Below are 126,494 nucleotides of genomic sequence, written 5' to 3'. Positions count from 1 at the left end.
TTCATCAACTGGACCAGACGGCCAGCATGTCAACAGGCTCCTCGTGTCTCTACCTCCAAAGGGCCGTCGTTACAATAGGCACACCTAGATTTTCATGTTCGTGTCGGAGCTGGGAACCCATGCTCTTCTGTTTGTGCAGCGAGCCCTGTGTCCGCTGAGCCGTCTCTCCTCAGGCCGACATGGCCTTCAAAGAGGCAATGAGGCCATTTAGGCCAGGAGGCTGAGCCCTATTCAGTAGGGCGTGGGGCCTTGTATGAAGAGATCAGGACACAAAAATCCATCCTGGGAGGGAACTGGGAGAGGTGGCCATCTAAGCTCAGGACAGAGGTGTATCAGGAGAGGGCCAGCTGACCCCTGGGCCTTGGGCTTCCGGCTTCAAGAGCATCTGGGACTAGAGATGCAGCTGAATTGGCTGTGGCCTGCCAGGCTTCCCACTCTCTTCTTCCAGGCCCTTCATATTCCTCTTTGAATAAGCACGGGCAGAGTCCCGGGTCCTTGTTCTATGGTGACTGGGAGGTTTATGTAACCTAGCCTGCTAGTGTGGCCCACCAGAGGCTATTCTCGACCTGTTGCACTGCCGAGGGTGAGTATGAGGTATGGTAGCAGCATATATAGAGGAGTAGAAAAGACCGTGCCATTGGCCCTTCCTAGCTCAAAGTCTCAGAGATTGGGGAACTGTCAACCGGTCCTTGGATGGCCCACACCTGGGGCTACATAGAGCAAGGCGGCAGAGACTGCTGCCAGAGGAGAGAGGGCAACTTTAATGCTGGGAAGGGGACGATACTGTTGGACTCCCGCCGCACTACCCCGAGTGGGTCTGCCTGTATTTCCAACCAGCTCTTAGGCGAGGCCCCTGGGAGATGCATCCCTTTGGAACAGCAAAGCCTTGGGCTCTTCAGAGTCCTTCTCAAGCTTCCGCTCTCCAGTTCCCGCCCCACTCCCGCCCGGCCCCGCCCCCGCCAGCCTAGGCCCACACACCTCCTCCACTACTGCAATCAACTGGTCTACGGGGGTGGGACTGATGTCCCCGTAGATGAGACGGTTCTTGTAGTTGTCCTTGGTGATGTTCTCCGGCTTCGTCCTAATGAAGTAAACTCCTTTGGTCTTGAGGGACTCTGGGAAACCCAGGCAGGGAATGATTATACCAGCAGGGTTGAGTGTCATCACCAGGACAGGGTGTTCCGTTTTGTCGAAGAATTCCGTGAACATGGCCATGTTCTCCTCGGCTCCGACCAGTTTGCTCCACTTGTCTGGCTTGAACTTGAGGAGAGCAGAAGACACTGTCTCCAGGTAATCAATTCTGGGGTCTGGCATTCTTGTCACCTTTCCTTACACCTCGGTCCTCTGTGGAGTGAACAGGCAAGTTCCAGCTGGTTTCTGGGCTCTCAGAACCACACGGACTCTCCAACCTAACCACACCGGTGTAAGGGGTTCATGGGCCTTTCTGTCTTTATCAGTGGTTGGGCTGTTGACAAGGGAGGAGTGCCTTTTCCTATCCTGGTGCAGGGTCATCAGGTTAACAGGGTACCCCGGTGTAATTATGACCATAAAATTGAGTACGCTGGGAAAGATAAGAAATGGACACAGGGGGCTGGAGAGATGGCTCAGTGGTTAAGAGCACTGTCTGCTCTTCCAGAGGTCCTGAGTTCAATTCCCAGCAACCACATGGTGCCCACAACCATCTGTAATCAGGTCTGGTGCCCTCTTCTGGCCTGCAGGCATACATGCAGGCAGAAAGCTGTATGATGTATACATAATAAATAAATAAATAAAGTTAAAAAAAAAAAGAAATGGACACAGGGAAAAGAGAAGAGGAAATGACTGTATCTGGGTGGGGGTGGGGCAGGGAAAGGGGGATGGGGATGGGGGATGGGGCGATGGGAGCCGCTGAGAAGAAACCAAGGATAACCTGGGATCGAGCCCTGGCATCTGCACAGACACAAAACCTGGGCTCCTCTGGGCCCTGTGGGTGGTTTTCAGCCTGTTCCAGAACTGGCCACTGCCGATGTCAGTTTTTATAGGCCACCTTGGAAGCACTCAGATCCTAATCTTTGGCTCGGATTAAAGCCAAGGCTCAAAGCTTTTAAGATGTTACCACACCCGGGTCCTCAAAGTCACCATCCCACACCAGAACTGGGGCTCAGCCCCATCCCCATCTGAATGGGAAGGTGCTCTGTGTGGTGTTCAGGGACCCAAGGCTTCCCTAGAGCCTAGGGCTTCTCTGTGGCAGGTTACAAGATCCGTATACAAAGAGAGGAAAGGGGGGGAGGGGGGGAGGGGAGTGGGAGAGAGAAACTCAGAGCGGTTCCTGAACCAAACCTGTCTAGTCTGGGCCCATCTCTGGATTAGGGGAGTTAATGTGACACCTCCATCATGAGGGGAGGAGCCATGCAGTGATGTCTGTTGGGTGCTACTGCTGAGCTAACCCTTCCCAGATCCATGTCATTACTAAGTGTAGGCACTGGAATGAGAGTGTTTAAAAGGGGGCCTCCTCCAAGTCTTGCTAAGTCTATGGTACTACTGAGGTCGAAGGAAACACCCTCTGGTTTACAGTGGCACCATTTCCTGGTGTGCGGCCAGGAGATGGCAGTTTACAAAACTGTCCCATGAAGTGCTTCTCGGGCCCACCAGCCCCTCAGACTGTAAGGCTTGGGGCTGGGCTGGCTCAAGGGCAGCTATGGGGAGGATACCTGGAAGCGCCAGTGAGGAAGGGGTGGGGCTGTGGAAGCCAGCTCCAAGCACAGATCAGGGACAGTGCTTGGGAAGTCAGGAGTCCATTGTGGGCCAGAACCTGGGCTCCTTCCTACCCTGTGTGCTAAGACCCCTCAGCTCTTCCCCAATACCCTAAGCTGGTTCACAGTGGCTCACCGGACCAGTGTGTGCTTCTGTCAAGAGTGAGTGAGCCCTTTCCCAGTGACCAAAGGAAATGGCTCTGCTCCTCCAGAGGCTCCAACTGCCATAGAACCTTCGGAGTGTCCACAAGATACCTGGAACTTCTAGAACGTTCTCCCAGCTACTTAGGTAGAGGGTCAGGTGACTGGTGCTGCCCACTGTTCAGCGACGGGGAAGTCTGGGCTCTGAGGCTGCAGACAGCAGAAGGTACTCACCTTCTCAGGACACAGAGTCCTCCACGGAGTTTTACTCTTGAATGACGACTACCTGGGGCTTACATCTACTTTCTTAAAACCTTCTACTCTTCCAGACCGAACCATTTTACATACATATTTTATATTTAATATCAATTTTCAAGAATTCCATGCAATGCATTTTGAACACAATCACTGCCTACTTCTCTTAATTTTTCCTAGATCCACTCTTCCTCCATTCTGATTTCATGTTCTTTGTACAAAGTCCAGGCTGTGGTGCCCATATCCCAGGAGGCAGGGCTGTCCGCTGGAACATGATGTGGTTGACCTACCATAGCCATATTCTTAAACGACGTGGACTCTCCTTCCTCTAGAGGGATAATCTGTTTTAGGAGCTCATAGCCCTCACTTGGAATTGGTGTGGTTTTCATACATGTTTGCTTCTCTGAACCAATCAGAAGATTCTGAACATACTGGGCACTTTGCCTCAGGATTCTCACCTGTCCGTGACTTCCTCTCCCCAACCCCACCCCTGTTCTTTCTGTTTTCTGCTACTGTAACGAAATGCCACAGGCTGGCCAAATGGTAACCAACAGAGGTTTGGGCCAGTAAAATGTCTCAGCAGGCAAAAACACCTGCCCCACAAGCTGCACCTCCTGAGTTTGAGAGCCCTTGACCCACATAAAGATGGGAGAAGGGATTCCATGAGGCAGTCTGCTGAGCCCACTTGCTGTGATACATAAGCCACCCCCCTATATCATGTATACACATAGTAACAGTGACATTCTTAATTCTTATAATGTAGAGAGGTGTATTTCATCTCACCAATGTGGAGGCTGGACTCTCAGCCTGACATCTGAATCCGCCCGGGACCTTCTTACTGCTCCGTAACACTGTGATACTGGGGACCCATTCCAACACATGAAATTGAGACCGATCCCAACACATTAAATTCTATTTAATTAAAATTTTAATTTTCATCAAATTAAAATTTCAGCTGCCCGTGCCACATTCAATTTCTGCTTACTTCCTGCACCCCTGAGCCTCCTCTTTTTTTTTTTTTTTCTTTTTTTTTTTTTTTGGAGCTGGGGACCGAACCCAGGGCCTTGTGCTTGCTAGGCAAGCGCTCTACCACTGAGCTAAATCCCCAACCCCGAGCCCCCTCTTCTATCAGTCAATTTCTCCCTCTTGTGGCATCTTCTGGAAGATGCTTCACTGTCAGAGTGAAGGCAGGACCAGGTTCATTTCCTGAAGGCCATTCCCTACGCTCAGAGTCCCCCCAAATCAGGAGCAAGACCAGGGTGCTGGCTGTCACCACAGGTCTGCCACACAAGATCTGCCAGCCATGAGCCAAGCAAGGAAAGGAAACCAGAGGATTCAAATCAGAAAGGATTCCTCAGCCCACTCTCCCCAGAGGAACATCTGTAGAAAATCCCAAGAAACCCTGAGCAAACTAAGCTGGGCAGAGGTCGGCAAGCCACTGGGAGAGGGGATTACTTCAGACTTTAGGTGCTTGCTGGTTTGTGCAGGCTGACCACCAGTTCCTGTGCCCAACTGATCCTCCTAAGGTGTTGGAGCTGAGGGCATGTGCCGACACAGCCAGCTAGATTCAGGATTGGTGTCTAAAAGTCCATTGTTTCTATATGCTAGCAATGGACACCATGATGGGGAATTCAGAAAACAATTCTTATCTGGCGGGGTGGTTTGAATATTCTTGGTCCAGGGAGTGGCACTATTAGGAGCTATAGCCTTGTTGGAGTAGGTGTGGCTTTGTTGGAGGAAGGGTGTCACTGTGGGGGTGGACTTTAAGACCATTCCTCCTAGCTGCCTGGGAGACAGTCTCTCCTGGCTAAGTCAGATCAAGATGCAGAACTCCCAGCTCCTCCTACAGCACTGTGCCTGGACGCTGCCATTGCTTCCTGCCATGATGTTAATGGACCGAACCTCTGAACCTGTGAGCCAGCCTCAATTAAACGTTGCCACTTATAAGAGTTGCCTTGGTCTTCACAGCAATGGAAACCGTTTAACTAAGACATCAGGCTTCCTCACTGTCCCTGAGAAGAGGGACAAGTGACCTTGGCGGAGTGTGACAGTTTGATGACTTAGCCAGAAGATACCCATCATGCCACTCTGGTCCTACTGCCTTCTGTTTACAAGGTCACCACTAGCTGCATGGGAGGCTGGGAGATGTAGTTTCCTTGAGCCATGACTACTTATATGGCTACCACTGCTGCATGGGAAATGTAGTTTCCTTGAGCCAAGGTAGTTACCCGGCCACAACTGCTGCATAGGAAACTGGGAGATGTAGTTTCGAGCTGGCCTCCATGTGACCACTTGGACTTGTTGAGTTCCTAAGGAGATAGACAAAGGGGATCCCCTGAATGAGATACCAGTTTCTCTCATACTGGTCCAGATCTCTCCTTAGAGCTCAAGGCTACTGTGAAAGCTTCTAAACTCATTTTGTCCGGGATCTACTTCGGTCTGCTCAACATCCCACACATCCCTGGCTCAATGCTGAGCCTCCAGCATTATCCAGTTCTGCCTGTGGCTCTCTTCAAGCCCCTCTCCTGGGCCCAGGGAAGGCCTCGCTCAGTTCCTTCCATCTAGTTTCATCTTGTAGGAGCCCACTCCACCAGCATCTTTAAAATATCTGTCACGGCAATAGCCCTTAAGAACCATCACCAGCTTCCTGCTTTTAGGAGGAAGCTGCCTGGCCCCATCCTCAGGACCACAGCTGAATCTCACCAGGCCTCTGCAGCTCCCACCCCTAGCCCCACCCACAACCTCCCAACCAAGATTATCAGCTTCCTGGTTTCTCACACGACAGCTCTGTAATTAGTTAGCTTTGCGATCAGCCCCAGTTGCCAGCCTCCTGAATTCCTGGTGATGGATAGGCACAGTCACTCCAGGGTCTGGCACCAAGCCTGGACCAGAGCAGTCCCTGAAAGGACAAGGCTCTGAGACATCCTGCTGTAATGACAGCTGCCAAACCTCACCCAACCCAGCATCCCCCAAACTCACTAGGCCTCCAGGCAGTCCTTCCTTGCAGCCCTGTCTCTGACTCACGGAGCAGCTGGGGAGCCATAGACCAGACTTCCAGTCAGACCAACTTAAGCACAAATCCTTCTTCCCTGGGGACTCCAGGTTCCAAAGCCAGATGGGGCTGCAGAAATGGCTCGGTGGGCTAAATGCTTATGTTTAGGCACAAGGACCTGAGTTTGATCCCTGATTCTCAGGGAAAGAGTTAGACATGGTGACAAATACTTATCATTCCAGTGTAGCGGAGGCAGAGACAAGAGGGGCACTGGGGCTCCCTGGCCAGTCCATCTTGCTGAATCAACAAGCCCCAGGTTCAATGAGACCTCCTACCTCAAAAGACAGGTAGAGAGCTGTGCATTGCTGTCTACATGCAGGTGAGGGCGGGCACAAGATAAGGCCAGAGCCTGCGATTGGGCAGTGGAAAAAGAAGGCGGGCTCAGAGTTTTAGAGACTGGACAGATAGGGGACACCAAGGGAGAAAGGAGAAAAGATGGAGGAAGAGAAGGACGAGCCCCATCCACGTGGCTTTAAGTAGCCACCGGTAGCTATGTTGATCGTAGAAGGGATGGACTAATACAGGACAATCTGTCCAATCTCAGCGGGCAATCTCGTACCAATATCAGTTGGCTCTGGGTTTATTGTGTGGGCGTTTTGTGTGTCGAGAATTTACTGATATAAATTTGACTGATAAATTCCGAGCCTCTAGTGTTCTGATTTTACTGAGTTACGGGGATTTGTGACAGCTAACTACAGGGGGCGGATGGCTGGGAATGTAAGGTTCCGAAGCAAACTGCGAATTGGGCTGCTGCTGCTGCTTGGAGTTAGCCATGGAGGCAGCGAGACCACCAGGGCCGGGGAGTGGCCAGCATTAGTGTGGATCGTTTTTAATATTGCACGCAACAGAGAGCCACCAAAGACGATACCTCAAGATAACTTCTGACCTCCCTGGGCACACGCACACGAGACAGCTTCGTATCCTCTACCCCACTGGAAAACTGTTCTCCTTCCCAGAGCTGGCAATGTCCCCTCCTCCTCAGTCCCACCACAGTCTGAGCAACCGATGAGCTTACTGAACTTACCGTGGGGCACAGGCAAGACAGGAGCTTGGGCAACCCCAAAGCAACCATACTGGAAAATCTTCACTCAGAGCGGACAATGGCTTCTGCACAGCAGCACAGACAGCTGCCTGGTCGTCCCCCAACTGTTCCTTCCCTAATCCTGAGCCCAGGGGCAATTGGACAGAATTCCCTACGGCCGTCTGGCAAGAGCGGGTGGATACGCAGGTGAGGGTCCTCTGACCCACCCACACACTCCTGGCTGTGACGATCCTTTGCAAGACGACTCTTTTACACTGGCAACAGTGTGGAGCCTTGTTACGCTGTGTCTCTGCTCAGCCCAGAGAGTGGCACTATTAGGTGTGACCCTGTTGGAGTAGGTGTGTCACTGTGGGTGTGGGCTTTAAGACCCTCATCCTAGCTACCTGGAAGCCAGTCTTCCACTAGCAGCCTTCAGATGAAGACGTAGAACTCTCAGCTCCTCCTGCACCATGCCTGCCTGGAAGCTGCCATGATCTTGATGATAATGGACTGAACCTCTGAACCTGTAAGCCAGCCCCAATTAAATGTTGTCCTTAGAAGAGTTGCTTGGGTCATGGTGTCTGTTCACAGCAGTGAAACCCTAAGACATGTCATATCCACACACAAAGGAAGAATGAAAGAGGATCAAAGGATGATCTGCTCCGGGGACACAACGGGGCCTTTGATCCATAGCACCAGGGCTCTGACTCACGGTGGCACAGAGTTGGCCTTCCCACTCCTGTGCCGTGCCTGAGAGCGAGTGGGGGCCACTGGCCTTCATACATCCATGCTGTCTGCATCACGGCCGGGCTGCGGAAGAGGCCAGAGCGGCATGTACGAAGCTACACCCTTTCTCGCCCAACTGGAAATGGACAGGCGAAGCCATGGTATTTTTGTGCCAGGGCCACTGGCTGAGGGATCTGTCCTCCCCCTTTTGTGTGGGGTGGAGGCCTGCGGGAGCTGAAAAGCTCTGCTTGTGGTCTGACGCCCTCTCCCCTCCCAAAGGGAATTAGGGAGGCGGCGTCACAAAAGACTTACCCACCATTAACTCAGATTGCAGAGTCTTGCTCTGTGGTGCAGTGGAGGCTCCCCTGCATCTGTGCTGGCCTGGTGACAATGTCCCCACGCTGAGGACAGGAAGCGCAGAGTTGTCATCCTGCCTGCACTTTCTGCCCCCATATTAAGCAGAAAGGCAGAGTCACGTTCAAAGCAGCCAGGCAGCCAGGGTATCACCTGTTCATGGGCAGGACAGAGTGACCTGAGGGACACCTCCAGCCTGGCAGGTGCTCGGGGACTGTGGTCTGCTGTATGGTTGAGAGCTGTAGGAACCTAGGCACAGGCCACCCCCTGGAGGGGAAACTTCTGGTTTGCTTGGGAAGTCGGTTATGACAAATGACGTTTTGCTGGGGCACACAGGTGAAAGGATGCTTGGATAGAGCAGACACACGAAAGGACAGGTGATGAAGGAGTATAAATGTGACCCCCACAGACAGTGGGAGACGAGCACTGAGGGTCGGTTTGGTTTGCTTCCACTCGCTGTTCTTCGCAGGATTGAGTTACAGCTGCTGGTTCATGTGCGGCGTCCACCTGCCCAGAGGACTGGTCTGCAGCTGCTGGGTCATATTTGGTATTTGCTACGGGACTGAACTGCTAAGAAAGATGGAGCTCACCCCACTAAAGAATTCTCTTCCACTACCGCTGGTGAGTGGTGGGCTAGAGGAGAGAGGTTGAGTGTTTTAGTAAAAAGTAAGGTTGCAAAAAAAAATGTATGCCCACACCCGCCTCCTGCCTGCCTCTGCCTCTGGTCTTGCTAGGTTGGGGAGGGCTCAAGTCAGCTCTGAGCTTCAGGGATCAGACAGCGAGGCCCTGTGGCTTGTGAGCAGGGCCTCAGGCTGTCAGGCCCTCTCTCCACTCTGTTTGCTAAATTGACCGTGACTCGAATGAACAAAATGGGTCAGGAAAAACAGATTTGAATGAGGTCTGAAGAAGAGAATTCCCTCCTGTGGTTTGACTCACGCCTGTCTGTCTCCAGAGGGACTCCCCGGACGTTCAGGCCGTGTGATGGGGTTGATGTTAGCTGGGACCCTGGTTCTCCTGGGGGAGGGGGAAATTCTCCATGTTTAGGCAGAAAACAAGTGAGGAAACTCAGGCCGTGGTGTGTGCACATGACGCGTACACATGAGGACACAGGCACACACACACACACACACACACACACACACACACACAGAGGCAAAACACCCATACATGTAAAATAAAATTAAGAGTGTCTGGGAAGAAATGAGAGACCATTGAGAGAACCAGGGACAGGACAGACAGAACACAGAAGAAAGAAGACAAAGAGGGGGTGGGAGACAAGGGACAGATGGGGCAAGATGGACGTTAGTGACAGGAAGGAGGGTGGCATGTAACCAGGCCAGTGGTTTCATCATCCAAGGCATCCATGCTGGGATCTAGACCAGGGGCATACCAAAGTGGACCTAGCCTCCAGGTTCTCCCAGCATCCCTCAGTCCATACCTTAATCCAGACATTTTGGTGTGTTCTTGTTCTCTCTCTCTCTCTCTCTCTCTCTCTCTCTCTCTCTCTCTCTCTCTCTCTCTCCTCCCTCCCTTACCCTCCCCTCCCTCCTCCCTCCCTCCCTCCCCTCATCCCTCTGCCCCTTTCTGTCTCCCCAGCTGCACAGCAACTCTCCTAACCTCCTATGAGATCAGTGAATCGGTCCCAGAACTGCACAGAACAAACCTGCCTCTATATAATTTATATTGGCTCATTTTTGTCCATGGGGGAAAACCTATCACATGCCAGAGCCAGGCCTGAGTGAGGGGAGGAGAGTAGGGAGACGCTTATGAAAGATGAGGTTATGATTTAGACCTGGGGACCTTCCTCGGCTGACTGAGAGACACTGGTAAGAAAGCCCCAGAACCAGCCCCAGAGGATGCGGCTCATAGGTCAGACAGGCAGAGGAAGGCTGCAGGTACAGGTGGGGAAGCTTCAGATCAGGGCCAGCCTCGGGGCCGTGATGGAGCTGTCTCTTTCTCCATCTATTTCCAAGCAAGGCAAAGTGTGGACAGTCACGAACTTAGTCCTGCATGCAGATAGCAGGCGGGCCTCCCTGGCAGGGCAGCAGAAATGACTGTCAGCAAGGATTTGCTGGATTTGCAAGGTAGATGATTAGTTCCGCAGCTGTCTTCATTCCTCAGTTTCTTCAGTATACTACGGAGGGGGGCGGTGTTGGGGGTCGGGGGGCACACATGTGAGGTCCTGGGCTGGGGGCTTTAGAAACTTGTTTCCAAAACTTCTATGATTATGAAAAGCAAGAATGTGCCAACCGTGAAGACTACCTACTCTTCACTCCATAAATGACCCTGCCGGCTGGTCCTGCCTATTGTTCCCCTGACACAGGAAGCACCTGAGACAGAGACACCCTTCCACCTTCAGGAAAGACAGCCTGCCTTACAGGGCCCAGAGGTGCCCGCCCTTCCCCCACCCTGCCTTGTGCCCCCCCAACAAAAGTCTGCAAATGCAAAACAGGATGTAGATCCAATTCCCTCTCCAGACCAAGAAGATGAAGCCAGAACAGGACTGCAGGTCTAAGATTGCAAAGGGAAACCATGCTCTTCACAAGGTCAGTACCCATGTGGGTTTGAGTCCCCAGTGGAACTCTCAGAACAAGGAATAATTGTGCAGAACCACAGTGGTATATGTTTGTCATCCCAGCACGGGAGAGTCTGAAGCAGGAAGGTCAGGAATTCAAGGGCAACCTGGTATAGTTAATAAGTCAGAGACCAGAGTGACCTACATAGCGAGACCTTTTCTCAGACATAAAAGAATTAAAGCTTTTAGTAAGAGTATAAAGATTTGGGAGCACAAATGAGGGAATTGACTTTATGGCCTTGCAAAGCTCTGTGTCAAAATCAGTCACATTTTAATGCATGTGATATTTGAAGAAAAATCAAAGTTGCTGTTGGCATTATACTATCCATGTTTGTTTTTTTTAAATTTCAAGGCAGGGTCTTCTTGTCTAGCCCCAGCAGGCTAGGAACCCTGTAGACTAGGCTAGACTTCAGCCAACCACAATCTTCCTGCTTCAGCCTCACGAGTACTGTGACAGGTGTGTGCTGTGCCTTCCAGGTACAGTATCCAAGTTTTACATGGAAAGGGGGTTAACTTCTCTGATGGACCATACCAGAACCTGGAAGGGAGAATCCGGAGTCCTTAATTCTGACCCTCCGCCACCCCCAATGTTAACATAAGCCTGTCAAGTCCTGCCCCTGCTGGAGAGAATAACATCTGAGCAGGGAAGCAAAGCCACTGTCCCCTCACACGGCAGGTACAGGCAAAGGGACCTCACTCAGAAAATGCAGGGCAAGAAAGGATGCGGTTGCGGCTACACAGAGCGTTGAGAGCTTGCAAAATTTTAGGACCTGAAAGGTTCTAATGCCATCGTTGAGATGACCAGCATTGGCTGAGCTCTGTCCTAATCTAGGGACAAGTCCTTGGTTCCTCCTGGAGACCCCGCTGAAGGTGGATGGTAGAGTCAGGCTAAGGAGACTGAATGGCCTCCTTCCCTCTACTGTTCCCAGCTGTCTGAGCTATGTGGTTACAGGTGGCAGTGAAGGGACTCCCGGGGACTGCTCTGTTCCATTGAGAAGTCAGAGCAGGTCTCATCTATGGCCTCTCAGGAAACGACCTCATATAGCCCTCTCTCTCTCCTCTCTCTCTCTCTCTCTCTCTCTCACACACACACACACACATTCATACACACATAACACACACCCGGGTGTGTGCGTGTGCATATATGCACATATATGCACACAGATACATATACATGCACACACATGCACACAGATACATGAACACACATGCATGCACACGCACACAATATATGAAGAGGTTTTATTAGAATGGCTTACAGGCTGCGGTCCACCTAATCCAACAATAACTGTCTACCAAAGGCAGGCCCAAGAATCCAGTAGTTGTTCAGTCCACGAGGCTGGATATCCCTGCTGGTCTTCAGTATACACTGGAATCCCCAAAGAGCAGGCCCTAATGCCAGCAAAGGAATAGACTTGCCAGAGAGAGCAAGAGCAAGCAGGCAGAGAGAGAGAGAGCAAGCTTCCTTCTTCCACGTCCTTGATATAGGCTGTCAGAAGGTGTGGCCCAGATTAAAAGGGGGATCTTCCTACCTCAAAAAATCTGGATTAAAAGTGGGTCTTCGCACTTCAAATGATTTTAATTAAGAAAAAAAAAATCCCTCAAGGATGAGCCAAGCCTCTTGGGTTTTAGTAACTTCCAGATGTTGTCCAGTTGACAACCGAGAATAGTGATCATGTGGTTAAGAGCACTGACTCCTCTTCCTGAGGTTCTGAGTTCAAATCCCAGCAACCACATGGTGGCTCACGACCATCTGTAATGGGATCCGATGCCCTCTTCTGGTGTGTCTGAGGACAGCGACGGTGCACTCATGTAAATAAGTGAATTAAAAACAATAGTGATCATGCCGGTGTGCAGTGATATGGACTGGCAGCTGCTGAGAGTGTGGAGAAGGTCTGGGGAAGGCTCTCCCCTAGTAGGAGAGTGTGTAACGAAACAGAGTATCCAGGCGGAAACAGAGTATCCAGGCGGAAACAGAGTATCCAGGCCGACCTCCCTCCATTCCACACACTGCTCAGTAACCTTGAAGGGCCTCGCACAGGGAAGGCAGCCCTGTGATCCTGCTTCTGCTCTGTTCTCCTTACAGGTCAGCCCCATTACCAGCTGAGGCTGCCGACCTGCTGCTGTTGCTGGAGAACTGCTAATTGCAGTAAGATTAATGACCCCCCAGCTTGGCCGCACCATTAGGTTTACGGGACTCTGGGGCCTCCTCCTCTGCCCTTGCCGGGTTAACATGGAACCTTCCTCCCCACTAGCTGAGCTTCATGGGTGGCAGAGAGCTGTTTTTTTACTAATAAATTCTTTTGTCTCTGACTCCTGTTCTTCCTCCCCCTCTGCCTTCTAAGATCCCTTCTGGGCAGGAGTCAAGTGCTCCCCTGTTCCTCCAGGCTCATTGTCCTGGGTATTTCTTTGTTTATTGATGAGAACATTCTGTTAAAATCAAAGTCATCGGTTGATAAGGCAGTTGTGCCTCTGCCTTTCACAAGGCTTTCCCTCTTTAGTCCTTAAAAGGTAGGCTGAAGGGGTTGGGGATTTAGCTCAGTGGTAGAGCGCTTGCCTAGCAAGCCCAAGGCCCTGGGTTCGGTCCTCAGCTGGCGGGGGTGGGGGGTGGGGGGGAAAGTAGGCTGAGCAGAGTGGCTTTTGGTCACGGTGTTTTTATCACAGCATTAGAAACCCTAACAAGGCAGAGGTAGTGTTTGTTTCGGCGTACCACTCTCAGGTCACCATAGCAGCACTGGAAATGAGGGAAGGGGTTCAAGGCAGGAGCCTGGGGGGACTGAAGTAGAGGCTGAGGAGGAACCTTGCTTCTCGTGGCTTGCCCAACCTGCTGCCTTCTTATAGAACCCAGGACCATCAGCCCAGGCGGGTACCATCTATGGCAGGCTGGGCCCTGCCACACCAATCGTTCATCAAGAAAATGCTCAACAGATTTCCCTGCAAGCCATTTTTATGGATACATTTCTCCATTGGGAGAACTTGTCCCAGAGATGTTGTGGGGGTATCCACCAGTGAAAACCACTCAGACGTGGGTGTAAGGTGATAGAACACTGGTTCTCGACCTGTGGGTCTCGACCCCCTTCCACAGAAGTCGCATATCCGATACCCTGCATCCCCGATATTCACATTAAGATTTATAACACCCCCATTTATGGTCAGGGGTCACCACAACATGAGGAACTGTGTTAAAGGGTCCAGCCTTGGGGCTGAGAGAGATGGCTCAGCGGTTAAGAGCACTGACTGCTCTTCCAGAGGTCCTGAGTTCAATTCCCAGCCACCACATGGTGGCTCACAACCATCTGTAATGGAATCCGATGCCCTCTTCTGGTGTGTCTGAAGTGTATTCATATACATAAAATAAACAAATCTTTTAAAAAAAAAAAAAAGGGTCCAGCCTTAGGAAGGCTGAGAATCACTGCAATAGGACGTTTTTATTTATTAGCTAGCCAGGGACTGCACTGGGTGTTCTGTGATCCCAGTGTAGCCCTCAGCCCTTTCTCAGGGCAAATTTTAAAGCACAAACCCACATCCTGCATGACGCACAATGAACAAGAACAGTTAGCTAGAAGTGGAAGCAGGGGAGCTAAAAAGCAAGGTCAGTACATTGAGACTTTCCCAGAGCCGCAGATGTTGATGGATCAGGTCTTCGGCAGGCAGTGCCGTCTGCTGCTGTTGCATGGCCTGAATGGGTTTCCATCATGGACTCAGTTGTGCTGAGGTCTGGGGGGCCCTGTTACAAGACGACTCTAGCTTGGGTCAAATTGACTTAAAACTAACAAGAACAATTGGTAATCTTCCAGTGACCTTCCAGGGAGGCATCTAAATACTCCCCACCCCTTTAAGGGAGCTCTCAGAGAGGGTCAATCTCCAATGTGGGTCACACAGCAAGGGGCCAAGCCTACTGTAGAAGCCGATTTCTCTGATTCTAACCCAGTTCTCCCAGGACCCTGCTGAGGTATTGTGGTAGCCAATCTTCCAGGTCAACTTCACTGGACTTTGACTCATTCTGGAACAGCTCTGGCTGTCTCCTAGCGTGTTTCCGGAAAGGTTCAACTATCGCTGCTCAGCCTTTTGGGTAAGATCAGACATGGAGGGGTTCATTGAAAAGGGAAGAGCCGCTGACTGGGCAGTACCATCCCCTGCGCTGGGGGCTTGCACTGCATAAATCGAGCTGATCACCAGCATTCATCTCTCTCTGTGTCCTGCCCACGGCTGCAGTGTGACCAGTTGCTTCATGCTCCTGCCTCATGTCCTCCCCAACAAGGTGGACCGTGCTCTCCAACTGTGAGGCAGATAAAACACCCTTCCTTCCTTAACCAACCCAGGGTGTTAGCTGTACACATGCCCTCAAGTGAGGCCGGAAGCTGGCAAGGTGGCCATCTCAAGGCAGGCTTGTCAGGGCGACTGCCCAGTGTGACAGTCACCGGTCATTTCTCAGAGTGTATTTCTTAGGGCTGAGGACAGCATGGCGCACAGTGCTTGCCTAGTATTCACCATGCTCTCACTCTGTTAGCCCCGGCACTCCACCCACTGGGCTAACTGTACTCGACTACTGTCATCCCAGCACTTGGGAAGTAGAGGGAAGGGGATCAGAAGGGAAGAGTCACCCTAACCATACGGTGAGTTTGAAGCCAGCCTCAGCTACGTGAGGCATGGTCTCAGAAGTATAACAGACCAGTAAGGTGGTTCAATGGGTATGGTCACTTGCTGCTAAGCCTGATGACCTGAATTTGATCTCTTGGGACCCACAGGATGGAAGGAGAAAATGGGCTATTGTAAGTTGTTCTTATATACATATACCCATGCACACACATGTATACCTGTGCACACACATGTATACCGTGCACACAAATGTTTACCAGTACACACACATGTATACCTATGCACACACATGTTTTCCTGTGCACACACACATTTTCCAGTGCACACACATGTGTACCTGTGCACACATAAAAACACAGTATAATGAAGCAACAGAGAGCCCAGTTTTCCTTCTGGCGTGCAGTAAAGACAACAGCACCTCACCCTCTGAGCTGTATGCTGCCATGATTTTCTGGACCGGCGACACATGACTGGGCGTGTGGCTGTGCCTGACTCACTGCAACGCCCTTCCTCTTCCGGCAGCACACGCCACAAGAAAGTGGTCCTGTGACACTGAGTTAGTTCCCTTTCCTGTTTTCACAGGAGCATAGCTCAGTACATCCTGAGGGACGCACACACCGATGTATCACACGCCACAGGCTCTGGTCCCCTTCACCATCACCTCGGCTTCGCTCTGGGCACATCTGCCCTGCCGTGGCCATGTGCGTTTGTCATGTCAGCTCACCAAATTGCGGCTCCCCGGCAAGTTCCAAAGGCTCTCACAGGAGGCAAGCATCAGATTGGAAGCTAGCATACACAGCAGAGCGCAGAGCGCCAGAGGAGGAGTGGAGGACGACAGCTGGAGGGCAGCCTTCAGAACACGGGTGGGCTGAGCACAGCAGGAAGGAGGAGAAAGGCAGGAGGACTGGGAGGGCAGCGACGTGGGAAGCCTCTGGACTGACAGCAGGCATGGTGGTTTGGGTGTTACTGAGATAGCCCGGCTCCCACAGAGCTTGTGGGTGTCCATGGTGATCAGGGAATAAACGGAACCTGAGGAGGAACACAGCAGGGAGGGGTGGCACCGTGAAGCCTTGGCACCTCAAGGACTTGGAATTGCCTCATGTCTGAGAAGCAGAATAGACTCAGACTTCCCAGTGGGAAACAAGGAACAGGAAGTCCGCAATAGAAGTTAAGAAGCAGGCACCTTGACCAAAGCCTTGCAGTGCCTTCCAACAGGAGGTGGGCACCTGGGTCCCTGACCTTATGATTTGCTGTGGACAACAGGTTGCAGAGGAAGTGATGCTGGACTCAGGGTCTAGCCTCAGACTCTCCTCCTCAGTGCTCTGTCCCATCCCCCTCCACCTTTATCCAGACAGCACTCTCTGTCTCATGCTGAGAGGCTGGAGATGGTGAGGTGGCAGGCATGCCTGGTATGTGTGACTGGCATGATCTATGCTACAGGTCTGGGAGCCCTCAGATTCTCCCAAGGACAGCATGTATACAAGGTTAGTGATTCCAGCCAGGCTTGGGGTCACCTGCAATCCCAGTACTTGAAAGGTGGAAACATGAGAATCAGGAGTGTCTAGCCTAAGCTGCATAGTGAGTTCAGGGATATCCTGGGCTACATGACACCCTATCTTAAAAAAAAAAAGCTAGGCGGTGGCGCACACCTTTAATCCCAGTACTAGGGAGGCAGAGGCAGGGGAATCTTTTGAGTCTGAGGCCAACCTGATCTACAGAGTGAGTTCTAGGACAGCCAGGGCTACATGGTGAGACCCTCTATGGGGAGAGGGGAGGGATACCGCAAGTAAAGTGGTTTCTTTGAAAAACACAGAAATGTTATAGGATTATGTTTTCATTTTAATCCTAGGTGTGAGACATGGGGCAGCTTCAGATTGTCCACAGGAGCTGACTGTGATTCACCTCGTGCTCTAGCAGGGGTGTGCATTTACCAGCTACAGACAGTTTCAGCAAGTGCGTGACATTTGGAATGCTGGGGACTTTGAGAGAGTGCATAAATGCCAGGGCCCTGACAGGAGAGGTGGGGCTGCTGTTGTTGTTGCTTGGCTACCATTGGTCGTTTGTCAAACACTCAGGTGCAAAGAAGAAAGAAGAACTTAGATAACTGTTGGAGAAGGTCAAACTTACCACAAGGAACTCAACGCCCCCAATCAACAGGAAGTAGTTTAAGGAAATCCTCTATCTTTTTTTTTTTCCTCCTACCTAGTGTTAGGGGGTTGAAAGGGTGGGAAAAGGGGTAAAGAATAAAGAAGCCACAAAGTAGTTAAAAGTCTGACTACAGGCAAGTCCACCTGCAGGCAAGACTCCCCACTGAGACTCCCCCTCACACCACACACACACACACACACACACACACACACACACACACACACACTTGCATCACAAAGGCAGAGATGACTTTGATTTAGCAACAGTATCGGACACACTTCACAGTTTCACAATGTATCTGGCCAAATGTTCTGAGGCCTATCTGGCTTTTTCCTGCTTGGCAAAGAAAGAGGCAAATTTAGGATTTACGTCATGGGTGACCTGGTAGCCGCTGAGAGAGTCTGTTTCTAAATCTAAACGATGCTTGGCAAGTCGAGTACCTTCCTCATAGACTTCCAGCCCAGTGTAAGACAGGAGACCCTGTACAAGTCTTGTCATGGCTATCACGAGGAACTTAAGGATGGATGGACAAAGAGTTCTGGAGTGTGAGAGTCTGATAACACGGGGCCAGTGCAGGGTGGTGGCAGGAGGATAACAAGCTCAAGGATATGGATAGTATCATGAGGGAGCACATTTGAAAATAAACATATATGACAACAGGGAGCCTATGAGTGCGGAGGGTCCTTGCTCACTCTGTTACCTCTGTGAGAACTGAGCATCCCCTGAGGGATACCGTTATCCCCTCTGAGGGTAGGACCCTGGTGACCCAATGACCTCTGATCTATGTATGGGTGGGGTCTCGGGGTATACCTACTACAGCGTGTGCACGTGCGGAGGTCAGAGGATAATCTTTGGGAGCTGTAACTTTCCTTCTACCACGTGGGTCCCAGAGCTCAAACTCAGGTCGTCGTGCATAGTGGCAAGCATCTTCACCTGCTGAGCCATTTCGAAGGTCTGAGGTCTTGTCTCTTAAAGGGCCCACCAACACAATACAACAGCCGCACACTGGGGACCTAGCACCTGACACACAAACCCCAGGGCTACATTCTGATCACACCCAAGTGCAGCAAACCCCTACGGTCAGAAATCTTCCCTAACTGGTCCTCACCGATCCCCTCTCTTTGGTGGCATGTTGGAAGGTACAGGGACTAGGCAAGAAATATGAGCTATATAGAGGCGGTCTGGAGAGTCTCAGCCAGGTGGACGCACATGGAGAGGCTTTTGTGGACCACGTAAGCTGCCCGGGTAACAGTTTCTGTATGACAGGGCGGTAGATCCAATGTTCTCTGCCTCGTTTCACGCATGTTCCTGATTTCTCACTGAGGACGAAGCTGGTGTCCTTCTCCCCTCCTAGGTGTGGGGAATGTAGAGGGCTGTGTGTGGACTTCTCTCTTCCTTGCCCTCTTGGGCATCTGACTCATTATAACAAGCCTTAGCTCTGAGTTCCCCTGGCAGGTCTCTTAGTGTGAGGCTGACCGCCAGGACTCTAAAACTACATGCTCTGAGAGGAATCCGCATAGACATCTGAAAGATGACAAGACCTGGCTAACATGGCAGCAAGGACCAGAAGAACACAGGGGACAAATATTCTGCTGAGGGGACCCTGAGATGCTCTCTCAGAGGGGACACCCAATCCTAGGCCTCAGACTATCCACACAGTCCTGAAGGTCAAGAAGTCCAAGACCGAGGTACTGGCAGACAGTGGCTGGTGAGGGTTCCTCCTGGAGCCTTGCATGGCAGAAGGAGAAAGGGGCAGAAAGGGCAGACATCTTGTCCTTAGTGTGGGAGAGATGGGAGCACCGGATATAACAAGATGTCCTGGGCTGGAGAGATGGCTCAGAGGTTAAGAGCACTGTCTGCTCTTTCAGAGGTCCTGAGTTCAAACCCCAGCAACCACATGGTGGCTCACAACCATCTGTAATCAGGTCTGGTGCCCTCTTCTGGCCTGCAGGTGCATTACATGCGGGCAGAAAGCTATATGATGTATACATAATAAATAAATAAATGTTAAAAAAAAGAAAAAAGAAAAAAACAAGATGTCCTCCTCATCTTCCTTCCTAATGGCTCTCTTGATGTCTCCCACCGTGGGGTCAGAGTCTGAAGCCTAATCACCCCTCCCAGAGAACAGCTCCTTACACCACCATCTTGGGACTGAGTTGCAACACATGGGCCTTGAAGTAACAACTCCAAATCAACACCTACTAGGCTTCTGAGGGGACTCGCGGGGTCTGAGTTCTCAGTGGTGCAGAGACCCAAAATGCTGTCCGTTCTTGCTACCTCCTTGTGGACTTTGGTGGACCAGCGTGAGGCAGGAATGGGTGTAAACTGAGTAAGGGATGGGCCGTCCCAGCCGGGCGCATCCCTCCTTCATGCCCCATGAGTCTCCGTGGCAACAGCGATTACTGCAAACCTGCCTCACTTCCTCTGCACAGGACTCCTGATGCCACGGAAGGTGCAACTGTGGGAGCCATTTGAGCAGGCATCGCAGGCAGCACGGCGCTCTCCCTACTTGACGAGCGATGAGGACGGGAACGCTCCCAGGGGATGTGCGCATCCAGCAGGAATTAAGGTACTGTGTAAGCTTGGCAGTGCACCAGAGAGGCAGCGAAACCTGGCGTTGCCATGCTGCAGTCAGCCCGTGACTCGGCGTCAGATGCTTATACCTCATTTGTTAGTTTAAAACACGCCTGGGGACACCCGGAGGAGAGCCAACTGCCATCCTTCAACTCCAAAGAGAAGCTTCAGACACCAAAAACAGCTACAGGCTGTGTAGTGGAATGTTCCAGGCACAGCTGAATAAATTACCAAAGTCCTGGCCTAGCCAGGTAGCTCCTGGTGAGATACTATTTCTGCCAGCTGTGGCTAGACCAGGCCTCTGATGGGGACTTGATGAAGACTCTGGCAAAGAGACGGCCACCTTGGACCTAACGCTGCTGAGACACCATCAGTCACCTGGTTCTCCTGGGCAGAAGGTGACATGCACTGAGCTGTGGTCTTAATGGAGCCCCTAGGCTCATGTCAAGACCCTTTCCTTGGCTTCACCTCATAGGCTATCGTTGGCATACAACCACCTTGGGGCAGGTCCTGCTGTTGTCTGCCCTCTGCTACCTGCTACTCTCCACTTGCTGCTTGTGCGGCATTCACCAATGGGGACATCTGGCCAGCTGGCCGCCACATACGCAACCCTTTCCCAGAGCGGAACATGAGTCACCTGCAGCTCCTTTAAGTAGTGGGGAATCTGGGGTCCTACTGCAGACAGCTTGACGTAATAGTTTTACAATGAGTGCTAAGAGGTGGGGGCTCCTCCTCAGGGGCTGGAGATGTCCGTAGAGTACTTGCCTAGCCTCGGATTCAGTCCTCAGCACTATATAATACTGGGAGTGGCGGCTGCCACTTGGGAGGTAGAGGCAGAATGATTTGAAACTTAAGATCACCCTCAGCTACAGAGTGAGCTCAAGGCCAGCCTGGATTACCTGAAAAATCTGTCTCAAAAACAAACCGGGAAAAATAAAACAAAACCAAGAAGCGATTCCAAGGAGTCGAAGGTCTAGCCAGGCATGGACAATGTGTTTTAAAGCACCTTTGTATCTGACTATCTGGAGCCCACCTCTGCCCCAGACACTAACCAGTACCTGCCCAGAGGAAGCAACCCTCCAAATGGCCCCGGGGCCAAACCCATGGAGTGAGAAGAAGAGCCCATCCGTCCGGTGCTCCATCTGCCTCCAGAGGGACAGAGGCCATACAAGAGCGCACAGCAGGATGTGAAGAGGATGCTGTACTCCCTGGAAGGGCAGGGGTTAATAATTAATTAATCAATCAATTTTTAACAAACAAGGTATCTCTCCCTTATAGCTTCTATTCCTCTCCCTGACAGCCACCCATGGACAACTAGATTATCACAGACTCTCTAGGAACCAAGGAGGGAACAGACAGACAGATGGACGGATGGAGAGGGACACACACACACACACACACACACACACACACACTTTGGAAGCCCAGGACCTCCAACGGAAGAAAACAACTGAACAAAAGAAACAGGGTTCTTGGACCCTGTCTATAATAGATTTGCAAATAAGAGCCAAGTAGATTTTCAGCTTTGATGCCATTTTGTGGTCACCCAGCAGGTCCTTGGGCTCCAAACAGCCACCAGATAGTCTCCCTGTGCCCACAGACCCTGAGATCAGACAGCAGCATCCCCCTCAACACAGCTATGTCAGGGTCTCAGTGAGTAGGGGGTGACACAGAGGATTCCCTCTACCTGCCCAAGGGAGTGAGCGACAATTCATTAAGTTCCTCTCAGAAAGAGACCCCAGAAGGCAGCCACAAGACTGTCTTCTAGGGCACAGTGGGCTGGGAGGGCTCCTTGACCTAGGAATAAGAGGCAATGAGCCCCCAGGTCTCTGTTGGTGCCCAACACTGAGAGACCAGTAAAGGAGGATGCGCCATACTTTCCAGTGTGCCACAACCTGATACCACCAGAGTGACCACGACACCCCCCTCCCCCAAACTACATCCCTTCACCATAGCCCTAACAGCCAGTACGAGGGTGCGGCCGCTTAGGAGGGGACAGACAACCACCAGAGCAGCTAAGCTCGGGGCCAGTTGGAGGTTATGGGCCTAGTACTTGAGCAGGGGCTGATGTTTATCTGAGAGCAACAAAGTTAAACATTTGGTTATCAGCGGGGGAAGAGCTGCCTGACAGACTTGTTTACAGGTGAAGTTAAATTTGGTTTTCTTGTTGCTAAGCGGGAGAGAGGCACTGTCAAAGGAGCGGAGGGGGCCTTAAAATAGAACTTCACGTTTGCACACAGCTGACTGGGGAAGGTGGATTCACACCCACCTCAGTTAAAGAGATGTAGCCAAACCTGTGCTAGAGCAGAGCCTTAACTGACTCTGCCCCAGGGAAGCCAGGGCGGCAGTCAAGGAGGTAGCAACCATGGACCTGCCCTCCTGACCCCAAGGACAGCATGGGGCACATTTGAAACAAACAGAATTCAGCCCTTTGAAAGATCAAGGGGGCTGAAGAGATGGCTCAGAAGTTAAGAACACACACTGTCTCTTACAGAGGACTGAAGTTTGGTTTCTAGAACCCCCGTTGGGCAGCACTCTCTCTCTCTCTCTCTCTCTCTCTCTCTCTCTCTCACACACACACACACACACACACACACACACACACACACAAAATTAAAAATAATAAAGCTTAAAAGATTAGCAAGCTGGACAGAGTGGTGCATGTCTGTAAACTGGAGGCAGGGAGATCCTGATTTTTAGGCTAGCCTGGGGTAAAGACCTAGTCTCAAAACAAACGAACAAACAAACAAACATCACCAAATGGTTAAAATATAAGTCAAGATAAAATAAAAAATACTAGTTAGGATTGAGAATGTAGATGCAGATTATAGAGTTCAGATCTGTGTAGCCTTTTCTCTGTCATAGCCATTTATTCCACAGGATCTCCAAATGGGTTTTCCAGCCCTATGCTCCAGAGCCCTCCAGGTGATCCAGAGATGCAGAACTTCAAGATCTTGGACTCTTGTCCGCCCTGACATTGAGAACTGTCAGACCACAGGACACAGATAGCCATAAGGACACAGACAAAGACAATGGGTCTCAGGAAGGCAGGGAATATGAAGCAAGCCACCATCCTAGAAGAAATCACAAGGGGTACCCCCACCTGCTGCTTAGTTTAACTGTCTCCCCTCCTCTCTACACCCGCAGGCTGAAGTGCTAACAGGCAGCCATATCTACGACCACCATCAAGGCCGTGGTGGTTAAGGTAAGGTCATGTTGGAATTGGTGGGCCCAGATCCAACCTGACTGGCATCTTTACACAAAGGGAAAATGTGGTCATACCCAGAACACCACAGGAATACGCAGAACTTAGGCAACAGAAGCGACACCCACATCAGAAGTCAGGAGAGGCCTGGGGTAGCCCCAAAGGAGCCACCCAGCAGAGGCCACACTCTGACTTGGGGCCCCCAGAATTCCAGGTCACCGTTCTGACAAACCTCCTGGGCACAGGCAATGCCCATGTCTTTAGGATGGCATACAGGACCTGAGCGGGGCACTCTTCTAGGCCAAGCGGTGAGTCTGGTACATGGCAAAGCCTGCCCAAGAGCAGGAAGGAAAGTAAGGGCCTGGAGCTCTGAGGAGACTCAAGACCCCAAACTCCTCACAGCTCAGGGCAGAACTCATCTGCTTCAAAACCGATGCTTCTTTTGGAGCGCAGGGTTAGGTCAATAACAGACCTTTCAACAGCCTGGCTCCAGAGGGCAATGAATTCTATTCTTCTATAATTTTAACTCTTGGTATTTGTTTTTGCTTGACTACATTTTAGGGTGAGTTCCACACAGTACTTGACATCACCAGATTTGATTCATAGACCACTAGGAACTGGCTGGCACTACCGTTAGCTCATGCTTTGCCCCCACAAAGCTCCCAGTCGCCGAAAATTAAACAGTGATTATGTACAGGCCTGATGCGCATCTGAGGGTGACATGGGCCAAGGTATGCCAAACGTGCCTTGGACTGCAGTCTGCTGAGGACACCATGAACGGTCCTCTGGTCCAGGTCACACCAGGTCCATTTAATCTATCTAAAGGGGAGAGACACACGTAGAGCCTCAAGGACAATCACCTCGAGGTTCTACCACAGCTGCTACAGACTGGTGCTGGCTGAGAGCAAGCGGGTTAGGACCCCTCCAACCCCAGACATGCAGGAGAGGGAAGGGCTGCCAGGGGAACAGAAAGCTGTCCATTTCCGGCCACCTGAAGTTCTCCTCAGTTCTCTCGCTTCCATGAACTTTAACAGATGCTCTCTGTGTGGGGTGGGTGGTATGCATGCTGTGTGCAAGTGTGGGTGCACATGTACTATGGCGCTTGTGTCAAGGTCAGAGGGCAGCAGCAGCCTTCCATCTCCTTTGTGACAGCATGCTTTCTTACTTGTGCTGTGCTCTAGGCTAGCTGACTCGTGAGCTTCTGTGTGTTCTGTCTGCACCTCTTGCAGATGTGCTCTACGGTGTCTGGCCTTATGGGTTCTGGGAAACTGAACTCAGGTCCTCCTGCCTTTGATGCAAGCACTTTACCCACGGAGCCGTCTCCTCAGTCCCACCTCTGTGTACTCCAGCCAGCTTGATTTTGGAGCCATGCTGCCCATCACAGCCAAGCGCGCCTGTCCATTCTCAATGCAAGAAGTGCAACCCAGCAAACATAAAGAAGATTCCAACAAAAAATTGGGGAAAGCTAGCTATTTTCAATTCCTTGTATCTGGACAATGTGCCCCCTCAAACATCTCTCTTTTCTCTCCTTCAAGATGCATCTGCATGGTGCTGGAGAGATGGTTCAGCTGTTAAGAGCACTGACTGCTCTTCCAGAGGTCCTGAATTCAAATCCCAGCAACCACATGGTGGCTCACAACCATCTGTAATGGGATCCGATGCCCTCTTTTGGTGTCTGAAGACATCAACAGTGTACTCGTATACATAAAATTTTTAAAAATCTTAAGAGAAAAAAAAGATGCAGGGGAATGATACTTCATACTGACCTGGAATTCAGTCTGTCTCTGTGATGTATTTCCAGTGGGAACTGATCTGTGATGTTTCTGTTTCAGGACCCAGCAGACCTGGCTTCCTTTCTTGGGCATCCCAGGGCCTGTGGCTGCCACCTGAGAACTGTGGTAGTCCCCCTTCTGAGCTGTTCAGTCTTTCTTGATTTGGATCCTGGTATGTCTCAATCTACTGACTTTCTACACAGGCTAGGTGTGCACATGGAGTGCGTTTGTCTCAGCCTACCTCTCAGGTTGCTATGGTCTAAAATGGTGTCTCTACAAAATTTGTTAGAACTTAATCCCTAGAGAGACAGTGTGAAGAGAGGTGAGTAGGTCGGGAGGGGGACTCTTTCACACAAGGTGAAGACGGTGCAGAGGAGCTGCTGATCTTCCACCACAGCAGCAAAACGGCATCTGCGACCGACGTGGGGATTCAGCTCTCAGCAACTCCAGTGCTGGCCGGCCTTGATCTTGGAGCCCCAGACTCCAGAATTGTGAGCAATACATTCCTGTCATTTATAGATCATCCCGACTCTGGTTTTTATGTTACAGTAACAGGAATGGACTAAGAGATACATTTTAGCAAGTAGTTCCACGAGTACAGTGAGAAGAGGCACACTTTAGTTTAGGAGTCCCCAATTACTGCTGATGTAGCTGGTGTTTTGCTACTTTGTTGGTTCTTTTTCCCCACCCTTTATCACCCCCCAGACTCCCCACCTCCATTTTACCGCCTATCAGTAGATAAGACAGAAAGAAGGATAGAGGAGAGAGAGGTACAGAAATCCCTGAATCTAATTTCTTTCCTTTTGTTATTTCTTTGAGCACAGCTACTAATAAACCACAGCAAACCTTCCTGAATGACCAACAACCCGGCCCCACCTATTGGGGCTCTAGCATTTATTTTTTAAAGATAGATATATATATATGCTGTCTTCAGATACATCAGAAGGGGGCATCAGATCCCATTGCAGATGGTTGTGAGCCACCATGAGGTTGCTGGGAATTGAACTCAGGATCTCTGGAAGAGTGGTCAGAGCTCTTAACCCCTGAGCCGTCTCTCCAGCCCGGCTCTAGCATTTATATACCCTCTGAAAACTTCCCAGAATTCCAAACAGCACACAATCTCAGAAACTATCTGCCCGTGGCAAAACCACGCCTCTACTAGAGCACAAGGCAAATCACAGTCAGATGCTGCAGACAGTCTGAAACAGCCCCACATCCCCCTACCTGGGATTAAAGTGAAAACACATTCTTATAGTATTGCCAGTATTGTAAGCTCTCTGTAGATGGTGGGGGATGAGCCCACAGTGAAAACTACAAGCTGTAGTGTGCTACAGTAAAGATGGGTTTTAGAGTAAAAAACAAAGTCAGGATTACAGTGCTAAGGCCAGGAACAGGGTATGAGACTGACAGACTGACAGAGAGGAGGACATACAGGGCTCCAAACCAGTGTCGGCAGGTTGGCAGGGCCCTGAAGCCCTGGAACAACACGTGTAAGGCACTGTTGCTCAGCCATACATCCTTGCTACTAATGTAGCCAATTGTAGCAGACAAAGGGAAGAAGGTTTCTGAGAAGCCGAACAAGAGGGGTTAAACAAGGGCCACAGCATCCCAGAGGCACCCCTGTGCTCTCAGAGGAAAGTTTGAGAAACGCTGCTGTAGCAGGAAGCCACATGCGTCATTAGTTTAGAATAATTTGTTGCTAAAGTAAGGCGTGTAACCACAAACTATCCCACTTAGGTCTGCATAATTTAGCCAGCAAAACAAAAACACTGATCTCAGCAGGCGTCTCTCAGCTCAGCACAGAACTCCAGGGGATGCTTTCTCAGTAGTCTCCTCTTCCTAAGGCTGAAACACGCTGCCAGGGTGACCTGGTACAGGGACCTTCACCTCGGTCTGATGTCTCAGTCTCCTCATCTCTCGGGTGAGCAGGGAGCACTGAGCTGCCCTGACCATTTTGTCCAGTTCTAAATCCCCTTGGGTTTCTCAGACAATTCTTGTAACACAAGGCATATTTTTTCAACAGGCCTATTTACGTACTGCACTAGTTGGAGAGACTTAGGGTCCCCTTCCTTGTCCTCAGCTTCCGGGCTTGTAAAAAACAGTTCTCAAGTTCCATCGCTCAGTATTTCTCATGGAATGAGTTTCGTTTCGAATGGGTCTCAGCACCCATTATGCAGTCTCGTGTAAGGAGTTTTAACTTCCCCCAGGAAGTGGCAGACAGCAACTTTTCCTACTCATGGCTGTGTCATCCTGGCTTCCAGGCAGCTGCTGGGGACTTGTCATGTCACTTGAAGTTAATGCCCACAGTAGGTAGCAGAAGCAGGATTAAATATGTGTGTCTCCCTGTGAAGGTGTGGTGTCTGTCCTCTTTGCTGGAAGCACCAGGCACCAGGCTAGCCGAGACCCTGCCCCAGCGCTCACTAATGTCCAAAAGTGGTCCAGATCTTCTGAAACCCACCTTGAAGAAGCCGCTGCTGACTCCGTCGTCATAAGTATATGCTTTTATATTTTCATTCAGAAGCTTCTCAGCTTTATGTTTGGAGACTGTCACAATCCATCTTGAAATATTCTGGATTGGCGACATTGTTTCCCATACTGTTTGTTGAAAAGGCTTTGCTGTCCCCCCGAACTGCCTCAGTGACTTTATTGGGCACCAAGAGATAAGATTTCATCATTAGCTTTCCGTGGGGCCTGCTTTTGTTTGCTAGTCCCTCAGTTGTGTGGTTCTTCCCAGCTCTGTACGTGCCTCACTATTTTTTAATGTGGTGGGCAGTGTGGACATCATGAGAGGCACCAGTCGGGGCTGTCTTCCTGCAGAGAGCCGAGGTATGATCTCACTGGATTCCCTCAAGTCTTTATTTGGGAGCTCTCCTTTGCCCTTGAAAATGGTCTTGGGGAAAAGTTCTCCGCAGGCATATTTCTGGGGCCTCGCCTGGTGTAAGACCTCTCCACTGGACCTGGTCAGACAGACAGTGGACAGCCGAGCAGCCTGCGTCCTCTGGAATAGCTAGACCTCTACCAGCACACTTTTCCTCGGCCCAGATACCTCTGCAGGTCCCTGCATAGCGCATAGCTCCAACCTCAAACAAAGACCTACAGCAAGGATGCTTACAGACTTCCAGACGTTTTCTCTACAACCCAGATTGAAATTGTCAGCCAACGTGATAGGACGAGACACTGGGTGTTCCCACCCCAGCCTGTCTTGAACACCCCTGTCTTAGGCCTCACCTTTCAAAACAGTGGCACAAAAATGCCTCTGTGCCGATCACCTCAGGGGCTTCCTCCTCTCAGAACCACAGCTGTTGCCTTGTCTAGCACCTGGGACCATTTATCTCAGGCCTCTACCCCACCTCCCGGAAGCCAAGCCAGTACCCATATTCTTTTGTGGTTGGAAGAGACAGGATGCCTGTGGCTTGTCTGGGCTCCGCCTGCAAGCTCTCTGACTGGCTCTCAAATAACCTCCTCTCACCCTAAGTCAAGAAAGGATCTGTGTGAGGCTGGAGAAAAGCTCAGTGTTAGGAGCACTGGTCCTCTTCCCGAGAATTCCAGGTTCAATCCCCAGCACCCACATGAAAGCTCACAATCATCTGTAACTCCAGTTCTGAGGGATCTGATACGATCCCCTGGTCTCCATGGGCACGAGGCATATGCGTGGTACATAGACACAGAAGATAATAAAAAATATTTTTTAAATAAAAGATAGAAAGGGCTTGAGGAGGTCTTAAAACACTCCGGGTCTCTGATAGTTGGTCAATTTTATTTGCCTGGTAATATCCAATTTGCACGCGCATCACCACACAGAGCAAAGCCCTGGGGCTGGAGAGACGGCCCAGCAGTTCAGAGCACTGGCTGCTCCTGTGGAGGAGTTCATGCACCCATGTAGCAGCTCACAACTATCTGATCTGCAACTACAGCTCCCGAGGCTCTAACACCCTCTCCCGGTCTCCATGGATACCGGGCACATGTGGTACTCATCCACACAAGCAAAGCACTCATACATATACAACAAATATAAATTAGAACAAACTTCCTTCTTCTTTGGAAAGATGCTTCCTCACCTAACCTTGGTCAGTCAGGCCAACAAACGTCACTTCCCACAATTTGCCTTGTTTAGACCATTATGTACTGTGCCCCATCCAACAGAGGAAAAGGATTCAATGCCCTCTTCCTCGTGGACCCGTACCAACTTGTAAGCATGCAGAATTTATTGAGTCAGTGGTTCCACTGAGGAGCCAATGGCGGGAACCTAAAACACCAACTCCTTTACAGGCAAATGCTTGGTGTCCGAGATGTAGTTCCTAACTGCCCTGGCCAGCAGCTTCCTGGGATTGGGGTAACCTTGGGTCCTTTGCCTACCATCTCTCTGCAGAGCTCTTCAGCAGTTACTCCGTTAGGATCTGACATCAGGTTATGTCCTGGCTGCTTGGGAAATGCCTGGCTTCTAATTCCCACAGTCCGTTCATTAAAACCAGGTCCTCACGGGCACAGGCAGGTGCCTCAGTGGGCCTTCCCCTAAGCGTCCATTCAGCATTCCCCCTGCTACACGTAATACGAACAACTCAAGTCAGCCACTGGGAGCTCAAGCTGTATTTTTGGCACTTTAAAGGGCCAGAGTGGGAAGATGGCTGTGTGTTTGAGGCTAACCTGGGCTACATAGTGAGGAAGATGGCTGTATGTTTAAGGCTAACCTGGGCTACATAGTGAGTCCCAGGCAATAGTTCCTGGGCTAAAGACTGAGAGCCTGCCACAAACCAAACCAAATGAATCACTTGGGCATCCCTGCAGCGACCTGGCTGAAGGTGCTCACCTGAAGGGAGCCCAGGACCGGCCTGAGGTGCTCACCCATTGCAGAATGCTATGTGCTACACTCCTGTCCTCTGACAGAGTCTGTGGAACACGTGTCTGAGACTCAGCTGCAGTCTGTAGGAGGGCGGATGCATAGATTTATACCGCGGCTTGGTATGCCCACAGTCATGCCCAACTGTGTTATTAGAAGTCCCTGGGACTTGGCTACTCATGCTAGACCTGTCCATGCTGGGCTGCTCTGGCCCTTGGTGAAATGAACCTGCTCCTGGAGAGGCTGGCCTTGTCATTGCTCAGGTCCCTCTTGGACATGCATGTGTGGCACATGCCCTGGAGCTGCCACACGAAGGAGTGATAATGACCTGGAAAGAGCCGTGCTCTGCAGGTCTCTGTGGGTCACCAGCTAAGTAGTTCCTGCTGTCTCTTCCCTCTGATACCCCATGGGGCATCCACCTAGCAGCCCACACCATCCTTCTCCTTCTGGCCCTCTCCCCCAAGGCTGTCTGCTTACAGCTTTGGGCTAGCATTCTGTCAACACCCTTGCCTCCACCTCAGCCACCCGTGTCCTTACTCACCTGGATGGGAGCCTGGCGGCACCGTGTCCTTACTTTCCCGGGGTATGAATGTGTGGAGTTACCAAGGCTGTTGCCTCCACCCCTTAACCTGCTAACCCGGACCAGGTAGGCCACAGGTATACTCCAGCCTCAGGCACTCTAGCAATGGGCTCTCTTCTGGTTTGATAACTCAGAGTTGATTCTCTTCTGACTCCTTGAAGTGAGATTCTTTTTTTTTTTTTCTTTTTTCTTTTTTTCAGAGCTGGGGACCGAACCCAGGGCCTTGCGCTTCCTAGGCAAGCGCTCTACCACTGAGCTAAATCCCCAACCCCCTAAAGTGAGATTCTTAATTAGCAAAAAGCCTATAGACCAGGCCAGAGGCTGGGTATAGTGGCACAGGCTTGTTGTCCCAGCATTTGGGAGTTAAGGAGGCAGAGCGACTGGTTCTGCTCAAGTCCAAAGTCAGGCTGGTTTATATATGGGGAGGGCGACACAGTGAGACTGTCTTAAAAGGACAAAACCAAAACTAAAATCAGAACCAAACACACATAAAAACAACAAAACAATCAAAACAAAACAAGCCAAGCTTCGGTATGAGAGGACAGCCAGCCCCCCCCCCACACACACCAAGGATGCATGGAACTATAGAATGATGACATATCTGTGACTGGTTCTGTTAGTCCTGCCAAATTCCCACACACTTACTTGAGAGGTTTGTGTCACATTCTGATATGATGGAACAACCTGGGATGGAGACAGGGGGTCAGTGCGCCTCTGCTCCTGTACTTCCAATACCCCCACCCCTGCTCCAGCCTGAGACAGGTCTCAGCCTTAAACTGAGGCTAAGAGGGCCAGCACTTTCCCCAGGGATGCTAAGCATCGGACACTGGGAAGATCAACCTCATTTCTCAAGGACTGGGATTCCTTCTACAGCGAGACAGCTTCTAACAGAAGGACCAGAACCACGGATAGGAACTGAGCTGGGCCGAAGCCTGGTCCTCCCTGGGCATCCTCTCATGCTGGCTAGTATCAGAAAAAGCTGGTCCCAGTGAGTAGGCTTTTTGCATTTACCTTCCACTGGGCCCAGAGAGCTCAGGGTCACATTCACAGTGCTGTGGAAAAAGGCTCAAAGCTGGCAAACAAGCCAGGCGGGGGCACACAGTTCAAGGTCAGCCTGGCTGAAAGGCTGGGGCTTAGGAGGGGCTCCAGACACAGGGCACAACCCTGGCCAACAGTGATGAGGTCACTTCCTGTGGCCAGCACAGCACAAGGGTTAGTGGGGATAGCCTGTGCCACCTACCTTCCCAAAGCTTCGTCTCAGCCTGTGAATAACACTGAAAAGAAACTTGGCTGTTTGCTCTGTCCACAGTCTACTCCTCCGGGATGTTCTGTGGCAGGCACCAGTGATCAATTTATTGCTCAGGAGGGGGTGTGTTAGGAGCCCCGAGCACATTTGCCTGACACCGCTGCCCTACATTGTACGGTCTTGTGGTCCCTGCCCTGCACCCAGCACAGTTGCTGTCCTATCCTGAAGTTACTCTATTTCTGCCACAGGGGAGCCTCAGGCGGAGCGGCAGTAAACAACCTTCCGGAAGTAGTACTCAGCTTCCTAGTTTAGAAGACCTCAGGCGGTGTTTGTTGAATGAATTGGTGAGTGAATGAAAGGGTAGGTAAGGGGTAGCGGGAGCAACTCCAATGCGACCACTTTAAGAAGAGCCCCGGGACAGAGCATGTGCGACCCACTGCAGCAGGAGATCCAGCACTGTGACTCAGCTCAGACCAAGGAGCCCGTCTAAGGGAGCAACAGACGGCAGGAGCCCAGAGCTGAGGTGATCATCGGAGAGATGGGGGTCCTGCACACAATCCCGACTTCATGCTTAGGAACGAGATGCAGCCGCGTAAACGGCGAGAGCCAAGTGGAACACACCAGCCGGTTCGCTTTGATCAAATATGTACAGACATTTAAACCACGAGGAGGTAAGTAAATGTCGCCAAATGTCAAGGAACGAGATGCCGAGACCTGGATTAGAGGAGACACGAACAGTGTCCCTGCTGGGGCTGATCCTGTCAGGACACGTGTTCTGACACTAAGTGCACGCCACCTTTGATCTTCCCACTGTCGGCCCTGATGGAAGTCGGAGCTCAGTGGTCTGTCTACTGAGCATGGAGCTGAGCAGGCTGTTAGCTCTCCCCGGGTGTGAGCTGGAACCTGGAAAATGGCCTCAGAGGTTTCATCCACGGTTCTCGGATCTAATGATCCTGAGACAGTAAGGTGGAGCATCAGGACTGCAGGACCGTGTGGTGGAGGCCGCTCGCCTCACAGCACACAGGAGGCAGAGAAGACAGGACACTCTCAAACACCATGCCCTCCGTGGCCTACTTCCTCAAGGTCTCGCCTCTCAGAGACTCTGGAACCTTTCAAAATCGCCTTATGCGTTCCAGGAATGCTTTAAAGCAAACCTTAGAACCAGGTTAAGAAACACCAGAGAACAGGCAGGCAAGAGAAGAGCAAAGCCTACTTCTCACCCAACAGACATTAAACTCCGTCACTGAGCCTACCTTTAAAGACCAATGGCAGGCCATCCAGTTTCAACCGGAGGTTTAGAGGGATAATCGCTGAGCCACAGTAGTAGCTCATAATTGTAAACATTAATTACCACGGGGTAGGGAATGCACTCTTTAAGTTGTGGGCAACCTTCTTTCCTCAACAAGTAACCTAGCCCTGGCTGTCCTGGAACTCGACATGTAGACCAGGCTAGCCTGGAACTCAAGAGATCAGACTGCTTCTGCCTCCCTAGCACTGGGATTTAAGGTGTGCGCCACCACCCCTGGCTGTATCATCTCACTATTAAATCTTGCTCTCCGAACATGAGGTTTTTGGTTAGGTCTTCTTTGGTGCCTTTCAATGATATAATTTTATAATTATATGTATGCCTCACGCTTTGAAAACACTTAAGCACTCTATTCTTTCTGGCAATAAATGGAATTGTTTTCTTTTTTAAGAATTTTATTTTGTGTGTATGATACTTTGTCTACATGTGTGTCTGTGCACCACATGTCTGTGCAGTGCCCATGAAGGCCAGAGGAGGCTGCTGAGTCATCTGGGACTGGGGTGACGTGGTTGTGAGCCACAGTGTGGGTGTTGGGAATCTAACCCAGGTCCTCTGAAAGAGCACCCAGTGAGGGAAGCACTGGGCCGCCCCTCCTGCCCCTAAGCTGTCTCCTTGGTCTCCTGTCTTGTGTCGCTCATCGCCGATGTACTGAGATGATGACCTCACAAGCAGGAAGCCTAGGGGGCAATCCCATAAACAGGGCATGGTCCATACATGCAATCCCGGCACTAGAGAGAGGTGGAAGCACATCAGAAGTTCAGGGCCATGCCCTGCTGCACCAGGAACTTTAAGACCAGCCGGAGAGACCCGAGACCCTGTCTCCAAGAGTCAACAAGGAAAAGAGAAAGAAAAGAAGAGCACAGAGGCCAACCTCCGACCCATTAACCACGCACTCAGCAACTCTTGTTTCCTGTCCTGCTCAGCTGCCTCACGAGGAGGAGCAGTGCCGTGCTGCCCTCTCTGCTCCTCGAGCTGAGTTTCTTCCTCAGGAAGAGAGGCAAAGGTTAAGCCCCTTCCTGCCTTGTTATGCCATCCACAGCAGAAAACGGCCCCTCCCCAGCTCCTGGTTTGAATCCCACCCCACTGAGGATGGCCACACCCATGCCGCAGGGATATACCGGTCCCCAACCCCAGGCCTGACCCACAGCAGAGCGGACCGTGAAGTGGTTTGGGCAGATTTGGAGTTTATTTGCTGCAGTTCCTTGGAGCTAGTTTACAAGGCAAAAACGAAACAACAACAATAATAATAATAATAATATTTTTTAAAAACCCTGTCAACAAGTTTCAGTCATTTCTTTGTATTTTGACAAATCTTTTTTTTAACAAATACAAAATAATCTAAAAGGAGAAAAACTATGTGTGGATTATGTACACCTCTGATAAATAGACTGACACTGAGCCGAGTGGGCCTGCCTGGGACACACCTGTGAGAACTCGTGTGCAGGAGGGGCTCTGGCACTGGCCTGACTCCCCACACAGCCTGGGCAGGCATTGACTGGTTCTGTGGCAGGAGGCTCAGGTTTCCAGCCTGGACCTCAGCAGTCACTGTCACCTTCACACACTGAGCATCGAGCACCTAAAGCCACTCGAGGCCGGATCCTGCTGGATCCACAGGAGGGACCAAGTGCCACCCCACCCCCACCCTTCTCTGCAAAGCTATTTCCAGAGATGCTGACCTCCTTCTGAGATCAGAGGCTGAGCTCACACAGCCCAGTGGGGACCCATGGCTCCTCCACCTGCCTGGAGGCAGCGTTCTGCCACCAAGGCCTTGGCCACGTGGAGGAGTGTGCCAAGACATCACCTGCCACCTGCTCTGCCTAGACTGGCATGCTAGCCCTGGCCAAGGAACAGGAGCTGCCCTTGAGAGTCCCTGAGAGAACGGCAGGAGATGCTGCGTTTCATGGCTCCCTTCACACTGAGTTAGGAGGCCAGGGCTCACTCATGTGTGTGCTGTGGTATGCCATGCCATAGAGGGCAGGGGACAAAAAGGCCACCTTACCCTTGCCTGACTGCACTGCAACCTACTGAGCAAGGCCCCTGCTCCTGGAGGCTACCACAGAGTGCACCAGAATAGTCCAGTTGGGGCAGCTTTTGAGGCAGAAAAGGCTGAAGCCCCAAGGGGATCAGGTAAGACCTGCTCCTTCCTCTAGAACGAGGAGTGGAGCTCTTGGGGAGGAGAAAGAAAAACCAGCTATGAAACAGTCGCCACCCAGCACCATGGGTGAGCTCCTCACAGTTTTGGTTATTAGGAAAATGAAGACTTTCCATTCTAAAGAGCAGTGGGCCTGGGTACTGAGGGCCGGGCAAGGCGCTAACCACCTTCACCCTGTCCCACAGGCACTGAGTGGGAGCTGCCCAGACTGCCTGCCTGCTGCCCTGCTGGGGCCCTGAGGCCTCCCGTGTCTGCTGGGCCCTGCCAGCAATCCTGCTTCTGCCCCTCTTGCCCACACAGTCATGAGGCAGCAGCCCCTGGGGTGCCCGCAGCCCCAGAGCCCCCTTTTTAGGGGAAGCTCCCTAAGCAGGGCACAGGAGGGCAGAGAACAGTGCTACGTTCACTTTTGCTTTAAAAAACAAAAATAAATCTTTATAGTGTGTGGCTTCTCTTCCTTTCCTCCTCTCTCCTCAGTACATGAGAGTACATCCTCACAGGCATTCATGGAGCAGAGGTGAAGGCCCTGGGCCAGGAACACTTAGAGGTAAAGAGCGAGCTCCCTGCGGTGCCCTCAGCCCTGCTGAGCTGAGGCGGTGAAGCAGCGCTGGTTCTGAGCAGCTCCAGAGCCCATGAGTGGGGCAGCGTCTCCAGCTGAGCCCTCTCCGCCCACCCACCCGTCTCCCACTTAGAAAACTGCAAAAGCTGAAGCAAGTCTCTAGGAGCGGAGTGGGCAGGAGCTGGCAGAGAAGCCCTCTGCTCTCCTCTGCTGGGCTCCATAGCGCCCTCAGGGGAGGCAGGAGAAGGGGCCACAGCTTCACGGGCTGGCCGTGCCCTGGCGCACCCTCAGTGCCTCTTTGTGGAGGAGACCTTCTTTTTCCGTGCTGCAAGCATTTCGTAGAACGGGTCTCTGCTGATGGCGGCTCTGGAGTACAGAGAAGGAAGAACAGGCGTGAGGCAGGTCAGCTGCCGCTCTCACCAGGATCACCCACCCTCACTCTGTCCACAGGACAGCTTAAGGTGACATGTGGGGACACGCAACAAAGTAACTGTGGAGTTTGTGCCTTCTTCCCACTAACAGGACTTAACATTTGAGAGTTGAACCATCTTACGTTCCTCAGCTGAGTCCCAAGTGTGGGAATTTGATTTCCCCAACCAGTGCTCTGCAGCCCTGGTGCTGTGCTTAACGCATGCTACAGGTCACTCCACACATGGTGTTCAAGAGGCTGCCATGGACTGCAGAGGGACTTCTGGGAGCTGATGTGCACCAGCTCCATGTGCATGACGGCTGTTGCTGGGGCCCAGTGCAAAAGGGCTCTAGCCATGCTGCCTCTCCAGCGCAGTGAGGGAGGTGCACGTGACCTGCACACCTGACCTGCACTAGACAGTGGCAGTGGGTAAGGCCACAGAGCTGCCACTTGGTCTTCTAGGAAGCAGAATCTGTGTGATGGTTATGGGCCACCAGTGACCTGGAGCCTGGCGTTCTGTCTCTCTCCCTCCCTCCCTCACCCTCTGTCTCCACACCTCCCCTCTCTCTGTCTCTGTCTGTCTGTGTGTCTGTATGTATTGGGGGTGGGGTGGTATCTGAACTGTAGTTGCAGTCCCTGCCCCTGCCTCAGCTCTTCTGAGCTAACTGAGTCTCACCACCACAAGGACTCGGTCTCCAGAGGAACAAGGCTAGGCAGTCATTCATTCTCAGGGTAGGCAGTCATACATTCTCAGGGTAGGTAATTCTACCTTGGCTCTGGGGTGAGCCCTTTCTGGCTGCTTGTCCTTGTGCAGCAGCACCCATGGTGCCCACATGAAAATATGCCACGCCCTGTTAACTGCGGCTAAGCCTTTTGGAGCTGGGAAACCTCTCTACACCCATTGGGCACAGTCTCCCCATGGCTGACAGTGGGCATCCCTGGCCTACCAAGTGACTGCTTGCAGCCTGGACTCTGTTGGATCCAGTGTCGAGATGGACACATGCAATGTCAGCCTAATGTCATTAGGCTGTTGGGAACCTCTAGAAAGAGCAGCTGCTAAGAGAAAGGTATGTCTTGGCCTTCTACAAAACCCTGAAATATATTTCCCCCAATGCTCTCTTGTTCTACCCCTCCTCATCTCAACCAGAAGTACTGTAAAGGTATCATATCCATGGTGAGCACAGTATCCTCCTGAGTCACCATATAGGTCGAAACCTCACCTACTACTCCATGTTCTTAGCCTGGCTGTGTCTCAGTTCCTCATCTTTGGAGTGTGGCTTACCATCTTCTGGGCTACTCTGCTGGGATGGGCATACAGAGACTATGCTACAGGGTTTCTAGCATTTGCACATCCTCCACAGACGCTGAGCCAGAGCTCCCAGGGAAGCATCAAGAATATGTTGGCAGTGGGATAGTCATGGGGTGCTGTCAGAAAAGCTTGGCAGCCCCAGAAGGCATCCTAGCATCCACCATAGAGGCCCAGCATCCACCATAGAGGCCCAGCATTCACCAAAGAGACCTAGCATCACCATAGAGGTCTTCCATCATCATAGAGACCTATCATCCAAAGGTTCCACAGGACTTTAAAGAACTCTCCACTTTTCTGACTGTAGCAGCAAACACTTATGAGACTTAAAATGTATAAAACCAGTCAAAATTTTTTTGAAAGAGCATTGAGGGGAAAGAGCCTCTGCCAAAGCCTATTCCACTAACAGAAACCGTGTGTGTTCTCATGGGAAAACAGCAGTCCACACAGGGCAGCCTGCGGCCATGAAGAATGTGATATAAACCAGGGCAGCCCTGGGAGTCAGTGTCAGACGGCTACTGGACTGAGACAACAGTTCCAACTCTCACACTAGACCACCGGCAAAAATGAACTCCCAACGACTGACATGCAGGGCACAGGAATGCAGGGTGCCCTGTGCTCCCAAGCCTCAGGTCTTTCCCAGACACACAGCCAATGCTCAGAGGACTGGCTGTGCTGAGCCTCCTTGTGTGTGACTTGTAGCAAGGAGGCAGCCTGGTCCCGATCTGTGGACTAGGATTGAACAATGGCTGTCACTTGGGGACGAGATCTACCTGAAGGCAGTGTGCTTGAGCCATCAGCCTCAGCTCTCCGCCTCAGTCCTCAGAGCAGCTCTTGCAGTTTGGAATTACAGAGGAGGGCAACACGCCTCAAAGACAGCAAGACTCCACTGGTGACCCCAGTCCTTGCCCCACCCCACCCCCACCCGCCTGCTTCCTTCTCTAGGAACTCTGATCACCATCTTTACAGAGCCGGGCACCGACCCACTCACTGTTGCCTAATCTTAGCCAAAGTACTAACTGGTTAGAGTGAGGTAGGTCCGCGACACTCAGTCAGACGATGTCTGAGAACACAGACAGCCTGTGACCTGATGGTCTGCACGTCTTCCTCACTTCCCAGGTCACTGAAGCCCGGACAACAAGGAAAACTTAACTGTGAGACTGAGGTGAAGCTTCAAGAGAATATAGGAAGCCCGAATTCTTTTTTCTTTCTTTTTTTTTCCGGAGCTGGGGACCAAACCCAGGGCCTTGCGCTTGCTAGGCAAGCGCTCTACCACTGAGCTAAATCCCCAACCCCAAGGAAACTTTTTTTTTAGAATATTTATTTTATTATATGTGAGTACACTGTAGCTATCTTCAGACACAGCAGAAGAGGGCATTGGTTCCCATACAGATGGTTGTGAGCCACCATGTGGTTGCTGGGAATTGAACTCAGGACCTCAGGAAGAGCAGTCAGTGCTCTTAACCTCTGAGCCATCTCTCCAGCCCACCAAGGAAAACTTTCTAAGGAAAGTACCTGCATGTTTCCCGACAGCCACAGTACCCAGGACTGTGGTTAAGTATATATTACTGGGGGAAATACTTGCCAAGAAGGTAGAAAGCCAGAGTGCTCAATGGCTATCCTCCTGGGACAGGAGGAAGACTGCCTGTCAGCCCAGGCTTCATGTGACTCCTAGGGGACAAAGCTGATGAATCTGCCAGTGGGCTTTGCAAAACCTATTTCCAGTCAGGCCACACTGTCCCTGAAGTAAGCCTCACTCCGTGGACTGCGATTAAAGGTGGACTTCAAGCCGCTCCCTTCATTCAGACCATCTGTGTTCTCACATCACAGGGTGACGGGCTGGGGCTCTGCTTCACGACCTTACATCAATGCAAGGACCTTCTACAACTCTCAGAACCTATGGGCCTCAGTTTCTGTATCTGCAGCTGTCCCGAGGACGGGCCCACTGGATGGAAAGGTCTAATAAAGCCAAGGACTCTTCACACACTTATCCCCACCTGGGTCTCTGAACTGTCTGAGTACCTAGGCTGGAGACAGGCCTTACTAATTCTCCAACAGGCAGGAATCCAAAGGCCTGCTGGGAAGCAAGCTGGGAACCTCCCTGAAGACTTTCAGAGTTGGTGGGACAGGAAGTACAGGGGAGGACTCATGAACAGCTCGCCTATGAGGGAGCCACCTACTTGATGCACTTGATCCAGTCTTCCTTCTCCTCAGGAGTGGGGGCCGAGATGCGGTACACAGTGTGGTTCCCTTCCACCACTCGTCCGTCAGCCTCTGTCTTGCAGGCCTTAATCACCTGGTCTTTATTGTCAGGGATATAAAGCTCAAAGCAGTTCTGAGAAGAAAACGACAAAGTGGCAGTCAGAGTTTAGAAGGCTGCTGACCCAGGAAAGTGTTATTTATTTCCAAAGACTCTTTACTTTTACTCTCAAGAAACAGGTGTCAGAGAACACCTTCAGAATATGTACTTCTGAGGGCGAGAATATAAGGCAGCTAGTAAAGTGCCTGCTTCAGAAGAGTGAGGAGCTGAGTTTGATCCTGCATTTACAAAGCCAGGCATGGACCAAGTGTGGTGCTGCACACTTTCATCCTGGCACTCAAGAGGCAGAGGCAGGTGGATCTCAGTTCAAGGCCAGCGTGGTCTACAAACCCCATTCCAGGATAGCCAGGGACACATAGAGAAACCCTGTCTTGAAAACCAAAAATAAACAAATAAACATATAAGTAAAAATAAATAAAAAATAGCGGGCTGGAGAGATGGCTCAATGGTTAGGAGCACCCGACTGCTCTTCCAGAGGTCATGAGTTCAATTCCCAGCAAACACATGGTGGCTCACAACCATCTGTAATGTGCCCTCTTCTGGTGTGTCTGAAGACAGCTACAGTGTACTCATATAGATAAAATAAATAAAACTTAAAAAACAACAGCAAGTCAGGTGTGGTGGCATACACACAGACTTGCAATGCCAACAATGGGAGGAGAAGCTGGGGGACTGTTGGGACGCTGGGGCTGGCCAGCCAGTCCATCAGAAAAACCCAGTTCCCAATAAGGCACCCTGGTGTGTGTGTGTGTGTGTGTGTGCGTGTGTGTGTGTGTGTGTGTGTGTGTGTGTATGTGTGCATGTATGTGTGTGCTTGCCCGAGCACTTGTAAATGTGAATGCGGCATGCCACGTGGGCATGGGACACAGAGGCCCAGCTCCAGTGTCAGCCCTTGTCTTCTACCTTGTTTGATACAGAGGGGCCTCCGTGTTGTTTTCCTACTGCACACACTAGGTTAGCAAGTCTGTGGCTTCCGGAAATTCTCTTTTCTCCATCTCCCACCTCACTGTGGGAGTGCTGGGACCACAGACACACATGATCACACCTAGTTTCTCTGGGGATGTGACCTTCCAGCTCTTGTCTCATGATTTCCCATCAACCCACCTCCCCAGCCTGAGACTTAGTTCCTGAGGAGTGACCGCATGCACACACAAGTGCATAGACACAGTTCCTTCCTATGGAAAAAGAAGCGTGGAATAGGACGTGCCAGGACGTCAAGTGTGTTTTCAGGCCTGCTGGCTGAGATGCTGGCCTGGCACCGGCTGGCTCCGCTCCTGACAGACAGGAGCGCGCACTGAGCTGCAGGTGAGTTGCTCCCAAGCCATATAGTGCATCAGATTATAAAACTGGCACCAGGCTATGGGTGCTCACAGCTGTGAGACAGTTCCCAGGTCTTGGTTCAAAGTCAGCATGTGACAGGAAGCAGAGCAGAGGACTTGCAAAGGAAGGACAATCAGAACAGGGGAGGGGGAGGGTCAGCTTTGGTTCTCAGGTTCTAGTGCTCCCCACCCTGGGCACAAGCAGGACACTCACCGGCTTCTTGGAGTCTTCCACCTCTCGGATACTCAGGTTCTCCAGGGGGATGATCCCGCGGGGCTCTTTGTCCTGGACAGGTGCAGGGAGAAAGGCTTCACTCTCCATGGAGCAAACACCTCCTTTCCCTCCCTAGGTCCATCCTGACTCCTCCCTCTCAGCCCTCAAGCTCCCAGGTTGGCCATGCTTGGGTTCTACAATAGGGCAAGGGGTCAGGAGTGTGTGGTGTAGCCTTTTACAGATAAAAAGGCCAGAGGGGGGGTTGGGGATTTGGCTCAGTGGTAGAGCGCTTGCCTAGGAAGCGCAAGGTCCTGGGTTCGGTCCCCAGCCCTGGGGAAAAAAAAAAAAAAAAAAAAAAAAAAAAAAAGGCCAGAGGGCTCAGCAGGTGCCATCAAAGTGTACCTGACCCATGGGGACTCAAGCAGGAAACATGTCAGCCTATTTTCCCTAAGAAAGGGCCTTCCCCCTCCTCCTGTCTGTCTGGTTTTCCTTTTCCTCCTCTTGGTTTTGTGCCACTAACTCCTGGGAGCCTTTCCCAGCCTAGGTCTCCATACTCCTGCCCATGCCCAATGGAGGGACTCCAGCTGAATTTCAAATTGCCTCCTGCTCACGGCCATCACCCAAATGTGTGACCTTAGAGAAGCATTGTCTTTTGGGCAGCTGCTCCAAGATCCATATTAGTGCTGGAGCTCAGGTCCAGACAGACAGGTCTCACCTTCCCTCTGCCTCATCAGCCAAGGCCCTCACCATGGGCAGACTCCTACCCCTACCAGTCGGCTAACATTGGCCAAAGCCTGTGGTTTCTCAAGCACACTGACTAGAGTTACACACGCACAGTATGTCAATAACAACCCCACCAACCAACCAGCCAATCAAATTCAGTTCTATAACCATATAAAACAAAAACAAACAAATATGTCTTTCAGACATTCCTCCAAACCCTCTGGGAGGTTAGCCTCTTCCTGCCAAGCATTTAAGGACACCTGATCTGAGCTGCTCCTCTGAGCTTCCAGTATGAGAGGTTACCTACAGGAGACACAGCTTTCCCTGCCTCATCTCAAGGTAACTGAGCTAAGAAATGCTGGGCTCTCATCAGCACTGGTCTACTCCTCAGGCTCTGTCCACACAGGTAACCTACCCCACCTTTGCTCTCCTGCCCCCATCCCCAAGCCCACCTTCTAACTGGGTGGTTTGTGTCACATCTATTACTTACGTTTCTATCACAATAGCACTGATGTGCTTTATAACGCCCATGATATGTTCTATAGAGCGTGGTATGGTGTGGTGGGAGGGGCGACCTCCGTGGGCCATTGCTGAGGCACCCCTCCCCCAAGGTCCCAGCCATATGAGGTATAATATACAATAGAGTTTATCTGGGGCATGGGAAGGGGAGTTGACAAGGGGAGTCGAGGCAGAGAAAGAGAAAAGACAGTGAAGAATGGGGGGGGGGCTGGCCAGGAACACTTGGAGAGAAGAAAAAGGGGAGAGAGGGAGAAGGGGGTCAGAGTCAGAAAAGAGTCAGAATCAGAGCGGAGGGAAGCCAACCAGTTCCCTGTACAGCAAGCCAGGCGACCCTGGCTGTTGCTAGGTAACTGTCGGGTGGAGCTGCCGGGCAGAGCTTAGCAGGAAAGCACTGCTCAAGGGCTCCTTCCTTAGGGTAACTCACATTGAGTCTCCTAATCTTAACTTCCAGGCAAAGTCCTCCCAGAGGCTGGTGGGGTGTGGGAGGGAGTCAAACCTGGGGACACATTGTCCCTGAGTTTGTAGCTCTCCACTACTGCACTGCCTGAGGCCCAGTCTCCACATCATTCTGAGGGAGGGCACAAAAGGCAGAGGACCCTGTTGAAATCCACCCTGGTCCAGAAGACCTCTCCTGGTTGGGAGCTTGGCGAGGTCTAAGTGCGTGGGAGAGAACCCCCCTACTGTGGCACGTGGCCACATGGCCCCTCCAGTTTTCAGAGCTTTTTCACACTAAGTTTTCCTGCTGGCTGAAGCTTTCTCTTTGTCCTTCCTGCAGGTACTGAGACTCAGGAAGGACATGGTCTTGGTGAGGATCTCTTTGCAGCCATTATACAGGGTAAGGCTGGAAGCACGTTTTCCACTTGGGGATGGTCAGCATCTCACGGCTGTCATCCTCTGGGGCACTTGGGGCCTCTTGGACTAGCTCTGTCCGGAGTCATTTCCTGTGTCCTTGTACTCTTTCTGGGAAACCGCTGTTTCTTTCCAGTCTTCCTACTGTGTTTCTTTTCAAGAGCATGTCTGTGTATCTGCTCGTGGGTTCACTGTCCCTGTTCCTGACTCCCAACTGCAGTGGGCCACTCTTGGAGAGCACTAGCAAGCAGTCCTTCCCCGCCTGCGAGCGGCTTTAGCCTCCAGCTGCTCTCAGTCAGAGCCTTCTTAGCCAACTGTGTCACTTGCAGAGTGGGGGGCTAAGCTGTGAACGCTGTGGGTTGCAGGCTCACTCCTCACCAGGCTCTTCTCACACTGACCACCCAGTCTGCCTGAGATCCTTGCAGCCCTATCTGGGGCATCAGCCACTCACAATGGCAATTACAGGAGGGAAGATAATGCATTTACCCAGAGTTCCCCAAATCCTTCTATGCACACACAGGCCCCACCCTGAACAGTGCTAAGAGGATCCTTTGGTCCAGGGACTCACAGTACTCCCCCTATCTGGAGGGGGAGCCCCAGGCTGCTGTAGGGAAGGTGGCCACCTGGCTTCCTCAATAATTCCCGGCCCACTTCCCCACTCCTTTCTTTCCTCTCTACTCTCATTTCCAGGCTACATGGTGCCTGAACCTCTTAAGGATGCTGATGTTGAAGTGGGTTGAGTCAAGTTATCCTAATGCAGACCCTCGTGTGAAGCCATGGCTTCTTTACTCTCTCGCCTGCAGGGACTGAGGTAATGAACTACATGTGCGTGGTACATGACCCGTGTTCCGGATGTGCAGCCATAAAGCAAAGGGCTTATGCCATATTCTGCGCAGGAGTGAGGACCAGCTATGAAGGGCCTTGTGACAGCCAGGGAGACCACTGGGCCCTCTGCTGGTCTCCCCCAGGGGTTCTGCAGGCTGGTAGTGGCTGAAGTGAGCCAGGACACTCACTATGCACATCCCACAGAGGCCACAGAGCACTGAGAACTGTGGTTCCCAACAACTGGAAGTCATCTTCCTGGCTATAATTCAAGTCCAAGGTATGAAACGGGGTTGCTGTGCAGGACCCTCATTCTGCATCTTATGTGATTTCCAGGGGCTCAAAGTGTAGCTCGGTCAGAGGAGCTGGGTCCTGTCCCTAGCACCAAAATTAAAAATAAGCAAATAATTCTATACCAACTTTATACGCTCCTAAATTATCTGTATTCTCCACAAGGACAGAAGTAGCCGGTACTGATGCCTGAGGCCTATATGATTTCTTGTCTTTTTTTTTTTTTTTTCCTGGAGCTGAGGACTGAACCCAGGGCCTAGCAAGTGCTCTACCACTGAGCTAAGTCCCCAACCTGGGCCTATATGATTTCTTAAAGCAAATACCGCTATCTTTGCAAAAATATGACTTGCTCATTATAAAGAACTTAAAATACTGCAGAAAAGAATCAAGGAAAAGTTTAAAACCACTGCAAATCAGATGACAAATGATGACTGCATGGACAGGAGATGGAGTGCGTGTGGTGCCGAGACAGGGAAGTTCTGGGAGGACCGGCTAGTTCATGTAGTATTTTCATAAAGGATGTCCTATTAAGAAAAGAACTGAAGCTGGCTGTGATGCCACATGCCATTAATGCCAGCACTTGGGAGGCAGAAACAATGGATCTCTGAGTTAGAGGTCAGCCTGGTCTACAGAGCAAGTTCCAGGACAGCCAGGGCTACACAGAGAAACTCCGTCTCAAAATAAACAAACAAACAAACAAAAAACAAACAAACAAAAATAAATAAATATTCAAAAAAAAAGAAAGAAAAAATGAGGCAGAAAATGAAAAAATGTGGAACTTCAAGGTAAGTATATCCAGCCCACAAGCCCATTTTTAAAGCAGCCTTATTAGACTTGCAGCGTTCAGCCATTTTGTATCATGTGGTTCAGCTTCCGCAGTTTGAAAGATCAGTACTCCTCCTACTGCCTGGTTCCTGTGTCACTGACTTCTTGACACTTTCTAAGTTCCTAATGCTCCCAGCCTGCACTGCAGCCACAGGGTCCAGCTACTCAGCATGGAGTGAATCCATTCCTGGTCTTGGCACAGTTCATGTCCCCGCTGTGCCTACTGTTTCCGTACGTGGGATGTTTTAGCGTCCTCTACAGTTAGGTGTACCTGAGTTCCAGCTGTTCGTGTCTCTCATGAGTCTGTTGAAGAGCATTTCTGCACTGGTCCTGCCAGCCCTGTGGCTGGCAGCAGCCTCAGCAGAAGCCCACGTTTTGGAAGTCTTGTTCTGGTTGCACAGCTCAGCGTACCCTGCCTGGTCACTCCTCCCATCTCTGCACACTTCAGCACTGGCCCTTACGTCCGCATGCTTGGCCTGCGGAGCTCAGCACTCCTGCCCCAGGTTTAAGTGAAAAAAGTCAGCATGCACCCACCCCCACCTTCTACATCCTAAGAACAACACCCCCCAATATATCGAACTTGGCTTTTGTAGGTATTGTCTGTTCCAGCACGGAAACAGTCTCCTGTCCTGGCATCTGTTAGCCTACTTCTCATGTTGTTGCACCTGCCTTCCCTGCGGGCAGTGAGGGCATCATTAGTTAATGTGTCCCACTCCTTAAACCCTCACAGCCTTGCTAAAGAATGAGCAAGTGATTCAGAAATACACCGCTTTGGCGCTTATGAGCTGAAGTCCTGGTCTGCCTTCTGGGTCACTCTGGTTATTATTTGAGTGACTCTACCACTCTCTTCCTGGAACCTCTGGGGACCAGGTGTCTGACTCTGTAGACTTGTTTTTCCGTAGTGCCATAAGAGAACTGGGGGAGCTCAGGTGAGCAGGTCCAGGGGGAGCTGACTCCACCTGTTGGCTCACAGAAGCTTCACCTCACAGAGAGTAAGACGCTCACTTCCTCACACCCTTCCCACCCACAGTGGACTTTCCTCCTCTTACAGCTCTGCCCCCACTCACATCGGCCTGCCTTTTCCTTCAGGCCGAGGGCGGAGTGGGCTGACCTCAAGCACAGGCTTCAGGAGAGCCACTCTGCAGCTCAGCCGTAACGTCCTTCCACTGCAGAGAGCAGGGTGGCAAGCCCAGCTGTGCCTTTTCCTGTCTGGCTGCCCTCAGCCACCCCTCCCAGGTTCACCAGGGTTACTCTGTGTCAGTATTTCCTATCCCTTGCTAGAACAACTCTCCTTGCTGCCTAACCCTATGAAGTCAAAACAAGGAGGGCTTGGGAAGGTGGGGGCGGGGGGTCCTAGAGAGAAACCTACTGAGCCTTTGGTCCACAGCACCCTGGGGATGGAGCAGAGGGGCTCTTTCTGACCATGTCCCTTAGTGCTGGGAAGACTCGGTACAGAGGAGCAGCGCCAGCTGCAGAGCTTGTGTGGCGAGTGAGGCCCTGGGGAGAGGGAAGAGGCTCGACACGGTTTGCTGTCATGTCCGCAGCTCATCATCAGCACGAATGAGAGAACTGAACCTGTAACTCTAGGCAGCTAGCCTGGAACTCACTATGTAGCCCGGGTTGCCCTCACTCTTATGGCAATCCTCCTGTTGATTGTTCCACCTTTACCATGAAGGAGGCTTCCTTCAGCCCTGCTTCCTCAGAACAATCAATGACTTACTCAGTGAAGATCCAGCCTATCCTAACCCAGTTGGAGCCAAGTCCACTATGCACAAGAAGAACCACCTCTGTGCTTGCTGTGCCCAGGAAGATGTCAGGAACAGCAGAGGGCCATGTCACCACTGTGGAGTCATGGCCCGAGACCAGCAACCTGTGGCTTTCTGGGTGCTTTCCCATAGGAAGTCTGGAGGGATTTTACTGTGTACTTTTTATTCCTACAGCTATAAAGGGCACCTGCAAGTGACAGGCTCCTGCCAGATCTTATCCCAGTGAACAGACAGCAGCGGAACTTCCGTGGTATAAGGAAGCATCACTTTCCCAAGCCGCCAGATTTCCTGAGATGACCTGCTCCCTCCTGTGCCGTCTCACTCCTCTTCCTCTGTTGTATCTCTCACACTGAGGCTGTGTCTTCTGAATCAAATCCTTCAGCATTGCTGAGACCCCAGAAAACCTGAATTCACCAAATCACAGCTATGATCCCCTTCACTAGGTTTTTGGCAACTGACCCAGTTCCAAGTTTCCAGCCCAGCTCTGAACAAGCTCCGTATCCATGGCTCCCTCTCAGTTCTGGCACTTGGGCCTCCTGTGTCTAGAACCGGGTTGCAGCCTCCTGGAGGACAGCCTCCACATTGACAGCCTCCACATCGTGTTCAGGTGTTCTCCTCCTAGATTTAGTTCCTCTCTGACCCCCACGGAAGTAAAAGAACAGATCTGACTGCCTCCCTAGGGCCTCTTCTAGCTGTGTCTGGGTAGAGTGGTTTGGAAGTGGAGAATTGGCCCATCCTGCCCCAAGTGGACCAGCAGATGCTCACCGTGGTGTATTCAAAGTAGTAAAGGCAGTTGTCAGTCAGAATGAACCAGCGCCTCTTCCAAGTCTTTACCCTGCCACCTGAGAGCAAAAAAGAGACACTCTTGACAAAAGACACCCAAGTGGGTGATGCTACACACACACACACACACACACACACACACACACGCACACACATACAATACATACATATACACACAAACACACATACATACACACACAAACACACATACATACACACATACACATACATACACACACAAACACACACACACATGCACACACATACAATACATACATATACACACACAAACATATATACATACACACACATACACACATACACACACACACACACACACACACACACACACATACACACAGCTTTCTTCCCAGGGAGGGTGTGGGATGGGGCAGGAGAACATTTAGACCATGGCAAAATTTCTATCAGTGACAAGACACAGCCAAGACAGAAGCATCTTTCACAGAGTGAAAGTCTATGGTATGAGCAGAGCAAGCCTGTCTGGGTGACACCCTGAGATGTCCTGGACAGCAATGAGAGCACGGGCTGGGGAGGAGGCTCAGGGTGACGATGGTGCAAAGCAAATGTCCCTGAGGCTGGAGAAACCAGCCACAGCCTGTGACAGAGACAGGCCAAGAAAGGAGAAAGGAAGGGTCAGCATCCTGACGCAGGAGGCATGGGCACCTCAGGGGTTCCATGGAAGTGGCAGGAGAGGAGATACAGAGTGAGGTACTGTGAGCCTTTTAAAGCCAAGCCTTGGCTTCACACCACCCACCTGCCTGCCTATAGTGAAGCCCCACACTGACTGGAGCCTCTCAGTTAGTGTCCCTCCGGAAAGTCATGTCCCAGAGTTGTGGCTATGAATCTTGGTGAAGCAGGATTCCTTTACCAGGAAAGCACTGGCTCGTCCAAGAGGTGGGCTCGGAAGCCGTTCCTACTGTGGACTCACGTGACCCTTACAAGAGGCAACCCCAGCATCAAGGAGGTGGTGACTAGCTGCTGCTGGAGCCTTCCTCAGCCCTCCTCCATGCTAGCAAGACTGAAGTAATGAGTGTGGGGTCCTCAAGGCTGTTCTGCATTGGTACAGGGAGGGTGGGGTATGTTTAACTGGGCCCACTTTGAAGGAAGCTAAATCCTCACTTGTGCCATGCTCAGGATCCCCATCTTCCCCACTTACCTCGGGTCGAGGAAGACTTGACATGAACTACTCAGAATGACCCAGGGCCTTCCCGTGGCGTTGCACAAACGCACTCTGTCCCTGTTCCTTAGCACTTGCCCTTTGCTAGGCCCTAACTGTGGAGAACAGCATTTCTTGAGTCTCTGGAGGGCAGGGGAGTGGCACACCTGCCATGCCTACTCCTCTGCCCTTTTGCTAACAGCCATGCAGGGCCGGGCAACTTGACGAGGCTATTCCCAATGCCAGCATCTGCCTGAGGCTCATCCCTGGACTGTGAAGGAGGAGGCCCAGCAGAACAGGTTAGGGCCTAGACTTCTATTTTACAGCTCTGCCTGGTGTCTGAGCTCCGTGGAGGGTTGGGGAGGTAGATGTAAGCAGCCATGGTTAACTCCATGATTCAGCATGACTGAGATGTAGGTTCCCAGAGGGTGTGTGCCATAAGCAGTCACGTGCTGTGGCTCATGTGTGGCTATGGTGGTGAGGGACTCTAAGTTTCATGGTTAAGTGGCGTGGATGGGAAAGCCATAGGAGCAATGCTACACGCACGTGGATAACAGGGCGGAGCTGCACAAGTGAGCACGTGTTCGATCTGAAGGCAATGTGTCTTAGAGCGGATCCTTCCCCGCTTCTGAGCCTCTCCTCTCGGGGAGACCATTCCCCACCCAGGCCTTGCACAAGGACGGTCCACCCATGCTGACCTCCCATGCACTCTGTCACAGGACTACCCCAGGTGACAATGGACTCAGGAAATGATGAAGGAGTGAGTTAGATACCAAAAGAAACAAGATGACAGGGATTGAGGGGAAAAAGCAAAGCTGGGAAGTTCTGTCTGAAGTTCTGTCTGGGAAAAGCTTCATTATGTCCCCTGGACAGATGGACGGCTGCTGCACCACAGAGCCCTCTACCACAAAGCATTGCTGCGGGCCCACGGGACACTTCCACGTGGAAAGAAAAACAGACATGGGACAAGCAGACAGATCAATGTGCGCCTAGGACAGTCCCTGTGGAACTCACAGGACCCCTCCCCCGCAGGTTTTTCAGGCCTCCCTTAGACAGAAGGGCTGATGCTGTCCCAGCAGTCCAGCCGCCTGGTCCCAGCACTGAGGGGTGCTGTGCTTGTCCTCTCGGGGGTCGCTCTGGTCTGCATGCTTAGGCACAGACTGAGGAGCATTCTGGTCCCTCCAAATGTTTCCCCACATCGGCAACAGAAAACTCCGAGGCCGACTTGTGTTTTGAGGAGACTCTTTGAAACAGAGGGTAGTTTACACCAGAGGAGACACAGACAGAGGATTCAGGCTGTGAGTCCTTTCCTGATACCCAAGAAATGGAGTCAAAGGACTATAGGTAGGGGTTTCTGGTTTTGAGGTTTTAAAATTTCCACTTGTGAGTTTAGAAGACAATACTTGTCTTTTTCATGGTAAAGCAAATGCCCCATATGTCAACTGTTTAATCTTTCCTAACATTGTCAACCACAGTGTCAGAAGCACGTGACTTTGGGAAGTTACAAGATGACCCTAACCGTCCTCTCTGCCCCTCACCCCAGAGATCAGGCTGATGCATGGATGGCATCTGAATTCAGTTATGCCCAGGAGCATGCAGCCAACGTCCTCTGCCTCCTTGGCTGGTTCTGGGCTAGCACTGTTTGACTACTCAGGTAGTTCTTGGAGCTCTGGCCTGGCAGCCGCAGCACTGCCTCTGTGAACACTGCCCCAAATCCCTGATCCTGGCCAGTTCCCTAGGGACTGTACAGTAAGTTAGAAGCAGCATTAACACTATTACCAGCAATTAAAAAACAAAATAACCAAAAATAACAAAATCAAAATAAAGAACGAAACGCTGCAGAATGACAGTGGCCTGGGCAGAGTGAGCGAGCAGGTTGCAGGGTTACATACCTCCTGGAGTTTGGGGCAAGGAAAAGGAGAGCCAAAATCATGGAAACATATAAATGAGGGAGAAAAGAAAATTAAAACAAAGAAATCAAACCTGATTTTTTAATCTTAAAGTGCAGCATACCAGTCACATTTATGTATGCCTGGAGAGGGAGGTCAACCTGAAAACGCCACCGGGTAAGTGACCACCCATGCTGTGCGGCAAGATTGGAGGTGTTCCCCACACGGGCTAACAGTGTCACGGATCCGTTTTTGTAAGGCCAGTATTTGCCAGACTCTTGACAATCCAAAGCGAAGTGGGTGATGTGCACTCTGAGAGAAGTGCCTTTCTTAAGATACCCAACACTTGTCAAAATGTGTGCACACCCATGGATATACATGTACATATGTGTGTACACAGGGACACACATGCTTATGGCTCTCTGCATACAGGGACATATACAGACGACTACAGATGGCATGAAGTCCTACCCTGTGCAGCACACAGACACACGACTGGGTCTCAGTGTGCCACATGGAAACACCCTACTGAGAGGTTAGAAACGTGAAGCAAGGACCTCACAATGAACGAGTCCCACACTGTTAAATTCTTATTCTTTGGGGTGAGGTCTTGCACTACCAGCAAGCTGGTGCCTCGATTCCTTGGGCCCCAAGGCATTCTCCTGCTCTGCCCCTGTGTGTCTGGGACCACGGGTGTGCATCATTGCATTCAGCCGAAAGTTTTGAGTTTTATAACCATAGGATGTGTCATGAATTTACATTCCATCCTAGTACAAGAACCAAGATAGTCCCTGTTCTGATCTTAGTGTCTAAGCGGTCAGAGCTAACACTCAGTGTTCGCATGGAAACACTTTTCCCTGGAGGGAAGTAAATCTACACTCAACACTTTTGAACTTCCCAGCGTATTTCCTATTTACTCTACTGGTCAGGCAAGAAGAATGTGGAGCAGAGGCCACTGTGGGGTAAACGTTATGGAGCCTTTTCTTCAGACCTTCTGCTTAGAGATTGCTACTGGCCACGTCCAGACACTGCGAGGCTCTGTGATCAGTGAAGCGCTCTTAAAGGGAATTTATGAATCGTCATGCATAAATACAGGTTTGGGACCTTTTAAAGGAAATGTCAACCCTACGGTACCTGGAGGAGTTAGCAACAGAGGTGTGTCAGTAGCTCTACTGGATGTTGTCAGTAATGGCCAAGAGTGGGAGGGCTACTTATCTCAGGTCACATAACCAAGGAAGAGGAGCACGTCTCTAACGGCACTGCCCTCCTGATATAGGGCTGAGCTCATCCACGGCCAAGGCGAAGGACACTGGAACATGCTCTCTAGTGGTCAAAAAGCCTCCACATTTTCATGTGCAGAGGGTTCAGTGACCTCTCTAAGTCTGACAATTAATAAAGTAGTCAGATGTGGACATGGGTGTGCCTGAGAACCGCTGGCTTTCTTCTCTATTTGGCTCCTCTGTCACCTTCCTAGCAAGGCATGACCATAAATCTTAACAACACAGGCTCACTTCTGGCAGAGGGAAGAGGAACGCACTCAGCCTTTGGAATGACACAATCATTAATGTGGTTGATTGGGACTGCAAAGGGGCCCACTGCCAGAGCGTGAGGAAGAGTGCTGTGGATTGCGCTGCAGCCAAGGGCTCTAGGTTTGCCATGCACACTGCCTGTGGGAGCCAGATGCAGAGGAAGTGATGATGTACTAGGTGGGCAGGAGGGCCAGGGTAAATCTGGGATGGGAATAGAGAGATGGATATGGCTGCTTACCCACCCAAGGCTCCAAGTCCCTGGGAAGTGCCTCAGAGAGTATGACCATCCATTCGGGGGTGGTCACACAGCGCCCAGGTACATATGGGCAATGTTTATAAGGGCAGAGTCTATGTCCAGGACTCTCTGTTCTGTGGTGACTTCTGGTCAACAGCTCCCTCCAGAATAGTCTGGAGGTGGCCTGCTGTGACCTGCCCCCTTCCCACCCACAAGCCTGTGTGCACATAGCCTTTCCTCCCAGGCTCTGTTGCAGGCCCAGCTGGAGGAGGGGACTCACCGAGCTTCAGTAGCCAGCCCTCTCGGTCTGGATTGAAGAAAGTGTGAGTGAGATCATTGCCGTCGTCTTCTGGGATTTTAAAGGGTTCGTTTTTGATGCTCTCATAGAGATTCTGGCAAAAGATGACACTGCATGTTTGATTCAAGAAGTCGCTCTTACTCTCTCCCTGTCTACTCAGTCCACAGGCCTAAGCCTGGAGTAAGGCACAGACACCAGAGAAGAGCATGGGCACGTTCTGCTCCCCAGCAGCTCACAGGGACAAAAATGAAATGCCTGGTGGATAACTAAGGACAAAAGAAATAGCTGCCTGGAGCCTACTCGAGCCTCTCGGCCTGGAGCCTACTCCGGCCTTTGGTTTTCAGTTTCAGACTTAGAAGCCACCTCCCATCCTGATTCTCAGCTGGCCTTTGTGAAATTCACACATTTAGGATCCGGCTCTGAGTGCAGGCTTTGCCGCTGACAGAGTGGCTCCCGCCCTGCTCACCCGCAGCAGCTCCTCGGGCAGGTCTCCTCCGTCGTTGATGCCTCGGTTCATGGCGATGAACCTCTCCACCGTAGGCTTGTCTTTGACATTGGGGTTGTGTAGGCTGGTGTTCAGCATGATGATTGCAAAGGACAGGACATAGCAAGTGTCTAGGGAGGAGAACAGGCTGTGAGAGCAGAGGGGACATCTACCCCGACAGGAGGCCCCAATGGACCAGGAGTAAAGACACTGGCGGGAAGGGTGGACGAGCCAAGTGTACATATGTCCCAGGAGTATGTTCCTGAAAGGGACAAGGCACATCACTACACTAAGGACACTCGTTTTTTTTCAGATATAAAAGAATAGGAAAACAATAAAATGGCTGGGAGCAGTGGAGCCTGGCTTTAGCCCCCATACTCAAAAGGCAGATCTCTTGAGAGTTCCAGTACAGTTGGTCTATAAAGGGCCAGGTAAGGCTATACAACAAAACCTCAGACCAATACAATGCATAAAAAAGGAAAAAAATTAAATGCAATTCTATTTAGTAATAATATGGTCTGCTTTATTTCTTCTGTATATATGTACCTATAAAATCACTTTACAGACACTGTGATGCACTCTCACCTGAGCATATGCATGGGTGTGTATGTATATATATGGGATATATCTATGTATATATATATGGGATAGGTATATACATATACATATATACATAGGGGGGGTTGGGGATTTAGCTCAGTGGTAGAGCGCTTGCCTAGCATGCGCAAGGCCCCGAGTTCGGTCCCCAGCTACGGAAAAAAAAAAAAAAAAAAAAAAAAAAGACATATATACATAGGGGACAGGTATACACATATACACACATGTGGGTGGCTTTTTGTTAATCTTATCATTTTCCCATGCCAATATCTTCATAAGAACATGATTTTTCTTTCTTTTTAAGGCAAGGTCTTGATTAAGTAGCCTAGCTAACTATATTCATAAATTTGCTTTTGAGACAGGATTTCTCTGTGTGGCCCTGGCTGTCCTGGAACTTGCTCTGTAGACCAGGCTGACCTTCAACTCAGAGATCTGCCTGCCTCTGCTCGAGCGCTGGGATCAAAGGCTATCACTGCCCAATGTTGAGACATCTTTAAGAGTTACATGTTTTATAATTCTGAACCCAGTGCTTGCAATCACATGAGGCAAGAACTCCTCCATTAAGCACACCAAGTGTTCACTGTAGCTCAGGGCTGGTCTTCTGGATGCTTTGAATCTTTCAAGGTTATGCCCACCATTAAGTAACTGTTCTTGGCATGGACTCGGCCTCTTGTCTTAGCTCTCCCTCCCTCCCCCACTCACCTGTAGACTGGAACACCCCAGTATTGCACTGACAGTACCGCTGGGCAAAGGCCTCCATCATCCGGTCAATCTTCTGGGCCTCTCCAGGGAGCCGGAAGCTCCACAGGAACTGCCTGAGGGTAAAGACAGGAGCATTGTTTTGACCTGTGCTGCTGCTAGTGTGGCTTTGATATCAGAGGGTGAAGGAAGTGGGGGCTCCAGTCCACAGAAGTCACAGAAACTGAACAGAAGCAAATGTAACCATTGCCCACCACTGTGGCCTTAGCTGAACTGAGACACCAAGAAGAACAGCCTCTCTCTAGAAGATGATACAAAAGTAAGACGGATGTTAATCATTTAAAATGAACTCTGAGGGAAAGAAAGGTCCATCCAGGGTATTCACTATGGAACCCTGTGAGTCACATTTGTTCATGGCCACAGGTTTAGTGCTGCAATATTGTGTCCTTAAAACTCATAGCTCAAAAAGTCATCCTAGGATTTATACCCAGAGCAGGGAAAAGTCTCTAAAGGGCACAAACCAAGCTTGATAAAGAGTTAGAGCTGAGCTGTGTGGCGGTAGAGCTCGCCCGTGATCCCAGAACTTGGGAGACAGAGGCAGGCAGAGCTCTGAGTGTAAGCCCAGCCTGCTCTACAGTGTAAGTTCCAGGACAGTCAGGGCCACACAGAGAAACCCTGTCTCCAAGGGGGAAAAATAGTTGATTTTTTTCTTTTCTTTCTTTCTCTCTTTCTTTCTCTCTCTCTTCCTTTCTTTCTTCCTTCCTTTCGTTCTTTCTTTCTTTTAAATGAAATACACGGATACCTATAGAGTAAGAAATGAAAGGGCTTTCTATTCTGGAGTAGAAATAATTTCAATATTTAAGGTCTTAACAGCCCCTCCATTCCCAAGACCAAGAAACCATCCTAGTGAATGCTATCCCACACAGGCATGTACATGGCCTCCCTGGAAAATACTTTATGACAGTCACAACAACCCCCATCGACAGGCTTGGATGGAATAGCACACAGGATGGAATACTCCTGCCCCACGGGACCTGCTGACAACACCCACCGCAAGGCCTGGACGAGGTTCAGGTCGGTGAACTCGTGCAGCTCCACAAACGCATGCAAGACCTGGATGCTGAACTCATCTCTATCAGAGGACAGACAAGAGACAGAAGGAAGCACACGTCAGACCCCGACACTGAACAAGACCCATCCTGATCGCAAGCAGATGGCATCCCCAGAGTCCCAGCCCATCAGACCTCTAAGCCTGGCCATCCAGTCAGGAGGCTGTCCGCCTGGCTGTTTGCTAACTAAACAAGCAAGGCGCTTCTATGCCCCTGGACAAGTAGGTTAATCCTTCCACTCAGTACCACTGTGGTGCCAGCTGCCCTACCACAGTCCCCACCCCATGACTTAGGGAGCAGGGAGCTTATTTCTTCCCATGGTTCTGACCACCAGCTTTGAAGGCCTCACCTCTCCCCAAGGTAGTCACCGATGGCTGTTTTGTTGAGCCCTTCCCCTTTATACAGGAACTGGGCAATGTCCTCACAAGTGTTCTTCAGCAGGCCATTCTCGATTAAGAACTGGATCCCCTGCACCAAGGTCAGAAAGAGCAGAGATGCTGGCTCAGAGGCTGGAGAATGAGTGCGGGCCCTGGCGCCTGTGTCGGCACACACCCACCACCGGACACTGGGACAGGGGACTCAAGTCAGATACCAGAGCCCCAGACTCAAGAGCTGACATTTACTCCAGAGAAGAGCAGCTTAGACCGAGGTCCCCACGGCCCTGCCCCACTGTAATAGTCTGGCAATTGTCTCTTCCTTCTGCTTACCTTCTTAGGATCCATGTTGAATTTCTTTCTGCCCATGGCTACCTGTTTGTTCCTCTGCATGTTTTTCCTGAAAAACAAGTGTGGCCGTTAGTGCTCTGGCGGCAGGACATCTGGGAGGCTGGAGCAGCCTGTATGTGGTGCCGACAGTGTGGGAAGACGGGCCTAAAGGGTAAGGAAGCGATGTGGTCCATCCACACAGGCCAGCCCGGCTCAGCTGAAGCTTCCTCTCTCTAGAGTCGTGGCCTCTCAGAATTTCTTCTTAAACTTTGCTGTCTACACATTGTGGAACTGCCCATTTTATATGTAAACCTGAAGGGCTTTTAATAAGCTTACCAATTGCCATAACTAGTTTTAGAAAACTTTTATCAGTCCAACAAAATTCCCCACAGTCATTTCCTGTTCACCCACATTCCTCTTTCAACTCAGGGGAACTCTTTTTTAAAAAGATTTATTTATTTGTTTGTTTTATGTAAGCATGCTGTCATTGCCTTCAGACACACCAGAAGAGGGCATCAGGTCCCATTACAGATGGTTGAGAGCCACCATGTCGGGGCTGGGAATGGAACTCAGGACCTCTGGAAGAGCAGTCAGTGCTCTTAACCGCTAGCCCTCTCTCCAGCCCACTGGGGAACTAACTCTTGACCTACCTTTGGTGTACACATCTGCCAAATTCTGGACCTCTCATACGTGCAGAACCGGGACGCGCTGGGCTTTAGTCTCCGAGCAAATGAGCTGCTCAGGAAGAACTCATGTGCTGCTGCCGCCTTTAGGGGCCAATGAGCCGTCAGCACTGGCCAGACCCCAAGGTACAAAGTCCCTTGCTCCTCCTCTTTTTTCTTTTTTTCCCAGGTTGAGACATGGGTTCACTCTGTAGCTCAGGCTGGGCTAAAACTCACTGCGTAGGTCAGGCTGGCCTGAAACTCATAACGATCCTCCTGCTTCCACCTCCAAATGCTGGGATTATAGACATGAGCCTACCATGCTTGGCCAGGCTGACTGAGGTTCAGGACTGGTATGAGTCCCAGGCTGTCTAACCACATTTTCCCCAAGTCAAGGAATACTACTTTGATCCATATTTCCAAAAAAGTACAAGAAAAGGCTGACGGGTGAGCTGGGAGGTAGTGGCGCACACCTTTAGTCCTAGCACTGGGGGCAGAGGCAGGCAGATCTGAGTCTGAGATAGCCTGCTCTATAGAGTGAGTTCCAGGACAGCCAGGGCTACACAGAGAAACCCTGTCTTAAAGAGAGAAAAAAAACATACCAAAAAAAACCCCTCAAAAACCAAAAACCAACCAACCAACCAAACAACTGCAGGGCGACTTCTCAGAGTGCAGTCCTTGGAGCCCTGCAATGGCAAGGCACGTAACTGCCCACAGGGACCTTCGGTGTCTTTTCCTTGGTTTAGTCCCTTACTGAAGCTCCCCCTGTCTCTGGCAAGCCCTAACCCAGAGCCCAGACTCCAGTAGTACATGTCACATCTCTGTCAACTGTAATTGCTGCTTCTGAAGGCTGTGGGTACTCACAGGGTGGCTGGCTAACTTCACTGGCTCCTCAGGAATCAGCTGCTACCCCAAACCATCCAGTGTTGTAGCTTATGGCTGCCGGGCATGCTCAAAGGATGTGCTGGGTAAAGTTCCACATACGTCTCCATGAGTCAGCTCCTGGCTCTCTCTACCTGTCTAGCATTCGGTCTGTGACTGCCGAGACAGTCTCACGCAGGCCTGTGGGTCAGCTCCTGTCCCAACTTCGGCAGTCTCCCTTGCACACCAGCTGTGTCACCTGGTCACCTTGAGGAAGCCCTAAGTTCCATAGTACTATGTTGTCTTTGCTTCGTCCACAATGTTTGGGGTTGTTACAGAATGCTGAATCCCGCCTTTGATTACACACATGACCACCCACCTGTGGAAAAGCCAGAATGAGTAAACCCTGACTACACAGATGCTCAGAATCCACAGAACAGCTCACCTTTCAGAATCTTCAATTCTGGAATGCCACTTTAAACTCCAGGGGTTAAACCATAAATAACTGAGGTATGGCTCTTGTGCTCAGAAGCACCAGAAACACTGACAAAAGTTGGTCTTTTTTCTTTATGTTCTCTTTTTCTTTCTTTTTTCATTCATTCATTCATTCATTCATTCATTCATTCATTCATTCATTATTTTATTGTCTCTCTGTGTAGCCCTGGCTGTCCTGGAACTCATTTTGTAGACCAGGCTGGCCTTAAACTCACAGAGATCCACCTGCCTCTGCCTTTCAAGTACTGAATTAAAGGTGTGCACAAGCACACCTGGCCTGTTACCTTTCCTAAGCGCAGAAGTTATAACTCTAGATGGACTCTCCGAGAGACCCCACCTCTGATCTACACAGAAGGTCAGAAGCTGCAGAGACGGCCCGGCGGTAAGGACACCTGGTGCAATTCCCACACCCACACCAGCCATAACTGGTTCCAAAGGATCTGATGTGCTCTTTTGACTTCCATGGGCACCAGACACACATGTGGTGCCCAGACACACATGTGGTGCCCAGACACACAGAGTGCACAGACACACAGAGTGCATAGACACACATGTGGTGCCCAGACACACAGAGTGCACAGACATACTTGCATGTGCTCCAGACATACCTGCAGTGAACAGACATATCTGTGAGCAAAGCACTCATATACATAAAAATGTTAAAGTATAAAAAAAGTTAATAGAAAATGAGAGAGCTATAATCTAAGTGACAACCAGAGGGCTGGCAGTGGCCCTTGTGAGGATGCAGCCCCTCCATCCCTAATGGCATTGCCCATACAAGTTTAAACTAACAAATCAAGGCCTTATAAGCCAGACAGGGAGGCTTAGGCTTAGACAGACACAGACTGAGAGGGGCCTGAAAGCAGATCGTTTACCGAGGGAGGTGGTTAGGAAAGGCCTGGGAATTACAGCCAAGGTCACTGACGTCTTATCATTTTCCACTGTAATGGTTTCCACAGTCTTCTCCCTCAAGCATACGGAGGTGCAAATAAACTTGACATTACACTAGACATAGGTGGGCACACCAGCCTCGGGAGATCATACTAGCGGTGCTCACTAAGCTTTTCCACTAAGCAAGAGTAAAATAGAAACTTAAGACGTGAACACAGAGTGGACATCATAGAAGAGACACAACAATCTCCACGGGGACTTATGGGCACTTGGGACAGTGGCCTCGAGCTTCCTAACGCTGCGACCCTTCAATGCAGTTCTTCGTGTTGTGGCGACCTCCAGCTGTAAAACTGTTTCGTTGCTACTTCGTAACTGTGATTTTGCTACTGTTATGAATTGTCAATATCTGATATGCAGGACATCTGATATACGACCCTTGTGAAAGAGTCTCTTGACCCCCAAGGAGGTCGTGGTCTCAAGGCTGAACCACTGACTTCAGGTTTTCCGGTGCCTTTGAACTTTCCGGCTCCTTCCCTACACATAAAAGCTTTCCTATGGCCCAGCCTGGCAGCACACACCCTAATCCCAGCACTTGGGAGGCAGGGGCAGGCAGATCTCTGTGCTCAAGGTCAGTCTGGTCTACACAGTGAGTTTCACAACAGCCAGGGAGACGTAGAAAGATTGTCTCAAAAAAAAAGTTTCCTATGTCAGATCCTTGTGAGGGCTGAGAGGCAGGACAGGAAGGCATCTATCTGTGTGCCTGCTAGGACTCTGCGGCAGAAAGCCTACTTTGTGCTTGACTGTGCCCGGGTGTGTGGAGAAGGAGGGTGCACTGGGAGCCAGACCAGGAGGCCTACCCAGCAGCAGGACAAACTCACCGTTCCTCTGTGGATCCCAGGCTTTCAATTTCATTAGCAACCTCTGCTATCTCTTCCTTCAGCCTCTGTAAACAGAAGGGGTTACCAGGAGGACCGCTGCAGACCAGAGCCATACTTCCAAAGCCCTTCACACAACTCCCTCCACACTAACACCAGAGCAGAGAGAACAGAACAACAAAACAGGCACAAACCTACCGGGTCACCCAGAAGAATGTCTTTACTCAATGATACCTACTAGGCCCCCAGACACTGAGCCTGCAAGGGAGAGGTGGCTCCTTGGCTCACAGTTCCTGGGCTAGGGAAGAAGGGTTTTTCTTTTTTTAGGAACATGCACTACGTTAAAAAGGTGTAGTCATGGGAGCTGGAGAGATGGCTCAGAGATTGCTCTTCCAGAGGTCCTGAGTTCAATTCCCAGCCACTACATGGTGACCCACACCATCTTCAGTGAGGTCTGGGATCTTGGCAGAACATAGTCTTGCTATATAGTCTTGCTACAGTATAGAGTGACAGAGCTAACAGCCACCCACGTGTCTGGTTGTCTGGGACATCAGAGGCTGTGCTGCTGGACCTATACTGTGGCCTCATGCTGTTCTAACTGGACACGGGAAGGCCCCACTAAATCTGCTGACTTTTCACTCCCAGCCACTGCCTTCTCCTTCACCCAGGCTTGGAAGGGCGTGACTGTGGTCATGTAGAGCATGGGGTAAAAGCCTCTCCTCATCCCCAGCAGTGACCAGAGACTCAGGAAACGCCATCGGAACAGTTCTAATCGTCAGTGGCGAGCAGGCCTGTCCTCTCACTGTCCTGTGAGGTTTGGGCCATACGTTTTGCAGCCTTGAATCTTACACAGGTTTTAGAAGAGCAACATCCAACTGCTCAAAGTGACACAACCTACCGCATGGCTCCTTCTTCCCAGTTATGAAGGAAACTTGGAAAGACATGGCTGTCCAGTCTAGTCTCTAGGGACATGCCCTGCAAACAGCAGTGCATCTGGCCTCACAGGAAGCTGTGAAGGTGCTATAGTTCCACCCCATGACCAGAAGAACAGAAGGGAAAAAACAAACTAGTGCTATAATCCAGGCCCTCGGCTCACAGGTGGTGGAGTCAGGGCCTGCAGAAGGTACCAGCAAACCTGAGGCTGCATTCCGTGTGTCAGCTGGGGAAACTTAGCTCAGAGTCCCTTTACCTCTGATAAATGGCAGCAGGGAGCGCTGTTCTGAGGCTCTACTTTCTGGGAAACCAAAAGCGACCACTAATATCTCTACTTTGGCCAGAGCTGTGGCAAGCAGCAGCTGTAAGCCTACCCTGTAACACATGCACTTCGCACACCCAAGCATTCCTTCCTCCATTAGCTTCCCAAGCGCCCTCCAACCTGGATGTCAGCCAGCAGCTCCTGCTTCCTCCGCCGGATGTTCTCCAGTTCTTGACGCTCCTCTGCAGTCAGGTCACTGGGGACTGCAAAGACAGAACTGTCATGAAAGCATTCCTCCACAAAGTAACAAAATCCCAAAACCTCACAGGTAAAATGTGACCAAGAAAGAAGCCAGAAGCCAATTTGGAAATGATGGACGGGAGGGAGATGTAACCAGGTGGACCACTGCGGATGAGCAGAGTGCCAGGCCTGGTCACCATCTTCCCCACGGTTCTCCTGCCTTCCAGCGGGGCAAGGACAGGCCAGTCCCCTGCTGGTCAAAGTGGAACTACATTCCCATGAACTGTCTCAGGTGAACACAAAGCAACATGGCGCCTTTGGAGAAAAGTGGGTGAGAATTCCGTGCACACAGAGAGAGTCTGCGTTTAAGTCTAGGAGAGAGGATTATGAGTCTTTTCAGCTCATCATGAACATTGCCACATGCCCACATGACCGTCTTCTTATTCAAGCACTCTGTTGGAAGCAGGTGGCCACACGAGTAACAAACACTAGAATCAGCAAAGTGTCTTCAGTCCCCACCCCCATACAGACCTCCCTAAGTCCCCGCCACTCATCCAGCCACATGCTGTCCAACTTCATGAGTGATCTGAGGAGGAAGTGAAATAAAGGTGTGTCCCCTTATTCTCCAGGGACACATTTCAAGAACCCCAGCAGACTTCTAGACCCACAGCATGCTTGTCTCTATGTGCACATCCACATTGGATGACTCTTCTGACTGGCCCAGGCACAGTCCTACACCATAGCCAAACTTTTGGCAGCCTGAGGAACAGCAGCAAAATGAGTAAAGATTTTCTCAGCTTTACAGCGGGTCAGACAGAGAAGGGTAGAGCAGGTCAGAATTAATCCTGTTACTCAGAATGCCATGTAAGTGAAGGCTTATGAACTGTTCGTTTCTGGAATTTTCCATTTAATAGTTTGGCTACAGATGACGGTGGGTAATGGTTGTACCTGAGGTGCCTCAAGTTGTGCCTTGTGTTTAGTGAGCAAAGTGTTGGCTCCTGTCTCTCTTGGCACAGTATGGTGTAGGACACCAGTGTCCTCAACATGAACAGACAGCTCTCTTCTGTTCTTGAGTCAAGGTGCACCCGTGAGGTTTGATGCCGACTCCTCAGCTGCACTCATACCCCACAGTGGTGGCACACTGGAATGATGCAGTAAGGAGGACACTTGATTGACCCCGCAGAGGAGGGATATACCCCTGTATACAACACAGATGGACACACACACCGAGGACTCAGAAAACACTCAGGGCATGGCATGGCTTTGAGAACTGGAGGCAGAAATTCCCTTTAAAAATATCTGAGCATATCAAAATTTGATCTGATGCTTACAGAGCTGGTTAATCAGATTTATCAATGAGTCTCCATTTGAGCAGAAAGGGGCAAAACTAAATTCCAGATCCTTACTACAAAGATGATGGAAAAACAACAAACAAACAAACAAACAAACAAACAAACAACCTTGTGTCCAGACTGCTGACTTTTACCACTTAAAGCTGCCTTCTGAGCCCTTCCTTCATTTGCATGACAGCTGGGACCCCTTACCTGCAGTTCATATTCAAACTGTGCTTCTCACCGGCTGCCTACGACGAGATGCTTCTTTAAAAATAGGGAAGACACTCTAAAAAGTAAACAAACCTCACTCCTGCAGGCCTTCAGAACCAGGATTGCAGCAAGTCTTCTGGACAGAGAAAGTGGGAGAGCACAGACCTGGTCAGTAACCTTGGGAGCCCAATCTCCAGGCTCCGCATGCTGAAGACAGAGGACATATCCATCCCCACGCAGGACGTAAGAGTGGACAGCTACCTAGTGAGGAGCTGCCCCAGGAGGGATGGGAGCCCTTGGGGATGCCCTGCCAGCTCCACCTCAGCAGAGCCCCTAGGTTTTAAAGACCCAACCTGCCCAGGGCCTTCCTCTCAAGCTCCTTTTCCACTGACGCCTACAGTGGAAAGAGTAAGACCTCAAGCAAACAAATCCTGGAGCAGTCAGATGTTAGAGAGCAAAGAAAAATTGTTCTTCCGAAAACCCAGACACTTGAAAAGGGGTGGGGTGGGGGGGAAGCATAGGGAAAAAAGATCATTCTTTTGGAAATTAACCTCCTTCAATCCTCCTATCTAAATAAAAAATGTCAAAGAAAGGACTAGGGCTGGAGAGATGTCTTGGAGGGGAAGAGCACTGACTGAACTCCTAGAGGACCCAGGTCTGGTTCCCAGCACCCGCATGCTAGATTACAACCTTTTTTTTAACTATGCATGTGGTACACTGACATATATGTAGGCTAAACACACATACATATAAAATAAACAAACAAAAAGGACTAGAGGACAAAATGAGCAATAAAAGGAGCAACAGAGAGGCCTGAACACGGGTAGCCATCAGCTCACCATGGCACAGTAAAACCTATAATCCTACAGAGAAGTCAACAGGAGCTGAGACCTCTACATGGCGGGGAGTAGGGGGTTCATCAGCCCACAGCTAAAGAGATCTACACACTCCAGTGAGAACTTTGAAGGCCTTCAAGATTCTAAATGAAAATGACCCCAGCCAAATGGGGACCAGTCAGAATCATCAGACAGCCAAGTAGCAGACAGCAAATCTCCTGGCCACATGTTTTAAAGTGACTTGCAGAGGAGCACTCTGTAGGACAAGGGACAGGGCACTCTGGTGCGTGAGGATAGCAAACAAGTCAGCTGGGGGTGGGGCACAAAGCATGTGGAACAGGTTGGTGTGCAAGCTGTGGACTGGAGGAGGGTGTCCCAAAGAGCTAAACTGCAAGTCAAAGAGTAGAGTGCACAACACACTCTACAATCCCAACACTCTAGAGGCTGAGGCAGGGGCAGCCTAAGCTTGAGGCCAGCAAGGGCAGTATGACAAGACTGTCTTGGGGACTGGGAACTGTGAAAATGGGAAGGCACTGCTTCACCTTCTCTTAATGGAATGGAAAGTTTATGCAAAATGCAGAAGCAAACAAATGCATCTCATCTCACAAGACTCCTGGGAGGCAGGAGGGAGAGGCTTGGGTGCCAGGGTGCTGAGCAGCCCACTCAGCCTTTTCATCCCTGTCCCCACCTGCTTGCTGCTTGTTAGCTTTTGGAATCAGCCTACTCACAAGGCATAAAATGCTCACCAAGGATGAAGAACAGTGATCATGGGTGACAATGGTACCATGAAGAATGAAACCAATGTGACAGGATAGGATCACCCAACAGGCAGAGTCTCTACTGCAGAGGCAGGAGGACAAAGGAAGCAAGAGTCTGAGTAGAGACCAGGGAAGAGAAGTCCACAGTGTAGACACACTCACTATGCAGACACACTCACAGTGCAGACACACTCACACTGCAGACACATTCACAGTGTAGACACACTCACAGTGCAGACACACTCACAGTGCAGACACAGACACAGTGCAGAAACACAGTGCAGACACAGACACACTCACAGTGTAGACACACTCACTATGCAGACACACTCACAGTGCAGACACACTCACACTGCAGACACACTCACAGGGTAGACACACTCACAGTGTAGACACACTCACAGTGCAGACACAGACACAGTGCAGACACACAGTGCAGACACAGACACACTCACAGTGCAGACACACAATGCAGATACACTCACAGTGTAGACACACTCACAGTGCGGATACACTCACAGTGCAGACACACTCACATTGCAGATACACTCACAGTGCAGACACACTCACAGTGCAGATACACTCACAGTGCAGATACACTCACAGTGCAGACACACTCACAGTGTAGACACACTCACAGTGCAGATACACTCACAGTGCAGATACACTCACAGTGTAGACACACTCACAGTGCAGACACACTCACAGTGCAGACACACTCACAGTGTAGACACACTCACAGTGTAGCTACACAGTGCAGACACAGACACACTCACAGTGCAGATACACTCACAGGGCAGACACACTCACATTGCAGATACACTCACAGTGCAGACACACTCACAGTGTAGACACACTCACAGTGCAGACACACTCACGGTGCAGATACACTCACAGTGCAGATACACTCACAGTGTAGACACACTCACAGTGCAGATACACTCACAGTGTAGACACACTCACAGTGCAGATACACTCACAGTGCAGACACACTCACAGTGTAGCTACACAGTGCAGACACAGACACACTCACAGTGCAGATACACTCACTGGGCAGACACAGACACACTCACAGTGCAGATACACTCACAGGGCAGACACAGACACACTTATAGTACAGATACACTCACAGTGTAGACACACTCACAGTGCAGACACAGACACACTTATAGTGCAGACACACTCACAGCGCAGACACAGACACAGACACAGTGCAGACACACTCACAGGGCAGACACACTCACACTCACAGGACTTGCAGAGGTTAAAATGAAAGGACTAAAAGGCAGAGTAAACCCCTTAGCTGGAAAGAAGGCGAGCTGAAGCCTCTGCCGATCACAGAGGAAGCTAGGGGTTCGTTCCTGGTTCTGACACAGTAACCAGTCACCAAAGACCCAGGCACCAACACTGAGGAGCTCACCGCTGCAGCTGCCTTGGGGAGCAGGTCTGGGAATGGAATGATGGGGCTATCATGAATATTCACACATCACATGTCTGACACACTAACCCAGGGCCTCCAGGGAAAAGGCCTCTGTGTCCTTGCAGCCAGACACACATGGCTTCTAGCCAGTTTGCAGCTATAATAAAGATGTTAAAAATAAAACAACAACAAAAAAAAATACCATGACATTTGTTGTCATTTATTTTGATCCAGTCTCCTGACACTAACTATATGATCTCCAAGTTACTTCTGAAATACTTAATAACCTGAAATCAACACGTCTTCCATTTTAGTTCAAAGAATAATTAAGAATTTAGAAGATCCCAAAACAATCTCAATCTCTTTTTATCCTCCTGGAATTTTGCTCTAAGATGAGGGAGATCTAACATTTTAATGAATACTTTGCTCTACAGACATAACACCAAACCTTACCAACAACAAATCTTTAGTTCAAGCCTTTGTGTCAGTTGCTTCATTTAACCCAAAGAGTCTGAAGGATTGCCAGGGTGCTGGGTGCTGGAGGTGTGATGGCTCCTAGGACCTGGGCTGACCACACAGATGCTGTGAATAGCAGAACCATTCAGGGAGGAAGAGACAGGACTCCAGCACTGGGTAACCTGGGCTACCGGACGTGGGGGCACCAGCTCGGAAGGCTATCAGACCCAGTGGACAGCCAGGGCTAAGCTGCACAAGGGCATGCTCTGACAGGCCAGATGGCAGACAACAAACAACTCCCCTCCCCCACGGCCACGTGCTACCGCCATGCCTCTGTGCCAGGAGGCAGCTAAACCCGTTCTCTGAGAGAAAGGCCACTGAGCAGGCCAGCAGGTTGTGTAGTGAGTCTGAGTACAACGGAGCCAGGCCAGAGGAGCCCTTCTATCTAGAGCGCCTATGCCAGAGGGCAGGGACCCATGCTCTAAGGTTAATGTGTAAGGTGTCCAGCCGGCAGGCAGCAGGAACAGCCCAGCTCTGGTCTCCTCGCCATCCCTTTCCAGTTCCAATGTAAGGAAAGGGATTAAAGTAGCCAATCAACAAGGAGCCATTGTGCCCAGCTGTAAATGCAGAAGCTACACAGGGGAAGCTTTCACTTATTTAGATGTTGCTCTGTGGATTTCAACTGTAGGCAGAAACCTGGAGCTGAAACATCGTCCAGCCAGCACATACAAAGGAGGACTGTCTTAAAGGGACGGTGCCTTCTTTTCAAGTCAAGGAGCAGAAAATGTGCACAGGATGGCAGGCAGCAGTCTAAAGCCTGCAGTCCCTGCTCTGTCCCTTGACAGATGCCCCGAGGCCCCATTGCAGATGCAGTCCCTGTGACATCAGGTTCTATTCAGTAGCCACTGCTCAAAGGTATGGCCCTCACCCAACCCTAGTGTGCGCTATGAAATCAGAGGGGTCCAGCCATGCTTTGGAACTCAGATTTCCTTCTTGCTTTTTGAGGTCATCTTGGCCCCCCAACTCCCCCCCCCCAAAAAAAAACCCCTGCCTGGCTTGAGAACACACTACCTACCTTGTCTTTTTCCTCTCAGTGGATAAAAGGGTCTACATTTAATGCAGAATTACAAGGAGACATTTAAGAGTAACCAAGTGCGTCTCCTTGTCTCCCCTGTGAATCAGGTAGGCATACAGAGCACAGCTACGATGGGAGAGCTCCCACCCAGGCCAAGGACTCCTCCGTATTCCCAAATCCAGCCTTCCTCCTAGGACACCCTTTCCTACCCTGGGCCTGGGCAGAGCTTCCTGAACACTGAACATGCGCACGGATTGTTTCCTTTCTCTCCTCCCACCCTTCCCCACCTCTGGCTCACTTCAGGTAAACCTAGCACAGCCCAGAATGGCAGAGGTGGTGAGATGAAGCCAAGTCTCCCCACCCTCCACAGAGCTGGCACCCACTCTGAGAGGACACTGACTGTCCTCGTTCCGAGAGCACAGATACAGAAGCTCTGGTTGGAACTTTCTGTGAGGCCCACAGGGCCTACAGCGTGAAGAGCCTGAAGCCAGCAGCACCACCACAGTATCAGGCCCAACCCATCAACTGCCTGCCCTCCAGTGGACCTGCCCAATGTGACCTTAGCAACAAGGCCAGGGTCTGTCCCCTCCAGAGGCCTGCATCACATCTCCCAGGAAATCCCAGTGACCTGCACTTTGAAAAACTTTAAACTACTAGAAAGGACTCGGATGTTTGCAAGCACACTGCACAGCAGCTGTTCCCCCATAATATGGAGCTACCCCTGCCCATCACTGTAGCCGTCACACTCAGCAAAGGAGACAGGCCAGCTTGCTGTCCTGAACCAGGCCCCTTCACCTGCAGAGCCAGCTCACTCTCCTCCCCTCCTGCCTACCCAGCACAGATGCTCGCCCAACCTACAACCACTGCTGCCTCCAAGCGGGATGGCACTCTCCCTTCCTGAATGTGCAGCGGTCTCAGAGAGGATGTGGAGGCCATGAACAACTTTAGGAGTGCATGTTAATGAGGGCTATGTCTAAGGACGCTGTACCCACCTGTGGGACTGACTAGCTATGTGACCCTGGGTAAGCTATCTCATCAGGGTGTGCTCCTCCATGAACAATAAGCTGGCAGGCTGCCTCCAGAAGGAACACTCTGGAGGGGAGCATGGCTCTTACATCAGGTAAGTGAGAGCCCTGAGGCCTGTGTGTCGTGGTAAGTCGTAAACTGTACAGAGGGGTCAGGACAGGAGGGGCTGGCACAGAAGCACCTGCAGATTCAAAGACGGGACCAGGTTCTTCTGATCACTGCTACGCTGGCTAGGAGAGTCTGTCCCCTCATTAGAACTCTCCATTCCCAAGGGGTGGCATGGAGTCACGCAGAAGGCCTAAGGATGCAGCCTTCCCTTCAAGCATCTTTCAGGTAAGAACAAAAGATGAAAAATCGAAAGCTCGATGCTTCAGGTCACTCACCAAGCCAGAGTTGTTTCCAACTCTGGATCCAGGATGAGGGAAGGTAGACACAGGAAGGAAGGGGTGTGACCACAGTCAGAGACCTAGTGACAGGCTTGCTGCCAGCAGTGTGCCATGTTCCTGTCACACCGTTACAGAATCTGTCACCTTTGGAGAACCAATCCCTTTCCTTCCTATTGAGTCAAAGCCTTTGAAGTCCTTCCGAAAATTTAGTACACTGTCAGGGGTTTATAAAGAAGAAGGCCCCGATGCCACCACAGCTCAGGAGGAAGCCTGAAGATGCTCAGAGACGGCCCTTACTCCAGGGCCCTGGGTCACAGAGGGAAAGAGTAGTGAGAGTTTGGGAGGTGAGAGTGGGTTGAGAAGATTAGTAGGGATAGAGTGGCCATGTTTTATGGTTCAATGGTTCTGGGGATGTGAGCATCACTAGATATGCTTACCACCATTAATCGTAAACTTCAAATGTCAAAGATGGTAAGTTTTAGGTTATGTGGGTTTTGCCCTAACTAAAAATAAACAGAAATTTTAATGGCAGTATTCTAACCTCTTGACTCCACTTCAGATCCTTTTTACTAGGATTTGGCCCTTGAAAAGGTACTTTGTCTCACCACCCTCTTGCAGCATAAGAGTTTTAAAGAAATTCACACACTCACTGGACCAAAGCCTGTCACATTCTCATGCAGCAAGCACAAATGATCCTCAACACAGATGTGGTGGGCAAACTGCCAAAATGGAGATTTATATACTCTAGTTTACATTCTTCCAGACAAACTGGCCCAGGCCATGCCTCTGCTACAAGTAAATCCATTAAAGACTTTGAATTTTGAGGGAAGACTGGTCCTCTTCTCAAGGCTTAGGGACAGGTTCTCTGACGAACACCTTAATAACAGCCTCTGCCTCAGCCTTGCCTAGTGAATTCAGAGGGGACACTGTCCAGGGACAGGAGGGAGTGGGGAGGAGGCCCAGGACCAGCCAGGGCTTCACTGACTTCTCTTGCCCAGTTTCCTCACGTGTAAACATGGATTAGGAATGTGACTTTTAAAAGCTCTAAGAACATACTTTACCATCATTTGGCGGAAAGAATCAACACAATTTATTGAGTAAGTGCTAGGGCTCAGAGCTGAATTTGCTATGATTTAATGCAGCTCAATGAAGAGAAAAGAGGTCAGAGTTCAAGGCAGTAACAGGAACTGAGTCATCAAATTTATCCGGTTTTATTCAAACAAGCAAGGACTGTCCTCACAGCTGAGAGACCTGGCAGGGCCCGACACAGCCAGGAGGCACAGCAGCTTCTCCACAGCCCCAAGCCTTGAGCACTCTCTCTATCAGGACAAAGCTGGGACCCTCGATGAGGAAGAGCCCTCCTGACACAGCACTGGGTCCTTAGCTCTTGGGACAGGTGGAGAGTTCCCTGGTCATTCAGCCCTCCCTCCTCTGGGGGTCAGAGGACACTGCCATTCTGGCGCCTGCCAGCTGCAGTCCCCGCATACTGCACAGCTGGGCCACCACACCCCCTTGCATCCCAAACAGAAGCAGAGGGGGTGTCAGAAGTCACTTCTCTTCACTTTACCTCCTCCCTATAGACACACACACACACACACACACACACACACACACACACACACACACACACACACACACACACACACACGCACGCACAGTCCTTCACACTCCTTCAGCTTTCCTGCACACGTAAGCCACTCTGCCTAGCACCTGGAAAGGAGCTTGCTCCTCTTTGTGTACTACTAGAACCTTGGCTGCCCCTGACCAGGAAGTCCAAAGGCCCAGGGTCAGCAAAAACCCCAAGTGGTCGGCAGATCTAGAGGGACGAGGCTGGCTGTGAATCTGCCCCTTGGCTTTCTGCTACCCTATTTTTAACCTACCCAAAGGCAGAATTTGGGAACTGGTTATTGGCTTGCTCTTCAGTCTCAGGACAAGAACAACAAATGACTGGTACCTATCCAGAAGCACAGTGGAGAATCCCTGAGAGGAGAGAGGAAGGATGGAAACCCAAGGACAGACATGCAGAGTCAGCGGAGCATGTCAGCTCTTGCTGCCTGCTGCAGGATATGGGGTGCAGGGTGAGAGAGGCTGCACCTAGGCAGAACAAGGGGGAGCTGCAGTCCCCCTTCATGCACCATCCACCAGGCTCTTACCGGCAGCGTGTCCCCTCTCCTGTGGCCCCCTCGTCCTGTCAAGCTCTGGGCAGCAACATCAAAGCCTCAGCTGATCCGCAGTTCTCCAGTCAGAGGCCATGGTGGATCTGTACAGCAATCCCACAGGCCCAGGCTCCCCGGAGCTCTCCCAGCTCTGGGTGCAGGGAGAGCTGGAGCCAGGACAGCATTTGTGTGCCAGCACACAAGGGCAGGGGAGGAGGCGTCCAGAGGAGACAAAAGCCGAATGGCCAAACAGCGGGCGGGAGTGAACAGAGCCTGGTGGGAAAGGCTGGCACAGCCCCGGGGATGGGGATGGTGCACGGAGCTGCAGCAGCAGCTGACACTCGTTGTGCGCGACTCCTCTCCTAGCAGGCTCATTTCCATGAATGTAATCACACCGCCCCTCCTACTACCCTCTTCCTGGCCTCCTGGGGGAGGGGAGGCACTGCTAGCGTTTGCTCATAGGCTGCGCTTGCTTTCTTCTTCCCCTTAGAAGCAAAGCTTGGCGGTTGCTCTCTCCAGGAAGGGGATAACCCTTACTTAAGATGTCGGCTCAAACAGACTAGATCAGGGTCAAACATCTATTACCTAAGTCGGCATAATCTCAGTCCTTGTGCCAGTCCTACATCAGACCAGCCTGCTCCCCCATACACGCCATCTGGGAGGGTCTTGGGAGGCAGCATCCTACAAGACCCACCCCTGGAGAATCTCCTCCCTCTGCCTCCTCCTGGGATACTGCAGCCTTTCTCTCTTCTGCTGTACATGTGTGCTGCTACCCATGTGTTCTTTACCAGAGGCTTGTGTGAACCATGCTTGCTAAGTGCGCTGGGTAGCAGGGCAGGGCAGGGTAGGGCTGGGCAGTCACCTTCTGGGGGTTACTGTGCGAGATGGCTGGTGACAGGGGACATGGCTACATCCTAGGCACAAGCAGTATCTCTGATTCTTCAAGGACTGCAAGGGTCACAAGGATACCTACTAGGCTAGCCAACTGGGATCCCGGGCCCAGGACAGAGATTCCACAGGTCCAGACCTGATACTGAAGGGCTGCAAGGTGACTGACTGCTGACTCACCAAGAAGCACTGCTTGGGGCTGTGAAGGGGAGAGGGGGTTCTTAAACATGCACCAAATAAGAAGGGAAAGAAAACAGAAAATGTATCACTGAACTAAGCCAGAGTTCTTCACTCTGAGGGAGCACTGTGGCCATTAAGAGTGCATGGCTCAGCGGTGGGGTAACCAGAGTGCTGAGGTAACAGAGCAAACAAAAGCTGAGAGCCAGAGCCAGAGTGGGTGTCCTCTTCCCACAGCTGCCTCTTAGCCAGATGTGTCTACCAAAACGTCTCTCGACATTGCTGAGAGTCCCTGGGGCAACCCTGCTTAATAACCATGACTCCAGACGTATAACAAGGGATCCCAGCCCAGGCCTCTCGTCCTTGTAGCCTGCTGCATTAGGTACCACGGCAGAGGCCACCCTTCTCTCCACAGGTGTCCCTGCAATCATCTTCAATTTCAGGGTTCAACCCAGCTGGAGAATGTGGTCAGAGAATGTTGACAGACACCCTCATCACCCTGGCAGTGTTCCCAGGCTGGACTCAAACACCATGCTCTCCACTCCAGTCCATGTCTAAAAGCAGCCATGACAGCATGACCAGCCAGTGCCAAGATGGTAGCACTCGGTCAAAGAAATCCTAAAACCACTTCCAAAGTTCCTGCCTTAGGCTGCAAAAACCTTCAAGTTTTCAACAAAAAGGGCAGAGAATCCTGCTGGATGCAGTAATTGGTTTCCTGTTTCCCTGCCTCTCGTCTGGAGAGTCCACCCTCTCTGCTTCTTAGTCTCCTCTTGTTGGAGGCTCATCCCCACACTCAGCCCACGTCTCTTCTTCCAGGGAGACTCCCTGATTCCCTGAGCCACCTCCTTGCTTAGTTCATGTGTATTAGCATCACCTGACAGCAACTGGGCTCAGTGTCTGCAGGTCTGTCTGTATTACACAAGCCGTCACACACACACACACACACACACACACACACACACACACACACAGTTTCACCTTCAGGTGGTACCTCGCACTGAACATATCTGCAGTTTTTGTCATAGTCCCAAGGATGACATCCTTTTTGTTGAGGTGACAGTGCTGACTCTTAAGTATACACACACTCCAGAGACTGAAAGACCCCGGCAGGTGAACCCTGACCTATTCCTTCCACATACCCTCAGTGAACATGCACATAACGTGCAATGTTGGCCACGAGTCTCCCAGATGTGGCCACTGACAACACGCACACGGAGTGGATCTGCTGCTGGCTTTATTCACTGCAGTGAACTGGCCACCATAAGCTGAGACCCATGCTAAGGGAGGCTGGCAGCAAAAGCCTGTATGAGCACAGCTCTGGGCATAAACAGTAAGTACAGGGGAGCAGCAGACCAGAAGTTGGGGGAAAGCAAGTCTGTACTGGTGCAAAGCAAGTCCCTCCCATACCTAAAGAAAAAGGGACACTGAAGTAAATCAATGTACAGCCAGGTTTATGAAGACATAGTGGTCAGGGGGAAAAAACAAAAACGGGGAAAATCCTGCCCACAGAACAGGAGTCCTAACAGAAAAAAAAATGGAAGTTTTTAGAAATTACTTAGACTTTGAACACATCAATCAGAGACCTATGAGTGACCCTGGAAGATACAGAGCTGATAAGATGGTTCCACGCCCAAACAGCTCAGCATCACTCCTCTTACAATCAGAAGAGGCAGCACACAGTGTACTATAAAGGGGCTCTGGGCCAGATGACAGAACAGCGGCCACACTCTCTAGACTGAGTCTACTGAGAGCCAAGACTGAGGTTGAGCTGCAGGATTCACCAGGAAGGAAGGAGCGCCCAGCTGGGGGCGGAGGGGAGAACAGAGGCCTGAGGGTGGTCCAAATGGGAAAAGTCTGGAAGGCAAGATGGGGTGGGGCTGGTGTCTTTGACTCCAACCCAAACAGTTGGTTCCACTGTTGCTGAGCTGAGATAAAGAGAGAAGCACTCCGGAAGAGCAAAAGCAGCAAGGAGGCGCCTTGGGGAAAGGGCCTGGAGGCCGTCCAGTTTGAGGAGGGGAGAACAGGGACTGGCGTTGAAACTCCAACTGTAGTGAAAAGAAAGTGTGTCCTCTTGTACTGGTGCCTGTGGCCTCAGATGCCTGATACTAACACTCCCCACACACCCACTGCCCTCCCTCTCTCCTGCCTCAGGCCTGCGGTCTGCTGGAAAGGAGAGACCTCTGACCGGAGTGCAAGGTCAGGATGGTGAATGGGCACCACCCTGATTGATGTGGTAACTAAGTTCTGATAGGAAGGGCACAGACAAGTACCATTGGTAGTACCCTCCGCTCCCTGCAGGCTCTCTCTACACACAAGGCACTACAGAGCCACAAGGGACACAAAGTCTCTGCCCAGTCATGACCCTCAATCTCCTGGTACTGGAGGTTCTGAAATTCTTTATACTTAAAAATACTCTGTGATGCTTTAGTAGGAATGAGATGCTTTTTCTTTTCTTTTTTCTTTCTTTTTTTTTTAGGGTTATTTATTTTATATATGTGGGTACATTGTAACAGTCTTCAGACACACCAGAAGAGGGCATTGGATCCCATTACAGATGGTTGTGAGCTGGGAATTGAACTCAGGACCTCTGGAAGAGCAGTCATTGCTCTTAACCGCTGAGCCATCCATCTCTCCAGCCGTGGAGAGGCTTTTTCAAAGAAGCCACCAACTGCCATCTCCTCTTGCTCAAGAAGGGTCTGAAAGCTGAGAGGGGCATCTCTACCTCATGTGTCTTGGGTTTCTGTTGCTGTGATAAACACCATGGCCAAAGTCACTTGGAGAGAAAGAGGTTTATTTCAGCCTGTAGTTTAAAGCCTATCTTGAAGGGAAGCCTGGCAGGAACCTAAGGCAGGATGCCCAGGCCATGGAGGAAATGGTGCTGTCACGGGTTTGCTGCCAGGCCTGCTGAGTTTACTTTCTTACACACCCCAGCCATGTGTGCAGGGATGGCACCACCATCACGGCCCCTCCCTCACCTACTGTTAATCAAGAAAACGTCCCACAGACTTGGCTACAGACAGTCTTTCTCAGTTGAGGTTCCTTCTTCCCAGAGGACCTAGCTTGTGTCAAGGTGACAAAAACTAAGTGCACGTCCCAGTAGAGTGCTAGACAGTCACTCTCTAGAGTGGCCTTAGTCCCAGTGGCAACACTGAAGTCTGAAAAGAGCCCAGGAACAAGTGAAGCCACCGGGTAGAGTCCAGAGCAGTCCACTGCTGGCCCCGTGGCAGTCACTGCTGCTTTGCAGTCAGCCAAGATTGGGGATAGCCGAGGCCCAGGCCTCTGGCTTCGACTGCAGGGTACGGGTGGGTGGAGGGAATATTCCATCTCTGCCCTGTCCAGCAAATGTCTCAGGGGCTGCTCTTAGATGGGCCCTTTTGGCAGGAAAGGAACTGCAGCAAGGGAGGCCCAAGAGAGCTGGGAGGGTGTGGGTAGTGGGACAGGAAGAAGCAAGGCCTTGTGTCTTAAAAAAAAAGGCAGATTCCAGAAGAAGCACAATAACCAGCACAAAAGGACCGCTCGAGCTCAATCACCCAGGGACAAAAGCACCAATGAATGCCTTCCCACACGTGCTCCCAGAAGTGTGGACAGGCTGCTGCAGCTCTCTGTACCGTGACACACACACAGGTCTTAACATCAGAAAATCTGAGTCTGCTTCTTGAACTAAATTTGGATTCTTAATGTGTGTGTAAGAATTTACCCAATGGCTACAGCATCAAAATTGTGAAAATGGAAAATCTTTCAGTACTGAAGTGGTGACTAGAGAGTGAGTGCTCTGCAGATGACAGCAGGGGCACATGACGGCACCAGGCAGTACTGTCACATGCTTCCTTATGCACTGTGTGTGCTTGGCGAACACATGTGAGCCTCACACATCAGCAGCCACCATGTGAGAGGCTCATGGAGAAGGGGCCTGCTCCAACTCTTCCCTTCTACTGCTCTGTAAGTTGGGTCCGCAAGAAACACAATCTTCACTGCTGGCGCTTCTCAGAAAAAACGCAGAAATGGCGCCAGCTCCTTTGCCCAGACAGAGCTTGAGCCCTTCTTCAGTGTTAGGGACATTCTTGAGCACTGGCTCACCCTGCTTGGTGGCACTGCTGTGGTGGCACTGGTGGCTTTCATATGGACACACTTAGAATCACAGGACTCAGAGGAAGACAGGGAAAGAGGCTCAATACCAAGAAGAAGGGGTCGGAGCAGCCACTGACTCTGGAGAGACACTCAGAGATCTCTTTGAGGTCCTAAGTTGAGTTTCCATGAGTCCTCTGTGACGTGTGAAGAAACACAGGGCTAAGGCAGAATATGACTTCCTTATTTTCCCACAAAAGAAGGAACACACCGGGTGGGTCCTTCCACACTAGCCCATCTGTAGGGTAGCAGGACTTGATCTCCTGCCCCTACAGCTCCCATCACACATAAGCAGGAGAAACAAAAAGGTAGCTGATGACCTCCGCAGCCAAGAGAGGGTAGTGTTAGCAGAGTAGGTAACTTAGGTTAACTTGGGCTGTGAGGGGCTCCATGATCTGAGGCCCACTCTCCTGGGGGCCTTGGCAATAGCTGTTATAGCGCTGACCAGGGATTGGCTGGGTAGCTGCAAAGGCTCTTCCTGGACCTGAACGACTGACTGTGCAGCTGCTACTGATACCTTGCTCTGTGCTGGAGCCACACAGCTCCTCGAGGCTGAAGACCTTGGGAGAGCGAGCAAGAGAAGCAGCACTCACTGGTGTCGTTCCTAAGAGGAGAGCATAGCTGAGCAGGAGACAGATGGGAGAGCAGACCCAGAACACTGTGTTCAGTGATGTTGCTTTTTGGAAGGTTGTCAAGGTCCAAGGGAAAATGAAAGGTGGAAATTCCCAGATACTTTCAGAAGGCCTAACTCTCCTTTTCTGATGTAGCCAACAGCAAACTGTATGCAGCCTCCCTCCCACCAGATCCAGCAGGTTCTGTGAGCCACGTGAAGACTGACTGGACACTGGAGCACGCTGCCTCCAAGCTGCCCTGATCACCTGTCTGCAGTTTCCAGCATCATCTTTGAGGACAACCCTGAAGCCAACAGGGCTCTTGACACCCCGAGCCCAAGGCTGCCTTTCTTGCCACAATTCTGGACTCTTAGAATCTAATTCCACTTTCTGCCTCCCAAGCTTCCTTTCTAACTGCTCTGGGTCCTGGGCGTCTGTAGCTAGTGTGGCAGGTGGTGGATGGCCTCAGGCAGTGGGCCAGGCTGACTGTCTTCAGAGGCAGAATCTGAGGCCTTGCGTCTACCACGTCTTCACTAAGAAGAAAAAGTGCATGGCTGCTGTGTGCTGTCGACCCTGCTGTGCTCAACATGGAGGTCTGTAAAGCTCAAAGCACAGAAAGCCCTTCAACACTGCCATGGTAGATGGTGATGTGAGCGTCATGCTTTGATGCATGCTTTGTACAAAGTCAGACACGTTCCATCCAACGGAAGCACATGTCACTCTGAGTAGTATCCGAGGTTCGTCCACGGCAGCAGCACCTTAGGTCTTCCTTACAACACCTAGCAAGCAGCTTGTCCAAAGCCAGGACACAGGTCACCAGAGATGCAGCAAGCAGCTGAGCAGGGCCAGGGCAGAGGCCAAGTTAACACTGGGTGAACTGTTTAGCCTAGTGTTCTACTGGAGAGATGCTATATGGTGTGCTTTTCTATAAATAATACTATTTTACATACCCTTGTAGTACCATATAGCGTCAGATATTTTTGAGTCCTTTTTTTTTTTTTTTTTTTTTTTTTTTTTAAACCTGACAGCTCAGGTCTGAACTGCTCCCTGATGGTAAACAGCCCTCAGAGTTCTCAAATGAGGCACAGATCCAACACCCATAGCCCGGTTCACACTCCTGGTCCCTGACCAACCAGTCTTTAGCAATTTACTCTCCTACTGAAACCTACAGATTCATTTAGCTAAGCATTTGCTGAGCATCTGCCACAGGCGCAGCCTGTGCTTGGAGCTGGGACTTAAATAGCTCCAGACCCAGCCTTGCCAGTGGGGAGAGGCGGGCAAGCCTGTGGCAGCAGCAACCTGGCACAGCATCTGTGCATGCCAAGGACATGCTGAGATGCTGCAGAGGGGCCAGCTGGATCCAGGACTTAATGACAACTCCCAAATGGAGAAGGTGTGGGAACGGTGACTCCCAATGAGGTAGAAGCCTTAAGGATGGTGAGCACACCAAAAGTCAAAGCCTGGGGCACAGTGAGACCAGAGAGTCCCAGGAAGTGCCCTTACTGCGTCTGTGGAGGCAGGGCGGATATGGGCTCACATTAAGGAGTCTGGATTCCATCCTAAAGGGAAGGCTCAGAGGCAAGTCAATGGGACTGCACATAAGCAGATAAGCTCAAACAGCCGATCAGAGCAGGCTCTGGCAGTTAAGAAAGCAGTGCCCAGTTGATTGATTAGTGACTCTCACGCAGGCAAATAAGCACACAACCCTGGAGAGCACCGGTGAGGTACAGGTAAAGGCTGGAGAGATGGCTCAGCAGTTTGGAGCACTTGCTGCTCTATCAAGGACTTAGGTTTGACCCCCAGCACTCAGGGTGACTCATGACCATTTATAACTCCAGCTCCAGGGGATCCAATAATCTCTTCTGTCATCCCAGGATACCAGACACACATGTGGTACATGTACATACATGCAGGCAAAACATTCATGCACATATACAGACAATGTTTTAAAAGAAGGAGGTGAAAGGGGCAAGGCTGATGGGCGTACCAGAAGGACCTGCCTTCTGAACATCTGACCAAAGCCCTCGTCACTGAGTAGGCTTGAGCTTGGGATAGCGAATCTGGGGAAGTAGCGTCCTGAGAAGCACCCACTGCCCTCCTTGGAGACTTCCGGGATTTGCCACAGGAAACTCGACTTGCTCTGCTTTTACACCAGCCTAAATGTCATCCTGCTCTGTGGCTCCATCTTGAGAATCTTCTGTGGCAGTGATTGAAAGGGCCGTTCCTTCCCTTTTGTCACAGGTAGAACGCACTAGGAGCTGGGAAACTGAGGTAGTGGCCTTCAGTGTTGTTCAAAGCAGAGCTGAGCCAATCCCTCAAGCCGTGGCCCTAAAGCTCTTAAGGCCCTGCCCCAGGCCCATGGCTCCAGCCCTGGATCTAGGCACCCACACTCTGGGCAGCTAGGACTCCCCTGGCTCCGAGCGACTACCCCACACTGCCTAGCTGGGCGTGTAGCTAGGACGAGCAGCCAGTAACCATGAAGATGTGGCAGAGTAGCCAGTGGGTACTACTGGCCTGGCCATGGAGTCTCACTCTGATTAGTCCAACATTTTATTCTGTGTCCTCTTCTCTCAAAACCGCTCCCTGTGGAGCTCAATACCTGGGCTAATGTGGACTTACCCTTCCAAACGAAAGCTCCAACAGACGACCTCACCCCAGCCTGGCGTCAGCCCCCACTACTGTTCCCCCCCTGAAGCAGAGGTACTTAACAAAGATGGCACAGCCTTCTCACCAGGAGTTTTGCCCAGGGTGAGCTCTCTTTAGCAGTGAGACTTCAAGTGTGTGCTCAGTAAGCCAGGAGAGGGAAGTGAAAGGAACAGCCAGATTTCCTGGAATCGATGGCTTTTGAAGCATGGCCTCATCTCCCTAGTTTACTCTAGTGACCACACTGGCTGCAGCTGGATGGCGGACACTTGCTCTTTGTTGCCTTGGGCTTAAACACTGCAGTGCAGCCAATCCAGGCACAGCAGGACACTGCCCAGACTCTCCAGATCCCAGCTCCTCTCTTAGACCACGGAAAGGCAAATGAGGGAAGTACAACAGACACCAGGAGACGTCCGTCTTCACCTGGCAGAAGAAAGAGGAAGCCTCTACTTTGCCTTCACTTCATTTAAGAAAAGCAAGAACTGCTGACGCCAAGCCTTGTCTGCATAGCCCAGTGGATGCCTTTGCTTCCCAGCCCAGCTTTAGTGTGGTACATGGTTCTAGAGCTGTGGCCCAAATGCTCCTCACATAGTCAACAAGCAGAAGGCTGCATGCCACCAGGAGCATCTACTGCTACACACAGAGCTCGAGGTAAAAGGAGGCTGGAAGACGCCGGGGTGATTATCGTCACCTCATCTAGACTCTCATATTTATTCACTCTGCCTACACACACACACACACACACACACACACACACACACACACACACACACACTCACTAGAATCTTATTCACTCAGTACACTGCAGCTCAAAGCTCTTCTGAAAGAAAGAGAACAGAAACCATAGTCTAACTGTGCCTGGGGCCAAAGAGACCCACAGAATTCCACCCCAGCCACCATAGGCCCCTGGTACAGTCTGGAGCTGGGACTCACCGTCCTCCCCCTCTCCTTCTTTAAGAACCATTGTTTGACTTCTCAGGACAGGACAGGCTTGCTGGGCTTGACCACGAAGGAGAACTCCTAATTCACTCGGCAAAGTGTCTAGAGCCGTTTCCTGAGCTGTGGTTGGGTGGAGCTGGAAACACCTACAGGGAAACAGTCCAGCCACTAGGACAGCTCAGAACTGCTTCAGGACTACCAGAGGAAGAGCTAGTGGCACACCAATTAGCCCACTGCAGCCTGTCACCACCCAGTTCCCAGTTCAAGCTCAGGCACCGTCTAGCATGTTAAACAGCACTGAGTCATCTTGCCAGCTCAGCAGTGGGCCCTCCCCGTCTTCACTCACCCAAGCAAGGATGCGGCAGCTGCTTCATCTTCCCGGGTCATCCCCCAGTTAGAAAGCTGCACATGGTCGTCCGCAGACAACAAGACAGTGACCACCACAGCGTGCTATCAAACCCCAGCCACAAGCACAAGGCCTGGGATGAGACAGTCATGGCCATGCTCCAAGACCACAGTCACCCCTTTCTGACTTCTGTAGTTTTAACACACGTGTAACAACTGCACACTTATGAGGGTCTGTCTAATAATTCCATGTACACAGTGTTTAGCTCCAAAATTAGGGTGAGTAGCGTATTTCCTTTTCCTTCAATGAGTCTTCTCATCATAAATTGTGGACTGGCAAGGAGGTTCAGTGGGTAGAGTTTGACCCCCCAGAGTGCATGTAAAGGTAGGAGGAGACAACCAACTTCCACAAGTTGTCTTCTGACCATCACACTCCCATGATGACATGCACAAACCCCTCACTTCACTACAATAAACACATAAACGTAAATAATAGTAATAATAAAAAAACCAGGAAGCCAAGTGTGATGGTGCATGCCAGCACTTGGGAAGCAGAGGCAGTTAGATCTCTGAGTTTAATGCCAGCCTGCCCTACAGAGGAAGTTCCAGAACAGCCAGGGCCACACAGAGACACTGTCTTGAAAAACCTAAGAAGTAAGTAATAAAAACCAGGCCAGCTAGATGGCTCCACAGGTAAAGCATTCAGCATGCGGGGCCATCTTGATCTTTAAGGAGCCAGCACAGTGTTTGCTGCACCACGACCTCTGTCCTCGGGGCTTTTTGCTGGCATCATCCCGGATGATTGAAATGATATAGAGCATTTTAAAAATATTTTGGTCATTTGTATTGTTAGGCGCTGTGGGTTTTTTGTTTATTTGTTTGCTTGCTTCCTTGCTTGAAACAGAGCCTGGCCTTGAACTCACGATGCCCCTACCTAAGCTTGTGAAGTGGCAGAATTGCATACAGGCCTATGTCACCATGCCCAGTGCGTCTGTGGCTATCTGTGTTGCTTCTTTCAAGCAAGTTCTGTTTCAATCTCCTGCTCTTTGTTCTTCTGTTGTCTCTACATCTGTTTGTTTTAGCAGCCTCAGGTAGTCTGGGCTGGCCTCAAACTCCCCAGTAGCTGAAGATGATCTCACTCCTCATCTTCCTGCTCCCCCTCCCAAGTGCTAGGGTGCAGACATGCACTACCATGCCCAGCCACTGACTTGTTTTTTAATTAGTTTTTTTCTATGTGGTTCCTTGTATATTGGATATCATTCTCTACACAGCTTACCTATTTTTCTCCAAAGCTTTTTAGTTTGATAAAACTGCACTGGTCTGGTTTTGCCTCTGTTTGGGGCTCTTAGGCATGGTACCGTTATCTACAACATCTTACAGCGCTGCCCTACATTTTCTGTTGGTTTGTACTTTTTATTCTAATTCAGGTCTTTGATCATCTAGAGTTGATTGTTTATGAGGGTCAGGTTAAATTCTTTAATATGTGGACACCCAGGTTTTCTGGCACCAACGTTGGTGTTTTTGTTAAGTTGGTAGACTGCAGATATGCAACTTCTGGGTTCCCACTTGTGCTTTGCAACCTATGTGACAACATCATGCTGTGTGGGCTGCTGCTGCCCTGTAGTGTGTGTGACATCGGGGGTGGGTGCCTCGCTCCCTCCAGCAGTGCTCATCTGCTCAGGGCCACAGTGGTCATTAGGGACTTTGTGGGAACTTGTTGTTCCTATCTGTGAAGAGAGCACTGTTGCTTGATCCACAATATTCCCAAGCCTGCATTGTTTCAAGCAACACTAATCTAGAACGAGAGTAAATTGCTCCCAAGGAAGACAAGCCCAAAGTGGTCTCCTGCCTGAGTTTACCAACCGGTCCTCCCTCTGCCACCCTGAACACTGAGCCAGGTTGCTCCACCTTACTCAAGGATTCTGGGGGACATCAGCCCCCCGCTATTCTTCCTGATGAAGCCCACTGGGTAGCACCCCGTTCCTGGTTTTCGATGCAGCACACCACGATGTTCTTCTCTGCGTGGTTTTGATGATGTTCACGAGACACATCCCAGATGAAAGTAGAGAACAGAGGCAGGCAATCCGGTCCTGCCCAGTAACAACCACCGAGGGTTGGTCTGGCTTCTTCTGCATGCAACACACATTATATTAGATGTGCCCTTCATGCCACACACATATATGTACACACCACAGAGTTAGTAACTGTTTTTGCACGCTGTTTATAAACACCTCATTTTTACTTTGTGTGTGTGTGTGCAAGTGTGTGTTCACAGGTGTGTGCATCAAGTAACTCCTCCGTTGCTTTCTCTTTCCATCCCTCCTTCCCTTCCTTCTTTCTTTTTTCTTTTGGAGACAGGGTCTCTCTACATAATCCTGGTTGTCTTGGAACTCACTATGTAGATGAGGCTGGCCACAAACTCACAGAAATCCCCCTGCCTCTGCCTCCCAATTGCTGGGACTAAAGGTGTGTGCCACCATGCCCAGTTCTTCACCTGATTTTTAGGAGTGGGTTTATCAATGAATCCTCATTGGAGCTCATTGATTCAGCTAGACTTGCTGGCCAGAAAGCCCTGGACCCTCCTGTCTCCACCCCCTCACCCCCCAGCAATGACTTTACAGGGGAGTGGGGATGGGACTTGGGGTGTCATGTTTATATGGGGATGGGATTCGGGGTGTCATGTTTATATGGGGATGGGATTCGGGGTGTCATGTTTATATGGGGATGGGATTCGGGGTGTCATGTTTATATGGTACTTTACCAAGTGAGCCACCCCTAGCCCTAGTTTTTCCCAGGACTACAGAGGGTGCCATGTGCTTTCGTTACCCACAGCCTGTAACTTTTAAGCAGGGCCCAATCTCAGTGCCCTGCACACGTGCTCTGGACATGGCTCTAGTTCTCCCCATAGGACTCGCTTACAAGTTGAGGTCCTTGATCCAGAAAAGCTTCCCCTGAGTTTCTGGAGTGGACTGTGAGGCTCCTTAGGAAGCCGTCTGTAACAACACAAGTACTACCATGACATCACTGGGTGGTGTCCTAGTTTCATTTCTGTTAACGTGACAAATGCCCTTAGTTAACACCACTCTAGGGAGAACGGGTTTATTTGGCTTAAAATTCCAGGACACAGTCCCTCACTTCAGAGAAGCCAAGGCAGGAAATTTAAGCAGTAAATCACATCATATCCATAGCCAAAAACTGAGGGAAATGAGCTGCTTACTTATTTTGTCTTAGTTAGCTTTAGGGCCCAGCCCATGAAATGGTGAGCCCACAGTGGTCTATGAACTCTTACATCAATAAATAGCCAACCAAGGAATCCCCACAGACATGCCCAGAGGCCAGCCCCATCTAGGCCAGCCTCAGTTCTCAAGTCACTCCCTTCCCAGGTGATTCCAGGTTGTGTGGAGTTGACGGTTAAATCTAAGCAGTTCTGGTGGCTTTCACTGTCTTCTCTCTGTGCCTTGCTGATGTGGCCTGCCTTGTCTAGTCCTGAAACCCTCTCTGGGGTGAGGTACTCTTCAAGCTCTGCCCTTGAAGAATCCACTATCACTGCATTCGGCTCCATCCAAAACCCATTTAATGGTTCCTAACCCCTATTTCAACCTCTGGCATCAGATCTGATTCCCAGATGATCCTGACTTGGGAAGGACAGGTCACTTCTGTTTCCTGTCTCCTGGCAATGGGACAGCACGTGTCTAGATTCCTAGAGTTTGATCTGTCCAGACAGGCCTGCACTGAACTGCACTGATGGGTGGGGGCATTCCCAGTGCTGATCTCTGTATTGGCCTCACTGCCATCAAGGCTGGCTTTCCCCGAAGCGTGAGAACACTTCTGATCTATGAGCCGCTGTCCACACCTTGTGGGGTTTTTTCCCTACTGGCTTGTAGGACTGAACAGACTATTCAGAGCACGTACTGCGACCTACAGCTTGTTCTTAACTCCAATTCTACCTTCAGTTTTACACATCGTTTTAAGAACCAATCAAATCTATAATCGTTCCTTTCTACCGTTTCCCCCAATAAGGGTCCCTGAGCACAGTGGGCGTGGGCTGCAGAGACATCAAGGACTAAATGGACACACAGTGTTTCCCCTGTGAGGATGATGAAGAGAGTGGGCCACTCCTGGACATGTGCTCTGGGGCTCTGGAGCCTGTGGAGTCCATTGGGGAGCTGGAAGGATTGTAAGGAGGTTTGAGGTTGAAGGGCAGAGGCCTTTGGAGGGCTGTGGGGGGCCTTGGGCTGTTTCAAGGACAGCAGTTTCTTTCTGGGTGAGATGAATGACCACTGCCACGTTCTGGCAGACATCTGACTTCCTTTGTGACACTTCACCTGGGGCACTGGTGAGAGTGTAGATTGCGGGCAGCCACAGCAGAAGCTGTATGACCTGAGAAGCTGCTATGAGAGATGGGCAGCTAAGCAATAAAAGGCTCAACTCCCTGCTCCATTTATGTCTAAGGTAGTACCAGGGCCTACTGATGGACTCCATGTGCAGCATGAAGAGTCAAGGCCTGAGAAGGTAAAAATATGAAATTCCATCTTCTGAGAGGCATTATTCAATGGTCCATTCTTAGTATAATTCTCAAAAAGTGGATCAAGGGCTAAAGAGGTGGCTCACTGGCTAAAAGCACTGGCTATTCTGCCAAAAGTCATGAGTTCAATTCCCAACATCTACATGAAGGCTCACAACCATCTGTAATTGGATTTGATGCCTTTTTCTGGTATGTCAGCAACAACATGCTCATATACAACAGGTAGATAGACAGACAGATAGACAGAGTGAATCAAAATAGCTCATACAGCACTACTAACCCTACTTGAACTATCATGAGACGTTACGGCAATAGTCCAGGGGACAGGCCTGAGTCCTAGCTTCTGTGAGTCTGAGTAGAGCAGAAAAGCTGCCCCACAAACTGGAATGCAGCAGAAACCCCTGGCCATGTCATGATTCCCCCTGCTTGATTTCTGCTCCCTAAAGCTGGTGCAGCATTAACTCCGTTAACTAAAAGGGGAATACAGAAGCCTGTCTTAAGTCCCAAGCACCATGTTTGACTCGGAGGAAAGTAACTACATGATTATCATCCCTACGAGGCAAGGCATGTGGTGTGCCCTGTAATCCCGACACTCAGGATCCGGGGCAGGGGACAGATCACAAGCTAGTGGCCCACCTGAACTACACAGCAAGACCATCCATCTCAAAGTCTAAATGACAACATTCAGGGTCTTGGTGCAGACCTGTAATAATAACTACTTAAAAGGCTTAGGCAGAGGACTACAAATTCAGGCCTAATTCCAATGCTACAAAGTATATTCAAGGCCAGCCCAGTCTATACAGTGAGTTCTGAGGAGTTAAGGCTGCATATTGAGACATTGTCTCAAAAGCCACAAACCAAACAACCAAACAACCAAACCCCTAGTTACAGCATCCAGCTAGGGTAAACAGGGGCTATCCAGAGCACTGGGATGCGTAAGCACATCACGTACTAGGCACATCTCCAGTCCCTGCCAAATGGAGTCTCCTAGAAAGGCCCTACGCATTTACCTGATGGGAACTGTTAGGGAGTTCCTGTGTACACTTGAGATAACAAAAGCAGCCAAGGCTCAGAGCAGGGCTTCAGACGCTGTGGAGCCCCACAGGAGCTGAGGGAGGCCCTACAAGCGAGTATGAAACCAGCCAAGGGAGAGAGATCATTTGAAAGCTACGCATATTCAAATCATGTGTCATGGCGTTCCTACTCAAGTTTGTTTTTAAAATAAGTTTTATTATGCATATTTAAGGTGTACAACATGATGTTCTGGAAGACATGTAGGGCAAGTTGGCACACCTGTCCTGTTCCCATGGCAGAAGCAAAAGGCTGCACTCCTCCCTGTGATCCCAGCACAGCTCACTGCTTAGCTGTCAGGCCTTCTGAGTGAGCTGCTCTCCTGGCCACACCCCGAATACTGATGCAGGCGTCTAGACTCAAGGTATTTCATAGTTCCAAATAATTGAGACACAGAAACAGATCTAATCCTTACTCCCGCCCACCTGCAATGGATAGGGTGAGACTATACAAAGATGGCTGACTTGCTGTGACACTGATGGCGTGAATATTTCTGATATTCTGTGCCTCAGTCAGGCTTACTCTCCAACTCTAGAGCACGTGCTCCCTTCAGACTGCACCGTAGCTTCCCACGTGCTCCCACCAAGCAAAATTACACAGACATTGTTGATGAAACCACGACTTAGCATTTAAAAATGAAAAAATGGGTTGGAGAGATGGCTCAGCCATTAAGGGCTACCAAAAATAAAAATAAATATTGCCTACAGAATAGCACAGTGACATGAAGGGCCACTTTTTCCTGTCTCATGTCTGTCACTGATTAATATTTAAATTCTACCACAGTATAAAACAGTACCAACAGGGTCAAGTGTACCAAGCACTGTGTTCAAAGGTGCTTTCCAGAGAAGAAGACTCCAGGAAAAATGAGGTGATATTGCTGAGACCCAAAAGCCTGCTCCCATCCCCTGATAAGCCTTTATGGTACCTGGACACCCATGGGGTTCTCATGGCTGGCCAGAATAAGCGTGTATGAGGTAGAATTATAACACTTTTATTATCAAAATGAAGCGTCAACATTAACAAGGTGTCAAAACAAACCCAGACCTAATGCATGCCTTTGCTGCCTGCCCCTCCCCCTTCTTCAGGTCCCCACTTGTCTAGGCTGGCTTTGAACTTGCAACTGAGGAAGCTCAACTCCTAAGTGCTCGGATTACAAGGATGAGTCACCACGAACATCTCTTTTTTTTTTGTTTTGTTTTATTTTTTTCTAAGAAGGGCAACTGACATTTGAAAGGAAAAATAAGAAAGACATAGAAAAGGTATAATGTTGTAAAACCAACGAAGATTGATCTTCTTCCTTTGTGAAGAAAATCTATTACTGGTGCCATCGAGTGCCCCGGAGTGAGCACTGTGTGCAGGTTCCCTGTCTGTAACAAGGACAGACAGCACTGCCACAGTGCTTTCAGAGAAGCCCCACAGTCCTCCTAGCGCACAGTGGTGTCCGGAGTATCGGGAAGACTCAGCTAAAGTGACTCTCTGGAGGCAATGACTTAAGGCCCCACTTGAGCACAGCCCAGAGATGTTGGAAGATACGTCTTGCAGCCTTCACGGGCAAGTTTCTGATGCCAGGGAGACACTTCCTCCATGGCAGAGAACACTGTAAGATCCACAGGGAAGAATGATAAAGCTGATGCTGAATTAACCCTCACACCACACTTCAATGTGGCTACTGTAGTATCTTTAAATACCCTTTAAATATAATAAACAAAAATTTACTTTAATCAATTAATTAAAAACTTAAAAAAGAAACTGAAAAAGAAAAACCTCTTGTATCTGGAGACTGGGTCTATGCTGCCCTCTGCTGGCTGAATGAATAAACTGTTGCTCGCTATGGCTGTTCAGCTCCCTTTCGTGGATGTGCTTGGTACAACACTAATGTAGGAAACAGAGTTTGGGGGTTGGGGATTTAGCTCAGTGGTAGAGCCCTTGCCTAGGAAGTGCAAGGCCCTGGGTTCGGTCCCCAGCTCCAAAAAAAAAGGAAAAAAGAAACAGAGTTTGTTTCAACTTTCAGCTTCACTCACCCTTAGGGTTTTTCTTCCCCACTGAGGCTTTGAGACTGGATCTCACTTCGGAGCCTTGGCTTATCTCACACTCATTATGCAGACCAGGACAGCCCCGAAGTTACTGCTGCCTCTGCCTTCCAGCGCTGGCACAGGCTTATACCACCTGTGATGCCAGCCTCCCACTGTCCCCAGGGTAACCGCAGTCAAGTGAGCACTGAGCGCTCTGCACTGATCTGCCAAACACTGCAGAACCTTCACAAGCCATTCTGTCTGGCACTTTGTCCCCAAGTGTTAAGTGTGAGGTTTACTCAAGGACACGGGTGGCAGCACTGGAACAGTTGACCACAAAACGGCATGAACAGGGCTTTGAGACTGAAGAGCTCCAAGCTCAGAGGAAGAATACAAAGAAAAACTCCCCCGTGGGAATAGTGGAGCGAGCAAGCAACTGGAGAAGGAAAGGAAAAATACCTTTTGAGAAAACCAGGAACTTGGTAGCATCATCTGGCATTTACTTTGGAGGTGACCTAGAAATAATAAATGCTGCACAGAAGTCACCGTCTCAAAGGATATAACCTTTGTGGTGAGGAAGCCCCATCTGAGAGGGAGGACAGTTTCAGACAGTGCTGCGCAGAACAGGAGTCCCCTCAAGACCCAGCATGCCTGGCCCCCAACCCTCCACTCTAACTCTCCTCGTCACTCTGTTCTTTGAAAACACCTCATTCTCTTCTCAGGCAAGGAATCTACTCCAGAGAGTGGGCTACAACAAGCAGGGATGGAGAAAAGGCAAACTCAGAGGCAGGATAGGGAGTCCTATCAGGACACTGCCTGGTGGGCTGGCAAGTTCTGTTACACTAGCTAAGAGACCAGAGGCTGCGTCTGAGAATCCACCAGGTGAGTTTTATATGCACGGATCAGTTCAAAATACAGAGACACTACTGCAGGACTATTTGATCTCCCTGAGCTATTTGACTGAGGCAGAATAGGCATTGTCCAGTCACCTCACTGTCACCACCACCACCACCACCACCACCACCTCTAACTCAAGATGAAGTATGCTTAGGGGTGAAGGGAGGTGACAGCCACCTGCCCTGGCCCTTCTTTGAGTGCCCCCCACTTGTTCTCCCCTGCACCTCACCCCTCCCACCATCTCTCTTGTACGTCATCCTATGGTACCACAGAGGCACAGTTTCCCTAAACTCTAAAACTCCTAAATGGTAGCTTCTTGCTACCAAAACTTCACAGGCCAGCAGTGGTGGCCTTTAATTTCAGTACTTGGGAGGCGTATCTCTGTGAGTTGAGGCCAGCTGGTCTACAAAGCAAGTCCAGGACAGCCAGGACTACACAGAGAAACCCTGTCTCAAAACAAAACAAAACAAAACAACAACAAAGCAAAACAAAAAACCCTTCACGGACAACAAGGAGTTTTCTGAGAGACTAAATGCCAGTCAAAAAGCCTGCTATTAGACAAGGCAGATGTTGAATACACAGCCTGAGTCATTTTATAAACACGATGCGATCTTTAAAACACGTCACTGATGGCACGGCTTCCTGCACTTCCTTCCTCCTAGTCTAACTGCATAAGGAATACAAGATGGCTGTGCTACTGTGGTCTCAGGGCATGCCCAGTACAGAAAACACACAAGTAACATCCCAGCCACTCACAGCCCAACAGGAAGCCTCCATCCATCCTTGAGAATGGTCTCTACACCATTTTCTCTGAACTCAACAAACATCCACGTGGCTGTCCTGTGGGGAGGGTGGTATGCAGCAGACTAACAACAGCACTTCCTGTGAGATGCCACAGCATGAGGCAGCACCTCAGGTTCTACCCATGGGTGTGCTCCACAGGACAGTCTGAACAGAGAGCATTCTCCACCATCCTGCCTTCTCCACCATCCTGCCTTCTCCACCATCCTGCCTTCTCCACCATCCTGCCTTCTCCACCATCCTGCCTTCTCCACCATCCTGCCTTCTCCACCATCCTGCCTTCTCCACCATCCTGCCTGGGCCTGAGGGAATTCTGAGGTAGAGATTCAGAGCTGAGTTCCAGTTAACTGAATCAGCTCTTCACTGTTATCTGAAATTTTTTGAATGAGCAGAAGAGGCTATGACGTTTCTCTGAACCCATCACCCTACTTCCCCTGTGGTCATCTCTTATGTCACTGTTGCCAGAAACTGTGAATGCATGAGCTTACTCAGACAGAGCACCTTCCACAGAAATGCCCTTTCTGTCCAAACCTCAGAAGACCTCACCTGATTTCATTTCTAAAAATGTAAGTATTATTACTTGTCTTTCTTTGTTAAGACAGGGTCTCTGTAACCCAGATGAGCCTCACCTCACTATGTAAGGGAGGATGACCTTGAACTCCCTCCTCCACCACCCATGAGCTAGGACTACAGGTGCACACCATCACAAGAGGCTTCCACTGCACTTAGCTGTCAAACCTCTCTGTCACTTTCAGCCCATGGCGGTCCCTGGGTAAAGGGGAGTAAGCTGGGCTTCTGTGAGGTCATCCTTGTCCCCACCCCAACCCCCCAGACCAGTCTCTTACTAGGGAGACACGGGCTCCTCAGCAACTTCTGAGTGGCGATTTCACTGCCAGTGTCCTCCAGGTGGCCGTCGTTTCTGAACTCCACTGCTTTGTGCCATCACACAATCTTCCAGACTGGCTCATTTCGTCATTTGTCACACCAAGCCATGCCATCGACTACCTTGTCAAGGACTGTGGAATCTTTTGGATGTAGATGGTGTTTGGAAACCAAGATCAGGGTTCTTGACTGCGCTGAATGAACAACTGTAACTGCAAAGCCACTCACATGCCACTCTCGCTCCTTCCCACCGAGTGAGCCCAGCCGCCTATGCTGGAATGCCACACGCACAAGCACCATGCTCTCCTGGCTGAGGCTTTATTGCTGGTTATAGATGCTCTATACGTAACTCGGATAGGGTCCTCTGTGTCTGTACACTCTATACACACCTCCAACTCCACTGCCCTCTGTACACACCTCCAACTCCACTGCCCTCTAACACACCTCCAACTTCACTGTCCTCTAACACACCTCCAACTCCACTGCCCTCTAACACACCTCCAACTCCACTGCCCTCTAACACACCTCCAACTCCACTGCCCTCCAACTTTCTACGTAAGGACTCTGCTCCACGAAAGTTCACTTATCTATAATCTAGTCTGTCAAAATATTCTTTATGACTTCTGGGTTTAGAGGAGAGTGACTCAAGAGGTAGTGTTCCCAATAAAACTAAAATTATCACCAAATTTACATCTGCCTGCCTATCTATCTATCTATCTATCTATCTATCTATCTATCTATCTATCTATCTTTAAGCTAAACTCATCTGCAGTTGATCAAGGTACAAAACGACAAATGGATCTAAATTTCTTTCTGAATGGATAGTTAACTGTCATCAACATCTGCAGAAATGTCACCAGATCAGAAAACCCCAGGAGTCAGCTGCCTGGGCCTGGGCTGTACAGAAGTCACCTGCCCTCTCCATATGAGAATTTTCTCATCTAGAAAATACATTTTTATACTTCACAGCCAGGTATATGGTCCATGCCTGTAATTCCAGCTAAGGTAGGAGGGTCCTGCATTTGATAAAGAGAGGATTGTGAAGCCAGAAAGGGAAGAGGAGGGAAGGGGAAGAAGGGAAAGCAGATGATAGGCTGCACTGATCCTAAGACCATTCTTTAGTTAATCAATTACAGCTGAGACAGCACTTAACATGCAACCAACACAGAAATTAGTACGGTATTTCACATATGCATGTTATATACTTCAAGTGCTTAATATCTGTCATGCAAGATGGGGCACACCAGGCTACCTCATCGATTTAGTTGGATTTTGCTGAGATATCATATATGTACAGGTGCAAAAGTACTTAAAAAGCTGAATGTCTGTCTATTATTGAGATATAATAGAATATATATGTATTATATATATGATAATATATATTATTGTAGGACATTGATACAAATTTTCTCTTTAAGACTAGAGAAAATGGGGGCTAGAGAGATGGCTCTGTGGTTAAGAGTACTGGATGTTCTTCTGAGGTCCTGAGTTCAAATCCCAGTACCCACTGTAGTCGCATGGGATTCAATGCCCTTGTGCAATGCATATGCAGGCAAAATACCCATATACATACATACATACATACATACATACATACATACATACATACATACATCTTTCTTTTGAAAAAAATTGGAGAAAATGGAGGCTGCACACCACCAATGACTTAATTTTCTACCCTAATTTTCCTCTAGCAGAAATCCCTGAAAGGATTAAGTTCTCACGTAGCAGCCAATTACACAGGGCAGGAAACCCAGCATGAGGCCTGGGACCCGTCTACACAGGGGAAGAATCTAGAGATGAGGGGTTGGGCTCACTATAGAGCTTACGAGGCTGCTCACTGTAAGTCCACACACTTGCCAACTCAAGTGCCCAGAACTGAACTTACCACATTGGGAAAAACTTTTACAAGGAAAAAATCTAAAACTTTATTGAAAGACTTTGTAAAGAAGCTGAGAGGAGCTGAACCCACACACAGAAGGACTCGGCACAGTAAAGAGTCAATTCCCTCAGTGAACTCGGGCTCAGTGCTACTGCAAACCATCACCCAGATGTTACTCAGTGATTTAGGGGTTTGGGATGTCATGGTGCTGGCCTGGGACATGGAGCTCAGAAATCTCTCTCCAGAGAAAAACTCTTAACAGGTGATGGCACTGGTGTGTATGAAGACAAAGGGACCTGTGTCGGCACAAACGCTGCTGGGATGTAGCGTCACACACACTGACAGACAGGAATGTAAACAGTCACAAGGCATTCACAACACTGGAAACTCAATGTTCATCAAAAGTACAGCGGTGTTTCTAAATTGTGGTATGTTATTACATGTTGGCAAACAAAATCACGGCATAAAAAGCCTCCTGAACATTATATCTCTCCCTCTCTCTCTCTCTCTCTCTCTCTCTCTCTCTCTCTCTCTCACACACACACACACACACACACACACACACACACACTTTCAAAACAGAAGAATTCTTACTAAATACAAAACCACTGCAGATTTACGAAGGCATTTCCTAACATGGAAACTTGAGCACACCTCCCACACGGCCTTCGCTGAGGAACTTCTAGAAGAGTTCTGAGAACATCACTGATATGTAAAACAGCAAAGATGGGGTTCAGCTGTAAAGGCGGCATGGTGCTTCCAGGACAGGTCAGAAGGGAAGTCAAAACACGAAAGTCCCAGCACAGTCAGTGCTGCCTTCTTGAGAAGGCAGGCTATGGAATCATCTAGAAGAACTGCCTGCCTGGAGGTGGGGAGCAGGCGGAAGATACTGCAGCTGGGTAGAGATGAACACAAACAAATGCCAAGCCTGATGCATTCAGAGAAAACCAAGGAAATGTCAAACTGATGCAGTCAGCACCTCTAGGGAAGGCTTTAGAGAACAGAGACTGTGGCTCTGGTCACTTCTATTTGAGGGGGAGGAGGAATTCTGAAATGAATACTGTGGGCATTCCTATGCAAAGATTTGACAGTGTTTTGAAACTGACTTTAACCTAAGAATTGCATCAGTGTTGAACATCCTTTGAGTAACATTTAAAACTGAGGGACTGGGGGATGGTTCAGTCCTTAACATACCAGCTGCTCTTACAGAGGGCCCAGGTTTGGTTCCCAACACCAAATTCCCCTAAAAGAAAGCCCCATGTACACTCCCACTACCCCAGTTATGGAAACCACCGATTGCCCTTTCTGTCTGGCCAGGCCTGCTGTGTTCATGTGGCCTTTATGCCCGGTTGTCATACCGTCTTCAAGGCCCAGCTACTCTAGAGCCCTTTTAACTGCCCAGTAGTGCTCAGTAGATGCTACGCCGTCCTCTGTTTCCTCTGACCTGCTGGTGGGCATCTAGGCCACGTGCACTGTTGGGCTCTTCTGACTGGTGCTGCTGGGGGCACTCAGCGTCTGCACATGGTTCTCCATCTTAAACGACTCGTCTAGCGCTCTGATCGGTGTTTTCTGCTTTTCTGGATCCTACCATCTTTCAAAGTTGACTCCAGAGCCTCTCTCAGCTGTCTGTCAACTGTGACCACACAAAGGAAACAGTGCTGGGCCAGATTTCTGAGTTCTCCTCTAAGCTCTCTGATTTAACAACCTACGAGCGCTGTTCTCCACTGATCATGTCCTCTGAACAGCGCCTGTGGCTTAGGTGGCACCCAGTACGTGTACCATTAGCTTGGTGTACGTAAGTGCTGACCTTCCCTCCAGGGAATGAACAGATGTTTCGGCATGGCGGTTGCTACAGGGACGCTTATGGTCAGGAAATCTGCTCTGCAGCTAGACTGAGGCCCTACTCTGCAAGCACTTGCAGTGCATTTTGAAAGTATAGCTCTTAGCTCCTTCAGTAATCTTTCCAGTACTTTAAGTAGCTAGAAAACACAGGACATAAAAAGGGAGAGGAGGGAGATTATTCAATTGCTTCATATTTTTCTCTGCATGTCTAAACCAAATTCAATTAGGAGTTTTGAGACAAAGTTTTTAGCCTTAAGCAAAAAAGTCAAACCGTGCAAAATTTAAGTTCACTTATGAACTCCAGTTTTCTGGCAGTTCAGAGCAGGGTAGGCGAGTGGGCAGGGTCTCTACTGTGGCCGCTTCCGACTGGAGCAGCACACATCCCCTTCTTGTTTCCTCCCCTTTCTTCAGTCTAATCACACAGCCCCTTCCTTGTAAAACCTCAAGACCAGTATTACAAAATAATGCGCTCCACCCATCCTCTAGGCCAGTGGAGCTGTGCTTGTGACCTGGAGCTCCAGTCTGTTCCACTGAGGTCAAGTAGGCCAACAGCTCCTTGACACCGGCCATAGATGTTTGACAGAGGTGAGAGCCTTGCTTGGTCTAACCATTGTGTTAGAAAATAAGGGCTTGTTCAAGAATAAAAATTAAATAAAACACCTCTAAATCATTATTTAAATGGCCACTAATAAAGTTCTCCAACATTCTATTAGGCCACTGTTTAAATGCTTGTTTAAAACAAATAATAGATAGTCAGAGGAACTAAAGTCTTCTAGCTCCAAAAATATCCCCACCAGGGTTTGAAGCAAATCAGAAACGCAGCCATCAGCTACAGCAACAAGTGCTGGCCCATGCACTGCCCCAGCAGAACCACGCCCTCACACGTAGCTCTAGAGCAATTTAGCACTCCGTGGCAAGCCACTTAAACATCTACAAAAACATCAAAAAATGTGATTATATCGGGCCACATAAAGACGTTTGTGTATGGGGCAACAGCTGAACTCTGCCATTTTGCTTCTTCACTGCTCTATGTCCATCCAGAAGTGGCTGTAGGAGCCTACTTCACCCTACATCAGGATGCCGGGAGACAGCAAGTACACAGGTAGCACTGTGGCTGTCAGCCATTTCATTCTACTTACTCTACTTTACATTAAAGAGCCTTGTGTTCTCGTGTGCATGTGTGTGCGTGCGTGCATGCATGCGTGTGTACCCGAGTGTGACTAAGCACATGCCATGGTGCCCAGGCACAGGTCAGAAGAGAACTTGAGGGACATTGTCCTCTCACTCCAGCACTTGGGTTCTGAGGACTGAACTCTGTGGTCTCAGCAGCCAGCTCTTCTACCCTCTGAGCCTCCCTGCCAGCCTGTCAGGGGTTTAATGCCAAAGTGTCTGCCTCAAAGATTATACCTTGAGAAAAAAGCAAGGAGAAATTTACAAACTTGTAACTTATTTTCCAGATGCCTGAAACTAGATGGAATGCCTTTTCCTTTCCCCACAATCAAAGGATGATGGGTTTTGTTTGTTTTTGTTGTTAATTTTAGGGCTGATGGTTTGAGTGCCATTGTCTGAATCCTTATTCTAGTTTTCTAGTAAACTCAGAACTTGGGAGGGAAGGGAGGAAATCCTTGTTCTCTCTTGCTGTGACAGAGGTACCCTAGTGTTTAGTGTTGTGAAGAGGACCCAGGGCCTTACACAGGACAGACAAGTGTTCTGCCAAAGCCACAACCCAAGTCCTCTTTGTTTGAAACACAGTCTTAATATGTACCTCAGGCTGGCCTCAAACTCTCGAGATCCTCCTGCCTTGACCTCTCTAGTGCTGGAACTAGAGGTATATGTCACCACATTCTGCTTCCCAGAGCTTTAAAGTATGCATCTGAAACAGAGGACACTGGGAGCCATCAAGAACATGAGAATGAAGCTGATGGACTCAAAATGAGGGGTCAGCTGGCTACTAGCACCCCTAGCTGGCCACAGTGCTCATAGACTGACACTGGGGAATCTAACAGCTCACACCATCAATTAAACAGCAATAACAATTAGAAAACAGTACATAATGGTAATCTGCCATATCACAGTTATTAAAGGACCCATTTCTCCACATTTAAATTAGTATAATTACTTAAATATAATTATTGCCATCCAATTCATCAGGGACGCAAGTCGCTAACTCTCAGCATAACCTATAATTAAAAACTTCGTTCCAAAGCAGAGGACCATTCATCTACCTGGCAGTTCTAACTAAACAATCCCCTGAACAATAGAGCTGCTCTCAAATGAGGTTTAGCAAGAACCTGTCTGGGGCTGGGGCAGAGCTGTGTAAGAGCAACTGCTTAGCACACTAGAGACCCCAGGTTCTATCCCCAGAACCAGAAACACGCACACGTTTAAAGCATAACAAGTGGTAACTGTGTGTGATCTGTAGGTGGACAAGGCTTCCTGATGGCAGGAGGGGATCCTATATTCCTTAGGCATAAGTGAAGGGTCAAGTGACCATCACAAGCTGTGCTGTGTTGTGTCATAAATGTCATGGACACACAGCTACCACAAAGATGACATTTATTTTCATGAAGCTGAAGATGACACCCAGCTACCTAAGCATCTCTCAACTGGCTGTACCTGAATAGGCTATGTTTTCCTTACCAAACACAAAATAATCACTTTAGTGGATCCACTTTCAAAACTCTTTAACATATTTGGGAGCACAGAGGCCTCTATAAAAGATGCCTTGTCAGTCACAGGGACATAGAATGCTGAGAACGTAGGAAAAGGTCGACCACAGGCCTGTGCTCAACAAACCCAGCAAAACACAGATGAGGATTAGTCACCAGGGTAGAAGAGCAGACAGACATCATGTCACCGTGGTTTTAACTATTAAGAAACCCCTGTCTGAGCTCAACAACTCCATATGCTGCTGCTGAAACATCCCCCTCTGTGGAATCAGCAGGTTTCCTTAGCCAAATGTCCCCAGTTATGGGGAGCCCAGGAACCCCGAGTGTTTCAAGTCCTGAGTGGAGGTGTATGTGGGTGGCTATATGAAAGACCATACCTCAGACCCATGGGAAAATGGCAAAGCCTTCCCTCCCAGTCCAAGTGCAAATGTTGACAGTGTGTCCAACTGTTGTCCAACAAAATGGCCACTGCAGTGTTCTTCCCTGTTCAGCTGTACATAACAGCCCCACCTCCTCGATCAACTATATCATAAATATATTATATATAAGTATATCTTAAGTATGCAGAGCATCTACAGAGCTAGGCTTTTCCATCAGGGAGCCTGGCCTGCTCAAGCCCAGCTTTTCTGTCTGTCTGTGTATTTGTCTGTCTTTCATTCCTTTGTTTCCCTAGTTGCTCAAATCCCTGAGGCCGTTCTCTTCTCTAACTAGAGCAGCCTCTCTAAAGACTCCAGTCTGAAGTCTATGAAGCACGGTCCTCTGAGCAGAACAGCCGTCACCTTCATCTTAGTAACTGTGACTTCTGCGAGAGACACCAAGACTGGCTGACCACTGATGTTCCCTCACTGGGACTCTGGCTGCTCCCCCTGAATATCCCAAGCAGCCATATGTAACTCAACTCTAGCTCACGTGGCACTGCAGTCTTGGTGGGTCCTAAAGTAGCCAGAAGGCGGAAGGTTAACTGAAGGGAGGACTCCCTCGGTCGCATTGGGGAAGTCGTCCATGCTGAGTAAGGCTTTCTGAGTTCTGTGGCCACTTTTGGGTCTTGCACGTCTGTTCTATAAACTCACAGGCTCTCGAGGCTGAATCTGGTGAGTTTGTGCTCTGGTTCATCACCTGTGCCATATAAGGAGGGGGCAGACCTCTGCTTAAGTCACCTCAGGGAAAAGGTTCCAGGAGCGAGGTGTCTGAGAGACCTGTTTGGTAAGTGAACTGAAAAATGACCTGATACGGCTAGAGAGACGACTCGGTCAGTAACCTGCCTCCACTCAAGTCTGAGGACCCGAGTCAGGATCCCTGGCGCCTATGTAAAAAGCCAGCCCAGCAGCAGGAGTCTGCCGAGCAGCATAGGCGGAGCTGGGTGGTGGCAGAGGATGGCAGTCCAGCAGTGGGGAGCCTGAGGCAGATGGAGTTCTTTGATGCCAACCTCCCTTACTAACAAGTTCCAAGGTCAGCCAGGGTCACAGAGTGAGAGACCCTGTCTCAAAGCAACCAACACAACAACAACACAACAGAGATAGAGAAAAAAAGAGGGAAAGACATCAAACATCAACCTCTGATCTCCACATTCTTGTATACAGACACACACACACACACACACACACACACACACATCACACACACATCACATCACACAAACACATACAACTCGGGAAAGAACAGCTATAATTTTGACTGATAGAGACACAAAGCAAGATTTATAGAACAAAGTTAATTCCCACCAACACTGAGATTCACAAAAATATTTTTAAGAGCTACATCAAGGTAGTTCTTACAATAAATATTATATTTTAAAAGGGGGTGCTGGGGAATAGACTCAGAGGTTAAGAGCATTGTTCTTCCAAAGGACACAAGCTTATTACACACACACATGCAAACAATATTATTTATTTAAAGACAACAAAGTAGTCCATATTTCCTAGAAAAGAGGGTGAACGGGTAGGGGTGTGCACCAGGGAAACCCTGGAAGGTAACACACACGATGTGGACGGAGACTGCTGCAGAAGGTCACACGCTTCTATTCTTGCTAATGTTTGGACATTTCTTTTATAATTTTTCAAAATTTCCCCAAGTGCTACAGCAAAGAAAATAAAAGGGTGGGCTGGAGAGATAGCTCACTGGTTAAAAGCACTGACTGCTCGTCCAGAGGTCATGAGTTCAAACCCCAGCAACCACATGGTGGCTCCCAACCATCTGTAATCTGGTGTGTCTGAAGACAGCTACAGTGTACCTATATAAAAATAAATAAATTTTAAAAAAAGAAGAAGAAAGTAAAAGGGCACAATTGTTGCCAAGTGAGACATCCACATGCCTAACCCACAGAAAGACAAACAGCCCTCCAGAAGACCCTCAGGGCAAACTATCTGGCCTCAGTCTTCTGAGGGTCTCTGTGCCTGGCACCAGTATCAAGCCCTTCACTACCCAATAGGACAAGCAGAGGGCCCTGGGGGCACGTGGCCTCTGCTGCGAGACCAGGGCCCTTGCTTAGCACAGCTGGCACGGGGCAGGGGCTGCCCAGCAACAGCAGTTGCATATGGGGAGTCAGTCTCTTCAAAGAGACAACACAGAAAACCACAGAGGCTCTGAGGAAGCCAGAGGAGGTGGGCAGTTAGACTTGGTGATGATAATGGTGGGGTAAAGACAGCCAGGCATGGGTAGTTTTACTTCTTTGATCTGCTGAATCTCTTCTTAAGAACCTCTGAAAACTTAAAGCTCTCTCCGGGGAATTCTGAATGGCCCAGAGCAGAACCACAGAAATCAGCCTGGAGAGCTCACAGCTGGAGCCAGCACCGTGCAACATCAATGGTACAAACGCCCTCCTGCCTCACTCAATACAGTCTACATGGGCAATGAAGGTAACCACTGTGCTGGCCAGCCCACGCCATCGCCAGCCTGTGCCGCTGGCCACAGGACCTTCCGGAGAATACTCTGAGGTTCCTGGAGCTAGGTGGTCTATATCCAGAGTCCTCAACATTTCAAGCCTTAAAAATAAGTAACTATACACATGTATTTATATCCATGTGTATTTGTGTATGTTCAGTCATTCCTAGGTCCCAGCCTGAGGTAACTTGGTTCATATGAGTAAATTAGAAAGCCAGGATGAGGAGTTGGGGATTTAGCTCAGTGGTAGAGAGCTTGCCTAGCAAGCGCAAGGCCCTGGGTTCGGTCCCCAGCTCTGAAAAAAAGAAAAGAAAAAAAAGAAAGCCAGGATGAATTGTTTTTTAAAATATATATATTTATTTTTAACTATGTGTATATGAGTGTACTTGTGTATGGCTATGTGCACATAAGCATGGGTACCCAAGGAGGCCAGAAGAATCTATGATGCCCACTAGAGCTGGAGTTACAGGAAGCTATAACCTGCCAGATGTGGGTGCTGGAACCAAACTTGGGTCCTTTGCAAAAGCAGTGTGCGCTTTTGATCCTTGAGCTATCTCTCCAGCACCTACACTGCTGCCCTTCCCTGTTTTTGTTTTGTTTTTTGAGGCAGGGTCTCTCTCTATGCAGCCATAGTTGTCCTGAAACTTGCCATATATACGAGACTGTTCTGGAACTCAGAGACATCTACCTGCCCCTGTCTCCCATATGGGGGCATTAAAAGTATGTGCCACCATACCTGGCTATATTTTTTAAGAATGATATACTCTGATTTACACACACACACACACACACACACACACACACACACACACACACACACACACTGTTTTATTTGTTTTTCAAGACAGTTTCTCTGTGGTATAGCCCTTGGCTGTCCCAGAACCCATATTGTAGACCAGGCTGGCCTTGAACTCAGAGAGATGCACCTGTTTCTGCTTCCCAAGTGCTGGGATTCAAGTGTCAATACCACACCCAGAACCTAGTATATTTTAAAGAAGAGAAATGTTTGAGTTCAGGACACCAGCATGAGTGGCTATGTTCATGTTCTGAATAGGTAGAACTTTATGGATTGCTTCCTGCTCCATACATGCTCCAGAATGCACAGGCAGGCATGCCTAACCCTCTCCAGCATGAACCTGGGCTAACCCTGGATGGCCATTCCAGGTATATATCCCGGCATGCTTGAGCACTTCCTACTTTTGAATCCAACTACTGAGGTCATTGTTTTCTTCAAGGGAGACAAGTTCTCCTAGGATCTGCCCCTTTCCTTCTGCCTTTCCTGACCTGTTTTGGTATGGAAACCAGCTGACCTAGGACTCTGATAACATAAGAAACTAAACCCCCTGGGACTCCCTCAAACTGACTAGTGCCCTTTCAGAACCGCATTGCTGTGAACCGCATTCTCCATTGACTTTTGAAGGTTTGCTACAGACCTTTTAAAGACACATGTTTAAACTCCCCGTATTACAATGCTGTGCACTCACGTTTGTGTGTTTAAGAGAATGGGGGCTGGAGAGGTGGCTCAGAGGTTAAGAGCACTGACTGCTCTTCCAAGGTCCTGAGTTCAAATCCCAGCAACCACATGGTAGCCATTTGTAATGGGGATCTGACCCCCTCTTCTGGTGTGTCTGAAGACAGCAACAGTGCACTCATATACATGAAATATATAAGTAAATCTTTTTAAAAAAAGAAAATAGAAGGCTAACACATGGCCAGAAAGGGAAGGACAACATTATTTAACCAGAAACTTGTCCTTACATCTATTCAGAACATAGTGAGCCTTTAACACAACCCACAAAAGACCAACAGCACTCCCCTGCCTCCTCTCCAATGTGCCCACGGGGTGTGGGGACAGACATCTGAGGAAACAATCACCAAACAATGTTCTACCAATAGTTCCTTCCAGAAGAAGGAATTCCTTTCCTATCAAGCCCATTGTTCAGACGCACTTCCACTACCTTAAACCAGAAGAGAATTAACTACTCTGGAAGAGGCAGCAACAACACGGCCTCTGACCCTGTACTCTGAGGAGCCGAGAGCAGAGTGCAGGTTGTAAGGATCACAGCTGCCCTTCCCCTTGAATTGCGAGCATGTCTCTAAAGGGAGACATGTCTAACTAGAAATTAGACAAGATCAGTCCCCAACAACACTCAGTGTCCCCGTGATGCTGCCTGTCCTTAGGTAACACCCAGGGTAAAAACACCAGGACACACAGGCAAACAGAACAACACCTACAGGTGTCCACATCCTAATCCCTGGAGCCTACAAAGGCAGCAGGGGGACTTGACACTGCTCACAGAAGAGGGAGGTGATCTTCAATCGTCTAGGTGGGCACCAGTCTCATAAAAGGGGAAGAGAGACAATGATGACGACAAGGAGTCTGTGTCATTGTGGGATATGAGGAAGACTCCGCTGTCCACTGCAGGCTCTGAAGTGGGGGAAGGGCTAAGAGCCAGTGAGCTGTGGCTTTTACCAGGTACTGGCCTCTCGAGGAGAAAAGACCAGGACGTGCTGGGTTGCTGTTTTATCCCATTTGACTAGACTTCCGCCTCCAAAGCCGTAGGACAGCAGGTCACTTTCATCACTTTTGACAGCAGCAGTGAGAAGCTAACACATGGGGTGTCTTCTTTTTCTTTCTACGCGTCCTAAAGACCCCAAGGTAAAGTAGTACTCTGCCAGCTGTCTGTCTCCCAGGCTGTGTTCGTGAGGCTTTAGAAACCACTCAAACACTTACCTATTAATTTTTAATCATTTTTTAAGGGATTAAACTTGATGTTTCCTAAATTAATCCACCTTCCTATAAGTTATATTAGCCCCTTTAAAATAATACATTGGACTCTCATCTTTATAGAATAGAATAATTATATTTCTTTCAAAGAGACTATCCATTTTAAAAATAAATTGTGGGGGCTGGAGAGATGGCTCAGTGGTTAAGAGCACTGACTGCTTTGTTCTTCCAGAGGTCCTGAGTTGGACTCCCAGCAACCACATGGTGGCTCACAACCATCTGTAATGGCATCTGAGGCCCTCTTCTGGTGCATCTGAAGACAGTTACAGTGTACAGTATATGAAATAAATAATTCTTAAAAAAAATAAATTGTACTGAAATCTCAAAGGCACAAAGTGATCTGGGGACACACACCTTTAATCTCAGCACTCAGAAGGCAAAGGGAGTCAGATCTCTGTGAGTTCAAGACCACCCCTGGTCTACATAACAACTTTCAGGCTAAGCAGAAGCTACAGTGTTAGAGCCTGTCCGAAAAAAAAAAAAAAAGAAAGAAAAGGAAAAAAATAAACAAAGGCATAAAATGTCTCCACACTTTGCAAACAGGCCAACAGTGAGAGACTTGACTGCTTTACTCCACAGTAGCTGCACCAGGAACCCCACCCACAAACAACCACAGGCAACCACAAAGGCCTACAAAAGAAGAAAGCAAGTCCCATGCATGGGCTACAAGGGCTCAGCTTCCAAGCGGGGCTCACAACTGCTAAGAGCAATCCTATGACTTTAGGTCCTGTGTTGAATCAGATTTTAGGATTCAGTCAACAAACGTAGAGCCAATGTGCAGAGCCTTGCTAAGCATGTAGGTTGGATCAGATAACAAGAAAGGAAGTCCTGTCTATTGAGTGGGACTAACAGGGTCAGAAGTCACTGCAGCAGGAACCCCTGGGCCTCTGTGAGACATCCCAGACACAGAGGAGCCTTCCTGCTGCCCTGCGGTGCACTCCTAAAGTGTGGCTTCCTGTGGAGGGAGAGACTAGGATGGGAGGCCAGAGCCTCCCCCTATACACAGAAACCTCCCCAGCCTAAGCCTCGCAGTCAATCCTCGAGGAATCACACCTCCTCCACTCTTTGTGACTGCAATCTGAGCAGAGAGAGAACCTGTAAGATATCTGGGTGGTGGTTAGAAACCACAGAAAGAAGAAATCAGTGTAGCAGGAGGTGGCTCTTACAGTTCCAGAAGGGTCTCCAAAGCTCTGTCCACCCAGTCCAGTTGCAAGGAGTCACCTCACCAGAGTGGCAGTCCACCAGGAGGCATCAGAATAGGATGCCGCCAGCGTTTCCAGGGCACCTGGATATGCTCCTGAGACCCACAGCCGCACTTAGGGTGCCTGGTAACACAGACCTTATTTTGCAGAAGTCCCTCAAAGACAGTCAGAACCTGAGCCCCATGTTCACTCTTAACCTGCAATGTTTGAGCTCTGTGGGCTGTGGACCACCCTGACTGAAACCTGTTTCTCCTCTGGAGAGCACTCAGTCAGGGACACAGGCTGAGGACTTCCTAGCTCTGTTCTGTTCCTCCACTGAATGTGGACTTCCCACTGGCAGCCTCTCTTCAGCTTTGACAAGCTCTAGGTGGCTGTGAGGCAGTGCGCTCAGACATGCTAGAGGCAGGATCCCCAGTGCAGACCTAGGCAGCTGCATCTCTCCTGTGTTCTGGCTGCCCAACCACCAACCTGGGCTCGAGGAAATCAAAGACCAGGCCAGGCTGCGTGACCCTGCTGCTATGAGCTAAGCTGTTCTCCAGAGACAGTGAGAGGACATGGACTTGATCAAATTACTACTACCCAGAAAGCTTAGGCGACAGAAACACCACAACCCTAAGAGTCACAACAACTTTTTCAATATAAATGACTCAGTAGCCTGCAGCACAGGCCACGCCGAGACGTGGAACTATGCCCAACTACGGGGCAAAGACAAAAAGTTTATAAAATGTGGATAAAAAGGTATATAGAAATAGGAGATTGCATAAGACGTGTACTAGCGGGTAGGGTGGGGCAATAGGAAGGAGCCGAGGACAGAGTTCGCTGGCTGGAAGAGCAGCTTGAGTTTGAGAAAGCAAGGTCCTGGGGATGCCAGGAGGAAAAGGAGAGATGGCAGGGGGAGAAGCAAGGGGAAGCAGGAGGAGCAGGGGAAGAGGAGTGGGAAGGAAGAGGAGGAGAGGAGGAGAGGAAGAGGAAGAAGAGGAGGAAGAAGAGGAGGGGAGCCCTGTCACTTTGCTGACAACAATCCATCCCTCACAGTAGGGGTTAAACAACAGTGCAAAGTGCCAGCAGTTTACTGACGTGGAAGCTCGTGGAGTGGCCCCTGACCAGGAATGTTTCCCCTTGACCTAGAGCAAGATGGAAACAGTGCTGCAGGCCCCACAGCCGTGCCCTGCTACCATCCCAGAGCTCCAACAGTCCTGAAAACATCCAGCTCACCACAGCCCTCTGCTACGAGCTTTGTGAAAGTAGGGCCTGTATTGCTAAGTTCTCTAAACAAGTACTCTACTACAGGGAAGAGAGATCTGTTTGTTTCTTTAAATTGGCTATACAGACAAGTGGATAAAGAGAAAATAGTTTAGACCACACACACACAGAAGGGCTAGAGAACTAGCTCAGGGGTTAAGAGCAGTGGCTGTGGCTGCTCCTCTAAAGCACCCAGGTTCAGCGCCTGCATGGCAGCTCACAACCATCTGTAACCCCAGTCACAGGTCCCAGGCGATCTGTCTCCTTCTTCTGGCCTCCACATACATGTACACAAAACACCATATATAGTAATAAAATATTAATTTTCTGGGTGGTGGTGGTGCACACCTTTAATCCCAGCATTCAGGAGTCAGAGACAGGTAGATCTCTGTGAGTTCGAGGCCAGCCTAGTCTACGGAGCTAGTTCCGGGACAGGCAGGGCTACACAGAGAAACCCTGTCTCAAAAAACAAATGAACAAAACTGAGAGAGGGAGTTGGAGACAGCTCTGCTATAAGTGCTTGTCTTGAAGCATGAGGGCCTCAGATGGATCCACAGACCCCACATAGAAGTGCTGCACTTGGAATCCCAGGGCTGGGAGGCAGAGGCGGGCAAATCTTTGGGGCTCACTAGCCAGCCAGCCTAGCCTAATTGGTGAGCTCCAGAACAATGAGAGAGCCTCTATCTCAGAGGAGGTGGGTAAATGGCCTCCTGAAGATGTCACGGGGTGGGGGGTGGGGGGACAGGAAGAGAGAGAAGAGAGAGAGAATCTTATGACCTCAAGCCTGAATGCCTGGGATGGTCAGTGAACAGTGACAAAGGGAAGCTGTTAGTGTGTGAGGGACTCCAGAATGGAGGGTCATGAGCTGCCATGACTTTAGATGACGAGGGTGCCTGCTCAGTGCTGAAACCAACAGAATTTGCTAACACTCAGCACGTGCTCCTGCTTTCAGTATTAGGGCTGATGGAGATTATGTTTCAGGGTCTCAGCACTCAAAAGAAAGCAACTTACACTGAACAGATTCCTAAAGCGCACGCAGTCCGCAGCTGCCACACGCAGGACACAGGAGGAGAAATGAAACCTGAGCCCACTCCTACGGAGGGTCACTGCCCAGCACAAAGGAGCACTGTTTAACTCAAGACGAGCCTGGAGGAACTACCAAATGGGTATTTTTAATTCTGTCGTGGTGGGGGCTGCGGCTCAGTGGCTAGCGCGTTTGCTGACGTACGCAAAGCCCTAGGTTCCATCCCAGCACCACACAGACCAGGTGGAGTGGTCTCACCTGTAACTCTAGCACTTAGGACAAAGAGCCTGAGACTCAAGATCACTCCCGGCTACAGAGGGGGCTCAAGGCCACCTGGACTACAAACTAAAGCAAATGTGTTTCCCATTCTGCACCACCTCCCGCTTACTGAGCGTGTTCCGGTGCCCTTCCTCTCCCTCTCACTCCCTCTAGTTGCTTGAAGAGTGTGATGTGCCTTTTCCTCAGCCTCCTTTCACACATCTGCTCTCTCCAGCCCCTCAGCAGGCCTGTGCCCAAGAAGTCACTGTTGGCCCTCTTCACAGTCAGCTCCTGGCATCGCCTCCCATCAGGTACTCAGTCTCAGCTCCATTCAGATTCAGCTATCTCTGAAGTCCCAAAGACTGCTGCAGTATGTCCACTACACACAGAGTGCCACTTAGGTCTCCTCCTTCCACCTTTGCCAAGCCCACGACAGACCGACAGCTTCTGCCTCCCTCTGCCTGCAATGCACTTGCTACGTTCACTGACTACCCCCTCCACCACCCCCACCTCCCCTTCTCCAAAGCAGTCCCAGCACCGGCTCCTCCAGGATGGTTCCCCTTCCCATTGCAGTGCCTGTCACGCACTCTGGCGCTCCTCACGGCCTGCCCTCATGCCCATGCCCTCTGAAGTCCTGTGCTGCTTGAGCAGAGCAGTGACTACTACTCGCTGGCCCAGCTCCTGGAAACTAGGCCAGTGACGTTGCCAGGAAGGTTCTCAACACACCCTTCACGGCAACAGCACCAAGGACAACAGGGGCCTTACAGACCACCTCTAAGAAAAAAGGGCTACACTCTAGTGCACAGCGAGCAGGAAGGTGCTGTCCCAACCAATGCTACAAGTCACAGTCAACCAGGCAGGAAGACTGGCATCACCCTCCCTGAACGATAACCTAGTAAAAGCCCCACTCCTCCCCCACCCCATCTCCTGGGGCAAAAGAAGCAAAACAGCATCGCCAGCAGTGAAAGGATGTGGGATTCACTTCTTGAGCATCTCTAAATGTTTCTCCACCTCCCCCAGGCCTCTATCTTTACAACTGAAACTAAGCAACAATAATTAGACAGACAACCACGCCGTGGCTGTGGATGAAGTGCAGACAGGTTCAGGCAAGAGCTTCCCTTCGGAAGCCCACTCGGAGGACTTTCATCTTGGGGCCTGGGTGCGGCCGGAAGCCTGGCCAGGGGCACAGGCAGAGAAAGAGCTATCAGCAAGGATCTTCAACCCAGGTTCTCCAACCTCTGAGCTCGCTGGCCAGGGCTGCCTCACCTCTAAGTGACCTTTAATCTGGGTCTGTACCCTTGAAACAGAAAGGATGGTTATCTGGTTTATACTGGAGAGTAAGTATTCTACTGGTCATGGGTGCTTCAAACTGAGAAAACAAAACTCTACCTAACAAAAGGTCTCCTTTGACACATGCGACATTCAGAAAGATGAGAGTACAGTGCCTCCAAATCCACACAGGGCTGTCTGTCAGCACGAACCAGACTAACTGTACATCTGACCTGCAGTGTTTTAGTAAGGTAGAGCAGTTCTCAACCTTACTAAGGCTGTGACCCTTCAACACAGTTTCTCATGCTGTGGTGACCTCTACCATAAAACTTCTCGTTGCTACTTCCTAAGTGTGATTTTGCTGCTGTTATGAACTGCAATGTAAATATCTGTGTTTTCTGATGAACAAAAATGACTCTAAGAAAAGGTTGGTCAAATCACAAAGGGTTGTGACCTGTCACAGGTTGAGAACCACTGCTCTAAACGAAAGACCCTTAACTTTTTTACAGAATAATAACGTAGAGGTTTTTTTTAATTTTAGGAACGAAATCAATGACAGGTTCAAAGCAACTAAAATTGACCAAAATCTGACTCAAGCTCCCATCAAAACTGACACCTACTTTCCCCATGCTTAAAATATCAGAATGAGCAGACTGTGGAAATGAGTTGATTTGACAGGCATTAAAAGGGCTTCATCTTGGTGAAGGCACCATCGTCCTACAGCCAGCTCACAATGCACAAGTACATAGAACAGAAAGATATTTCCAGCCTGTCTAGGAATCAACAGATCTACTGAGGTATCCTCTGATGACCAGGACATCAGTTCTTTTTTTTTTTTTTTTTTTTTTTTTTTCGGAGCTAGGGACCCGAACCCAGGGGCCTTAACGCTAGAGCGCTCTACCACTAAACTAAACCCCAACTCCACATCAGTTCTTATTTTAAGAGCTCTTAGCTGCGACCCTCCCACCAGGCTTATTTGCACTTATGTGCACTTGTACCCAGGCCCCGATATGCTAGCCCGCCCCTAGGATGTGACTATGGCAGCCCTATGCCTCTAAGATGGCCCTCAGTTCACATGGGTGCTCTTTTCAAGCCAAGTCATTAAGTGTGTAGCTAAATTTGAACACAAAGTCGTCCAGATCACAGAAGAACAAAGAAAAGTGGTTCTCTGTGTGGTCAAACAGCCCAGGAGAGCCACAGCTCCTGCTGGGGAGGAAGAAGGAGTGCAAACCCCGTCTCCATGGCTGCTAGGCTGCCTGTACAGGACCCTAGGCCACAGCTTGCTCTAGATGCCCAAAAAATTAAAACAGCAGCTCCCTTCCAAATGCCATGCTCCCTGTCCTGTCCAGAACACTGTGCACACGTCGCTGTCTGCAGGGAGCAAAGGCAAGCCATGGAGAGCCCATCTCCACTCGCTCACCCCCAGATTGACTTCCAAGGCCCATTTCTTCCCTCTCACGGGAACAAAGAAAAGTCTGAAGCCAATGAGAAACAGCTCCAGCTGGAGCTGCTCTTAGTGATGGTGGCAGGAATACTACGCTCGTCCTGAGGGCCAGTCATAGAAGGGGCTCATCCTGACAAGGCTCTGATACAAAATCATCACTACAGGAAAGTCACCCTGGATGGCCCTGGCACTACCTCGAAGCCTATCGCAAGAGGAGTACGGAGTGATCCGGAGTTAGTTAAGATCCTGGCAAAATCCATACAGACTCTGAGAGTTCCCAGTCCTGGCAAGAAGCCAATACCCTGTGAGCAACCCTGGGCACAGGAAATCAGGTTACAGGGCTTGAGGTAAGAGGCCAAGAAGAAGAAACAAAATCCTCAAGTCAGTCCTCTCTTGTGTAGGATGTGTTTTGTAGAAATGACTCTTGCTCTCACAGCTGAGAACTGGGAAACAGGATGTATGCTGGTAAGTAGAGAAGTAGTGAGGCCTGAGTGGAGAGAGCTGATCTCCTGAGTGTGCAGAGACCGGGAGACCAACCTGCTGAGAAATGAACACCATGCTTGAAACATCAACATTGTAGAAAATCACTAATCCTGTCTCTCTTAAAGCTGATCTTTAAAACTAACTTCAAAATTACTCTTGAGACTAGAGAGATGGCTCAGTGGTTAAGAGCACTGGCTGCTTTTGTAGAGGACCTGGGTTTGATTTCCCAGCAACGTCATGTTGGCTTACAACCCTCTGTCACTCCAGTTCCAGAGGACATAATGTTCTTCTCTGGTCTCCAGGGACACTAGGCACTCGTGTGATACACATAAACACACTGAGGCAAAACACTAACACATAAAAAAATTAAAAAATATAGATTATACTTTTTCAGTCTTCTTGATACCCGTACACACGGATTCCTGTGGCTCACTGTATAGGACAGTCAGTTTGACCTCTATCTGATATAAACCCTCCTTTCTGTTATAGTACAATACATAGATTCCGTGCTGTTGTGAATAGTGATGATTTCTATCTACAACCCTTCCCACCAAAACCAGAGACAACTCTCTTTTTAGTCCATTCCCTAAAGTGCCTACAAGAGCCCTGGGTTTATAAAATTAGGTTACAGCTGGCCAGAGGCCCTGCTTCTACCAACAGACTGCCACCTGCGTCCTCCACACCTGCTCTCCTCACCCATGCATCTTCTGTGGCAAGACTCCCACAGAACCGCACTGCAGGACAGCTCCGTGTCCACAGACCACACGGTTCTTCTCCTGGGGCATCCAGTGCTTTAGGACTACACCGAATCATGCTCAGAAACCAGGTGAGAGCCTGGCAGTCTTCAGTGATCACTGCCACAGGAGACAGATGAGAGGTGGTCCTGAAGCCCGTGGGTGCCACCTCTGTTTTTATCCCACCACCCTGGCCCTGTACACTTCCCTCATGAGACACCAGGCGCGGCTGTGCTATGGTAGTCCCCACATGCTATGCAAATCAACTTTTTCCTGTATGTCCTACCTCACTGCTCACAGTCTACAGAGAAACTGAAACCTACATTTTCTCAACTCTTCTTAAATACTGAAAATCTAATTAAAATTGCTTCTATTCTGCTTGCATAGGATCCGGGAGCTCAAGGAAGATCATGTCACAAGCACTTCAGGAGCGAGATGAGTGCAGAAGCTCTGGCAGGTCTCTTCTGTGAGAGAACTTTCCAGTTCACTTGAAAGCTTTCCTAAACATAAAGATTACATGTTGATAGCTTGCCTGCACAATCAAAAAGGAGCAGAAACAAGGTGCCCAGAATACCTTTGCTATGAGAAAAGGTAGATTCCAAGGGCTCTCCTTTTAAACTTTTGTGTGGGGAAGACAGGCATGGTGGTAAAAAATTATATATATATATATATATATATATATATATATATATATATATATATATATATTGTAGCTGAAGAGCTGACTCAGTGATGAAGAGCACGGACTGTTCTTCTGGGGAACCCAGGTTTGATTCTTAGCACACACATGGTGGCATAGAACCCTTTGTAACTCCAGTTTCAGGAGATCTGACCCCTCCTCTGACCATGCCCGCACAAACGTATATACACGTAGACAAGACACTTATAAAATAAAAGCAAAATTCAATTTAGATGGGACATAATCCTTAGTAAAGAGGTTAGGCTGGGCATGGTGCGCATCTGTAACCCAGCACTTAGGATGTGGTGGCAGGAAGATCAGGAGTCTGAGGGTATCCTGAGTGACATAGTGAACTGGTGGCAAGCATGGGCTACCCAACACCTTGCCTCAAAATCCTTTTCAAAAGTTAACGGCTGAATCCAGGAATGAGCCCCACCCTGATGACCATTACTGAGCAGCAGGGTGAAGACTCACTCTGGGGAGGCCCTCACACAGATCTGTGTTCACAACCCTGTGCAGTTTTACATAGAACCCCACCTGATTCCAGCCAGGCCCAGTGTCTGTGTCCTAAACAAGGTAAATACAAAACCTAAGCTTACACTGGTTTTCTTCTTCTTCCTTAACACAAACAGTTGAGCATAAAAGCCAACAGTACAGAACACCACAGTGCTGTCACGGAGTTCTTTCTAGAACCAGGAAAGCCACAGCCTGCCTAGGCATAGTCATCAAACGATCTCTGCCTGGGAGATGCTAAAGAGACCTGCAGGGAAGGCGGGCCTCACTGTTTGCTTTTGAAAGTCCCTTTAGTTGAACAGCAAACCTCTAAGCCATGTGCTCTGTCTTCAGCATGCTTATAAATGAGCTGGGCGCCAAAGATCTTATTTTTAATATCGAACTGATAGCTCTGTAATCCAAATGTCTTTCCCCACAGAACAGTGATAAAGGTCCAAGGCCAGCACAAAGGCAGATGGGAGCAAATTCTGGACAAACCAGGCTTGTTTGCGTGTATAAATCAAAGCCACAAGAAACGGTTTCTTATTATTTTAGAAACCAAATTTACAGCTTAAGAAGTTCATCTGGAAGAAAACGATGGACCCTCTGAACCTGCCTGCGTGCTTCAGGGTTCCCAGCACATGATTCCTCTTAGCATGTGGAAATCCGACCGAGTACACTCTGTATAGTCCGATACTATCACAGACCAAACTGGGAGCTCAGCCAGACACAGAATCAACACAGGGCCAGCTACTCAGAAGGCTGAGGCAGGAAGACCATTTACTTAAACCTAGGAGTTTGAGGCCAGCCCTATGGAATCATAGGGAGATGTTCCCCAACTAAAAATGGAAAGAGAAAAGAGAGAAGAAAAGGAGAGGAAGGGAAGGAGGGAAGGAAGGAAGGAGAGAGGGAGAAAGAGAGGAAGGAAGCTGGTCTCGGCCTCCACGTGGTCATTTTATACTATGATACTTGAGGAGTTTTCTTGTATTTAATTCCTTTAGTTCCTCTCAAATAAAACGACATAAAAGTGTATACAAGGTGAAATAAGCTTCCTTTCCATCCTCCTGTGCAGCTCTCTTGAAGGCTTGCACGTACGCATGCCCACATCTGGGGTGGTGATGTGTCCCAGTGGGTTAGAAAGCACTCGGTGATAAGTCTAGCAACCTGAGTTTCATCCCAGGACGGGCAGAGCGGACGCAGGGAACCAACTCCTGTATGTCCTTTGACTTCCACATGCAGTAAATGAGTGAATGAATATTTTAAAAAGTTAAAGATGTGAACCTCCCAATCCTCAAATCTTTAAAAGTGTATACCCACGTGGCAAAAGGGAGGCTGAATTTGTGGATGGCTATGACCCTTATCCTGGGTTATCCAAGTGGGTGTGACATACCAGTGTTCTTGTGAAAGGGTAGCAAGGGAGTAAAGAGATGTTACCTAGGGGATTGCCTTTAAAGATTGATACCAGGGGAAGCAAGCATTCTCTAGAGCTAGGAAAGAAATGGAGGCCAGCTTTTCCCTCCAATCTCTGGAAGGAACACTACTCTAACAAAATCTTGGTATCAGCCCAGTGTGACCTAATTTGGATTTTCTGACCTCCAGAACTATAAATTTGGGTTTGAGCGCCTCTATTCCTGGCAGTAACAGGAACCAAAACACGTCCATGTTTCCTTTCCTAGTACAAGTCATGCCTGAGTTAAGGAAGTCACTATTAAAACCAACCAGAAGAGCGGCCTCTTGCCTCACCACCCAGCAGGCAATAACCAGGGGAGGGTAAGACCAAAGCTTGGCAGAGCCCTGGCACCTGGAGGCAACAAAGGACAAGAGGGAGAGAAAAGAGCAGTGAGGAAACCAGGTGAAGGCTTCCAGCAGAAGAAAAACCCTGAGGGTCCAAAGGGGCCTAACAATCCCTCAGGGGTCGGCCTGCGGGTGACTGCTTTTCTGTCACAAAGGAAGGCACATACCACTTCTACCTGGAAGGCAGCAAAGGCTGGCTGAATAGACAGGCACAGACCTCTAACATTCAGGGAAACACGGGTTCACTTTTCTGAAAAGTTTAGGGAGTTTTTAGCCACAACCTTCAAGGCTTCACCGGTCGGGAGTTCTCTAAGGACTTGCCTGCAGAGACCTAACACGCTTCCCTTTTGGTATTATTTTAATACTCTTCACCAGTGTGTGAGGAGGCAGTGCAGCCTGTGAGGCAACACGCCAGAGTTTGGCTCCATTATGCCCCATAAGCACGTTAAGTTCCTGATCCATACTTCCCTGACAAACCAATAAAGTTCGCGCCGCTCGGTCTACCTGCCATTCCTTCTTCCATTCCTCTTGGAAACAAGGCTAACAACCAACAAGTAAAGCATTTCAAATAACCTTCTACAACTCCAGAGACTGCACGCCCTCTGAGGGACCAGAGCCCTGGCTGGACGCCAACAAGCAGCAAGGTTAGCCAGGAGAGTCTAAATCGCTGAATGCCCTGTTGGAGGATGTGGATTGGTGTCGTTACCCGTCTACCTTCAGGCAATAGCTCAAACTTGATCTCCTTGCCCAGTGTGGCCAGGCCCTGACTGACTGACTTGGGAACCAGGAGCTAATTCACCATGCGACGGTAGCACAAACCTGACCGACGTCCCCGTCTCAGAGGCCCCGGGTTCTGGCCATTTGTGTTCATCTTAGAACAAAGAGCTAGCTAGCTGGGGCACATAACTTCTTACACCCCGAGAGCCGGAAACTACCAGGGAACACAGGCCGGGCGGGCGTGTTAGTCCCGCGGCCGCTCTCGGCGTTGGCCAACCCGGTGACAATCAGCAGGCGACTGGTTTCGAAGACTCCGACCCCAGTCACCCGGCCCTGATGCCCCTCCGCGCCCCGGGGCTCCTCAGCATCCTCATGACCCTCAGCGCTCCGGTTACACGCCGCCGGCCGCGGAGACCCTCTAACCTGTGTGACTCCCCTCCCGGGGTCCCCAGACTCGCAAACCTCAGCCCCAGCGACCCTCGGGTCCGAGCAATCCCGCTCCCGGAAGCCGAAAGCCCCGAGTTAACACCTGCCCATCTCGGTACCCTCAAGTTCGGGCGACCCCTGCCCGTGACCCTACAGGCCTGGGTGACCCGTAGCCCCGGCGACCCTCAGGCCGGAATGACACTCAGCTCCCGGCGACCATCAGGCCCGGGTGACTCTCAGTTCACGGCGACCCTAAGGACCAGGCGACCCTCAGTCCCGGCGACCCTCAGGTCCCTGAGCGCCTGGGCAGTCACCCCCGGGCCCTCGCACTGCCGGCTGCCAGCACTCGGTGCCCCGTCCCAGGGGCACCGGCGCAGGCGGAAGCGCACGAAGGGGCAGCGGATCGGCCTCACTCACCATAGCTGTCATCGTCCTCCATGGTGCCGGCGACCGACTCCGGCCACCGACCGCCACTGACCTCCCGCAGCCCGCGTCCTGCCAGACACCAGCTCGCCACAGTCCAGCTACGAACCGCGGAGCCCCGCCCCCCACACCGCGCCCGCACTGCCCAGCACGCGCCTGCGCACGCGCCGCCCGAGGCACCGCCCCCGGCACTAGGTCCCGCCCGCAGCAAAAGTGCGCCTGCGTGAACGCCCTCTAAGCCCCGTCCGCGTGCGGACCTCTTTGGTTTGCGTTTACGCACGCGCGGCCTACCTATGACTCCACCCTAAACCACGCCCCCGCTTCTTAGGTACGGCCCCCTCACTCTCCGCGGGGCGGGGCAGTTTCGGGTTTCAAGTTTCACAAGCGAGCGTAGGCCGCGGGCGTGGCTTACTAGCGGGGGCCGGTGTCCAGCCACTGGGCTGGTTAAACGGACTCAAGGTCACGGGTGTCACCGAAGGGTAGGTGACTCTGGTTGAATCCACCTCTCACTCCAGCTTGTCGAGGAGGACTTCCTGCCGGCGCCAAGTTTCACAGGACGACATAACTGCCCGCTTTACTACCTTAGCGTCAATTCACGGACTCTGGGGCTTTCTTTGGGAGGACCAGTTGATCCTCCTTTGCAGTGTGGGGGCGGGGGGCTGCTTCTGTGTTGGTGAAAGCATTTATGCCGCAGGAGGTCTCTGCAGAATTAATTAGTGGAAACAACCAACTAATATCTGAAAAGGCCCCTAGGGAACACCCTGTCCTGTGAACTCTAGACAAGTGGCTGGGCAGGGAGCTGTGCTGCTCAGTGATGAGCACTTGCCTAGCGTGCATCCCAGAGACCAGGGAAAAGGAGAGGACTGATTCCCAAAGACTCAGAGGGTCTCATATATGGGCTGGGGCATCACCAAGTTGTAGCTCCCTTTCCAGGATGTCGCCCACTACACCGTGCAAACCCTTCTTACCCCAGAAAGGCCTGAGATAGTGGTGCCTGCCTGTTGCATGCCTGTTGTTAGTCCAGCTTCCCTGGAAGCTGAGGCAGGAGGACAATGTAGTGAAACTGCACCTCAAAAACAAAAAACCTAAAAGTATAGCAAAAGAGGCGCTGGGAGGTTTGAGGGAGGATCTTCCGGACTGAAACAAAGGTGTGAAATCCAGTGCTGCAGAAGGGCAGCTCCAGAACCAGCCTTCTCCCTTCACAGCTCCCTCTCTGCAAATCACTGCCTGGAGAAGGTCCAGGGATTCTCTGGGCTTCTGCAGGGCATGAAGGGGTCAGGCTAACCCCAGGGGGAGGAAGGAGAGTCAGGTCTTTCTTTGGGGGTCTTTCTCTTTGCTGGGTGGGCTGCAGCAATCTTTCCTCCCCCAGGGGCGACAGCCTAGTAATTGTTCAAAATCTCTGTGTAACTTCAATGCATTTAAATCCCCCAGTGCACCACCTTATCATACCTGCCCTGTGGCAGACCTGCTGCAGTGGGTGGGTATATGCACATTTTCTGAGAAGGATATATGGGGGAAACTGACAGAAACGAAAGAGGGTGGAGAAAGCGGGACTTAAATTCTTTAAAGATGTTAACTTTTTTAATATGTGTGTATCTCTGTTAGTGTGAGTACTTCTGTGTGCACACATATGTGTGTGAAGGTACCCAAGGAGTCCAGAAGGGGGCATCAGATCCCCTGGAGCTGGAGATACGGGTTGTTGTAAGCCATCAGAAATGGGTGCCCTTGCATACACAAAATAAGTACCAACAGAAGAAGAAGCTGGCGTCGGAGAGGTGGCTCAGCATTAAGAGTGCTTGCTGTTCTTGCAGAGGATCCATGCTCAGTGCTCAGCACCCACATACCTTTTTCTGGGCCCCAAAGGCACCAGGCAAGTATGTTGTACATAGACAGACAGACAGACAGACACATAAAATAAACAATTTTTCTTTCTTCCTTTCTTCACTTCTTTTTCTTCTTTCTTTCCTCCTCCTTCTTCTTCTCCTTCTCCTTCCTTCCTCCTCTTCTTCCTCCTCCCCCTCCTCCTCCTCTTCTTCTTTTTCTTTGAGAACATTTAATGCCTTTAGTAAGGCTGGAGAGATGGTATAGCCATTAAGAGCACTTATTCTTGCAAAAAGGCCCAGGTTCAGTTCTAGCACCCACACAGTGGCTCACATCTGTCCATAACTCCAGGTCCAGAGGATCCAATGCCCTCTTTTGACTTCCAGAGCACTGCATGCATGTGTTGTATAACCATACATGTGCACAAAACACCTACACCACACAGAAAATAATAAAATTAAATACGTTTGGCCTCCTTAGCCCTCTCACCATGGAGTGCTCTTTGCTAGTTGGCCAACAACAACATTTCATTTGTGTGTCTGTGTGTCTGTGTGTCTGTAGGATGCTTAGCACTTTGCACACTTTAACATATGATTATACAAAATGCTGTAGTTGCAAGTCTCACTCCCTCTGCCTGTCTGCATTCTACCTCCCATGCCTGCCTCGCCCTTTCCCCAGGTTCAAGTCCCACTCCTGGTCCTTGATCCCTGGTCATCCCACAGACACAATCATCTGCAGTCTCCACCTTTGTTGTTCACTACCTTGGTGACATGTGAGTCACACCTTTGGCTCCTGTGCATCTCATTCTCCCAGCAAGAGAAGCATGTGAACTGCCTCTGAGGAGTTTATTTGCTTACCCTAGGAACATAGACAAAATAGAACAGGAGGAGAAGGAGGAAGAAGAGGAGGAGGAGAAGGAGGAGGAAGAAGAGGGAGGTGGAGGAGGAAGAGGGAGGAGGAGGAAGAGGAGGAGGAGGAGGAGGAGGAGGAGGAGGAGGAGGAGGAGGAGGAGGAGGAGGAGAGGAGGTGGCGGCCACTAAAACATATTAAGGAATTTGTGCATCTTACTGGGGGTGGGGATAGGGGTAGGTTTGGGGGGTGGCACACCTTTAAGCTCAGCACACAAGAGGCAGAGGCAGGAGGATGAGGATCTCTGTGAGTTTGAGGCCAGCCTGGTCTACATAGTGAGGTCCAGGACAGCCAAAAATTTACCCATCTCACTTTACAGTTGTTCCCCTACACACCCTTAGCCACGGAGCCCCTCTGGGAAATGCCACTCTTTAAAAAATGCCCTTTTGGGACTAGAATATTATGACATCATTTTCCACTTCCCTTCCTCCCTCCAAACCTGCGCATGTGTTCTTCCCCCACCGCTCTCACCAAACACCATGACCTTTTTGTTGTGTCTGCACGCGTTCCTAGATATATGAACACAACCGCCCGGTCTGTAGGTTACTCGTATGTATGTTTTCACGGCTGACCGTTCGGTACAGGATAACCAGCTGCTGTGCCGTTCCCCAGGGAAGACGACTCCTGCCGTTCTCAGCACTCCTTACTGACCTGTAATTCTTTGGCTAGGGTTGAGGCTGGCTGAGCCTCCTCCTCCCGTGTTAGCATGTCTATCCACATTGTCCTTGACTAGGTTGTGTTTAGACAGCCATGGTGGTGAGGCCTCTCGGACTTAATTCTGACTTTTGTGGGAAACATGGTCTTACGGTAACCTCCCCAGTCTTCTGGTTCTTACAATCGTTGCACTGGCTCCTTTCCCCAAGCCTCAGGTGCAAGAGTCGTGGTGTAGATGTAGCAGGCGGGAAAACCATTCCCTTGCTTAGGGATGGGAGATGCACTGATCCGTGGGGTAAGGACGACTATTTAGACTGTAGATGGGGGTCGTGCTGGTTTAGTAGAGTGATGATTACAGGTTCTCCTCTAAGATGCGTGACTTCACGAGCATTGGGTCATTGGTTTTCAGTGTCAGGCAGGGTTCCCCTCCTGTCTCAAGTCTAACTAGAGAGGTTTACCCACCATGCTGGTCATTGTTGTGGCTCACAGGAGCCATAGAGACCTAGAACTGTTGCTTCCTCCCCTCCTTTGGACGCTTGCATGGTGCCTTCTGATACCCCAAGGTGGCTTGAGTTCAGTTCTAGCTCTCGGGCCTCGGATGCTGTGTCTGAAGGACATGGTTTCATCAGCGATAAGGACTTCTTATTTTGGGGGAGGACTAACTAAGAGTGCTTGCCTATGTCTTGGGAGTCTTTTGGACAGGTTCTCGTGCCTGATGTTGGCCTATTTGTTAGTCTGTGGCTCTTGGAGCAGCGGTGGGGGATTGCCAGCCCTGATGGGAAACTTACATCAAAACTATTTGTCTATTTGTAACTGCCTTGCATGTATCTTTAGGAAGTTAATGGTAGTCCCTATGAGTCCTCACTGTTAGGCAGCCCTCCTCCCTCCTTCTGTATTTATTTCCCTCACCCCTAACTAGACCCCCCATTTTCCCTAGTTCCCCTTCATGCCACATGTACCCCACTTGTCCCCTATTTCTCCCTTCCCACCCCACCTCACATCCTTTTACATCCCTGGTTTCTACCGTTACTCCAGGTTATATACTCGCACCTGAAGACTTGAAGCTGCCAACTGATAATTTTTTAAGAGGGTGCCTCCTCCCATTAACCACTTCTTCCATTATAATTTGGAAAATTAGAGTCGAGGAATAACTTTGTTTTTAGCAAGAATAACCCAGAAGATCCTTGTGGTATTAAACCACCTCAGAGACAATCAACAGGGGACAATCAACAGGGGACAATTCATACCTGGAATATATGGTGGTTGCCTTGTCTGCAGAATGCCGGAAGGCTTTGAGAACACTGAGTCAGTGAGAAGGCCTGGTGGTGAAGGTGCCTGCCACCCATTCTACCCACCCGAATTCTATCCCAGGGGCCCCAGGGGATGGAAGGAAAGAAACAACTCCCAAAGTTGTCCTCTGACTTCCACACGAACACTGTAGCAAGCGCACCGAAGTAAGTAAGAGTCTTGGAGGAATGGCAGCTGCCTGTTACGATAAATTCAGGGGACCTGACACCCTCTTTTGACAGCCATATGCACATGGTATACAGACATACACTCAGATACATATATAGGCACATGAAATAAATAAACATCTTTTTTTTAAGAGTAAGAATGCTAAGCAGTTTTACCGAGTTTACGTTTAAAAACAAAGATTGAGGCTGATTTCTGTTTCCTGATAAAAGATGACTCTAAGCTGTAGAAACTGGAAACAATAAAAACAGAACAGCGGGCTGGAGAGACAGCTCAGAGGTTAAGAGCACGGACTGCTCTGGTCCTGAGTTCAATTCCCAGCACCCACATGGTGGCTTACAACCCTGTGTAATGGGATCTGATGCCCTCTTCTGGTGTGTCTGAGGACATAAAAACAACAGCACAGCACTCAGACACTCATCATTAAAATACACAGTAAAGTCACATCCGTTTGTCCTCATAGATCCAGTCATTCCACATAGGGTCCTTCTAGGCTCATGATAGGGGCACAGCTGGACATCAGCAGAGTTTCTGGTAAGCCCTGCCCCGTGAGTTCCCTGAGAGCGTGTTTGTAAGCGGTCACAGCTTGAGTTGTGTCTGTGAGCTGGCTCCCTGCAAACCCCATTGCCCGAGAACACAACCTTATTGGAAACGCTGTCCTTGTAGATGTGAGCAAGAGAAGGTCATTAGAACGGACCTTAGTCCTGTGGGACTGTGCGACACAGAGAGAGCCAAGAGAACATGTGAGGAGGCACAGCGGCTGGAGGGATGCCAGCCCCCACCTGGAACAACTGGAAGAGGCAGGAAGGATTCTCCCTGGGCCTCTCTGGAGGGAGCTCAGCCCTGCAGGCCCACACCTGCCCTCCTGAGAATACATTCCTATTGTTTTAAGCTACCCAGTTTGGGATATGCTCCCCGTATGTTTCTGTTGTTTTACAATTTATTTGGGAGCTGGAAACGTGGCTGAGTGGTTAAGAGCACTTGCTGCTTTTCCGTCCAGAGGAACCAAGCCCAGCACCCACATCCGGCTGTTCTTTTCTTTTTTTGGTTTTTAAAGACATTTATTTTATTATATATCAGTACACTGTAGCTGTCTTCAGACACACCAGAAGAGGGCATCCGATCTCATCACAGAGGGTTGTGAGCCACCATGTGGTTGCTGGGAATTGAACTCAGGACCCCTGGAAGAGCAAAAAGCACTCTTAACCACTGAGCGATCTCTCCAGCCCATAGGGCTGTTCTTAACTGCCTGTTCTAGTTCCAGTAACTCTGACATGGGTTCCTGTATACACGTGGCACACGAACTCATGTGGGTATAATCATACATGCGCATAAATGAATACATACATCTTTTGAACTATGTGCGTGCGTGCGTGCTTGCATGCGTGCACGCGTGTGGCGGTGTATGCACCTAAGTGCAGGTGCCAGCGGAGGCCAGCCAAGGAGGCCAGGTGGCTGTGTTCACCCAGTGTGACCAACCAGCATGTACTGGGCAGCAGACCACGGTAGACTGCCAGAAGTTTGAGAGAGATTGGCAAGGCCTGAAAAATAGAGAGACCTGCTTCATACTCAGATGAACAAGTGCCGTGTCTGGCCCTGTCAGGATCCTCCATGATTCCTGAGAGGAAGCAAATGATCTGAGGCAGAACAAGCTCCTCCAGAGGCCAGTGCTTGGCCTCTCCCACCGAGGTGGAATGTGTGGTCAGGCCTTTGATTCAGGACTGGAGACCGCAGAGCTCAGTCAGGAGCCACAGTGGCCCGCACTTGCCTGCTGTGGGCCTTGGAGAGCCGGGAAGCTCTGAAGATGGCGCTTAGGCACGAGAAGGCTGCGTAGGCTCAGATGGGGTATTGTCTTGCTTTGAAAACCCCCAGATTTTATTTTGCTAAAGCGCGCAGTTTCTCGTGTGTGAATGGCACTTAAAATGTGTTTGTAATGGGACTTGATTGTACCCAGCTGCCACCAACTGTTCTGTGCCACCCAGAAGGCAGCTGGCCGGGTGCCACATTGGGGCGTTCACTTCAAATAGAGGAATTACCGCTCTGGTTCCAGCTCCACTTCGCCAAACTATTTCCAAGTATGAAAAAGACAAAGAGGTGGGTGGGGCCCTCGGAAAGCACAGGAAAGCCAAGTTGGTGAAGGAGGCGTTTGAGCCCTGGCTTTGTGTGTGTGCACGCGTGTGCGTGCACGTGTTTGCGTGTTTGTGCGCTGGGGGAGGGGCTGCCTGCCTCCTGAGCAGCATAGAACAGGGTCCCAGTCATGCTTCTCACGCTAGCTCTTCCAGTTCATTCGCTCAACAATTATTATCAGCTAGGCCCTGGCTACAGGCAATGACCCCCTGGCTCCCAACAGTGGGAGCTATTTAACTGTAACTGTGCATAACAGAAAATGTCAGGCTCATACATCAAGGTGTGTGGGGGAGAATAACTTGGAGAGGTTGCCGCTGATAGCATAAAAACAAAAGAATCACGTGAAGGGGTGAGGTGGCTCTGCGTTCCATCCCCAGGACCACATGATCAGAGAGAACTGACTCTCATACGCTGTCCTTCCTTCGACCGTTATGTGTGCACCCCACAAAACACACACCCTTTAAAAATAAAAACTAAATCATGGAAGATGTATTTGAACAATGTCCACTCAGCATGGCGTGATTAAGGTTGAGTCATCCGACAATACAGTCTTAAGGGGCGGGAGAGTCGGCTTAGCAGCTAAGAGCACTGGCTGCTCTTGAAGAGGACCTGGGTTTGATCCCCAGCACCCACGTGGAGGCTCACAACTGCTGATAACTCTGGGGGAATCTGATAACCCACTTCTGGCCTCTGAGTTCCAAGCCAGCCAGGGTAGTCCTATCTCAAATAAGTAAACAAAAGCAAAGACGCATAGCGAAGAAAATAACTGTTGCTGAGAGCGAAAGTCCCACGTGCCCCACAGCAAGTACTTGTTATGTGCTAGACCCTGTTAGAGGACGCCCAGCCATAGAAGCCATCCTGACACCCGGAGCCTGGCTGCACTTCTCACACACATCATGCTTCTATTGGCTGCAGAGACTGTCCTAAGGAAGGGCGTTAGCACAGAAATAAGCACACAAAACCTTGGAGGACAATGATACCTCATGGCCACAGCACTATGGCTCCGCCCTTGCCTTTTAGAGGAGCAGCAGAACGCGGGCAATATAATTTGCAGGGCTGACTCCTGTGAGATTCTGTAACACTCGGGTCTGGACTCCTGTCTTTCTTCTGATAGCAAGTCATGAGCGAAAACCTCAGTCTGGCTGGACAGTGGTGGTGTATGCCTATAACCCAGCACTGGGGAGGCAGAAGCAGGTGGAGGACCTCTGAGTCCTGGGCCAACCTGGGCTACAGGGCAAGTTCCTGGGCCAGCCTGGGCTACAAGGCAACTTTCTGGACCAGCCTGGGCTACAGGGCAAGTTCCTGAGCTCCATAGAGAAAACAACAAAGAAAATTTCAGTCAAATCTGACCTCAACCTCGACAAAGCGGGAACAAGACGAAGCAGCTGTCCTTAATGAAGGATTGAGTCAAACAACTGGGAAGGAGCTGGCTGGTCCCGGACCTAAGGCACCCCTAGAGGTAGACCTCCCAGATAGGATCTCCAAGGTCACTGGGGCCTCAGGGATGTCTTCGTTGAGAGCAAGGGTACATCATCTGACTGTACTCTCTCACAGGTGCTTGTCTGTCCCAGCCTTCAGGCCAGGATTTCCTATTTTAAAAGACAGAGAAATTGGAGAACTGGATTGGAGACCGGGTCAGGGGAATGACAGCATTGCAGCCTGTCTGGTGGAGGGAAGGCACTTCAAGGCAGTAGGCAGTTAGATCAGGTGTTCGTGACAGATGTGTCCAGATGTGACCATATAGGGGAGGAGCTTCTGGCTGAAGTCAGGGACTGTGGCCAACTACAGGAGCAAACAGATCCAAGGGGTAGCCCATAAACCTGCAAGCAGGATGTTCCCAAAGAGCTGCCTGACCTGTGTGAAAACGCATGCTTGAGTGCCTACTCCCTCCCTGAGTGGTGGATGAGAGAAACTCTGGGCAGGAACAATGAGAGGTGATCCCCAGAAGCCTGAGGCAAACACGCATCACCTATGACAACTGAATGGGGCCATGAAAGGAGTGCTGAGGGAAAGGAGACAGCGGAAACTGAAGCAAGGAAACTTGAGTGGAGGGAGTGTGACACGCTGAAACGGGAGCTTCTGAGCATGGTAGAAAGCCAGACCCAGGAGGCAGGCAGGACAAGGGAGCAAGGTTCATCCCTAATGGAAGACAAAGTGGGAGTCCAAATCACCACAGAGAGGCAACTGTTTCTATCGCCACAGCAGACTTTGAGAGAGGATGGAGAACAGTGCCCATGGCATTGGTTCACCAAGTCAACAGTGCCAGCTTGACAGAATCTAAGGTCATCTAGGAGCCACATCTCTGGGGAGGCCAGTGATGGAGTTTCTAGTTGGGTTTATTGAGATGGGAAGATCCACTCTGGGTGGCACCATTCCCTAGACTGAGGACTCGGATTGCACAAAAAGAAAAAGTAGAACTCCTGTTTATCTCTGCTTCCTGAGTAGAGATGCAATGGAACCAGCTGCCTCATGCTCTTACCACCATGATTTCCCTGTCAGGCTGGACTATAAGCTCAGTGAGCCAGAACGAACCTCTCCTTTCTTAAGTTGCTCTTGTTGGCACTTTGTCACAAAGAAAGTAATGAATATAACGTGTGCATCTCCGCCCCTCAGCTCTGGACTGGAGCCTCCTTGGCCTTCCGCAGGCCTGGTCACCTTTACTTGTATCCTCCACACTCCACCCCTTTCCAGGTGCAGACACTGTCAGCTTAGGTGTCTAAGAGGCCAGTTAGACCAGGTTAGCCAGTCCCGCCTGACTAGGTCACCTTTATCTCTGCCTGGAGTTATCCCAGGAGCCCAGGCTGACTCCATGTCAGCACTCTCACACTGCCCTGCCAGGCACTTCCCGTAGAACTGGCTACGCCTTTCTCCATCCCTGTGGTTCTGTGTCCTAAAAGCACTCATCCCACACAGGAGCCCTCAGGTGTCTGTGGGATCTTTTGCTGCCAGCAAGTCATCTACTTGGATTCACACACATTTACTTTCCTGTTCTCATCTTGTCTGGATAAACAGCTGAGGAGACTAAGCCAAAAACCAAACTCCCTGTGTCTGGTAGACCAGAAGTTTCCAGAAGCCCCTAAAGGAGATGTAGAGGTTACCATGTCAAGATGGACAGCTGAGTGGCACTTGGAGCTAAGCCACTCAACAAGAAGCCTCTTCCTGCCCAGCACCTGTTCAGACCTGAGCCACGAGTTGAGGGGTGGCTTTCCTAACTGGAGCCCTTCTGCTCGTAGGCATCCCTGGAGGGACTTGTCTGACCGCAACTTTCAGGACAGATTCTCTGCTGGGCAAAACCACCGAGGCTGGGATGGAAACTGAGGGTCCGGCCATTCCCATGCACACCTGACAAAGTCCTGTGCCAACGAAGAAACCCCAGTCCACACAAGACACAAGTGTCTTCTCACCAGGCCTCCAACCTGTGGCTGGGGAAGCTGCTAGAACACTGTGCCACTCGGTCAGAGCCTATGGTGACTGAGCCATATGGTATTGTACAACACTGTCCTTGGAACATAAGCCACTCTGAAGAGCTGGGACAACTTGCAAAAGACACTCAGTATCGGGTCAGCAGAGCCGGGATCTTCGCTGAAGGAAGGGTTGGGAGGAATCGCTGGACTCTCATCTACTCAACCACTCCCTGCTGCTCCTCCCAGGCAGCTGGAACCTGGTCATAACTCTAGTCCCAGGAGTTGCCAGAGTTGCCAGAAGGGTGGGGAGTCATGACCCATGCCCGTGGTGTGACTGCTCTGTACATAAACCCGGTACGTTAACTGGC

General features: G+C 50.1%; 2 protein-coding genes across 4 annotated transcripts in view; both read right to left on the bottom strand.

Moving 5' to 3' along the window:
• The window catches only part of Dnah17 (dynein axonemal heavy chain 17), a 115,342-nt gene extending 114,025 nt beyond the window's left edge, over window positions 1-1,317 (bottom strand). Inside the window, exon 1 of one of the 2 annotated variants that reach the window (XM_032912054.1) lies at window positions 979-1,317. In XM_032912054.1, coding sequence (XP_032767945.1) covers window positions 979-1,314 — 336 coding nt within the window. In that variant the 5' untranslated portion in view covers window positions 1,315-1,317. The remainder of the gene's footprint in view (window positions 1-978) is intronic. The other variant, XM_032912053.1, reaches the window with a different exon arrangement.
• A 32,970-nt stretch (window positions 1,318-34,287) lies between these two features.
• On the bottom strand, window positions 34,288-115,862 carry Cyth1 (cytohesin 1). 2 transcript variants are annotated; one of them, XM_032914528.1, is made up of 13 exons: window positions 115,733-115,862; window positions 61,858-61,940; window positions 60,486-60,550; window positions 56,702-56,768; window positions 56,344-56,462; window positions 55,937-56,017; window positions 54,889-55,001; window positions 53,572-53,720; window positions 53,088-53,199; window positions 47,960-48,036; window positions 41,400-41,471; window positions 39,727-39,881; window positions 34,288-36,197 (listed from the first exon to the last, which is right to left on the bottom strand). In XM_032914528.1, exons 1-13 carry the CDS (start codon window positions 115,752-115,754, stop codon window positions 36,119-36,121), a joined length of 1,194 nt encoding a protein of 397 aa, XP_032770419.1. In that variant the 5' UTR covers window positions 115,755-115,862; the 3' UTR covers window positions 34,288-36,118. The 2 variants fall into 2 exon arrangements, with proteins under 2 accessions (XP_032770419.1, XP_032770420.1); XM_032914529.1 differs by lacking the exon at window positions 115,733-115,862 and adding an exon at window positions 71,572-72,199 and having other exon boundaries at window positions 47,960-48,038; window positions 53,087-53,199.
• Between the last annotated feature and the right edge of the window lie 10,632 nt (window positions 115,863-126,494).

The sequence above is a fragment of the Rattus rattus genome, chromosome 9 (genome assembly GCF_011064425.1).
Source record: "Rattus rattus isolate New Zealand chromosome 9, Rrattus_CSIRO_v1, whole genome shotgun sequence".
Classification (NCBI taxonomy): domain Eukaryota; kingdom Metazoa; phylum Chordata; class Mammalia; order Rodentia; family Muridae; genus Rattus; species Rattus rattus.
Note: the sequence above shows the minus strand (reverse complement) of the source record. Positions and strands in the feature narration are given on the sequence as shown.

What these genes read in the sequence shown, in the direction of transcription:
- Cyth1 (XM_032914528.1), bottom strand. Translation starts at nt 115,754, where the DNA reads ATGGAGGACGATGACAGCTATG. An exon ending in GGTGACTACCTTGGGGAGAG is followed by an intron (nt 56,018 to 56,343) that starts GTGAGGCCTTCA and finishes GTCCTCTGATAG; the next exon opens with AGATGAGTTCAGCATCCAGG. An exon ending in GACTGGATCAAGTGCATCAA is followed by an intron (nt 36,198 to 39,726) that starts GTAGGTGGCTCC and finishes TCTGTACTCCAG; the next exon opens with AGCCGCCATCAGCAGAGACC.